This window comes from Eriocheir sinensis, chromosome 17, assembly GCF_024679095.1.
Source record: "Eriocheir sinensis breed Jianghai 21 chromosome 17, ASM2467909v1, whole genome shotgun sequence".
NCBI lineage: Eukaryota > Metazoa > Arthropoda > Malacostraca > Decapoda > Varunidae > Eriocheir > Eriocheir sinensis.
This window is the reverse complement of record NC_066525.1, coordinates 19,525,784-19,658,283: the sequence shown is the minus strand read 5'-3', so window position 1 is coordinate 19,658,283 and position 132,500 is coordinate 19,525,784. Positions and strand designations below refer to the sequence as shown.

General features: G+C 42.6%; 2 protein-coding genes across 3 annotated transcripts; one reads left to right on the top strand and one right to left on the bottom strand.

Annotated features, from left to right (window-relative positions):
* Window positions 1–6,088: 6,088 nt before the first annotated feature.
* Window positions 6,089–10,323, top strand: LOC127000064 (uncharacterized). 2 transcript variants are annotated; one of them, XR_007753767.1, is made up of 4 exons: window positions 6,089–6,226; window positions 7,247–7,483; window positions 9,956–10,036; window positions 10,217–10,323. XR_007753767.1 is itself a non-coding variant. In XM_050863481.1 (2 exons), the coding sequence occupies exon 1, from the start codon at window positions 7,894–7,896 to the stop codon at window positions 9,835–9,837; it is 1,944 nt and encodes a 647-aa protein (XP_050719438.1). In that variant the 5' UTR covers window positions 7,500–7,893; the 3' UTR covers window positions 9,838–10,036; window positions 10,217–10,323. The 2 variants fall into 2 exon arrangements, 1 of the variants encoding a protein (XP_050719438.1); XM_050863481.1 differs by lacking the exons at window positions 6,089–6,226; window positions 7,247–7,483 and having other exon boundaries at window positions 7,500–10,036.
* A 25,506-nt stretch (window positions 10,324–35,829) lies between these two features.
* On the bottom strand, window positions 35,830–81,785 carry LOC127000063 (uncharacterized). Its single transcript, XM_050863480.1, has 3 exons — window positions 81,640–81,785; window positions 46,421–46,692; window positions 35,830–38,441 (listed from the first exon to the last, which is right to left on the bottom strand). The coding sequence occupies exons 2-3, from the start codon at window positions 46,609–46,611 to the stop codon at window positions 37,265–37,267; spliced, it is 1,368 nt and encodes a 455-aa protein (XP_050719437.1). The 5' UTR covers window positions 46,612–46,692; window positions 81,640–81,785; the 3' UTR covers window positions 35,830–37,264.
* Window positions 81,786–132,500: the final 50,715 nt, after the last annotated feature.

Genomic DNA, 132,500 nt, shown 5'->3' with positions numbered 1-132,500 from the left:
ATTAATACAGATTAATAATCAGAAAAAAAATTTGAAAGCAATAAATAAATAAAAAAAAAAGTTATAAGCAAAAATACTAGGACGTGTCCAAATCGCAGCAAAAGGGCCGAAAATGGACTATTTAATTTGTGACGGCTCGATGACAAACCTGGAATCGAGCTATCAAAAAATCCTTCGAGCTGGTCAAACTACATTGCCAAGAGGGGCTACATGCCACATCACAGCATTCTAGAGGCAATAGCAATGCCACACTAAACAAAAACGGCAAAGTGTCTGGAGTTCGTCAAAATCACTCTCAAAAGGGTTTACGTTTTGAGCTCTAGCGACGAAACTACTGGAAGTAGGGAAATATTATGCATCATATTGGAAAGCACATTGGTAGGGCTAAATCACTTGTTAAGTAAGTGTTTTGAAATTCTAAAAAAATTAGTGGGTTTCAAGGTTGGGAACTCAAAAAAAAAAAAAAAAAAAATCAGTTGTTTTTTGCTAATTTATTCATTTTTTTAACGTTTTGGAGTCGGTTTTTGAGCCAGGTCGCTTATTAAAAAATATAGCCCTTACATTTTGCTGTCGATTGATACCAAAAACATTTATGTAGCCCAGGAAATAAGGGAGTTATGGCGATTCGCACCAAAGCGGTTGATTTCCCAAAATTTCCAAACATGGCCAGGTAGCTCAGTGGATAGAGCGTCTGGCTCACAACCAGTAGGACCGGGGTTCGATTCCCGGGCGGGTGAAAATAAGTTGGGTTTATCTTCTTTCACGTGTAGCGCCTCTTCACCTAGCAGTGAGTAGGTACGCGATGTAAGGCAAGGAGTTGTAACCTCGTTGTCGCTGTGTTGTGTGTGAGTGGTTTCAGTCCTCCCCAAAGATCGGTACTATGAGCTCTGTGCTCTTCCGTAGGCGCAGTGCTGTCCAAACTTTTTCGCCTATTGTACCCTTTATTACATTCTCCCACTGTTACGAACCCCCTATGGCTGACTAAAGTCAATTATATATATCATATTTGCATTACATTACATTATATTTACGTACACGTACAAAACGCGTCCTTCCTAGGTAACCAACCGTCCCTCCCTCTCTCTTTTCCTTCATAGAACATGGGAAGTTTCTGCTGTGTGTGTGTGTGTGTTCATCGTCTTTTCACGTACCCCTTTGATCTATGCTGCGTACCCCGAGGGGTACGCGGACCCCAGTTTGGACAACACTGCCGGCGTAGGGGAACGGCTGGCTGTCTCGAGAGAGACCCGCAGCAGACCAACAGGTGAATTACACACAAACTCACACACACACACACACGGCCCGGTAGCTCAGGGGTAGAGCATCTGGCTCACAACCAGAGGGACCGGGGTTCAATTCCCCGGCCGGGTGAAAAAAAGTTGGGTTCATCTTCTTGCATGTGTAGCCCCTATTCACCTAGCAGTGAGTAGGTACGCGACATCAGGCAAGGTGTTGTGACCTCGTTGTCGCTGTGTTGTGTGTGAGTGGTTTCAGACTTTCAGTCCTCCCCAAAGATCGGTACTACGAGGTCTGTGCTCTTCCGTAGGGGAACGGGTGGCAGTCTTGAGAGAGACCCACAGCAGACCAAGAGGTGAATTACACACACACACGCACAAGCATACACACACACACGCACGCACGCTCAAGATTTACATAGATTTACATAGAATATCAGACCACACAGACACCATGGTCCAGACTAGGTGGTCTGTCCTTAAACCTAAGTGATTCTACATTAATCAGATGGCTCCAAAACGTTGCATTTCAACTATAGTTCAACTATAGTGACGGTCAAGCTTGTTTTTAATTACAGGAGTTAATCGTGTTACACTGGACCACTGAAAGTGGGAGCTTTTTCCATTCTCGCACTACAACGTTGGTGAAGAAAAACTTGGTGCAGTCTGAATTTCCTTGTCTACATTTGAGTTTTATGCCATTATTCCTCGTACACAGTGTCATTGATCATAAACAATGTTGATCTGTCTACATTCGTGAAACCATTAAGTATTTAAAAACATTTGATCAGTTTTCCTCGAAGGTGACGTTTCTCAAGAGATAACATGTTAAGGGTGGATAGCCTTTCTTCGTAAGATTTGTTGCGCAAGGAAGGGATCATTTTTGTTGCTTGATGCTGAACACCTTCTAATTTAGTGATGTCCTTTGCATGGTGGGGAGACCAAAACTGTACTGCATATTCCAAGTGGGGTCTGACTAAACTATTATAGAGTGGAAGTATTACATCTTTATTCTTGACTAAAAAGTTTCTTTTAATGAAGCCCAACATTCTGTTCGCTTTGCTGCACTGATACATTGCTATGAGAATTTGAGGTTTGACGCAATTTTGACCCCAAAGTCCTTAAGGCATTGAACGCTTTTGAGTTTAATGCCGCGCATTTCGTAATCGAATCTCTTATTTCTTGTTCCAACTTGAAGGACCTGGCACTTGTCCACATTAAAGGGCATCTCCCATCTATCCGACCAAGTTGAAATTTTGTGCAAATCCTCTTGGAGGCTTTGCCTGTCTTCGTCAGTGAGAACCGAGTTACTAATCTTTGTGTTGTCTGCAAATTTACTAATGCGATTATTGAGTACAACATCCACATCGTTGATGTAAATAATGAAGAGCACTGGGCCAAAAACTGAGTCCTGAGGGACACCACTAGTGACCAGCACCCACTCTGAGTTCAATCCATCAATCACCACTCTTTGTCGTCTGTTGCTCTACCAATTTGCGATCCATTCGTGTACTTGACCGTCAATACCTATTTGCTTTAATTTGTAAAGTAATTTATGACGTGGGACTTTATCAAACGCTTTCTGGAAATCAAGATAGACTACGTCCAGTGATTTGGTTACGTCATAAACTGTGAAGAGGTCGTTATAATAGGTCAATAGGTTTGATAGGCAGGATCTTTTGTTACGGAAGCCATGTTGTGAGTTCCCAGTTAATGAGTGACTTTCAAGGTAACTCACAATTTTGTCTCTAATTATGCTCTCAAGTAGTTTACCTACAACTCAAGTTAGACTAATGGGCCTGTAATTACCTGGTATTTTTTTGTCTCCTTTCTTAAAAATCGGTGTTAAGTTAGCCTTTTTCCAATCCAAAAGGACGATTCCTTGTCGCAAGGACATATTGAATACGGTTGTGAGGGAGGAGAGTATTTCGCTCTTTGTTTCTTTAAGCAATATAGGATATACTTTGTCAGGTCTGGGACCTTTATTTGTTTTAAGTGATTGGAGGGCTTTAAGGACTTCATCGGTTGTTATTTCAACGTTACACAATGCATGCTCAGGATTTACATTAGTACTGGTGTTGGTGGTAGTGGTGGGAAGACTGTTAGTATTAAACACCAAGGAAAAGTAATTGTTTAATAGGTTTGCAATGTGTTGGCTGTCAGTCACTAGTGCACCGTCACCATTTGTTAAAGGTTCAATTCCACTTCTGATCGCCTTTCTGTTGTTTATGTAACTGAAGAAGGATTTCGGATTATATTTACAGTTGGCTGCAATATTTTCTTCATATCTACACTTTGCATGACATACTAATATTTTTACTTGTTGCCTGGCTTCATGATCAAGTCAAATGTTTTCGGGCGTTCTTTGCTCTTTCTTTAGCCAGTAAAACAATTTTCTCTCCTTGACTGAGTGTTTAATTTTGCTATTAAACTAAGGTGGGCTTTTATTAGTGTTACTTCACTTCTCACACAAAGGGACGAATGTGTTCTGCTGAGTGAGTAAATGATTTTTAAAGCTTAGCCAGGCGTCCTCTACACTGCCATCATTTGATAGTTGCATTTCTATTAGTTTTTGTCGGATTTCTATGAAGTTAGCTCTTTTGAAATTGGGCACCTGTACTTTATTTTCAGTCACTGATGTTTGAGCTCTAATGTCGACGCGCACTAATTTATGATCGCAAGAACCGAGGTGTTCTCCTACCGTGACATTACTGACTAGCAGAGCTGGGACTACCGATTGACATTTGGGATCGGTACTACCGGCGGTAGATTACTGCTACCGATACCGATCATTCGGTATTTTGAAGAAACTACCGAATACCGCTACCGATCGCATGATTGGCAGTCAATCGGTATCGGTAGATTGAAAAAGCGAGCGCGGGACTTTTTTGTTAAGACTTAAGAGAAGACGACCCCGGCAAAATGAAACGGACAAGTTTCAACACGTTCGAGCGCATCTATGGGAAGCAGTTAGCAGGAAATTCCAGGTATTACTTTGACGTCATCACGCTTAGCCAATCACCGGCCGTTCTGGGCGTTCTCAGCCAATCAGAGGCAGCCACGACCTAGCAGATTCTCGCTCCCGCCAAAAGTTTTGGCGGGAGCCCCACTCTTGTTTGGCCTGCCGACGCGAGTAGCCTACACCTACGCTCTACCTCCTACGCTCTCGACAACGTGCTCAGCCTCATCGCCTAGTGTTTTAAGTGGCAGTGTTTTTAAGTCCACCCGCCGCCCCAGCAAACACACTACGTAATTTTCACGTGACGTAATGGTGAAAATAAGGTGAATTTTTTATTTCACGTAAGGGCCACGTAGTATCCACGTCGCGAATTCCATCCACCTAACAAAGTTTAAGGCATGTCTTGTGTTTTCAATGTTAATATTTTGTTTTCCCGTGATGTATGACCTAACTAAATATACTGTAATGAAATAAGGTGAATTTTTTTTTTCACGTAAGAGCCACGTAGTATCCACGTTGCGAAGGCCATCCACCTAAAACAGTTTAATGCACTTTTTGTGCTTTGAATGTTAATACTTTGTTTTCTCGTGATGTATGACCTAACTAAATGTACTGTAATGAAATAAAAAAAATTGAGGTCGTTGAACGTAACGATCATGTTTCCATAACGTTACGTTTCACCATCGACTTGCGCTTTGAAAGGTAACAATGAAGGATATGAAGGATGAGATCATCAAAGGAAGTCATCCTCCTAACAAAACTATAAGGTGTTTCTTGTTTTAGGTATATTGTTAAAATACTTTGTGCAATATAATTATGATGATACAGGATCTTAATAAATATGCTGTAATAAGAAAGATCTTATGGGGGTTGTGGAACGTTTATATAACGTTGCATTTCAACATTGACTTAAGCATGTGATATCTCTATATATATATAAATATATACATATATATATATATATATATATATATATATATATATATATATATATATATATATATATATATATATATATATATATATATATATATATATATATATATATATATATATATATATATATATATATATATATATATATATATATATATATATATATATATATATATATATATATATATATATATATATATATATATATATAATCATAACTCGCTGATCCTTCTGGGAGGAAAGCGGCTCACCCAGACACACGAACATCAACTTAAGTATGATAGAAAAAAACCCACCAAAAAAAGAAAACAAAAGAAGAAAAACAACATTAAGAAAAGAACTAAAAAGAAAAGAAAAAGAAAAGGATTTGAAAAACGCCAATAGAAAATAAAAGAAAAAGAGAGTAAAAGACCAATGGAAAACAAAATAAATAAGATAAATAAAAAAATAAAACGAAAACATGCATCCATTCTCCATGAAATCAAATGGGTCATTGAGTACTGACTTGACTCAGGTTGACGCAGTCGGTGTAAACGGAGTTGCGTCAATATGAATCGCCTCAAATGACTTGACGTGACTCGACGTGACTCGCTTGGTGTAAACGCAGCCTAAAATTTGCTGCTTCGGCACTCTTCCCGCCAGCCAGCCGGGGATTAAATTTCAGCTGACGCAGCATGCACAGAACCCCGTATATAAGATCTTCCACGTTAAATACAATTCCGGAAAACAAATCAGTGTAATTTAAAACGTGATAAACACTAAGAATAACAGTAATATATAAATATGACGAAATAAACATTAATAGTTTGTAAAGTGTTCGAGAAGCGGCAACTCTCACACGTTCACAGCCATCGTTGCCAGATTATCGTATTCAGAGCCTCGTATTTACCAGTTTCTGAGCCATCTATATCCAAAAACTCACTAATTATTAACCATTTTAACGATAACTATATATTAAGGCAATTATTAGGGGTCGAGGAGGAAGTTTTTGGGTCGGAAATCGGCAAACATAAGAGGCAGAGTACGACAATCTGGCACCGTTGCGCATGTTCCTCCGCCGCCTTGCTGCATGTGCTTACCCGGCACGGATAATGTGGTGAGTTTTTATCTTTTTTACGTCATTTACACCTTTCCCCCACCTTTGTTACACCTACACACATGACATTAAGTGCTCAGGGATTAGGTAGAGCGGCAGATCATCCCTGTAAATTGTGTTGAAGGTGAAATGTGATGAAAAATGTAGTGGCGAGGACAGCGTGGGTTAACAATGCACGCCGTGTATCACAATTTTTACACTTTCCATGTCATTATTCACCATTCTAACTTAGTCTGGAGTGTCCAAGGCTTAAGTAGACGTGCAAGTTACATATAAGAGGTGAAATTAACGTGCGTAGGATATATTTTAACGCAAGTCCCATATTCTAGTACATGATTGGTACCTGTTTGTCTGTCCTTGCGCAAACTTATACCATGGCTGATGAGGTAATCTAACGTAGTTTTGGTGGTGTAGTAGTGGTTTTGTATGTGTGATTTACAGGAGTGTTAAACCTTTTTAACTTAGATTACTTATATAATGGTACTTTACGTTGCCTGGTTGTAATCTGACGTAATTTTGGTGGTATAATTGGTTTTCATGCGTGATTTAGAGGAGTGTAATACTTTTTAAAGCGTTCTCTGGAGCTGCAGAATACAATTTCCACCATAATTAACTACATATCCCAAGGGTGTGAATGCCATAATGATTTTTTAAGTGCGTGCATGTTTTGTAAGCATTTAAGTGTGTAGAGCGTCACGTACGTGGTCTGGCTAGCTGTTATCTAACATAATTTTGGTGTAATCACATGTGGTTTTTATGTGTGATTTAGTGTTACACATTTTCACTTAGTTTACTTATATTCTGGTGTTTTAAGTGCGCGGTTGGAATTATATAAGTGTATAGCTGTCACGTAGTCTGTGTGTGGCCTGGTAACATCGCGGCTGAGGTGTAATTATGTAATTTTTATATATTGGAGGTTTTTAGGCCTGACAGACAGTAAGTAGCTTTATCTATTATAAGAGGATGGCATTATAAAGTAAGAATCCAGGAACTTGTAAGTCTTTTTTTTTCCACTGACAGAATGACAGACAACAGCTTCAAACAGTGGGATCCCTGCAATGGACATTAGCGTATCATTTGATGGCACATACGTCATTCTACGCATCAGCTGTTCTCTGGAGCTGCAGAATACAATTTTCACCATAATTAACTACATATCCCAAGGGTGTGAATGCCATAATCCTTGGTGTAGCTGTACTTGCCCTTGCTTCTGTACCTGCCTGCCATTCTGGTTTCAAGTAAACGAGTTTTTTTAAGGTAATGTTTTGTATTTAAGCACTATGAACACACACACACACACACACACACACACACACACACACACACACATACACACATGCATGGGCATTACAATTAAAGTAGTTAACATGTAGACTAACATCTATAATTTTTTTACTTACTTTGCCTTCAGTTAACCCAGTGTTATCCCAATGAACACCAATGATGTTCAAAGATACTTCAATGACACCCCAATGAATTTTATCGATATCCAAAAGATTCTTCGGCCACTAGCTGACCCTAAATCTGTACAGCAATCAATGCGTCTTCCGTCATTAATGTTTTTTAAGTCATAAAAGATATTTGTTTTTATCTCACCCAACTTTTTTTCAGTGTAACTAATATCTGTAGTATGAAACTAGTGCATTTCTTTGATTTCCAGGTTTTAAATGGATCGAAAGGAAAAACGAAAGCAATATCAGAGAAGTTGGATAGCTAGAAAAAGATTTGCAAAAAAAATTGCAACATGTTCAACAAAAGACCGTAGCAGTGACAGTAACGATTCTGTTGATTTATGTGCAGATATAATTCACTCTTCAGAAAATGCGAAGGACTTGTCTGTGGAAGATGTAGCACCACATAGTACAGAAAGTAGTGAGGATGGTGATGAAACATGGTGTTTGATTGAAGAAAATCCTTTTTATTCATCTGATTCATTGTCATCAGATGAAGGAAGAAATATTTCAAGTGACCTAATATCTTGGATAAATAAACACCAAATAAAACACAATGCTGCTGATGATTTGCTAAAGCTATTAAGATCAAATGGCCATAATTCTCTACCCTTATCTGCTCGCACCTTATTGAAAACTGAAAGAAATGTGAAGATTGAAGACAAATCTGGAATGAGCTACATTTATTTGGGACTCAAAGAATCATTACTAAAAAATTTTGAAAAATATCCTCGACAAACAAAACAAAATACACAAAATCTGGAAGTGTCCCTCAATATTGATGGCCTTCCACTATTTAAAAGCTCAAACACATGCATGTGGCCAGTGCTGTGTGCTATCATGATTCAGCCAGTAACTGTCTTTCCTGTCGCTTTAACGTGTGGATCGTCAAAGCCATGCAATTTAGATTTCTTGAATGACACGATCAGAGAGCTGAATGACATACTGCAGCATGGCATTCAGTATGAGGAGTTTAAAATACATGTAACACTGAAAAGCATCGTTTGTGATGCCCCTGCAAGAGCAATGGTTAAAGCCACTAAACAATATTCAGGTTACTATGGATGCGATAAGTGTACACAAAAAGGAGTTTGGTATGGAAGGCTTACCTATCAGGAAATTGATAATATTGTCTTGCGCACTAATGAGTCATTTAGAGACCAGATTCAAGAAGAGCACCATTGTGGGGTTTCCCCTTTTACAGCTCTTCCTGTGGATCTAATAAAATCATTTCCAATAGATTACATGCATCAAGCCTGCCTTGGTGTGATGAGGCGCTTACTCCTGATATGGATAAAAGGAAAAAAAGAAACTAGGATTACGCAGAGGCATGTTGAAGAAATCAACAAGAAACTCTTAGAAATGCAACAGTTTGTCCCCAGCAACTTTGCACGAAAACCTAGAAGCCTTCTGGAAATTGACAGATGGAAGGCAACCGAATTCAGACAGTTTTTGTTGTATACTGGCAAACTTGTTCTTAAAGGCAGCCTAAGAGGTGACCTTTATGCTCATTTTATGACTCTTTCTGTTGCTCTGTGCATTCTTGTGTCACCAAGACTTATTCAGATGCATAAGGGCTATGCTCACCAACTACTGGTGTATTTTGTTAAACGAGGTCGGGAACTCTATGGCAATGAGTTCTTAGTGTACAATGTCCATAGCATGCTTCACCTTGCAGAAGATGCTGGTTGGTTTGGAAGCTTGGATGTCTGTGCAGCATTTCCATTTGAGAACTATCTGTATAAACTGAAGAAAATGGTTAGATCAGGAAAAAATGCTTTATCACAAGTTGTAAAAAGAATTCATGAACTGGAGAATGACCCAGGTGAAATGAAACCTGCAAAGTTTAAGAAAATCATCTGCACTAACAAACCTGACAATACATATATTTTGGATGATTCATCTTGTTGTGAAGCAGTGGCCTTATCACACCAAAGAGATGATGAAGGAAACCAGAAAATACTGTGCAGAGTGTACAACAGAACAGAATCAGCATTTAATGACCCATGTGATTCCAAGATTATTGGAGTTTATCAGATAAATACAGCAAAAAGTTATATGAAATTTATTAAAAAAAGCGACCTAAAAACAAAGGCAATTATGGTACATAGTAGAAGTGGAAGACACACAAAAATCCTAGCAATACTGCATGAATTCTGAAAACTATCAGGTGAGGAAACTTTTAAGTAGAAAAGTTTGAATGTTAAATGGTTACAGTGTAGAATTTGCTGCCTGTGATCATGGAAATGTATCATTAATTTTAAATATATTTTAACAGATGTCATTTGTAGTTGTGGAGTTTCTGGATGAAAAGGCAGTTGAAGTTGTTCCCAAGTCATGGATAATGCATAAAGAAAAAGTGAGTTTCCCTTTAAAGATGTTGATGGTGCATGCTAACGGGTTTAAGGAGTAACAGACAGATGATCTTGCTCGTTATACAAATACTCTCTGACAGTTAAGATATAAGTACTCGAAATATAAATCTTGGTTTTGTATATGCATCGTTGATATTAACAGTGTGCTAATCTTTTAATTTCAGGGTCTGTTTTGTTACTGGCCTCCAAGGGCAGGTGCTGCAGCCAAGGTGAAAAAGGAAGAAATCCCAGATAAAGAAAAATGGAATTCATCCGAGATAAGGATATTTTCATCTGCAGGTATGACAGGTGTAAATTATTATTAACATCTGAATAATTTTATGCTTGTAATGCCATGTATGAAAATTTAAACTACATACGTAAATTTTTTTTGCGCCACAGAAACCTACAGCAAGGCCCAGGAACTGTCCAGGAGAGCAGAGGTTACGTCAAATGTTGAAACAGAACCTGAAGGTCCAAAAAGCAGAGCTACCAAAAAGCCTGCTAGATATGACTTCTCAGATGAAGCTGATGGTAAGATTTTTCTTATACGTTATTATATTCTTTGGTTTGTAATAGCTTATGCTGGCAATTGAACAGAATGGTTTGTTCATATATGTGTCCTTAATTAATTCATTATGACAACAAGACAAACTCAAAATGACTAGTATGCTCGTAAACTTATACAGATGAAGGCGATAATCCTGAGTTCTCCCACACTCCATCTGTAGCTGTTCTGCCACAATCTCCTCACCTAAATGGTAAGCATGTTTTTTTTTTTTTCTATATTGCACGAAACTTTTGCCAGTATGTGTGCGAATATGTTCACAATTCCATGAGTTAAGAACCACAACATACAGTGAATTTGTACCCAATTACCTTTCAGTTGGACTTTCCAAAACAAGCTCGCATCATACCAAACACTCAGTTGTTCATGAAAGATTTTCCTCCCCAGGTATGTATGACAACAAAGCTTGTATTTACAAATTTCTGTCTTTGGGGAAACTTTCACCATAGTAGTTATATAAGTTCCACTATTATTTTTATTACCATTTTCCCTACAGAATGGTCTGATGCATCCTTCAAAACCAGATCCTCATCACGGTCCTCAGAAATAATACATGTTAACGCACAAGATTTGAAAAAAAAATACACATCAGGTAATTTTAATTTGTATGATATGTAAACGAAATCCATATCCTTATGATTATACAAAGTGATTTATTTTCATTCACCTCATCTCAGGGTAGACCTAAACTGCAATGCTGATATATGAAATTAACAGAAACACACACACACACACACACAAGGTGCTTATACACATTAAATTTCTGACAGCTTCATCAGACCGAGGTGCAACAGAACTTGTACCTGTTTCACAGACAGAGTTTGCAGGTAGAGCATGCCTTCATTGTTTACGTATTAAGTGTATTTAAAAATTAAAACTTGCATTTTTTTTCATAGTCTGCCAATGACAGTAACAATCAACCTTCTAGAAATATTACTTTGTGACTGAAAATCTTTCTTCCTGATGCAGAGTTCAAGAGCGCTGTAATGGCAAACTTCAAGACAATCCAGGAAAACCAGCGGCTGATGTTAAGCTGCCTACAGTCTTCTTCCAGTGGGCTAGGGGATGATGTGGAGGATGTACTGCCAGCTCCAGTAAGCAGCTTGGAGGAACTGGATGACCTAAACTCTAAATTGGCTGATCAATCTTTCAAAAGGAATTTGGTAAAATAAAAATGTATAAATTTGAATATGAGAAAGTTTCATGATATTTTGAATATTGATATAAGATTATTTTTGTCTTGAAGAATCATATCTTCTTGTATTTATGGTCCTACTATTTGTTGCAGACACTGTATTTGTCATCTTTTGGAGAGCACAGCCTTGGCGATGCTGTCCGGAGGATTTTTAAAAAGCTTGGAACTAATTCCGTGTGGTCGTTTTACAGCCTCAAAGGAAAGAAAGGGAAGCTACCATTTAGTGATCTTCCCATCTGCAAAGTTATTATCAGTAAGTGTGCAGAATTGCTTGTTTTCATCTGACTCAAAGCAGTATATGTAGTAATGTTATGAAAATAGTGTGTCCTATGCTTGACACTAAAACAAAAATTTGTCTGACATTCATATGCTTTGGTTTCTTTACCCAAAGGAGCATGCATGAGAACCTACAAAGAAGCAAAAACCTCTGCAGTGGAGCATCAAATTAGTGAGGCCCTGAAGCATGCTCCTAGGAGGAAAGGTGGCCCAAAATACAAGGTGAGTTCTGATCCTCATTTCTCCAGTTTTGCTATTCCCTCTCAACTTAGACAGAACTCTTTATTTATAAAATGAGAGAACACACACACACACACCCCCACCTCTATATATATATATATATATATATATATATATATATATATATATATATATATATATATATATATATATATATATATATATATATATATATATATATATATATATATATATATATATATATATATATATATATATATATATATATATATATATATATATATATATACTATATATATTATAGTATATATATATATATATATATATATATATATATATATATATAATATATAATATATATATATATATATATATATATATATATATATATATATATTATATATTATATATATATATATATATATATATATATATACTATATATATTATAGTATATATATATATATATATATATATATATATATATATATATATATTAGAAGAGTCATCAAATTCTCTGACTAGTCAGAGTTGAAACGAGAAGATGCCATGGCTGCAGTCTTCTTCTTCCTCTGTTGACATTTCCGGTCCACCACCATCTCCTCCTCCAGCTGCCTCTCCCTGATGCCCCCTTCACTTCGTCCTGCCAGCGCAGCAGGTCTCCCTCACCGGTGCCTGCCCTGCAACTCCATGTCCATCATTCTCCTTCCCATGTAGTCTTCATCTCCTGAATGGTACTTTTTTTGCTAAAATAAATTTCTCATTTCAAGTATAGACTTTTTATTTCCATGACAATTATATATATATATATATATATATATATATATATATATATATATATATATATATATATATATATATATATATATATTATATATATATATATATATATATATATATATATATATATATATATATATATATATATATATATATATATATATATAATATATATATATATATATATATATATATATATATATATATATATATATATATATATATATATATATATATATATATATATATATATATATATATATATATATATATATATATATATATATATATATATATATATATATATATATATATATATATATATATATATATATATATATATATATATATATATATATATATATATATAAAATATAAAAGTGCTCAAGTGGAATTCAAGGGACTTTTTCACGTGCATTTCGACGTTCTTTCCACGTCGATTCGTGTCGACACATCTACGTGAAATTCACGTAGAAATATAACGTCCCTACAACAACAGCGCCACGTGACCGTCACGTGGTGACGACGTAGATTTGTTTGCTGGGGCGGCAGCAGCACTTAATCGTTTTGTGCTTTTAACTTTTCAAGTGATTTTCCTTTTTTAAACTTTATTTTACATTAAAAAAGTTTTGATCAAGTCAGTGAACTATTTAATCATATTGTTACGAACCAGAGGTTAGGATATGCTGTGTGTTGAGTGAGTGTTTTGTATGTGGCGCGGCGGGGCCCGTGTGTAGGAGTGTGTGAACCCTGTAAGAGGGACGCGGCAGACCGGGCAGAGTGAGGCTAGTCACGTAAGCCAGTGTCACGTGTGAGGCAGCGTGGGGGAGAGGTGAGGTGTGGAGGCAGCGTCTCCTTCCCCCTGTGGACTTGAGGACGTGTCCTGGGCAGAGGCCATGGGAGTGAGGCTCTGTTAGGTTAGGCTCCAAATTGATGACACAAACTTAATCGTACTTGTAAACTCATTGCTTACTGACTACTTCTATGGCTTTCAAGCTTTCTATAACCTCTGTTAGAATTAATTTCACACAACACTTCCTGCCAATCTATTCTGTGCCAGTGTGCTTACAAACACGCTTACCTTTATATTGTCAAATTGGCTCAGACTTAAGTGAACAGAGTATAGTCGCCATCAACATGAGGAGGTTCCTGACCAGTAGCCCGGTCCCCGGCCCCAGCAGGCAGTCCCAGTGTGTTATGGGCCTTTAAAAGCATTTTTTTATTATATAATTATAGTTTTTTAATCTACCGATACCGAATCTATACCGATCGGTAGATTTCTGAAAAATCTACCGATCTACCGATACCGATTGGACGCGGCTCGCTACCGACTACCGATACCGGTGGTAGATTTTTTCTACAGAATCCCAGCTCTGCTGACTAGGTTATCTTGGGTCGTTATAACAAGGTCTAGTATGTTATTTTGTCGAGTTGGTTCTGAAACAATTTGGCTTAGATAATTTTCTTCTAAAAATTTGATCATTCTATGTGACTCGCCTTCTGCACCAGACAGTGTCGCCCAGTTGATATGGGGGAGGTTAAAGTCTCCTAATATCAGTGAGTTGCTGTTATTATGTGACTGCCTTAAAATGCTGTACATTTCAAGATTGGCATCGAGTGATTGCCCCGGAGGCCTGTAGGTGACATATATTTAAATTGACCTTTGCAATGTTTACTCGCACGCACAAATGTTCAACGTTACTGTTTCTTGGTGTTCTGTCAGTGGGTTGCAAATAGCTTTTGACAAAAAGGGCGACGCCACCACCTCTATGGTTTACACGATCTTTGTTGAAGGGTCTGTAGCCATCTATGTTGTATTCTGTACTTAAATCAATATTTGTGTCGATAAATGTTTTGGTTATAGCAATTACGTCAAAATTTTCTGTCAGAGCAAGACATCTCAGTTCATCAAACTTGTTTCTTAGGTTATGTGCATTGAAACTAAGGACTCTTAGGTTATCTTGAAGCTTGGTAATAGAGGTGGTGGTACTTGCGGGTTCATGGTTACGTGTTTGTTGCGATGCATGGCATCTATTTACGCGGGCGGGGTGGAGGGACGTGGCTGAGAGCGGTTTTTTGATCGGGTGTCACATACTGCGTCGTTTAGGAGCCTTCCCAATCTGGCTGCCCCGATGGGGGACAGGTGTATTCCATCCCTGTGGAAGCATTTACTCTGGCCGTAGATATTGTCCCAGGCATTAAAGAACTCAACGTCAAGCTCTCTGCAAAGAGTCTGTAAGCGGCTGTTGAGGGTGAAGGCCTTGCTGAAGAAGTCGCTCTCGTCCCACGTCCGTGGTAGAATTCTTGAAATCAAAATGTTAAGAGGATTTAGACTTATACTGCTGGATGAGCCTACGGTACTTGTCCAGCAGTTCCTCAGACCGGGTCATGGTGACGTCGTTTGTACCTGTATGGAGAACAAAAAGTGAGTCATTAGAAGCCTCAGCGGAGACCTCGTCCAGGGCAGCTGTGATGTCGTCAACTCCAGCTCCGGGATAACAATAGTTACGCCTACGACGGGGGACTCTTCCACAGAATTCAACCACCTGATGGCGAATCATAGAGTCCCCGACCAAGAAGGTGCTCTGCTCCTCGTCCTCCTCCTCCAGTATGGCAAATCTGTTGTAGCAATGAGTAGGATAAATGGCTCTAGGGGCAGGTTTGGCTTCTCTCATGGGTGTGAAGCCTTCTGCATCAGATGCAGCTCTTCCGTTCTCCTGTGACGTGACTTCATCGGAAGGTGACTGGGCATGGAGAGCAGGCACAGCGGGTGATGAGGCGTCAGTTGCAGCATGTGCGACGATGTTGACCTGGATAAACTACTGCAAGGTTTCAACAGTACGTGATAGTTCGGTGTTTTTTAATTTTTTATTAAAGCGTCCCGGATTTCACTTCAAAAGTACAACACCCCTGTCCCTTCGTCCGCAGCTGTGGAGAGATTGTTCAGCTTGGGATCTGACGTCCTCAGGCCCAAGAGGTCATCCCTGACTCATGATAACTTTGAGAAGCTGGTGTTTGGCAATGGAAACATGCACCTCTTGAAGGGGAAGTGGCTGTGCCAGAGGGAGGATTTTGTATTTTGCTTTTTTTTGTGTGCGTGCGTGCGTGCGTGCGTGCGTGTGTGTGTGTGTGTGTGTGTGTGTGTGTGTGTGTGTGTGTGTGTATTTGTATGTGTGTCTGTGTGTGTGTGTGTGTGTGTGTGTGTGTGAGAGAGAGAGAGAGAGAGAGAGAGAGAGAGAGAGAGAGATTATATTTCATGGCATTGTCTGTGCCATGACAGGGTTTAAAGGCAATGAGTCTACAGATCTTTTCTTTTAACCAACGAGATGAAAGAAAGTAGAGAGAGAGAGAGAGAGAGAGAGAGAGAGAGAGAGAGAGAGAGAGAGAGAGAGAGAGAGAGAGATAATCTATAAAATACTATAAATAAACTACTGTATTTCCCGCCATATAGGATGCACCGGAGTATAAGATACATATATAATTTCACAAGATATATTTAGAAAAAAATAAAAAAAACTCAAAAATTTCCCTGAACTTAATGTGTATGCAGTATTACATTTGGCCACCTTACTTACAATTATGACTATGATACCATATGTTGCTTTGTGCCCTTCTTTGTGTTCAAAGTGTTCTACTATTGGCTGAAGAATTACAGTGCTATTACCCTCTTACCCCTGTGATTTTGAAATGGTAAACAAAAGGATTGGTTGGAAGATTCACTCACTGTGCAATGTGCAGGCGGTAACTTTTGCTGAGCTACTGAGGGAATCAATCACACGGGGATGCTAAGTTCGATGGGCAATCTTGGTGTTCATGTTGACTTTCATATGCAATATCATAATGTAAATAGCTGACATAATGAGAAAAGGAGTAAAGCATTGTGGGTGATGCGGCAGGACTGGGGAGAGGTGCAGGCCCCGCCCAAACCCCTTTGCAGGATCACAGGGTATTGCTGTAATGACTTTGTGTCAAACCAGTGACTACACCATGAAACTGAATCAAGGTCTGTTACCAGCCTACCATGAACACCAACTCTGGCTATATGGACACGTGGCACACCTCCCAGATGCCGATTCTGCTCACAGGATTGTTTCTGTACAAGACAACCCTGAGTGGAGGAGACCAAAGGGACGACCACACAACTCATGGCAGGGCAAGTTGACCGATTCTGCCAGGAGGGACTTGGGGTGGATAGGGCAGGGGATATGGTGGAAAAGGGGAGGGGGTAAGGTGGGGAGGGGAGGGGAGGGGTTAAGGTGGGGAGGGGAGGGGAGGGGGTGTGCAGGCCCATAATTTTGGAAGATTTCTGGGGGTCTAGAGGACATCACAGCTTCATAAGATAGGGGAAGGGTGGCAATAAGTGAAGCCAGCATGCGGTTTGGGGATTTTTTTTTTTTTTTTAAATTAACATTCTCAGGGGCATTTTGAGGCTGATATAGAAAATACTGTGGAGATATTACCCCCATTACCCCCACAAAATTACGGCCCTGGTATAGTAGGGAGGGGAGGGGAGGGGGGGGGGGGTAGATGGCATGTGACCTTGAACACTCGAGGCAAAAGACATTCCAGCCACACCAATACTATTTTATCTCTTTATTTTTGTAATCTCCTGGTTGAAATTGTCTGCTGATGCACGCTGCTATTACATACACTCACACTCAGTCTTACATACTAACAATGAAAGTCAACTAATACGTACCATATACGACCTATATTCTGGAAGCTCTCGTACATTATGTGGGAAGAAACTTACATACCTGGAAGAGCTGAGCCTGGACACAATGCTCCTCCTCATATCTCACGGGCAATGCTGGGGTGCAAAATATGCGTCCCCATGTTCAAGGGGTTGACATCTACTCTTATAACTTGTCAATGGCTTGTCACTTGTGGCCATACTACAGGCAGTTCCTTGTCATCAACTCAAAGAAAACATTAAACTACAAAAGGAAAATGCATTGCCAAGGAACTGGACCAGCTCTTACAGGAAGCAGGAAACAAACTGTTTTCAGAAAGGTCAGCAACTGCCCTCAGCTGGGTCTTCAAATCAACCTGTTCTCTCATATTTTTTTCCTTTTTCCATCATGATAAGAGACAATGGCTGTTTATAATGTTTAAGACCATATCTACTTTTCCTCTTCTCTGTACTTCCATATAATGAAGGTGTTTATGTTAGAACTAAAAGTTTTGATTATCTTTAAGATGAACTGTGCTAAATGGTGGTTTGGAAACATATTTTGCTGTCTGTGCCACATTCCCATCAAGGTTTGCATCTGCTCCTTATACTCCTTTCCTTTACTCCTGTCTCCACTGCCTCACCTTCCTTTTCTTCCCTCAATGAATATTCGTAGATAACAAGAAGTCAAAAATCAAAGCAAAGTTACCTTGGCATGAATGTGATGCAGACATGAAGTAAGTTTCCAGACTACCATTTAGCACAGTTCATCTTAAAAATGGGAAAAAACTTTAAATCTAACATAAACACCTTAACCCCTCCAAACCGCAAAAGTTTTTCTCAGGAGATCCCCCATAATGCAAAAGTCATCGAAAAATACACTTTGAAACTGAGAAAAAGTCATAAAAGATGTTTTATAGTAAATTTTCTGCCACACCCTGCTGAGAAATCCATTTCTTTCTAGGTTGTCGCATTTGGCTGGAATTCCAAGATTCCCCCAAAATTCCAACTTTTTACTGGTGCGATGTACAGAAAAAATTATTGAAGAAAAGTTGCTCATTTTATCACAATGGAGTCTGGAAATATAGTTTATAATCTTTGACCTGGAAATTTACTGCCTACAGAGAGCCAAAGTTGCAGTGAAGCTCAGAAAATAATTTTGGTAATTTTTTGTATTTTTTTCATTCTGGAATGGATCTCATTGAATAAAAGTTGTAGAAAATCATCCGTATAACTCAACTGTGAAATCAGATTATAATTTGGACTGACTGTTTGGCTGGAATTCCATGATTCCCCCCAAATTCCAAGTGTTTACCGGTGCAACATACAGGAGAATTTATTGAAGAAAAGTTGCTCATTTTATCGAGATGGAGTCTGAAAAATATAGTTTATAACCTTTAACCTGTAAATCTACTGCCAAAATTGCAGTGAAACTCGAATAAAAAATTTTTTTGTACTTTTTCATTCTGCAATGAATCTCATTGAATAAAGGTTATAGAAAATCGTCCATCTAACTCAACTGTGAAATCAGATTATGATCTGGACAGACCATTTCGGTGAAATTCGATGATTCCCCAAAAATTACAACTTCCCCTTCCCACTCCTTTGAACACTCCTGTGAACAAGATATTGGTTCATCTAGAACATCACATATATTGGTGGAGTTGTCAAGACTACGCTCAGCATGCACACAACGAGCAGAAACTAAAGGAAGACCGCTGAAACAGATTGGCTGAGGGAACATAATCGCTCTGCAGATGCCATGATGCGTAGGCAGGAACTGTAGACTATTTCTAGCACGGAGTCATCTAAGGAGCAAAAGAGGTGCCAATCAGTCACTTAGCATCGACGGATACATAGTTATGTGCACCGTTCAATTTCCAGAGAGCTTCTCGCTCTCCAGCGTTGGTGTCATGCTTGTCGCCCACATCAGAAAATATTCTATGACGCTAGCGGCATCGGTGTCATTAAGGGATTAAATGAAAAGTAAATATGATCTTGGAATCATTATAAAGAGCCATAGTCTCTTATTATGATGGAAAAGGGAAGAAAATGGGAAGAGAGAACAGGTTGTTTTGAAGACCCAGCTGAGGGCAGCTGCCCCATGATTAGCTGACATTTCTGAAAACACAGTCGTGATTCATTTGTGAGTCTGATGTCATCAACGGCGCTCACCCAACCAGTGGCCTCTCTGTCATAGCGACCCCTGGACAACTGCGCTATGCCTCTTCTCTGGGTGCGGCCATAGCATCGGCTGCCCGATGACAAGTTGTCAATTTAAGATCAGCCAGGTGATTGTACAATTGTGCACATGTCATGGCAGTCGTAAATCAAAGCAAAGGTGTTAATACAGGTCAACCATATATGGAAAATATCATAGATCGATACATCGGAAACTGAGGGAGACTTGTACACAAAACAAGTACCAGACAGTAGAATGTACAAAATTATGATATTCTATTGGTTGTACGATGAATACTTAAATTTTACTATTAGTCTACATTATGCTACTCTACTATACAACACTACTATACTTTGTTATGCTATTACTGTACATTCACATATGGATTGGTCTCTTTGTACTCCCTCTGTATGCAGTGTGGCACTCTGTTGTACTCTGTTATGCTTTTACTCTCCAAAGTCAGTCCAGCACAAAAATTATTCATTTAGCAGGAGACCCTGAATTTCACACATTATAATTACTTTCAACATTCTACATTTAGTACGAATCAAATTTGCTGTGAACCAATGAGCTGCTGTATGAGGCGGGGCAAACCAACATAAAAACTGAGACAGGCATTAAAAAAGTAAATTAAAACCAACTTCTGTGCATCAACAGGAGTGAGACGGACAGAAGACTTGGGTCAGGTTTCTTGGATCTGGACTCCTGCCTCTCACATCAACCACTTCCTAAGGCCAAAAAAGATATCAATGGGGTTCTCATGAGTACCTTTTCATGTTCATTGTACAGAAGCTTTGTCAAACACCACCAGGATCACAGAACTACCCCTGGAGGTGCCCAAAACTCCAACAAAAACATTGTAAAATGTGTGTGCTTGAGTGCCAAAATGTTTTGGAATATGGGCCATAGTCACTAATTTATGAATTTATCACCACTAAACTATCATCAAATGGAAACAGGAGGAGGAAGAGGAGGAGGAGAAATTTGTAAAGAAGGAAGAGGAGAAGGAAGAGAAGTTCTCCCGAACCAAACTACAACCAAGGTCACAAGACTACCCCTGGAGATGCCCACAACTACTTCAAAAGCCCTGTAAGAAGTGTGTGTTTGGGCGCCAAAATATTTAAGAATATGATCTTGAGTCTCTCCTGTGCCCGGGTTGGATTAGGGTAAGACTAATGTGGCAGTTGATTGGCTGCTTTGGCCTTGCAGTGACCTACCCAACTTTTGCAATTATTATTATTATTATTATTATTATTATTATTATTATTATTATTATTATTATTATTGTTGTTATTATTGCAGTACACCCTCGCTTTAAAGAACCGATAGGTGAGAAGGGGGTGGCGTTATGTCTGAAAATCTGTTATATCCAAGGGATCCAAACTTTTGGTATACAACGAATATTGTTCATTCTGTGAGCTGAAAGTTTGCCATTTCTGACCATTTTCATTTATTACGAAGCTTGTTCCTCATATTACATGAAAGTTTATATACTTTCATACAAGCAGTCATCACAAGCTACACCCAGACAGGGAAGTTAAAACAGTTATTACACACTGGACACCATGTTGTGCTGACTGACGTGTATACTACCTACTTGGCCACCCACCACCAAACATAGCCCTGCAATTACCAAACTTGTTTGTTAAATCCCTACACATATCGGAAAGGCAAAAAAGTTTGTAAAAGCCAAAATTAGGTATATCGAGGTCTGTAAAAGCAAAGGTTTACTGTGTTATTATTATTCTAAGACAAACCAGGAAGAGAAGGAGAAGTGCAGACACTCCTAGCTGCCAGTTCAGCAGCCCCCAAACACCTGAGACCCTGAGAAAGAGACCATGAAGGTGAAAGCAATGAGAGAAGTAGAGCGGAGATGATATAGAAGACTACAGCAGTGGAGGGACAGAGGGTAATAAATATCTTTATCTTAGAAAACACAAGTAAACAAGTAAAAAGATAAAGTAAAAAGTAAAAACAACTGATTAAATATGAGAATGATTCTTATCTCCCTTGAACTAAAATATATCAGCAAAAAATATATAACATTTTGTATTTTGAAGGCCACTACCACACACAGGGTCATACTTGCAACAGTAGTGGCCACTTCACAGTATCACAGTTTATACACAGAGTAATGTGTGGCAGCAGGACTGATCCACATGCCTCTGCTTTAGTCTGACCCCCTAAAAAATGGAGTGGAGCAAGTGTTTTACACTTTAAAAATATCACTTTTTTTTGCTGTCTAATAACTTTGGCCTTTTTCACAATTTCACTCATCTTCTAAGGAAAATGAATCACATATGGAAAACATAAGGTCTTTTCCTGATGTAAAAGTATTTACCTCATACCTTCTGCTGAACAAGTCCTTTCACCAATTCCCTCTCCTGCCTGCTTCTGGCACACATTTTCACACACCCAAGTTGTAAAGGTTTGGAAAGATTCCCACTTCTTTCATGTCACTCTGCCTCTTCAAAATATCCTCTCAGTCCTGTAAAGTTTGTATTCCTGCAGTTGTAAATGTTGTGCTTGTGTGATTTTTCCCTTGGTGCTACACTCCCTTCTATTACTTGGAACTCTAACACCACATCATCGCCTTTCCCTATGAGGCTCAGGTATTTCAAAAGATTCATTTGAATCTGGTTCTTTAGTTATCAACAAATCAATCTGAATGGGGTTTCCTCCTCCCTAAATTTTCTCTCTTCTTTGACTAAACTAACTAGCGGGGAGCATACACCAGGGGGAGCATTGCTTCACTCACATGTCGCCTCCACCCCAAGCGGTCCCCCTGAGCAAGCCCCCCCCACAGTTACCCCTCCCATCCCAAGCCCCTCTCAGCAGGATCAATCAGCATGCCCCAGCAATGAGCTATGTGGGCACCCCCTTGGTCTCCTCCACTCAGGGTTGTCTTCTACAGAAACAATTGTATGAGCAAGATCGAAGTGTGGGTGGTGTTCATGAACTAGGTTGGTAGGTTCAGTTCCATCAAGTAGTCATTTGACCCACTGGTTCATCATTTTTTTTTTTTTTTTTTTTTACAGGAGACAGTTCAAGGGCATAAAAAAACAAACAAAAAAAAAAAAAAAAAAAAAAAAAAAAAGCCCGCTACTTACTGCTCCTGAATAGAGTACGGAGGAGTGGCCAAAAAGGGAGGTCAATTTCGGGAGGAGAGGTGTCCTGATACCCTCCTCTTGAAAGAGTTCAAGTCGCAGGCAGGAGGAAATACAGATGAAGGAAGATTGTTCCAGTTTACCAGCGTGAGGGACGAAAGAGTGAAGATGCTGGTTAACTCTTGCATAAGGGGTTTGGACAGTATAGGGATGAGCTTGATTAGAAAGTCGTGTGAGGCGAGGCCGTGGGAGGGGGGAGGCATGCAGTTAGCAAGTTCAGAAGAGCAGTCAGTGTGAAAATATCGATAGAAGATAGAAAGAGAGGCAACATCATGACGGAATTTAAGAGGTAGAAGACTATCAGTAAGAGGAGGAGAACTGATGAGACGAAGAGCCTTAGACTCCACTCTGTCCAATAGAGCTGTGTGAGTGGAGCCCCCCCACACGTGAGATGCATACTCCATATGAGGGCGGACAAGGCCCCTGTATATGGATAGCAAATGTGCGGGGGAGAACTGGCGGAGACGATACAGAACGCCCAACCTTGAGGAAGCTGATTTAGTAAGAGGGAAGATGTGAAGTCTCCAGTTAAGATTTTGAGTTAAGGATAGACCGGGGATATTTAGTGTTGATGAAGGTGACAGCTGAGTGTTGTCGAAGAATAGGGGATAGGTGTTTGGAAGATTGTGTCGAGTTGATAGGTGGAGAAATTGAGTTTTTGAGGCATTGAAGGACACAAGGTTCCTTCTACCCCAATCGGAAATAATAGCAAGGTCTGAGGTTAAGCATTCTGCAGCCTCCAGTCTGGAGTCGTGTACTTCCTGTTGGGATGGCCTTTTATTGAAAGAAGTTGAATAATGCAGAGTGGAATCGTCAGCATATGAGTGGACAGGACAGTTTGTTATGGAAAGATCATTGATGAATAACGGAAAGAGAGTGGGTGATAGGACAGAGCCCTGTGGAACGCCACTGTTAATAAGTTTAGGGGAAGAACAGTGACCGTCTACCACCGCAGAGATAAAACGGCTGGAAAGGAAACTGGAGATAAAGGAACAGAGAGAGGGATAGAATCTGAAAGAGGGCAGTTTAGAAAGCAAAGACTTGTGCCAGACTCTATCGAAGGCTTTCGATATGTCTAGCGCAACAGAGAAAGTTTCACCGAAACGGCTAAGAGAGGATGACCAAGAGTCAGTTAAGAGAGCAAGAAGATCGCCAGTAGAACGCCCCTTGTGGAACCCATACTGGCGATCAGATAGAAGGTTAGAAGTGGAAAGTTGCCTTTGAATCTTCCGGTTAAGGATTAATTCAAAAGTTTTAGATAGACAGGAGAGTTAAGCTATAGGGCAGTAGTTTGAGGGATTGGAATGGTCACCCTTCTTAGGCACAGGCTGTACAAAGGCATACTTCCAGCAGGAAGGAAAGGTAGATGTTGATAGGCAGAGAGGAAAGAGTTTGACCAGGCAGGGTGTCAGCATGGAAGCACAGTTTTTAAGGACAATAGGAGGCACTCCATCAGGTCCATAAGCCTTCTGAGAGTTGAGGCCAGAGAGGGCATAGACAACATCATTATGAAGAATCTTAATAACAGGCATAAAGGAGTCAGAGGGGATATGAGTAGGAGGAATATGCCCAGAATCGTCCAGGGTGGAGTTGTTACAGAAAGTTTGAACGAAGAGTTCAGCCTTAGAGATAGATGAGACGGCAGTGCTGCCGTCAGGGTCAAGGAGAGGAGGAAAAGAGGAAGAAATTAAATTGGAGGAGATATTTTTTGGCTAGGTGCCAGAAGTCACAGGGAGAATTAGAAAAAGCAAGGTTTTGACATTTTCTATTTATGAGAGCTTTTAGTAAGTTGAAGAATAGATTTGGCACGGTTCTGGGCAGAGATATTAAGATCATGGTTAGCTGGCGTGCGAAGGCTCTGGTACCTTTTGTGAGCTGCCTCTCTATCTTTAACCCTTTCATTGCTAAACACTGGCAGCGAGCGTTAGGCGTATTTGCTGGTGGTGCTAAATGCTCGCTGCGAGCTCCAGCCGCACTCAAATCTCCCGCGTATGAGAGTGTTCCAACATTATTTTTCACAACACAGGATTGCCAATTGAGTGGGTTCTTCAGTAAATTTGGTGGAAAATCATATCAGCCCAGCGCGGCAAATCTACGGACGAGTAACTGGTGGATGTTCTTGTCCAATATAGCGGCATTTTTGCATAGCTTCACTTATCACCTGACTGATTCTTTGACCAAATAGTTGTAAATATTGCAGTTGGCAATACAATCTTGCCAGAATCTCAAGGAAAAATGTCCGCAGTTCCCTCAATGTGGCTGATCATCCCACACGCACTGACATAAGTGTTCACATTCATCACTCCCACTCCCTGAACGTGCATGTACATTGACAGGAGAGGCATACATAACCGACTCTATAGATCTGGGCCTCCTCTTTCCAATATTTTTTTAGGAGCAGTGAGTAGCGGGCTTTTTTTTTTTACTATTGTTTAATTTTTTTGTGCCCTTGAGCTGTCTCCTTTGTTAAAAAAAAAAAGTGTTTTTGGTTTTTAGTTGTGATGAATAGTTTTTGAGATACAGGGGTTAAAAGAGACCCCCCATTGGGCTGCCTGACTGTGCCTGAGGGGATAGTTGCATCCCATCCCACGCGCAAAGAAAGGGTTAATAGCACGAGAACAAGCGTGATTAAACCAAGGCTTTTTAGTATGAGGAGTAGAGAAAGAACATGGAATGTATGCCTCCATTCCAGAGACAATCACCTCTGTGATGCGCTGGGCACACACAGAGGGGTCTTTCTCCTGGAAGCAGTAATCATTCCACTTGAAATCAGAAAAGTACATTCTCAGGTCGTCCCACCGAGCTGAATCAAAATGCCAGAAACATTGCCTCTTCGGTGGGTCCAGAGGATGCAGGATACAGAAATAAGGTTGTGATTGGAGGAGCCCAATGGAGAGAACAGTTTGACAGAGTAAGCAGAAGGGTTAGAGGTAAGGAAGAGGTCTAGTATGTTGGGCCTGTCTCCAAGACGGTCGGGAATACATGTAGGGTGCTGAACCAACTGCTCTAGGTCGTTGAGGAGAGCAAAGTTGTAGGCTTGTTCACCAGGCTGGTCAGTGAAAGAGGATGAAAGCCAAAGCTGGTGGTGAACATTGAAATCTCCTAGAATGGAGATTTCAGCAAAGGGAGAGTGGGTCAAGATGTGCTCCACTTTAGAGTTCAAGTAGTCAAAGAATTTTACATAGTTAGTAGAGTTAGGTGAGAGATAAACAGCACAGATGTATTTAGTAATAGAATGACAATGAAGTCTTTGCCAAATGGTGGAAAATTCAGAAGAGTCAAGGTCGTGGGCATGAGAGCATGTGATGTCGTTACGCACGTAGGTGCAACATCCAGCTTTGGATTGAAATTTAGGATAGAAATAGTAGGAGGGAACAGAGTAGAGATTGCTGTCAGTAGCCTCAGACATCATGCCATCCTTGACGCTATTCAGTAGTGTGTGTATCCTGCTCCACAAACCTTCAAAGTCTCCTGCATCACACTTCTCCTGACGCACCTCTTGACAAATAGTCTCTCATGAATACTGTATTGCCACTTTCTTTAGTCACTTTCCCTTGGCATTTAACCATTACTGTCGGCATCTCTCTACATGCAGCTACATCTCCGGGAGGACATACGCCACTCTGGTCACTCTTGCCCCTCCCCTGGTGGACATTTTCCTGCTTACAGCTTGTTTCACCCTCCCCTAATTTCACATAAATACATACTGTTCTTCCCTGCTATCATAATCATCCTCCCAGTGCATGGTTTCTGCCTCTCCTCCACAATCTATATTTATCTCCCATTGGATACTGACATCCTCACTTGATTCCCCACGGAGCACACGTCCAGCTTGTAAAGGAATCGCTACCACCGTTATCACCAGCCTTTTGGAGATTAGACTGTCTGAGTTGATGTATGGCACTTGTACGCTGGTGCTTACTCCACCTTCTTCACTTCCTCTGTAGATGCCACTTCCTCGGCCTCTGATTCAACACTCTGAGCCCCTAAAGAGCAGGAATGTACTGTGAAATTGATTCTTCCCGTGCGGAAATGTTTTGACATTTTCCTGATAATTGCTCACTTTCCATTATCAATTTCCTGACTGCCTGAGCCAATAGCTTTAAATTTATGGGCACTCCCTTTATCCATCATCCTCTTTAATCTGCCACAAACCTGAAGTATCTACATCATGTGCTGTTTTTGTGGTGCCGTGATGAAGTACAGTAACCTCTGCTTTACAGCAGGCCTGTAATCATTGCCCTGCGTAGGTTGTGGGAGGCACGGTGTGGCTAGCAGCCCTCCTCCTCCCCTCGTTCAACCCCGCTATAAAGCCCCTTCAATACCCGCATATTCTGAACTTGATGACCCTACATCATAGTAGGATGCATCTTCAGGGGCCTCAGTATCATTTCCACCATCACTGTAATGAGATTAATCTACAGGACGGCCACCAGAGCGAGGTTGCACAATAACGGGGCTCAGCCTCCCTGATAAGACAATGAGTTGGAGTTCAACACTTCTGCTGTCACTGTCTGCATCACTAACACCACTTTCGAGGCTTGAAAAACTCACTTTCAGTTCTCTCCCAGTTGTGCTCACACTGAGAGCTCTTTTGGGAGCATGAGGAGACTCATGAGGAGTTGAGGTCGCTGGCTGAGGACACTTGGGCACAGAATCAGAGGAGGAAGATACAAAAAACTCTCCTCCTGCCATTGTGACAGTCACGGAAACACTGAGAATGGCACAGAGGAGTTGTGTGGCAGCCTAAGAGTCACGCTGACCCATAAATCCCCACGCAAACTTCAAAAGTACAGCGGAAAAAAGGCAGACAACACCCAGCTGTCACCGTCTTCAACACTAAACATCCTCGGTCTATCCTTAACTCAAAATCTTAACTGGAAACTTCACATCTCTCTCACTAAATCAGCTTCCTCGAGGTTGCGCGTTCTGTATCGTCTCCACCAGTTCTTCTCCCCCGCACAGTTGCTATCCATATACAGGGGCCTTGTCCGCCCTCGTATGGAGTATGCATCTCACGTGTGGGGGGGCTCCACTCACACAGCTCTGTTGGACTGAGTGGAGTCTAAGGCTCTTTGTCTCATCAGCTCTCCTCCTCATACTGATAGTCTTCTACCTCTTAAATTCTGCCGCCATGTTGCCTCTCTTTCTATCTTCCATCGATATTTTTACACTGACTGCTCTTCTGGACATGCTAACTGCATGCCTCCCCCCCTCCCGTGGCCTCGTCGCACATGACTTTCTACTCAAGCTTATCCCTTTACTGTCCAAATCCCCTATGCACGAGTTAACCAGCATTTTCACTCTTTCATCCCTAACGCTGGTAACCTCTGGAACAATATTCCTTCATCTGTATTTCCTCCTGCCAAATGACTTGGTCTTTCAAGAGGAGGGTATCAGGACACCTCTCCTCCCGAAATTGACCTATCTTTCGGTCACTCCACTTGACTTTTTCGTAGGAGCAGTGAGAAGCGGGCCTTTTTTTCATTATTGTTTCCTTTATTTTGCCCTTGAACTGTTTCCTCTACTGTAAAAAAAAAAAAAAAAAAAAAAAAAAAAATCACCCGCCCTTAACCTGGCAGCCGACAGGACCCGTCACCCACCTTTTCCCTGGCATCAGGAAGAACCCGTCACCCACCTTTTCCCTGGCAACAGGAAGAACCCGTCACCCGCCCTTCAGCGGTTAAGGAACTTTTTTTGTCATCTCTTCCTCCTCTTTTTTTTTTTCTTTTTTTTTTAACCTTCACTTCCTTTACAAGCTAGTTTATTATTGCTCTTTCTCTGTCGTCTGTATAACCCCTTATCCAGACATTCTTGAAACACTCCTGCCTGCCATGGCCTGTGTCTGGAACCTAACCTTCAGCAGCCTTGTGCCACTCCTCATGTCTTCCAGCATAAACCACTCCTCAATCTCCTCCCAAGGTCTGTGATTACCATCTGAGGCTCTGCATACTACTGTACCCTCTTGTCAAGTGGAAAAAAACGAATTCTTGTTATTAAATCCAGAGTTCAAAGAGTTGGAAATGGAAGATGCATTACCCTAAAATACCAAAAAATTTCCCTAATAACTGTCCAATTACCCAACTTTAAGGTGTAATTTACCCATTAGTGAAAGCCCTGGAATTATTGGGCCATGTGGCTCAACTGGTGTTGTGTCTGCCCACAACGGACAAGAACAAACCTGTATGAAACTTTTTGTGGACTTAAAAGTTAGAGAAGGAGGAATTACATTTAGCAGAAGCTAATTGGTCCACTAATTGTTTCCAAAGTTAGCAAAAACGCTAATCAGGTAACGAAAAGTTAGCTTCATTAATTAGCGGTTAGCAGAACTGTACTCACCACTGGCCGTATCCACAACGTTAACAAACCAATCACCCTGTATCCACGTGGCACCATTTGCAAAAGAGGGCTGTTGTAGCTTATACTGCTGTTACTCAAATTATGGACTTATTTCTACAGTTAAATGGAAGGAAGAAACTTCAAAGACAGGAGGATAGAAGTGTTTATCCAAACCAACAAGTCGCTCCTGGTTGAATATATGGGCAACCACGGTTGGTCCCAGCTCTAATGGTTGAAAGAAAATGCCCAGTGTGACACCGCTTTCAGTCCGCATTGTACACTCGCAGAGTGTGTTTGTGCTCTAATGTGTAATTTTTGTGTTTTCAGCACAATTTTATTACTATATCATTTATATATCATACTATAATATTTATAGTATTTATATTTATATTATTATACAATTGATACTATGGTATTTATATAATTTATCATTGCTATTTGTAAGTAAAAGTACAGTAATCCCTTGTTTATCATGGGGGTTAGGTTTCAAAACCCCCGGCGATAGGCGAAAATCCGCGAAGTAGCGACCTTATATTTAGTTTATTATTTATAGAATTTATATATTATATTTTATATATATATTACTTATATAAGCATGCATATCTCTGTGAATCTCGCCTCAGCCCATGTGAACAAGGTCACCCAACCACTAGTTTCTTGAGAGATTCAAAGTTGGCTACATTTCATGGGAAACTCATCGAAATTCTAGTCCGAAACTCAGTCACCAACATGTCGATTACTCGTGTGATCAGTAAATTGTGGTCACAAGAAGAAGAAGAGCGTATAAGCTGTTCGGTTCAGTAGCTCTCTACGTGTTTATTCCAGTACTGCAAAGAGTTCCACAAAACTAGATAAGCTTGGAGTAATCATTTTGAGCAAGCTTAGGACTTTAGTCTTGTTCAAGTGTAGTCATTGCCTCATCCTGTCTGGGTCCTCACTGCCAATTTCTCAAGCATTTGATGGTAGCAAGCTGTAACACACTCTCCATTTGCCTCCGAGCTAACCACTGACGAACCAAGAAATGATACGGTCGCTGAGCCAATCAGCGCCCAGGATACAGAACACAGTGCTCTGGTTGGTTGCTTCCCATCCATCAGCCAATAGTGTGCCATGTACGATCACATGTGGGCAAACTAGCTCAAGCGGAAGCGGCTGAAGCTGCGTTTTCCATACGTGCGAGTCTTTGTCTACTCATCTGCTGTACGCTACGTATTTTATTTCAATTTAAAATTCTTTTAATATGTTCTTATTAATACTTTAATTTTTTTATATTGTTTACAATTTTTTAGGATAGAAAACGCTTCTTTTACTGCAAAATAGGTAAAATAATAAATATATTGAAATACTACCTCTACACCGCAAAATCCCGCGATCTAGTGAAAAATCCGCGATATGAAACTAAATATTTACAATTTAAAAATCCGCGATACAGCGAGACCGTGATAAGTGAACCGCGATATGGTGAGGGATTACTGTACAATGGACCAGCTTTTAACAGATTTCAAATATAACGGACAAGATCAGAGGGTCAGAAATCCACAGGGGCCGACTGAGAATAGTTTTTGAACCAACCACGCCCGCCAACTACAATAGTATCTGCTAGCCATCTCCCCCTCCTCCTTTTATCTAATCTCCCATCCTTCGGTTACTGTACAGTACCATCCCAAGTTTCGCACTTGCTTCATTCCGAAGGTATAGCGCTAAACTCGAGGATCGCGAAACTCGGGGTGTTGAAATCCATGAAAAAGCGTTTATTGGTTCCGACCCGTGGAAAAACTGACATTTTTTCGACATTCCTCCCTTATCTCAATTTTTTTGAATTTACTCCCTTGTTATCTCAAAATCCGTACCTTGGTAATAGGAAGAAAATAGGAAGTGAGAACAGGTCGTTTTGAAGCTGCAGTTGAAGGTGGCTGCCTTACAATTGGCTGGCAGTTCTGAAAACACGCTTGTGATCCACGTGGTGTCATCTGGTAAAGTAAGGGATGTTGTGGTCACTTGCGGGACAGTTGGACAAACCTATATTTTCTGGTAGTTTTTTGTGCGTTGTGAAATAATCTGCTAACTCTTTCTGTCATAAATCATTAAATCACTAATATCATGACTGACTTATCAATGCCTATTGAACGTGCACCCGCCGCCGCAGCCACAAAATAGCTTGCAGAGAGGTTCAACGTGCTTACTGTTTCCATATTTCCCTCGCTGCTCAGGAAGATAAAAAACGGACAAACTAGAACAAAACCAGGTAAATTAACACTTTTGATGCTGTGTATTCCCACAGTGCGCATGCGTGGTGGACAGCAGAATGACTAATTTCAGCGGGGATATATTTCTTGCAACACAGGCCAGTGTAGTGGACCGTCACTGCCATGCATTACAGGTCAAAAGAAGAAGTAAAAGAGGAAGAGGTTCTACAATTTTCATAGATTAGAGAAAAAAAGTTTTTTGGACTGTGGTTCCACAGCACGGGGTGTTCTCTTATCTTGTTTATCAAACAGTAAGCAAAGCAGCTCTGCCAGTCCATTTTGTGAGTCTCTTGGTGGGCCATCTTCCACTGCTCCTCACTGATGGGTTTGTTTACATACAGCCGTGCGGTACCCACGTACCCAGAACCGTTTTCCATTCATACGGACAACCAACAACTTGCTCCCGGTTGGGCATACAGGGAACCGCGGTTGCCCATAGCCCCAATGGTTGGACACCGCCTTTTAAGGCAGCACGCATGACGCCGACGGTAGGTAGACGTGACCTGTACATGTCAAAGCAACGTGAAACTCAAGGCGGTAATGTGTGAAAGTCGGGATGTTAAGAATGTAGGACTAAGCGCTAAATTCGAGGATCGCGAAACTCAGATAGTGCGGAACTCGAGAGGGTACTGTTGTCATTTTTAGCCCACCTGATGAAACATTTTCCTCCTTGTGGTTCCCATTCAAATGAAGAACGTATTTACACCACAAGAAAGTCTTGTGCATCAGTCCAGGATGTAAATGTAATGGAAAGTAGCAAAGTGTTTGTGAGTGTCAGTATTGACACACACACACACACACACACACACACATAATAACAACATTGATTAAACCAAGGTTAGAGCATGCAGCAGTTGTTTGGTCACCACAAAGGAAAAAGGATCTAAGGAAACTCGAGAGGATACAAAGGATTGTGACTAAGATGTTACTAGAACGATCAAATTTGTCATACGAGACTAGTAGATTGGAGGAACTGAGCCTACAGCACTGGAAGAAAGAGGAGAAAGAGGAGACCTGATAGCATTGTACAGGAATACAAGTGGAATGGATGTGTTGGATAGAAATGATTTAATCGAAATAGAAGGAAGGAGGCAACTAAGAGGACACAGCAAGAAACTGAAAAAGAGGACTTGTTTGAAAGACATAAAGAAGTAGTTTTCCATACAGGAGTGTGGACACATGGAATGGACTAAGCAAAGACATTGTTGAAGCAGGCAGTGTCCATAAAATGAAGAAAAAGTTGGACAAATATAGATTGGGAGACTGGACTGTCCGAGCTTGAGCTCTGGCCCTGTATACTACTATAAATAGGTAAATACAAATAGGTAAATACACACGCCAAAATTTGAAACACTGGTGGAGGGCTGAAGTGGTCCCTATATACAAAAGTGGAAAAAAGGAAGAACCCCTGAACTACAGACCTGTATCTTTGACCAGTGTAGTTTGTAAAATATGTGAGAAAGTGATAAAGAAACAATGGACGAGTTTTCTAGAAGAGCATAATATAATCACAAGTAAACAATATGGCTTTAGAAAAGGGCACTCATGTGTGACAAACTTACTGAGCTTTTACTCAAGAGTGACAGACAAAATACAGGAGAGGGATGGATGGGTAGATTGCGTTTACTTGGACCTGAAGAAGGCGTTCGACAAAGTTCCACATAGAAGACTACCATAGCTGGGCGTTATTGCGATAAGTTATCGCGATACTTTATCGCTGATAACTAAATCGGATTATCGGCCATCCGCTACTTATTTAAATATATATCGGTATCTGCGTTACTTTTGTAACCAAACTAGCGATAACCGCTACTTTTTTTTCCGCCTCTCAGAAAAAGAAAAAAAACGTTGTCTCCTCCCTACTGCGCATGCGTGGCCCGGGCGCCCGGTGTTGTATGAAAAAACTTCGGGGTATGAAATATCTTCGGTGAAGAGATTTCATACTTAGATCATCAACATTAAAACACTAGGTTATTTTTTGTGTGAGACTCAAAAATCAATATATCAAAGAGAAAAATCATTTAACTTTGCCCAATAAATAATTATTCACTGCCTCAAATTTGATATTCCATATTCGTTTGTGAGCATGCCATGGTATTGAAGGCACCCGGTGTTGTGTTATTTGGTGTCCCATCGTTAAAGTCTCGCGCTTTTGTTTACAAACACTGGTCTCTCGTGAGCTGCACATGTTCAGACCAGTAAGCGTAGCCCTGTACAGTCTCACAAAGCTTTTTAACACATTAAGAGTTGGTGGAAGGCTGATTCAGACATACAGTACCACCATCCTCGCTGTTTCTAGAACGTGACTCTGTACATATAAATACAACTCGTACAGTGTCGTTCTAGAAACAGCGAGAATGGTGGTAGTGGTACCGTATGTCTGATTCAGCCTTCAAGCAACTCTTACTTGCGGTTAAAAAGCTTTGTGAGACTGTACAGGTCTACGCTTGCTGGTCTGAGCATGCGCAGTTCACGAGAGACCAGTGTTTGTAAACGAAAGCGCCAACATTTAATGGTGGAGACGTCAAATAACACAACACCGACTCAGGCGTTTCTAGTATTACCGTCCATAGGTACGTGTCAAGGTGTGGTTTTAAGGTTTTGTAAGTTTTCTAAAATACAGATGATGAAAATTTGAATTCATCTATGTTTTTTATTTGAAATATCAATATAGTATCGTTTTCGCCTGTCGGACTTATCGCAGGCTAGTATCGGAATTGTGGATTGATATCGGGTATCGATTATCGGTTATTGCCTATATTTGTGTCTCCAGTTAACGAATATCGGTTATCACCGATAAGTTCCATTATCAGTTATCGGTTATCGGGAATAAGGTTTTATGTTATCGTGCCCAGCTATGAAGACTACTATAGAAGCTGGAGAATAAAGGAGGATTGAAAGGGAAAATGAAGAACTGGATGGAAAGCTACTTAAGGGGAAGAGAGATGAGAACAGTAGTAAAGGACATGAAATTGGAATGGAGAATTGTAGAGAGTGGAGTGCCTCAAGGATCGGTATTGGCGCCACTACTTTTCCTAGTACAGTCGAGTCGCATATGGCGCGATTAATTGATTCTGAGCAACGGCCGCGCCATAGGAAACCGCGTCATAGGAATAACTAAACCTATGGAGAAAATACAATTTGGTTCTGGCCCTTGCCATTTTGCCAAACCCACACCCATTTTTTTTTTAGTTCGTTCTAGCCCGAGTGCACCGGTAGGCATTATCTGCCTTTTGATGTTCAGTCTGACCCCACGCTCACCACCTTTTCCACTTGGCCACAGCCAACACCCACTTTTTCACTCAGTACGTATGGGGAAAATGCAATTTGGTACTGGCTAGCCACCATTTTATCCCACCTGCGCTCACATACAGGGAAAATTAATTATTTCCTGATTACCACTATTTTTCCCCACCTGCACCTACACTCATGTATGGGGAAAATACATACACTTTTTTTTCGCTCGTCACCATTTTACCCTTTCCGCCGAGATGAGGTAAGATGAAGGCACCATGCGTGCGGGGCAGCTGCCAGCGTTTCAGAGAGCGACTCGGGCCACCTGGACCGTCCCAGGTCCTCACAAACATGTGACGCCGCAGCCCGAGTTGCCAACTCGGACTGCCCGCTGCAGCTCGGTTTGGAGAGGTGGAGCGCCTCCGTGCTGTGATGACGTCATCAGCAAACAAACACATAAAAGTGCTTCCATTGCCTTTCACTTCTGTACCACCATAAACACTGCAGCTTCCTTTTCATCCTCTGTTGCAAGGAGCTCGTCGGCCAGAACAGCTAGTGATGCATGTTTAAACATCGTTAGGAAGATCAGCGGCTGCCATTTTGCTGCCAGAACAGCTAGTAAACGTCGTTAGGAAGATCAGCAGACGCCATTTTGCTGCCAGTGAGTGACGACGTTTACTAGCTGTTCTGGCAGCAAAATGTCACCCGCTGATCTTCCTGACGATGTTTAAACATGCATCACAAGCTATTCTGGGCGACGAGCTCCTTGCAACAGAGGATGAAAAGGAAGCTGCAGTGGTTATGGTGGCACAGAGGTGAAATGCAATGGAAGCACTTATATGTGTTTGTTTGGGCCGCCATATTTGCTGATGACGTCATCACAGCATGGAGGCGCTCCACCTCTCCAAACCGAGCTGCTGTGGGCGGTCCAAGTTGGCAACTCGGGCTGCAGCGTCACGCGTTTGAGAGGACCCGGAGCGGTCCGGGCAGGGAGACCACGAACCATGTCAAAGATGGTTTTACCCGCGTGATCTGAACATACGGTTCTGAAGCAATACCATGTCATAGGAAACCGCGCCTTACGAATCCGCATCATACGCAACTTGACTGTACGTGTAAATGATATGCCAGAGGGAGTAAACAGTTATATGAGCCTGTTTGCAGATGATGAAAAACTGCTAGGACATAATTATTATAAGAAACAGTAAAGACTGTGAAATTCTGCAAGAGGACCTGAACAAGATTTGGAAATGGAGTATTAAATGGGAGATGGAATTCAATGTGAAGAAATGTCATGTAATGGAAATGGGAAAGAGTGAAGGGAGACCGAAATGGACATATAAAATGGGAGATGGAAAAATATTAAAGAAAGTTCAAGGAGAGAGATCTGGGAGTGACAATACAAGATAATCAACAGCCTCAGCCTGAGAGTCATGTTAATAGGATATTCGGTGATACGTATAAAATGGTGAGAAATATAGGATTAGCATTCCACTAAATGGATAAAGATATGATGAAAAAGTTAATAATCACTATGATTAGACCAAAATTGGGATATGCGGAAACTGTGTGGTCTCCCCATAAAAAGAAACACATAAAAAAACTAGAAAGAATACAAAGGATGGCAACAAAAATGGTTCCAGAACAGGAAGGACTGACATATGAGGAAAGATTAAAGGAAATGGACCTATCAACACTGGAACAAAGAAGAGAAAGGGGAGACCTAATACAAATATATAAATTATTGAGCAAAATGGAAGAAGTAGATAACGAGGAGTTACTACTAAGAGAAGGAATAAACACCAGCAACACACGAGGACACAGTAAAAAATTGAGGAAAGGAAGATGCTTGGGAGACATAAAGAAATATAGCTTCCTGCAAAGAAACATAGAGATTTGGAACAGACTAAGTGAGGATGTAGTATCGGCAAAGAGTGTGGAAAACTTTAAGGAAAAGTTGGAAAAATACAGATATGGAGATGGGACCACACGAGCGTAAGCCCAAGCCCTGTAAAACTACAACTAGGTAAATACACACACACACACACACACACACACACACACACACACACACACGAGATAGAGCATGATAAAAAACAGGACATCACGAGCTTGCCTCATTCTTGTACATATTCAAAGAGGCAAGAACACTTCCTGCATGGAATGATGGGGATGACTGGTTGTCAAAGCAGGAAGTTATTGAGTGGAGTTTGTACTAGGTATAAAAATATAAAAATAGATTATACCATCAGTTTTGTGGGGATTGTTTTGAACATTAAAATATTCCTGACAACTGAAGAGGTCAAGATCTTTTTGTAGGTGCCGGTGGTGAGGCCGTGTCCTGGGTGGCCAGACCACACTGCTGCCAACAGCCTCAGGCTGTAGCAGTGGCCATGGCTGCCCGGCCACCTCGCACCACAGTCAGGTACTGGTTATTGTGGTATAGCTGCTGGCCATCCTCCCTGGCCCAGTCTCTCAGGGGCCTCAGGCTGTGGTAGGGGTTGAGACCAGCTGTTACCACCTCCAGCTCTGACCTCGCAACCTCCTGCACAGCCAACAAATCTTGCTCGGCCTCGTGGCACACGTATGAGGTGAAGGCCAGAGGTGTGCTGTCGGCCACCATGAGGGCCAGCGAGGGCGGCCATGTGTCATCCATGGCTCCGGCCCATTCATGGAAGCCACAGTTGAAAGCTAAACGCAGGTCTGGAGGGCCAGTGGTGGCCTCGGCCATAAACTGGTGGTAGAGGCATTTTCGGCCCTCTAAGACAAGCTGTCGGCCATTCTCCTGACACTGCTGGCACAGCAGTGCCTCATGCGGCCCCTCCAAGATCGTGAGCTGCGGCCCAACCAGCAAAACATGGAGCCGCGTGAGGCAGGGCAGCCGGTGCAGGAGGTACTCCCACACGACACCCGTGCTAGGCTCGTGGCCATCCTCAGCGCCCACCAGGTGCAGGCTGAGCTGCCGAGCCCTGGCCAGGCCTGGCAACATGCTCTCCAGGACATATTGGGCCGTCAGGGGGAAGGTAAGTTGCTCAGACAAAAAGGCCGCTACAGCGGGTTCCCTGGCCCTGTCCTGACCCAGCGCCACTGCCAAGTGGGTTGCCATGGAGGGAGGGAGTGGCCGGTACTCTTTGTCCAGAGCTGCAGGTAGGGCCAGACAAGTAGTGGTGGCAGTGGTGGCCAGCCAGCGGTCACACAACACACAGAGGGAGTACAGGTCACACCAGTGGCCATGCCTGGCCCTGTCTGTGGCACGGTGCCGCTCGCTGCAGTAGTAAACACAATGACACACCCCACAACACATCCCTGACCCTTCCCCGGCTTCCCCCACCCCCCCACACACCTCACAGAGCCGTGGGTACACTAGGGCCTCCGCCTCGTGTGGCCACAGCCGCCGCCCCAGGGCCAGGCTGGCTGCCACACGCTGGCTGCCAAGAAACTCTTGCTGCTGCTGCTTCACAGAGGCCACACTTCCCTGCTGGCTCCCTCCTGCTGCTGCTGCCTCCAGGACTCCGCGGCCACCCACCACTTTGTGTACCAGGCAGAAGGACCTGCAAAGAAGGTGCACAGGGTGAAATAAACACACATGCATGCACGCACCCCTCCCATGCATGCATAAACACACACACACACGCACACACACACACACACACACACACACTAACTGACTGAAGAAGTCCCAGTGCAATGGAAGAGGGCACATGTGGTTCCATTATAAAAGAGTGAAAATAAACAAGGGCCTCAGAACTAGAGACCAGTTTATCTAACAAGTGTAATGGCAGTAGCCGAGTGGTTAGGGTGCAGGCATGGTTGGTGAGCCTGAGGACCTAGTGTGGACTAGGTTCAAGTCCCATCGAAACACACTGATTTTTCAATTCATCACCGAGTGGTGGAGGATCACTCACAAGCTGTTCAGATCTTCAATCAACCCTAACTTCAGCAACTTCAGTCAAGAGGAGCACAAAGGGGGCACCATGGGCCAAGCAAGTCATACATCATGGCAGCCATTATAAAAAAAATTTGCCTGCACTACTCAAGGGTTAGGGTCATTGAAGAGGCCCCTTAACCCTAGATTACCAGCATTGCTGGAGTAACGTGGTTACCAGCGATGTCCGGAATTCCGGACAAACTTTGCGGGCATAAAAACACATATAGGAATGGTACAGGTAACTCTTGATTTACATATGTATTGTGTCCTTGAAAAGGTCGCGTAAATCAAAAACAATGTAAATCAAACAAGAGGTAGGTTTCTATCGAAAAATAAACATTCACTTCATTTAGTGGAGAGAGAGAGAGAGAGAGAGAGAGAGAGAGAGAGAGAGAGAGAGAGAGAGAGAGAGAGAGAGAGAGAGAGAGAGAGAGAGAGAGAGAGAGAGAGAGAGAGAGAATATCCATATCACCGAGATATCCACTCAGGCACTCGGTCTCAGCCTCACTCGTGTGAGGAAGAAATGAGGGACACCATGAGCGACTGGCTAGTATTGGTACCGGTACCGAGCAGTCTGGTACTGGTACCGTACTGTATAGCTGGTACCGTTAGTACTGGTACTGGTACCGGTACCTGCCCACCCCTGTTGTTGAGTAGCGTGGCAGCGTGTACTGTATTGTTGTTCAAGTGGCGCGCGGGAAGAAGTGAGCTCAGCTGTGTGGCCGCGGCGCCGTGTGAGTCTAGTTGCGTGAGACATCTGGTGGCCACTCCATAAATTATCGCGTATAAGTGAAGAAAATGTGTAAATTAAACATTTGTTTGGATTTTGGAACCTGCATTATTTCAAAAACGCGTAAACCAAACTCGCATAAATCAAGAGTTACCTGTACAAAGTTTGATTACGAAATTTTTACTTAAACTAGCATACATTCTTTATTCTTTGACCAATAAAATTAACATATTACCCAAAAATAACATTACAAAAAAAAAAAAAAAATGTGTGAAACTTTAAAAAACGCTACATTTCCCTAATGAAGGCACCAATGCCAGGCAGTGTTGGCTGATTGTGCTGAGTTGTGCCACACGTGGAGATCATATGTCCCCGGAAATGTTCCAGCCTCGGAAGCCCTTATGCCTGCATTATACTTGATATGTCATTATTATTATCATTGTCCGGAATTCCGGACAATTGTGAATAGTTCAGGAATTAAGCACGGGAAAAACATAACGTACCTCGCACACCAAGGGCAGAATGGCAACTGAGATGTCATGGCCGCAGAGCACCGTAGGTCTAAAAGATTTCCTTCCGCGATGCTAATTAACCCCCCCATGCCGGGATTCTGGACAACACTGGTAATCTAGGGTTAAGAGCATACCGGCGGTATAAGCACAAAAAAAGAAAAAAAAACCACTGGGTAGACCATCTAGAAAGAGAGACGATAATAAATGAGTCAGACTGGATTCAGACAAGGTAAATGTGTAAAAAATCTAATATGTTTTTACTCAGGAGTAATGGATATAGTGCAGGAGAGAGATGAATGGGTGGACTGCTTATTTTTGGACCTAAAAAAAGGATCCGATAAACTAGAACAAAGAGGAGGATTGAGGAAAAAAATGACAATGGATGAAATTTTACCTGACAAACAGAGAAATGAGAACCACGTTAAAAGATGAAAAATCAGATTGGAGAAACATCACTAGTGGAGTGCCATGGGGATCAGTGTTAGCACCAATAATGTTTTTAATATATATAAATAATGTGCCAGAAAAAGTTACATGAGTTACACGAGTAGGTTTACAGATGACGCCAAACTGCTTAGAAAAACAAGACATGATGATGACTGTTATAAGCTGCAGGAAGATTTAAATGAGATACCTGAATGGAGTTAAAAATGGGAAATGGTTTAATGAAGTGTCACACAATGAAAATGGGAAAAAGTAAAAACAGACCAAGTGGAGTGTATAGGATGGGAGGGACAATTATCGACACAGTGAGTAAAGAAAAAGACTTAGGAATCATAATACACGATACATTGACACCTGAGAAGCACATACCGTAATCGACAGCTTATAAGATCCACTTTTTTTCCAAAAAAATGTCCCTGAAAATCACCCTGTATCTTATAAGGTCAAGGTTCAGGTTTGGGTCACTGGCTAGTGAAGTTTTAGAGCAGCAATGACACTTGAATTAAACTGCAAACCTCTCCACAAATGATCGCTTCTACAACAACAACGGCAACTCTTTTCTAAAGTAACAATGTATAATAGTAGTTCTTACCACTACTTCATATAAAATGACACCGGTCAGGAAGAAAATTAAGTGACTTAATGCTTGTACCTAAACAAACTAGTTGTACACCAAGCCTGACGACGTGTGCAAGACACGCTACGTTTCCTTAGTAGACAGAGATCATTGAGGTAAGACAGACCTTCTTCATAAAACTGTTCAACTTTGTTTGATTGATAAACACAAACAATATATGGATAATACTGACGAGATATTGAAAGATAGGTTATTATTCGATATTTACAAGGACCTGTTTCTCCATTTTGTGCTTATCTTTTAACATTCTTATTTTACATACGTGTTCAACAAACATTAAAGCATATTCAGGTTTGAAATTTCACACTTCCTTATATTTTAAGAATGTACCAGAACATAACAACTTATGATGTAGAATAATAACAAAGAAATATAATGCACAATCTTTATACCCGATAACCCTCTGAATGTCACTGTCTCCACCATGTCTGTCTACATCCCAAAGCAGTACCCTCGAGTCTCTAAGGAGGACCAATTCTGGTAGGTCCCAGTAAATACTAAGTGTTTTAAATGTAAAGTATTGGGATTTGATAAGGATCTGAATACATGTGAAACTTTAATAATGACCTGACAGTGGGGAGGGCTATGAATGTCAGGCAAAAAATCTTCACCTGACACTCGTGGTTCAAACCTGTTAATATTATTTTTTTCAAATGCCGAAACTGGGAGGTGCGTCTTATAAGCCGTAAAATACGGTAAATATGATCTTCGGAGAAACATAGTGAGCTGCAAAATATTAGAGTATCATTTCACTACTTAGATGGGGACATGATGAAGAAAATAGTAACAACACTGATTAGACCAAGGCTAGAGTATGCGTGTCTGGTCACCACACAATGAAAAAATATATATATATATATATATATATATATATATATATATATATATATATATATATATATATATATATATATATATATATATATATATATACAGTACCCTCTTGAGTTTCGCGCTTGCTTCGTTCCGAAGGTATAGCGCTAAACTCGAGGTATTGAAATACATGAAAAGCGCTTATTGGTTCCGGCTCGTGGAAAAAAAAATTTTTTTTTGACTTGACTCCCTTGTTATCACAATTTTTTCGACTTTACTTTCTTGTTATCTCAAAATACATACCTTGGTAATAGGCAGAAAATGCGAAGTGAGAACAGGTCGTTCTGAAGCCGCAGTTGAAGGCGGCTGCCTTACAATTGGCTGGCAGTTCTGAATACACGCTTGTTCAGAGACAGCTCAAGGACACAAAAAAAGTAAACAATAAAAAAAAAAAGCCCGCTACTCGCTGCTCACAAAAAGAATCCAAAGAGGTGGCCGAAAGATAGGTCAATTTCGGGAGGAGAGGTGTCCAGATACCCTTCTCTTGAAAGAGTTCAAGTCGTAGGCAGGAGGAAATACAGAAGAAGGAAGATTGTCCCAGAGTTTACCAGCGTGAGGGATGAAAGAGTGAAGATGCTGGTTAACTCTTGCATAAGGGGTTTGGACAGTATAGGGATGAACATGAGTAGAAAGTCGCGTGCAGTGGGGCCGCGGGAGTGGGGGAGGCATGCAGTTAGGAAGTTCAGAAGAGCAGTCAGCGTGGAAATATCAATAGAAGATAGAAAGAGAAGTAACGTGGTGGCGGAAATTAAGAGGTAGAAGACTATCAGTAAGAGGAGGAGAGCTGAAGAGACGAAGAGCCTTAGACTCCACTCTGTCCAAGAGAGCTGTGTGGGTGGAGCCCCCCCACACATGAGATGCATACTCCATACGAGGGCAGACAATGCCCCTGTATATGGATAGCAACTGTGCGGGGGAGATGAACTGGCGGAGACGATACAGAACGCCCAACCTCGAGGAAGCTGATTTAGTGAGAGACGAGATGTGAAGTTTCCAGTTAAGATTTTGAGTAAAGGATAGACCGAGGATGTGATCCATGTGGTGTCGTCTGCTAATGTAGGGGTGGTTGCTCGCAGTCACCCGTGTACATTTGGAAAAACCTATAGCTTCTGGTAGTTTTCTGTGTGTTATGGTATAATCTGCTAACTCTTTCTGTTATATATCATCAAATCACTAACATCATGATTGACTTTTCAATGCCTATTGAACATAAACTGCCGCCGCAATCGCAAAAAAGCTCGCAGAGAGGTTCAACTTGGTTACTGCTTACTTATTTCCCTTACCGCTCACAAAGACCACAAGCAGACAAAAAAGAACAAATCCAGGCAAATTAACACCTTTAATGCTGTGTATTCCCACAGCGTGCATGCGTGGTGGACAGCAGAATGACTAACTTCAGCGGGAAGATATTTCTCGCAACACCGGCCAGTGTATAGTGGACCTTCTTCTTCTTTTGACCTGTAATGCTTTGTATCGCTTCTTAGGTCCTCCTTCTCCACACTTTTATACTTCACAACATGCACTTAGGGCCACTTTCACAGTCATTTTGTTTGTATTGATCGTTACAAATGGCGGCAGCCGCCACTCTAGTATTTCCACGTGAAACTGGCCGATGGGTAGTGATGTGATGTGATGGTGTCGGAGGTATTGCCTTTACAATGGCACCTCGTGGCGGCTGCGGGGTTAGCCTCGCCCCGCACCTTACCACACACTCTCAACACCTGTCACTTTCTCTGCAGCCGCCACTACCCCATAGGCCAATTTCACGTGGAAAACTATAGCGTCGATTGCCGCCATTGGTAACGATCAAAACAAACAGTGACTGTGAAAGCGGCCCTTATTTACTTCACAGTGCGCACTTATACACTTCACCCTGAACTTGGGTGTTTTTCTGTTCTTTTCTTTCCCTGATTTTGGTTTTCTATGCCCTTTTGCTATTTTCCACTTGTTATTTTTCACCGTCGCTGCCATGCATTACAGGTCAAAAGAACAAGAAGAAGAGGAAAACATCACTGGGAGATCTACAATTTTCATAGACTCGAGAAAAAAGTTTTTTGGACTGTGGTTCCCCAGCACGGGGTGTTCTCTTATCTTGTTAATCAAGTAGTAAGCAAAGCAGCTATGCCAGTCCATTTTACGAGTCTCTTGGTGGGCCATCTTCCACTGCTCCTCACTCCTCAGCCACTGCCGTCGTCTGTTTGTTTACATACAGCCGTGAGGTACCCACGTACCCACACTCATACCCACAACCGTTTTCCATTCATACGGACAGCCAACAACTCGCTCCCGGTTGGGCATATGGGCAACCGCGGTTGCCCATAGCCCCAATGGTTGGACACCGCCTTTTAAGGCAGCACGCATGACGCCGACGGTAGGTAAACGTGACCCGTACATGTCAAAGGAGCGCGAAACTCGTGGCAGTAATGCGCGAAAGTCCGGATTATCCGGATTATCCGAAAAATCGGCTTATCCGAAAGAGGCTTCCCCCCTTCCATTTCGGATAATCGGGGTTTTACTGTATATATATATATATATATATATATATATATATATATATATATATATATATATATATATATATATATATATATAAATATATATATATATATATATACAGTAAAACCCCGATAATCCGAAAGTGGATTATCCGAAAAACCGGATTATCCGAAATTGATCTGGATAATGCAATTAAAAAAAATTTTTTCTATACTAAAACGTTATAAAACATCAAAAATAGATAAAAGTAACTACATATGTACTATATTAACACATTTAAAATTGATAAGAACAGTTAAAATGAATATGCTTTCTAATACGTATTGCCGAAATAGCTTGTAATGAATAGATCAATGTATTAGACAAAAAACATTAAACAAACTCTCAACAACACCACGTCCGCACCTTCGCCCCAGCAAGGACGTAGGTGCGGCGAACGAACAAACTACTGCACGACTACTCTCTCACCGTACTCTCAAGACAACGACACAAACACGACTCCCCTCTCCACTCCATGCCACATTCCCCTTCCAACATACAAGTTGCGCGATAATATGAGTCATCATACTGTGTCTCCACCTGCACGATGCATCAAGGTCACACTTGCAAGCTTGCACAACCATTCACAATCGCACTCTGCAACATTCACAATTCAGATCTGCAACGCTCACAAGTATCAACATACACTGGTCCAGACAAGGAGACACACAGACAAACATACAATAAAACATTTACATCACATGTTTTAAGCGTACTACTTTGTTTAGCGTAGCGTGTGTTTGTTTGGTTTCATTGTTTACATCGTCAGTCGGCGGCAGTCGCGTCACACACTTCACACTGGGCAGTCGCATCGCGTTCTACCTGTGCTTCGACCTCACAAAATGGCGGCCATAAATCCGGATTATCCGAAAAATCGGCTTATCCGAAAGAGGCTTCCCCCCTTCCATTTCGGATAATCGGGGTTTTACATATAAATAATATGCTGGAGCAAGTAAGCAGTTACATGGGCCTGTTAGCAGACGATGCGAAATTGCTGAGACATATAAGAAACAGTAGAGACTGAAATTCTGCAAGAGGGCCTGAATAAGATTTGGGACTGGAGTATGAAAAGGGAGATGGAGTTCAATGAGAAGAAATGTCATGTAATGGAAATGGGAAAGAGTGAAGGGAGACCAAAATGGACATATAGAATGGGAGATGGAGAAATATTTCAAAAAGTTCAAGAAGAGAGAGATCTGGAAGTGACAATACAGAATAATCGACAGTTTGAGTCATGTTAATAGGATATTCGGTGATACGTAAAGAATGGTAAGAAATATAGGATTAGCATTCCACTACATGGATAAGGATATGATGAAAAAATAATAATCACTATCATTAGACCAAAACTGGAATATGCAGAAACTGTGTGGTCTCCCCATAAGAAAAACATAAAAAAACTAGAAAGAATACAAAGGATGGCAACAAAAATGGTTCCAGAACTGGAGGGATTGTCATATGAGGAAAGATTAAAGGAAATGGACCTACCAACACTGGAACAAAGAAGAGAAAGGGGAGACCTAATACAAATTTATAAATTATTGTATAAAATGGAAAAAGTAGACAATGAGGAGTTACTACTAAGAGAAGGAAGAAACACCAGCAACACACGAGGACACAGTAAAAGATTGAGGAAAGGAAGATGCTTGGGAGACACAAAGAAATATAGCTTCCCACAAAGAAACATAAAGGTTTGGAACAGACTAAGTGAGGATGTAGTATCGGCAAAGAGTGTGTATAACTTTAAGGAAAAGCTGGACAAATACAGATATGGAGACGGGACCACACGAGCTTAAGCCCAGGCCCTGTAAAACTACAACTAGGTAAATACACACCCACACACACACATTCACATACATATACACACGTACCTATGTGAGGGCCAGTCATTCCGTTGGCACCTCCTGCTACAGTACATCACTAAGTGGCACTGTGCACAGCGGCGGAGGGGCCACTGCCGTGTGGGAGCAGCAGTGCAGGCATGGCACAGGCCGGGGTAGTGGTGCCGGGCCTGGTCTCTGTTTCTCACATCCTTGTCTGGTGTCTCTTTCCTCAGCTCCATCTTGCTCTGCCACTCCCTCCTTTCACTTTCTTCTCATTCAATGTTGGTTTCTTCTTTCTCATTCTTGTTCTCCTCACAACTCTGAAATTCAATACACAAAGATTTTTTTCTACAGCAAAGGAAGCAACTCAAGGGGAAAAAAACAAAGACAGCAACCAAAACCCCCATTAAACACTGCTCCGCCAAAAGAAAAGTGGAACAGGAGGCTAAAGAGAGGTCAATTTCAGGTAGAGGGGTGTCTTGATACTCTCCTCTTGAAAGATCAGGAGGAAATACAGACGAATGCAGGCTGTTCCAGAGTTATCCAACAGAAGAGGTAAAAGAATGAAGATGCTAGTTAACTCTTGCATAAGGGTATTTAGCAAGTTCAGAGAGCAGCCAGTAAGAAAATATCACTAGAAAGAGATGGAACCTTGCAGCAGAATTTTGGAGAGAGAAGACTGCTAGTAAGAGGAGGGGAGTTGATGAGACAAAGAGCCTTTGACTCCACTTTGTTCAGCACACATTACTAGCTTTCCTCTGAGATCAGTTCCACCATTGCACCAGCAGGCTTCCTATCTCTGTGACTGACTATATAATCCTGGACACTACTAAAACTCTACATAATGACCTACGATTGGTTACATGATCTGCCTGTGCCTGGTGGTGATGTCAGGTGATTCCAATGCCACAGTGGTGGCGCCATCAGGTGATCAAAAAATAACTAACTCGTTACCGAGCAGAAGTGTAGATAGGGTTTTCAGTGCCCGGGGACAGTCAGTTTTCACGCCCACTCCCACCTTGTGACAAGGTATGAACCATAAATGGGTCCGTCATGGTTTCCCGTAAAGTTTATGGTTTTAGAACATGAAAAACCTGCATCCTGTGGCATACTTTTGCAGTATGAAGAGGATGAATAAAGTAGAATAATTAAGGCAACAATGGTACTTTGAAGATGTAATTGAATAACAGAAGGTCAGAATCAAGACACAAGAAGATATATATGAAAATTAATGTAAAATTATTTTGTCCTAAAATATTACTCAAATACATATAACATCGTGAAAGCATAAAACATTGCTTTAGATATAATAACCTGAAAAATTAACATAATGTAAAAAAAAATAGTTCAATGTAAGGCTTTAGATGTATTGGGAGGCGGTGGCTGAGTGGATAGTGTGACAGCGCCGCGTCCAGGACGATGCAGGTTCGCGCCCTGCCCGGTTACACAAGCCGGGATTTATCAGTCACTATCTAGTGGCCTAAGACTACCCACATGCTGTCCAGAAGACCACCTATCAACCCGGATTGTAGATTCTTGGATTAAAGATGAGCTCCAGGGGGCAGCATGAGCCAATGTAAGATGGCACCACTATAAACGCTTGTGCCACGTCGGGCCGGAGCCGACCATCAGTCCCCATCAAGAAAGCCTACCGGCGCCATAGGCGAATATGTAAAAAAAATGTAGCTTTAAAGAGAAATTCTCCTTGCTTCTGCAGCTGCAAATTTATCGATCAGTTCCTCATAATTTATGCTGTCAGTAGCCTCCCGCTCCACACTCAGCAAAGTCAAGGCTGACAATCTTTCCTGTCTCATGGATGATCTCAGGTAGGACAAAATAAGTTTTAACTTACTTATAGACGTTTCACAGCTAGCAATGGATGTTGCAACAGTCAATAAGATCTGAAGACCAACTCTTAGATTTGGAAATACATCATCCCCATACTGCACAATAAAGCAAAGCAGGTCCTCTAGCGTCAAAAGCTTAACATCAGTCCTTGCCTTGAGCAACATTCGGCAGTCCATTATTTCACTGAACATCTCTAATTTCTCCGTACATTTAATTAAGAGGGGAAAACATTTAATTTTGAAATTCATTCGTAATTATGTAACATCAACTTTGCGCCCCCAGATGGTGTGCCCGGGGACAGATGTCCCCCCTTGCCCCCCCTAGCTACACCACTGTTACCGAGGCCACCCCGAACAGGACCAGGAGGGATGTTTAGACCACACAGGGAAGGGTGCCCCCTACCCAGGCTTTGGTCAGTCTGGCTATATTTAATTTTTATTAACAATAATGGTAACCAAGGAAAAAAAAAAGTTAAACATTTGTCCTGTAGAGGAGAGATAGAGCAGCCAAAGGAGAGGGTCCATTCCAGTTGGAGAAGTGATACTCCCATCTAAAGAGCGTTCAAAGCAAGAGGAAATACAGACAAAGGAAGGCTGTTCCAGGCGTTACAAGTGAAAGAGAAGCTGGTCAACTCTTGCCAAACATGGGGCCATTACTTATGTTATGTAATCGATTACGATTACAATTACTTCATATTTTCACGATTACGATTACAATAAAATTAGGTGTAATCAATTACAATTACGATTACAATAAAATTAGGTGTAATCAATTACGATTACAATAAAATTAGGTGTAATCGATTACAATTTTGATTACATGATGTATTAATGGTCATTACAATCGTGATTACAGGAAGGATTGCAAGGTGAACTTGCAAATTTCATACACATGTACCATACTAAATATTTAATTAATTGATTGAATTACTACAGATATTTAGAGTACATACATTAGTAGTTCATAGGGTACATACAGTAGATTCCTAACGGCAAGTTGGGGAGTCCACTGTATAACCAACGATGCTAATGTAATCGCAAAAGTAATCATGATTACGTTACATTTTTAATGTATTCAATTACGATTACAATTACTTAAAAATTAAGAGGGTAATCAATTACAATTACAATTACTTAAAAAAATAAGAGGGTAATCAATTACAATTACGATTACTTGAAAACTAATCGATTGTAATCAATTATGATTACAGATTATGATTACCCCATGTCTGACTCTTGCACAAAAGATATGAATAGCATAGATACGAGCAGGAGTAAGAAGTCGAGTGCAGTGGGGCAGCAGGAGGGGGGGAGGCATGAAGGTGGCAAGTTCAGAAGAGCAGTCAGCATGGAAATAACAACAGAAGATAGAGATGCAACACTGTGGCTGAATTCAAAAGGACTCAGTAAGAGGAAGGGAGCTCCCCCCCCACATGAGATGCATGCTCCACACTAGGGTGGATGGACAAGGCCCTGGTAGAGTGAAGCCTGCATACCCACCCAGTCCTACTGCCAGTTTATCAGCTGAACAGCAGCTTGTATAAGTTATGGTCCGTGTTTGTACCCATTTCATATTTTTATTACCTGATTTTCATAGAGAAGCTTGGTATAAAACACTTAAGCACCCGAAGCTGAAAACAAATAAATGGATAGACTTCATGTTGAGAATCCAACAGTTGAGAGGTTTCAATGACTATGTATTATTAAAAAGTACTTACAGTATAGCTTACAGTCCATATAGCTGATGAATGATGCTATCAAAGGTACTTATGCTGCTTTATGCATGTAACATAACATATTTTACAATTACAATATAGAAGACAGGCTGGGAAGAAAAAAAATAGTAACCGAGAGACCAGCCTACAATGTCTGCCTGATAAAGTAATACAGGTAACTCTCGATTTACGCAAGTATTGCATCCTTGAAGAGGTCGCGTAAATCAAAAACAATGTAAATCAAACAAGAGGTAGGTTTCTGTTGAAAAATAAATACCGTTTTTTTCGGCATATAGCGCGCACCTTTTTCACATAAAAAATGCCTGAAAGTTTAGCCCTGCGCATTATACACCACATGTACAACTTTATATGATTTTTTTTCTTCTTTGGGGTGTTTTTAAGGGTCCATTTTTTGTCTTATCCAAAAACAACGGCAAAGTTACCTTTATTATTGTTTATAATCCTTCATGGTCCATAGCTGTCTTATAATACGTTACCATAGAATACTGGGCGATCAAATAACCACTATACAAATATGAAATCAGTGGAGGATCGTCCATGCCTTGCTGTTATACCATTTTTCCGTCCGGCGCCATTTGTATGATATTGATCTTGATGTCACAGGTGGCTTAAGATTGTATGACTAAGGAGCAGTACAAGCTACATAAAAAATCATATTGGAAAAAAATATCCATGTGTTCATTATTAATTATTAATATTAGTGAGAATAATGGGGTAAATATGATATCAGAAACTGTACATCATGTGTCTTGTACGAGGAGTTATTTCGTACAATACCAGCCCGGCTGCCATTTGCATTGTTTACAAACCACACAACCACACCCATACAACAAACGGCTGCATGCCGCGTGTCACCAGAACCGTGTGAATAGTGCCTTGCCTAGTTGTCCGTCATAACCTACGAGTGATGGTGAGAATAATATGCTTATTCACTTCATTCAGGAGAGAGAGAGAGAGAGAGAGAGAGAGAGAGAGAGAGAGAGAGAGAGAGAGAGAATATCCATATCACCGAGATATCCACTCAGGCACTCAGTCTCAGCCTCACTCGTGTGAGGAAGAAATGAGGGACACCACGAGCGGCTGGCTAGTGTTGGTACCGGTACCGTACCGTATAGCTGGTACCGTTAGTACTGGTGCTGGTACCATTAGTACTGGTACTGGTACTGGTACCTGCCCATCCCTATTGTTGAGTAGCGTGGCAGCATGGGTACTGTATTGTTGTTCAAGTGGCGCGCGGGAAGAACTGAGCTCAGCTGTGTGGCCGTGGCGCTGTGTGAGTCCAGTTGCGTGAGACATCTGGTGGCCACTCCATAAAATATCGCGTATAAGTGAAAAAACGTGTAAATTAAACATTTATTTGGATTTTGGACCCCGCGTTATTTAAAAAATGTGTAAACCAAACTTGTGTAAATCGAGTTACCTGTACTTGTAGGTAAAGTGGGGAGTATGCGATATTGCTGTGAGTTGCATCGGTGCTCTTTTCCGCCTCCTTGACCTTTTGAGCCTGTGGTGGACTCATATCCACTAGCCCGGGGACACATGGCCCTATGCTGTCCAGATTCCCAAAATTTACCTTCCCCAAGTTTCCCCAGGTACCGGTTTATCATCCAACCCAAAAGGAAGGATGAACAGGAGCAATAGCTGGGTGGGCTGTGCGCCGAAGACACCTTATCGGACTCGAACCGGTGCACCGAGGAGTGCTAAGCAGTCACAGAAACCACTCAGCTACGGAGGTGCAGGAGCTGGGGTGTAAAGAGAGAAAGCCCATTTTAACTCTCATTCTGCTCGGGAATAGAACCCAAAATCTCTTTTCAACTGAGAAATTTTGGTTGCGGGACGAGTGCCAAGTGCCCTCCCCCCCAAAAAATTATTTTCTAGATCTGCCACTGCAGAGAATATAACTGTTCAGGGTAAAAAGGGGGAGTGTTGAAGAGAGGGTAGTCTTCTAATTTTGAGACATTGACCGTTTACTTCAGGGTAAAATAGGATGCTTTTTACCATGTCGATAGCTTTATTTTCCAGAGGTCACTAAATGACTGACTTTCCGATGCCTGGGGTGCACCCACCCCTGCCCCGCCCCACCCATTATCACAGACCAGCAGTTTGGACCCACCCCTGCCGTTGCCCCGCCCCGTCCCACACTGAATATTTCCATCAAACAAAAACACATGCTGAATTTTTTTTTAACTAAGCTAACCTAACAACCTAACATAACTTACCTAACATGGGGCTTTTGCCCCCTCTACTCCCCCTTCTATTTTCCGGAGGTCATTCGTCACTGTGCTGCATTCAGGGACCAACTAAATATCCATAATGTAAATATAATCTTCACAAGAGGTGGTGGCTTCCCCTTCTTCAACATTAGCCATAAAAAGAATTCTTTCACCCGTCACCAATACGTTTCTCGGTAAAATTCCAGTGTTTGTCCGTACTCCCTCCTCTCCCCAAAACAAGCTTGAGAACCTGTGGGAATGTGGGGTTTCGGGTGGGGGACACAAAATGTGTCACAATCATACATTTTTTGAACACATTATACCATGCGATCTGACCCACCGGTGGGTCAGGTGGTTTATTTCCTTGTGGTGGCCTGACCCACTGATGGTCATTTTGATGCTAATTATTATCCTCTAAATTATCCAATATAGGATGCACTTATTAGTATTTTTATGTATTAATGATTCTCTTTCTATGGATAAGGCATTAAAGAAAGATAATCAATCAAAAAATATTGTTTACTGACCATTAAACCATTTAAATTTTACCTTAAATTGAGACTATTATGGAATATGGTATATTACATTTAATTTTTTTTTTTAAGTTGAGTGGTTGAAAATTAAGTTTTCCTCAAATATCCCCAATAATTTTTCATCATACATTATAAATATTGACCAAAAAAAAAACACATTAAAAAAAAAGAGAAAATTATTTTTCCTGTTCACAACAAAAAATAATCCTTGGCTTGGAACACATAATGGATAAACAAAAGATGTGCATTCGCATATTTTGAGTTCATTGTTCTTCCTTTGCATGATATTAGCCATGATGTTCCACACTGAAGCAATCCAGGCACATGAATGGACTACTACCCTCACAGCCAGCACAAAAGGTTGACACTTTCTTTGCTCTTTTTGCTGCAATTTTCCATTCTTTGTTCAATGAGGAGTCATAGTTTGAAGATGGATTGTAGGATTCACCACAAAAATCTTCATCACCAGAGCCACATTCTGGAATGACACTCTTTGCCTTCTTCCCGGTAGACAAATTGATAGGGTCCATTACCAGTAAAAAAATACAAGTATAATTAGTTAATTTACTGTATTTTAAGGCAATCAGTTGAACAATTGTAATAAGATATCATATACAGTAGCTTATATTTATATACAGTACCCTCTCGAGTTTCACGCTCACTTCGTTCTGAAGGTATAGCGCTAAACTCGAGGATCACGAAACTCGAAGTATTGAAAACACTGAAAAAGCGCTTATCTGTTCAGACCTGTGGAGATTTTTTTTTTTTTTTTTTTTTTTTTTTACATGTGGGCTATGGCACTGGTAGACTATCCATCTGGGCCTGATGGTCGGCCTCAAGCCCGTCATGGCACAGACAACTGTTTACAGTGGAGCCATTATAATTGGCTCAGGCTGCCCCCCGGAGCTCACTTTTTTTCCTCCTTTACTCCCTTGTTATCTCAAAATACATACCTTGGAAAAAGGATTTTTTTTTTTTTTTTTTTTTTTTACAGCAAAGGAGACAGCTCAAGGGCCCAAAAAATTAAACATTAATAAAAAAAAAGCCCGCTACTCGCTGCTCCTAAAAAGAATCCAAAGAGGTGGCCGAAAGATAGGTCAGTTTCGGGAGGAGAGGTGTCCTGATACCCTCCTCTTGAAAGAGTTCAAGTCGTAGGCAGGAGGAAATACAGATGAAGGAAGATTGTTCCAGAGTTTACCAGCGTGAGGGATGAAAGAGTGAAGATGCTGGTTAACTCTTGCATAAGGGGTTTGGACAGTATAGGGATGAGCATGAGTAGAAAGTCGAGTGCAGCTGGGCCGCGGGAGGGGGGGAGGCATGCAGTTAGCAAGTTCAGAATAGCAGTCAGCGTGGAAATATCGATAGAAGATAGAAAGAGAGGCAACATTGCGGCGGAATTTAAGAGGTAGAAGACTATCAGTATGAGGAGGAGAGCTGATGAGACGAAGAGCCTTTGCCTCCACTCTGTCCAGAAGAGCTGTGAGTGGAGCCCCCACACATGAGATGCATACTCCATACGAGGCGGACAAGGCCCTGTATATGGACAGCAACTGTGCAGGGTAGAAGAACTGGCGGAGACGGTACAGAACGCCCAGCCTCGAGGAAGCTGATTTAGTAAGAGATGAGATATGAAGTTTCCAGTTGAGATTTTGAGTTAAGGATAGACCGAGGATGTTTAGTGTTGAGGAAGGTGATAGCTGGGTGTTGTCAAAGAATAGGGGATAGTTGTTTGGAAGATTGTGTCGAGTGGATAGGTGGAGAAACTGTGTTTTTGAGGCGTTGAAGGACACCAGGTTCTTCTTGCCCCAATCGGAAATAATAGTAAGGTCTGAGGCTAAGCGTTCTGCAGCCTCCAGCCTTGAGTCGTTAAGTTCCTGAAGGTGGGTCTTCTATTAAAAGAAGTTGAATAATGCAGAGTGGAATCATCGGCGTAGGAATGGATAGGACAGTTCGTTTTGGAAAGAAGATCATCAATGAACAACAGGAAAAGAGGGGGAGATAGGACAGAACCCTGTGGGACACCACTGTTAATAGATTTAGGGAAGAACAGTGACCGTCTACCATGGCAGAAATAGAACGGTCAGAAAGGAAACTGGAGATAAAGGTACAGAGAAGGATAGAAACCGTAGGAGGGTAGTTTAGAAAGCAAAGATTTGTGCCAGACCCTATCAAAAGCTTTTGATATGTCCAGCTTAATAGCAAAAGTTTCACCGAAACGGCTAAGAGAGGATGACCAAGAGTCAGTTTGGAAGGCAAGATCACCAGTAGAACGCCCCTTGTGGAACCCATACTGGCGATCAGATAGAAGGTCAGAAGTGGAAAGGTGCTTTTGAATCTTCTGGTTAAGGATTGATTCAAAAGCTTTAGATAGACAAGAAAGTAAAGCAATAGGATGGTAGTTTGAGGGATTGGAGCGGTCACCCTTCTTAGGTACAGGCTGTATGAAGGCATACTTCCAGCAAGAAGGAAAGGTAGATGTTGACAGGCAGAGGTGAAAGAGTTTGACCAGGCAGGGTGACAGCACGGAGGCACAGTTTTTAAGGACAATAGGAGGCACTCCATCAGGTCCATAAGCCTTCTGAGGATTGAGGCCAGAGAGGGCATAGAAAACATCATTTTGAAGAATCTTTATAACAGGCATAAAGGAGTCAGAGGGGGGATGAGTAGGAGGAATATGCCCAGAATCGTCCAGAGTGGAGTTTTTAGAAAACAGGAAGAGAGAACGGGTCGTCTTAAAGCCACAGATGAAGCCTTATGATTGGCTGAGCTCTGAAAACACGCTTGTGATTCGCTGGGAGTCCAATGACATCATCGCCGGTGCTCACCCGGTCAGTGGCCTTGCTGCCTTGGGGCAGTGTCACACTGACCGTTTTCCTCTAACCGTTGTGGCTACTAGCAATGCCCATGCGCCCATCCGGGAGCGAGTTATCGGTTGTCCATAACCTGGTTTTGGCGGCAGCTTGGGCAACTGGCAAATCCAACTTTTCCGGGTGTGCGTCACACACAGCCAAGGTTGGTTGCCCGTATCCACATCCACAACGTAAACAAAACACTTGCCCTGTATCAACATGGCATCGTCTGCTAAAGTGATTAAGGGCTGTCGCGGCTTGTGCTGCCATTACCCAAGTTATGGACTTGTTGCTGCAGTTAAATGAAAGGAAGAAGCTGTTGTGGGTGTGGCGTGCCTGTGGTTCCTCCGTGCCAGTTCTCATTGTCACCATTGCACGTGAGCGGCCAACCCACCCATCTAGACTCAACCACATAAACATGTGGATCAAGTAACAACAAAGACACACACACACGCACGCACACACCAGACTCATCATGAATCATGGCAGATGTTTCTCACAAACAAAAATGGCTTCACCATTTCCTAGAGTGTGTTACAACTTATTTGGTGAGTGGTTCATACAAACCAAACATACCCAATGGCAAGAAGAGAGCAGTGTTAAGGACAACTGCTCTCTTCTTGCCAAGAGCTAGGTTAGGTTTATGTGAGCCACTCACCAAATACGTTCTAACACACTCAAGAAATGGTGAGGTCGTTTCTGTTCCTAATGAGTCTGGTGTGTATGTGTGTGTGTTTACCTAGTTGTGACATACGGGAAAAGAGCTACGCTGCACTGTCCCGTCTCTTTATCGTCTCTTATCTAACTTTTCCTTAAAATCATGAATGTTTCTTGCACAAACCACCTCCTCCTCCAGTCTATTCCATAGCTCAATGCTAAGCTAAACTTTTTCACATCTCGCCTGCACGTGGTCGCCCCCAATTTCTTTCCATGTCCTCTCGTTTCTCTCTCATTCCACACACACACGTGTCCTCTCTGTCCAGATTCTCCACCCCGCTCGCCACCCTGTACACCGCTATCAGGTCTCCTCTTTCTCTTCTTCTCTCCAGGGTTGTGAGCCCCATGCTATTGAGTCTCTCCTCATACATCCGATCACAAAGTTCCGGTACCATCTTAGTTGCCACTCTCTGCACTCTTTCTAGCTTTCTTATGTTCTTCTTTTCGTGAGGAGACCAGACCACTGCTGGATACTCCAACCTTGGCCTTATCATTGTAACTATTATTTTCTTCATCATCTCCTCGTCCAAATACACAAATGCCGTCCTTATGTTTCTCAGCAAATTCAAAGTTTGTCCCGTTATCCTGTTGATGTGTTTGTCCGGTGACATGTTCTCTGAGATAGTCACTCCCAAATCTTTTTCTTCCATTCCTCTGCATTTTATCTCACTTCCCATCTTATAATCGTATTCACATCTTCTACCGCTCTTACCAAACTCTATTTTTTTACATTTCCCAAAGGTTGAACTCCATCTGCCATGTACCACTCCATTCCCATAGTTTGTCCAGGTCCCTCTGCAATGCCTCACAGTCCCTCACATCATTCACTCGTCTCAATAGCTTTGCATCATCTGCAAACAAACTCACATAGCTGGTCACTACGTCCACCATATCATTTATATAAACAGCAAACATTATTGGCGCCAGCACAGAACCTTGTGGGACCCCACTCATCACAGGGCACCAGTTGGAAACTCTGTCCCTAATTATTGTGTGTGTGTGTGTGTGTGTGTGTGTTGTTATTCGATCCATGTGTTTATGTGGTTGAGTCAAGATGGGTGGGTTGGCCGCGCACGCACAGTGGTGACAATGAGAACTGGCATGGAGGAACCACAGGCACGCCACACCCACAACTGTTTCTTCCTTCCATTTAACTGCAGCAACGAGTCCATAACTTGGGTAATGGCAGCACAAGCCGCGAAAGCCCTTACTTTAGCAGACGATGCCATGTTGATACAGGGCAAGTGCTTTGTTTATGTTGTGGATGTGGATACGGGCAACCGACCTTGGCCGTGTGTGATGCACACCAGGAAAAGTTGGAGTTGCCGGTTGCCCAAGCTGCCGCCAATGTGGTGGGAGGAAAAAGCCCTGTGTGACACCAGCTTACGGATAACCGTGAACTCATTCCCGGTTTGGCGTACGGGTGTTGCCCGTAGCCCCAATGGTTGGACGAAAACGGCCATTGTGACATCACCTTAAGGCAATGAAGCCGCTGATAGGGTGAGCGTCGGTGATGAAGTCATCGGACTCCCAGCGAATCACAAGCGTGTTTTCAGAACTGTCAGCCAATCCTAAGGCGGCCGCCTTCAACTGTGGCTTCAAAACCACCTGTTCTCTCTCTCTCTCTCTCTCTCTCTCTCTCTCTCTCTCTCGCCATAGCCACAATGTTTGGAGGAAAACGTCGAGTGTGATACTACCTTTAAAGGTAGCGTGCGTGACGCCAATGGTAAGTAGATGTGACCTGTATGTGTCAAAGCAGCGCAAAACTTGGGGTGATAATGCGCGAAAGTTGGGATGGTAAGAATTTAGGACGAACCACGAAACTCGGATAGCGCGAAACTCGAGAGAGTACTGCATATGCACAGAAAAGCCATCTTTATGGCCTGCCCCAAAATGGGTCAGGACGCAACAGATTCATAAAATATTACTACAGTCGTCCCTCAAATAGTACGGGGGTTAGGGACCCAGGATCCCCGTACTATTCGAAAATCCGTATAAAATTAGTGCCCCCCTTAAAAACACTCCTGGGCTGCGTTTGAGAGAGGGAATCGGGACTCTCAGAATGTCCTGAGTGATCTCAAACACGTGACGCGGCAGCACGAGTTGCCAACTCGGCACGTTTGCTGGCTCTGGCTTTGAGAGGTGGAGCGCCTTCATGCTGTGATGACGTCATCAGCAAATATGGCGGCCCAAACAAACACATATAAGTGTTTCCATTGCATTTCACCTCTCTGTGCCACCATAACCACTGCAGCTTCCTTTTCATCTTCTGTTGTAAGGAGTTCATCAGTCAGGACAGCTAGTAGTCCATGTTAAACGTCGCCAGGAAGATCAGCATACGCCATTTTGCTACGAGTGAGACGCCATTACAATAACAACGACAAGGCTTAGTAAAAGGACGGCCTTTATCTCCACTCTTGCAGCACTCTTGGAGCATTGGCAGTTACTGCAGCAAGAATTTATTTTTCACTATGATTTTCATGGTGTTGGCCCTGAGGGAGTAAGCTGTTTCAAAGGCTGTAGTTGGGACCGAAAGGGACAACTACCTCCTGATGATAGATACAGCGAACACTGCTCTCATTCACGTGGTATGCTCTCCCTACGGCAACATAACTCATCCCAAAACGTAACTTCTCCTAAATCTGAATTCTTCTTCAAGGTGAACACCTATCTCAAATGCATTGGGGTGCTTTCAGCTGGTGTTTTGGTAGAACAGTGTTGCCACTCACGTCATGGCTACTTGGTGCGACGAGCGGGAAATTTTAAAATCCTAAAAAAAAATCTTCCATGACAATTTGTACAAAACCGAAACCGTACTATCTGAGGGACGACTGTATATTGTTGCGGCCTGCCCCTATGTGGGACAGGCATTCTGCCAGGCGCAATTACGTTCTACGAGCCACAAGCATAACACCCACCTCTTCTCTGTCCAGTGGCTACTGGCAAACTGGAGATATTCTACGTTTAAATCATCACAACATCGTGGCGGCAGGGTTACTGCCAGCCGCAATATAAGTGTTAATCCCTTCCCGGTGGCAGGGCAGATGTATGTACTACCAAAAAAAATAAAAAATAGTCTATATATAGACGCTGTCAATTTTCATCCATACGTCTATATATAGATTCCCCGCAAGTGGGCACTCCAGATTGACGTCTATATATAGACTGCCGCAAAACTGAACAAACATTTGAATCTATATATACGTGCTATTTAAGTTTGATTGGTTATATGTATATTGATATACTTATATGAAGGTTTAGAGTGTAATCACTGACAGTAGATGAGTCAGAATCATCAAAATCATCCAAAAAATTCAGCATCTATATCCTCAGCTACCAAAGAAGTCATTTCTTCTGGCTTAAGAGGTCTCTTTCTCCTTGACATGATAGACTAATAAGAAAAGAAAATAGAAAAAAAATGCAAAAATTCCCAGTGTTTGTGCGTAGCACATCCGCCACCGACAAAGCACAAGTGGTGACTGTCCCCAAGAGGCAATGTCTGTAAGTGTCTGGGGGTTTGAGATGCCAAATAACGATTTATTTGGTTAATTTTGTTAGTAGTAAGGAATCTTCTATATATAGACCATGCTACAATCTGGTGTGGGCAAATGAGCAAACTTTTTTTTTTTTTTTTTTTTTTTACATATGGCCTATAGCGCTGGTAGGCTATTCAGTAGGAGCCTGATGGTCGGCCCGAGCCCATCATAGTGCAGGCAATTGTTTATAGTGGCGCCATTATTGTTGGCTCATGCTGCCCCCCGGAGCTCATTCTTGATTTCACTTGCACAGCTTCTTCTAGAGTCCGGATTGATGGGTGGTCTTCAGGACAGTGTGTGGATAGTCTTAGGCCACTCGGCGGTGACTGAAAAATCCCAGGTGGTTAGCGGCGGATTCAAACCCACATCATGGACAACGCGCCAAATGCGGGCCCCGCACATTAACCACTCAACCACCGCCTCCCCTCGTCCATATATAGACGCGCAAACAAAAAGTCCCAACTTCGAAACATCTATATATGAGGCCGTGCGAGCGAAAACGTACAAAGCGCCATCTGGCCAAAAATGCGATTTTGTGGTATAACACTATTTTGACCCTTCCTTTATAAGCGAGGAATGTCGGTTTGTACAAAACTGCAGTGGAAATAGGCCTGGGAGTCCTTCAAAATAACCCTACATTATCACCTACGCAGTTGAAAGTGAGATAAGAAAGCAGTCATGACGAAAATGTACAGAGCGCCAATAGCATCACTGCAAACGTGCAAGCTTTTCCGTCTAGCGCGTAGTGCAAACTCTTAGCATTTATTGTTTATTAGTATATTTTACGTTTTGTAACTTCCTTCATGTTCCGGATTATTATGAATATCATGAACTGTGTATGACATATTAAAAAGTTAATTAATATTGCACATCATGGATGTTTTTGAAAAACCTACTTTTTCGGACCTATATATATATTTTTTTTTATAACTGAGTACATGCCAATATTCTACATACCTTAACCTTCATTTTGGTCTTTGATTGAAGTGTCCACCTTAAAAACCAATGAAGTTATGATAATTTAAACATTGCAAAACTTTAAACGCGATTTCCCGCATTTAAAAAAATGGCGCTTTGTACGTTTTTGCTCGCACGGCCTCATATAAATCCTCCGCCAGGAAGGGGTTAAGTTGAGCAGGATCGGGGGGAGAAAACATCCTTGTCTTTAGGGATTTTTCTCTCACCACCACTAAAGCACGCGTTTGCACTAAATTTAGTGCTCCCCATACGGAAACCACACATTTCCTCAAGTCCACAAGCTTGTTTTTGGAAAGTAGTATACAGGACCCACCCACGTCGCCGCCACATCCCGCCCCAAACTTTTCCATCTGCCCACACCATATGGCTTATATATTTTAACAAACCTAACCTAACTTACCCTACGTAACCTACCTATCAGAGGGGGCTTCACCCCTCTTGAAGCCCCTCCTAATGTTAGAGCTTCCCCCCTCAAAGCCATTTAATGAGGGGGTTACGCCCCCTCGACCCCCCTAACGGGATCAGCGTTTGGAGCCTGTATGCGTTCGTGATGAACATAAGATATGGCTCACCTACAACAATATGAGGCACAGCTGAAACACCAAATGATGTTCACCTCACCGGTCTGGCGTGGCGGCAGCGGACTGCTGCGGCCATATATTCACGCCGATCACCTTACACCACCCTCACGCCCTCTCGCAAGCACCAGTTTGGGTAGCGCGGCACCTCACCACAAGGTTTCTGTCCAGTTAGGGGAGTCCGCGGCGCCAAACACAGCGTATCTACAACGTTTATCACTGACACAAAGCAAAAACACTGACTACCCCTGATCCGTCCAGCGCTGCACCGCTGATGCCACTGCTGATAGCAAGTCATTGTGCAGGCTCCCGAACCTCCTGCCCGAGCCATTCGAACACGTGAATCCTCACTGAAAGGTGAACTAGGTATGTAGGTATGTTGCAAGATTCCTGTGATGAAAAGTCCTATAACGTTTAGATGCTTCAAAAGTACCGTAGCAGTGGCTTTCAAGACAAGGTAGTCAAATCATGTTAACGAATGGGGCAAATTAATGGGAAATAGCCCAAAAAGTCGTGTGCAGCCTTGAAAAGTAGCTCAATATGCTATACTCTTCACCCAATTTAGCAACACTCATACAAACGTGTAGGTAAACTCACAAAGTTCCTAATTTAACATAACACAAACTATGCTAATGTAACCTAACCTAACACCCTGCGAGTGAAATTGTGTTGTTTCCGTATGTGGTAAAAAAATTTGTGAATGTAAGGATATTCAATACATCTACGGTATTCTTCAACCCCCCATAACTCAGAAACTTTGTGATTGCGACGCATTTCACGTTCCCCACCGACAACCCCACATTCCTACAGGCCCCGAGCTTGTAGTGGGTGAGGGGGGTTATGGGCACACAGTGGAACAACACCCGGTCCCCTGCCACAAAAAAGTCCCACAATCCCAGCCCTGAAGAGCATGAGCTGCGGGCCTGGGTGTGGGGCCCGGCGAGTTGCTGTGTCAGATATGTAGTGCGGCGACTATGCCTGATGAACGAGCCTCCCATAATCCACTTAGCCAGTGGGGTGCCTCTTAGGCTGACTCGGTAAGGAGTGGCTCTTCCGTCACGTTGGTCACGGGTTCAATCCCAGGCAGCCGCCGAATACCCTCACCTTGTCTTGATTAATTTCTCGTGTGTTTTGATACATGCAGAGGACGTGTAGGAAAATAGTAAAAGAGAAAATAAACGTCCGGGGCATGACAGATGTAGGTTAAGTTTCTCGTATAGATTATTGACAATGTTCAAAGGTTATGCCCTACAGTACTGACAATGCTGCACCAGCGGAGGAGCTCTCTGTGGCTTGTTGGGACCAGGCACCTGGCACCCAGCGGTATTTTTCTATGGTGTTGGTAATCCCTCATTCCTAGAAAGCTCTGACTTTTTTGTGACAGACCCACCAAATGTCTTCCTTCCACCAACTGGAACAACCTGAAACACACCATACACGCCTCAATGAACAGACACATACAGGTAACTCTCGATTTACGCGAGTATTGTGTCCTTGAAGAGGTCGCGTAAATCAAAAACAATGTAAATCAAACAAGAGGTAGGTTTCTATCGAAAAATAAATATTCACTTCATTCAGTGGAGAGCAGAACGCAAACACATAGCAACTTACCTCGCAGACAACGCAAGGAATAACAAAAGAAACTTTTTCAAATTCTTTAAGACACGCAAACATGACACTAACACGATTACATCACTTAAAGAAAACACTAACACATTATTAACCAGCCCACAACACAAAGCACAAATATTCAACACACAGTTCCAATTGGTATACAAACAAGAACACAACCTGACACCAAACATGCCACACAGCCCCTTCCCCCCCATAGCCCCCCCTGACATTACGACTAACGGAGTACAGAAATTACTGGACGTTCTTGACACAACTAAATCCACTGGCCCCGACAACATTCCCGCCTTCATCCTTAAATCCTTTGCCCCCATCCTTCAGGCCATATTCGCCCAATCCCTATCATCCACCTCATTACCATCTGACTGGCTTTCGGCAAATATTAATCCTTTATTTAAGACAGGTGACCGGACTGACCCAGCCAATTATCGCCCCATCTCACTAAAATCGATTCCATGTAAAATTTTCGAACACAAAATACACAAACACACAATGAATCACCATGACACAAACAACATCCTTACTGACTCACAACACGGCTTTTGACTGAAACGCTCAAGAGCCGACTCAAGGGCAACAAAAATTATATATATATATATATATATATATATATATATATATATATATATATATATATATATATATATATATATATATATATATATATATATATATATATATATATATATATATATATATATATATATATATATATATATATATATATATATATATATATATATATATATATATATATATATATATATATACAACAGAAAATAGATAAGAGTAGCCAAAAGAAAGGTCAATTTCAGATGGAGAGGTGTCTTGATACACTCTTCTTGAAAGAGGAAGTTATAAGCAGGAGGAAATACAGACAAAGGGAGGCAGTTCCAGAGTTTACCAGTGTAAGGGACGAAAGAGTGAAGATGCTGGTTAACTCTTGCATAAGGGGTTTGGACAGTATAGGGATGGGCTAGAGTGGACAGTTGAGTGCAGCGAGGCTGCGGAAGAAGGGGAGGCATGCAGTTAGCAAGTTCAGAAGAGCAGTCAGCATGAAAATATTGATAGAAGATAGAAAGAGAGGCAACATGGCAACGGAATTTAAGAGGTAGAAGACTATCAGTATGAGGAGGAGAGCTGATGAGACGAAGAGCCTAAGACTCCACTCTGCCAATGACAGCTGTGTGAGATGCATACTCTATACGAGGACGGACAAGGCGAACTGGCGGAGATGGTACAGAACGCCCAGCTCGAGGAAGCTGATTTAGTAAGAGAAGAGATATGAAGTTTTCACTTGAGATTTTGAGTTAAGGATAGACCGAGGATGTTTAGTGTTGAAGAAGGTGATAGCTGAGTGTTGTGAAAGAATAGGGGATACAGGTAACTCTCGATTTACACGAGTTTGGTTTACGCGTTTTTTAAATAACACGGGCTCCAAAATCCAAATAAATGTTTAATTTACACGTTTTTTCACTTATACGCGATATTTTATGGAGTGGCCACCAGATGTCTCACGCAACTGGACTCACACAGCGCCGCGGCCACACAGCTGAGCTCACTTCTTCCCGTGTGCCACTTGAACAACAATGTAGTACCCACGCTGCCACGCTACTTAACAATAGAAGTGGGCAGGTACCGGTACCAGTACCGGTACTAATGGTACCAGCTATACGGTACGGTACCGGTACCAGACTGCTCAGTACCTGTACCAGACAGCTCGGTACTGGTACCAGACTGCTCGGTACCAGTACCAATACTAGCCAGCCGCTCATGGTGTCCCTCATTTCTTCCTCACACGAGTGAGGTTGAGTGCCTGAGTGGATATGTCGGTGATATGGATATTCTCTCTGTCTCTCTCTCTCTCTCTCTCTCTCTCTCTCTCTCTCTCTCTCTCTCTCTCTCTCTCTCTCTCGACTGAATGAAGTGGATATTTATTTTTCGATAAAAACCTACTTCTTGTTTGATTTACATTGTTTTTGATTTATGCGACCTCTTCAAGGACACAATACTCGCGTAAATCAAGAGTTACCTGTAGTTGTTTGGAAGATTGTGTCAAGTGGATAGGTGGAGAAACTGTGTGTTTGAGGAGTTGAAGGACACCAGGTTCTTCTTGCCCCAATCGGAAATAATAGTAAGGTCTGAGGCTAAGTGTTCTGCTGCCTCCAGCCTGGAATCGTTTAGTTCCTGTAGGGCGGGTCTTCTTATAACAGCCCCGGGTTCGACCTCTGGCCATCACCTGTTGAAAAATAACAAAAAGGGGAGGAAGAGGAAGAATAGTGACGCTATTATTCCTCAACCTCACAGCGTGTACGGCTGGGTTCGATTCCCTGCGCTGTTCCCTCTCTGTAAGCTGCCACCAGGTTGTAATATGGCACAACCCCCAAAGCCTGTAAGCGAGGAACGGCAGTTCTATGAACCAGGTGGGGTGGAACTAAACTAACTGTTTAGTCCCCAGACTCTCCCTGCCCTGGCAGGCCTGGCAACACTAGACTTTAACAACTGTCCCACCTGGTAGATAGTGTCCGTCGCTCCCCAACCTACTATGGGTTGTTCCTTGAGGTAGATGGTATCCTCAGTCCCAAGTTTGGTAGTGTGGGGTCGTGGTTACCTTCGGAGGTCGTGGTGGGGGAGATTGCGAGACTGCACCGTAGGCTAGGAAGGCTGTATGCATTAATACAGGACATAGGCAGAATACAATTTATTGGTTTCTTTCCCAAGTTCCCTTCCCCCTAACCATAATCCTCACTCCCGATGGGAGGGTAGCATGTTTTGGTTAATACAAAATTGAAAATCTTTCTTCTAATTCCTGACATTCTTATGGATAAATGCTACACACGAGAGAGATGAACATATGTAGGTATATATCACAGGGCTACCGCCCGATTGACTAGACAATCCGATTTCGACTTCCTGCATCGGCGTGCACACACAAATAAAAACACTCATAAAAAAAAAATAGGAAGAAAAGGGTTTAGTATGAGGGAAAGATCAGACTGTTACAGCTAAAGGGGGGGTGAGGTCACTGCTAGCCCCTCGTCCACACAGCGGGTGCCCCTTACCCATTTGACACAATTTCCTTGGCGGGTGGAGGCCTGAGAGCTACACAATATGCTGTTGTGCCGGGTCTAAAGGGGGTGTTTTGGAGCCGTTTACTCCCATCCTGAGCCTGCTGATCTTGGGGGCGGCAGGGACTGGAGTGTCTCGCCCTTACCTTTGCTCAGTTCAGGCACTCATGACTGAGGGCATGACCCTTGTTAATCACTGGTGTCTGGGTCCATTTCCGACTCTCAATTGGGCGGCTTCAAGATGGCGGGCCACTCGCCTTGCCTAGCCCGGGACACCGGCCTTCAGCTGTCTCTCGCCATTCACCCGTGCGGGAAGGTTTAATCCAGAATGAAATCACTAATGAACGCCGGCTAGGGCTATCTCTCACTCCCAGACACTCAGGACTCTAGCGAGCAGTGAGCTTACCTGTGTATGGGGTGGGAAGGTTTAATCAAGAATGAATCTTGCCAGCGGGAGCAGTTGCCTCGTTGCCTTGGCTTCTGACGTGGCCTTCACCAGGTTCCAACACTCTCCCTTCTCGCCATTCAGCTTGGTACATTAATCTATCCTTCCTCTGCCTTTCTGAGGTTGTCTTTTTGTGTGTTAATTCTAAACTTAATTTTTCCTTATTTTCTAGGACGTAACGTATAAATATGTATAAAAACGAGTGGATTTATATCAGGGGTGCCAACCCAAGCTGTGGTTCGTATTTCTCGTTCTCTTCCCTTACCAACTTATAACATTTTAACCGCTACGGGTATTGTTTCGGCTGAGGAGAAACTGGATCCGGTAAATAACCATGGCCATGTACAAGGGGGTATTCCCAATTTTCCCAGCTGGCTTTTAACTGGCTTCCGCTGTGTTGGTATGCCGGCGGGTACGTTACATTCTATTAAAAGAAGTTGAGTAATGCAGAGTAAAGTCATCGGTGTAAGAATGGATAGGACAGTTCGTTTTGGAAAGAAGATCGATGAACAACAGAAAGAGAGTGGGAGATAGGACAGAACCCTGCAGGACACCACTGTTCATAGGTTTAGAGGAAGAACAGTGACTGTCTACCACAGAAGAAACAGAACGGTCAGAAAGGAAACTGGAGATAAAGGTACAGAGAGAAGGATAGAAACTGTAGGAGGGTAGTTTGGAAAGCAAAGATTTGTGCCAGACCCTATCAAAGGCTTTTGATATGTCCAGCGCAATAGCAAAGGTTTCACCGAAACGGCTAAGAGAGGACGACCAAGAGTCAGTTAGGAAGGCAAGGAGATCACCAGTAGAACGCCCCTTGCGGAACCCATACTGGTGATCAGATAGAAGGTTAGAAGTGGAAAGGTGCTTTTGAATCTTCCGGTTAAAGACTGATTAAAAAACTTAAGATAGACAAGAAAGCAAAGCTATAGGACAGTAGTTTGAGGGATTGGAACGGTCACCCTTCTTAGGCACAGGCTGTATGAAGGCATACTTCCAGCAGGAAGGAAAGGTAGATGTTGACAGGCAGAGGTGAAAAAGTTTGACCAGGCAGGGTGTCAGCACAGAAGCACAATTTTTAAGGACAATAGGAGGCACTCCATCAGGTCCATAAGCCTTCTGAGGATTGAGGCCAGAGAGGGCATAGAAAACATCATTCTTAAGAATCTTAATAACAGGCATAAAGGAGTCAGAGGGGGGATGAGTAGGAGGAATATGCCCAGAATTGGCCAGAGTGGAGTTTTTCGAAAAAGTTAGAGAGAAGAGTTCAGCCTTAGAGATAGATGAGATGATGGTGTTGCCATCAGGACTAAGGAGAGGAGGAAAAGATGAAGAAGTGAAGTTGCAGATGTTTTTGGCTAAATGCCAGAAGTCCTGGGATGAATTAGAAAAAGCAAGGTTTTGGCATTTTCTATTAATGAAGGAGTTTTTGGCATGTCGGAAAATAGATTTGGCACGATTCCGGGCAGAAATGTAAAGATCATGGTTACCAGGAGTGCGAATGCTCTGGTACTTTTTGTGAGCTGCCTCTCTATCTTTGACAGCACGATAACAAGCGTGATTAAACCAAGGCTTTTTAGTATGAGGAGAAGAGAAAGTACGTGGAATGTATGCCTCCATTCCAGAGACAATCACCTCTGTGATGTGCTGGGCACACACAGAGGAGTCTCTCTCCTGGAAGCAGTAACCATTCCACGGGAAATCGGAAAAGTACATCCTCAGGTCGTCCCACCGAGCTGAAGCAAAATGCCAGAAGCATCGCTTCTTTGGTGGGTCCAGAGGGTGTACAGGAGTGATAGGACAGGATACAGAAATAAGGTTGTGATCAGAGGAGCCCAACGGAGAGAACAGTTTGACAGAGCAAAATCAACAAACTTCATATCATATTATACTTCAAACCATCCCTCCATCATATACAATCCCCATCCAATAACATATATCATAAAAAAAAAAAAACCCTAAAACTAAATTAGCAATTAGGAAATTTTTTTTTAAATGCTAAGATTGCAAATTCAATTTGTTGTTTTGTTTTTGTTGTTTTTTTTTTTTTTTTTTTTTTTTTTTCCTTTGATGGTTGTAAACTTCAAAAAAAAGAAATAGGTTTTTGTTTATTTTATTCCATATAAAATAAAAAAACTGGAAAAGACTGGACAGGAAAACTGGACAGAAATCAAGACACTGACAGTAGAGATGGAATTTTGAGGCTACGAGGCTAGAACACACAATACAAAGCACAGCAATAAGCTCTATGGCATATGAGAACACTGTCCAAGCACTGTCCTGTGAAAAACCCTCAGTGAAACTGTCTGTGTGCCACCCACTCACTGTCAGTGCACTGGCATTGCAGCAGGTCGTCAGTGGGTACTCCGCCGTCCCCACTACTCTGGAACTAGAATATCCTCTCTAAATCCAGAGTGCAGGAGCTGAACTCCCCAACCAGCAGTTCAGGGATCGTGTTCATTGCATTTATTTCTATAAAGGAAATAAGTATCTCCTTATCTGGTGTTCAAATTAACTGCTATTTTTTTCTAAAAAGTAAAAGTTTTCTTATTATTTCTAATTTTACTTTTTCCTTACTTTCCTACACAATTGCGATTTATTAAGGAATTATGCCTTGATTAAGTAATGTATTTATTATAGTTATATTCAACTGAAATGTGTCTGATTATTAAATTTTCTTGCAATGTACTGCTAAAATTTCATTATAATTAAAAATTAGAAAATTAACTTAATTATAAATTTAGTAACAGACTACACACATTTATCTTATGAAAAAAAAATAATACTAATTTTATCCCAAAAAAAATATATATATCAGTAAATTTTTCACAGACTAATTGTAGATGAATGAAATGGAAAATAGAAATCCTAAGCAAAAGGGTTAGAGGTAAGGAAGAGGTCTAGTATGTTGGGCTGGTCTCCAAGACGGTCGGGAATACGTGTAGGGTGCTGAACCAATTGCTCTAGGTCATTGAGAAGAGCAAAGTTGTAGGCTTGTTCACCAGGCTGGTTAGTGAAAGAGGATGAAAGCCAAAGCTGGTGGTGAACATTGAAATCTCCCAAGATGGAGATTTCAGCGAAGGGAGAGTGGGTCAAGATGTGCTCCACTTTAGAGTTCAAGTAGTCAAAGAATTTTATATAGTTAGTAGAGTTAGGTGAGAGATAAACAGCACAGATGTATTTAGTAATAGAATGACAATGAAGTCTTTGCCAAATGGTGGAAAATTCAGAAGAGTCAAGGTCGTGGGCACGAGAGCAAGTGATGTCATTGCGCACGTAGGCGCAACATGCAGCTTTGGATTGAAATTTAGGATAGAGATAGTAGGAGGGAACAGAGTAGAGATTGCTGTCAGTAGCCTCAGAAACCTGTGTTTCGGTGAAGACGAGAAGTTGAGGTTTAGAGGAGAGATGGTGTTCCACAGAATGAAAATTAGAACGAAGACCGCGAATGTTGCAGAAATTGATAAGAAAGAGGTTCGAGATGTTATCAAGACACCTCTCAAGTCAGCAGCCAGAAGGGGAGTCCTCCCTGGGGGAATTTGTGGTCACCCCCCCAGGCGGGGACTCCGAGGCAGATTTTTCGTAAGCCATTTTTATTTTCAATTTTGGGAAAAGGTGTGTATGTTGTGTGAATGTAGTGTGGTGTGGATAGAAAGAGGATCTGTCTTTAGAGAGCATGCTGAACTACTCTCTGGTGTTGATGAGACAATAGGGAAACTGTTAGTGAGGACATGGGAAGGGTCTTTGGAGGGCTTCAGCACCCTCCTCACTTCCCATATATACCTCACCGGGAGTGGCTTGCGCCCATACGGTAGGTGTCTTCCTACCTATTCCTCAAGACATTATGAGGCTACTTGACCGACGTGACATCAAACAAGTTTACACTATTGTTTTAGATTTTGCCAAGGCCTTCGACAAAGTCCTGCACAAAAGACTGACATTAAAATTGAAATACTACGGTATTTCAGGACCTATTCTTCATGGGATCACTGAATTTCTTACTAACAGGACTCAGCGCGTTCTTCTCGATGGATTTTCACCTGACACTGTCCCTGTTTCTTCAGGTGTCCCACAAGGCACCGTTCTAGGGGCCACTTTCACAGTTGTTTTGTTTGTTTTGATCGTTACCAATGGCGCCAATCGACGCTATAGTTTCCTAAGTGAAACTGGCCTATGGGGTAGTGGTGGCTGCAGAGGAAGCGAGAGGTGTTGAGTGTGTGGTAAGGTGCGGGGCTAGGGTAACCCCGTAGCCGCCATTACCCCATCGGCCAGTTTTAAGTGGAAATTCTAAAGCAGCGATCGTTGCCATTGGTAACGATCAAAACAAACAAAATGACTGTGAAAGCGGCCCTAGGTCCCCTTCTTTTCCTCCTGTACATTAACGATCTTCCACTAAACTATTTGCCGATGATAGTTTGCTGTTTAGAGCAGTAAAGACTACTGACGACTGCAGACTACAGGTAACTCGATTTACGCGAGTATTGTGTCCTTGAAGAGGTCGCGTAAATCAAAAACAATGCAAATCAAACAAGAGGTAGGTTTCTATTGAAAAATAAATATTCACTTCATTCAGTGGAGAGAAAGAGAGAGAGAGAGAATATTCATATCACCGAGATATCCACTCAGGCACCCAGTCTCAGCCTCATTCATGTGAGGAAGAAATGAGGGACACCATGAGCGACTGGCAAGTATTGGTACCAGTACCGTACCATATAGCTGGTACCGTTAGTACCGGTAATGGTACCGTTACCTGCCCACCCCTATTGTTGAGTAGCGTGGCAGCATGGGTACTGTATTGTTGTTCAAGTGGCACACGGGAAGAACTGAGCTCAGCTGTGTGGCTGCGGCGCCGTGTGAGTCCAGTTGCATGAGACATCTGGTGGCCACTCCATAAAATATCGCGTATAAGTGAAAAAACGTGTAAATTAAACATTTATTTGGATTTTGGACCACGCGTTATTTAAAAAACGTGTAAACCAAACTCGCGTATATCAAGAGTTACCTGTACTACAAAACGACTTGGACGCCCTCGAGCGGTGGGAGCACACCTGGCAGATGCACTTCCGACCAGACAAATGCAAACTATTAAGATTCACCAGAGTGCACAACCCCATCCATCACACTTACACTCTCCATAATTCAGACTTAGGGCCGCTCTCACAGTCACGTTTGTTTGTGTTGATCGTCACCAATGAGCGTCGATCGCCGCTACCAACAAGAAATCCGCTTTCACAGTCGCCTTTAGCGGCGCTGTTTGTTTGCATCAGTACCAAAGATTGGAACCTCTGGTAACGGAGCTCTGGTAGCCGAGGGGGCTCCCCAATGGAGCTTACCAATGACATTAATTAGTAAATAATACAAATTCTTGCTCTCAAGTGGTTTTATTATTTCTTTATATAGATGTGAAAAAATATTAAACAATACAGCAACACGGTGCACGGCTTCAATGGTAATATAAGAACAAATTTAGAAGACTTTGAATGACATGAACTCAGTTCACCTGCTGACCAGTAAACGTCCTGCTGAGAATCTCAATTTGATTGATTGATGGTTTATTGTTGCAAAAGTACACAACAAAGAAGGCAGGACTTTAATACTTGTTACCATTATTCACCTGTTATGTCCAAAGGGCCGCGGACACAGGAGACTCGACGGTCGGTCTGGGTAGGGCTTCCAGAGCAAAAGATCAAAAAGCAATGGCCACCAGTAAGGAAAAGAAAAGTGGTAGTGACGGAGGGGGAAGAGTGAAGGAGTGCAGAAGGTGTGAATACACTGGAAAAGTTAATGAAGACGATATTTGTGGTAGTTGCAGTGATGAAGTGAAGGCCAAGCATGAGGTCTGTACCGCCTGTGATCACTGGGTGGAATCAGATGGAGTGGAGTGCACAAGATGTGGGTTTTGGAGGCACAGGGTATGTGAGGAGCTAACTGTGGCAGGTATGAAAGCTATCAAGAATATGAGCGTGTGGTTTTGTAAGCCCTGCAGCAGGGAGTGGAAATCGGATCGGGAGGAGAATGCGAAAATGAGAGAGGAGCTAAAGGACGTGAAAAAGAAGAATGCAGAGGTAAACAACAAAATGCAAGCTATAGAGAAAAAGTGGAGTGGGAGTAAGGAAGTTGGGGAATTGGTCAATGCAGGACTCACAGATAATGTTGAGAAGACTAACCGAGGAGAGGGAGACAACAACCAAAGGAATGAGCAAGGGTTGGGTAATGTTAAGGAGGAGCTGAGGCAGTTGAGAAAGGCTAATGATGATCTTAAGAGAATGATTGAAAATCTGGAGCAAAAATGGAATGCCAGAGAGGAGGAAATGGTACGTAAAGTCACTGAAAAAGTAGTGGAAAACCTGGAAGAAATGCAGGAGAAGGAAAAGAGGAAGAAAAATATTATGTTTAACGTACCTGAAAGAGAAAAAGAATCAGGCAAGGAAGAGGCAGAAGATAAAAAAATTGTGCGAGAAAATCTTCTGCCATGTGTTGAAAGTGCAGGACGTCAAGATTGAAAAGATGTTTCGTATTGGTCGTGCGAGCAGTGATAGAGCTAGGCCTATAGTTGTACAGCTCAGCGAGGAGGGGGTTAAGTGGGCGTTGGTGGCAAAGGGTAAAGAGCTGCGACATAGTGAGGACACTATGATTAAGGAGATATTTATTGTCCCAGACCTTACCAAGAAAGAGGGAGAGGAGAATAACCATCTGCGGGAAGAGCTCAAGAGAAGAAGAGAAGGTGGGCAGTGGATCATCAAGAAGGGCAAGGTGGTAAGAGTTCAGAGGAGGGAGTGACGGGAAGGGAAACATAATGATGTAAGTAGTACTAAGCATAATGTATATAAGTATAATAATGGACTTGATCACAATGTGAATGTTAAACTTGGTAATAGAAAAGAAGACAGCTTCATCATTAAGGCTATTAACATTCAAGGCCTTACAAAGGTTAAAGTGAAGGAAATTGAAGACCTTCTTGATGAGCATAGCATTATCTGCCTAAGTGAAACTCAGAAGAAAATAAGAGATGTAAGCTTCAGTAGTAGTGTCATCATAACAGAACAGATGAGAGAGATGAAAGACAAAAAAGGTGGAGGGTTGATGATTCTGCGTATATACAATAAGGATATACACTTTGATAAAATAGCAACCAAATGTAAAGATATATTAGTAGCTAAAGGGAGTATAAGGGGATGGGAAGTTCTAATTACAGTAGTTTATTTTAGTGTTACGGATGGAGAGAAAAACAAACTCGTAAGAGCAGAAACAGAAAAGTTTCTGGAGGGTAGCACAGATGACCCAGTATTGATCATTGGAGATTTTAATGGCCATGTAGGATACAAAGGTGATCAGAGCCTAGATGCTAATGGCAAAATGATTTTAGATTGGCTACAAAAGTATAAGCTCACAATGCTCAATGACGTCAAATGTGAGAGGCTATACACATGGTCACGAGATACACAGAAAAGTGTCATAGACTACGCCTTAGTGACAGATGAATTTTACAAAAAATATAGCAGGATGAGAATTGATGAGGAACAGGAAAAGTTTGATTTGACCGACCATAATCTTATGGAAATTCACCTAAGTGTGGGGCGGGAAAGGAAAAAGTATAACAGGAAATCATGGATAACAAGAGAGTATTATAAAACAGACAAAGCTTCACTAAAGATATATGGAGAAAACTTAAAGCCAGTGTTTTAGATGACAGAGTTAAGAACATGAGGGACCTAGAACAGAGGATAATCAAGACAGCCAATGGATATCTCAAGGGCCATTACAGGCGGAAGAATATAGGGGTTAAAGAAGGCGAAGAAGAACCGGCATGGTTTACCAGAGAGATCCAGGAGGAGACAAAGGTGAGGAGAATGTACAATAGGAGGAGGAGGAATGCAAAGGTTGAAGAGGAAGCAGACAAGTGGAAACAAAAGTATATGGACCAAAAAGAAAAAGTACAATTATTAGTTAAAAAGGAGATGAGAATAAGTGATGAAAAGAAAGCAAAAGAAATAAAAGAGGACAAAAGTAATAGCAAGAACACCTGGAAGTATATAAGGATGTTATGGGGAGACAAAGAAAAGGAGACAGAAAAGTTGATAGATAATGTGTATAGCAGGGACAACAGAAAACTGGAAAGAGAAGAAGTAAGATTACAGGTTGAGACATACTGGAGAGATATATACGGGAAGCACCAAAACAACATCAACAAGGTGTGGAATGACAGGACTAAGGAGGAGTATGTAAAAAAGAGGGAGAATACTAAACTTGAGATGGTGAGGGGGAGACAATTTCAGGTCAAAAGTGGAGAGGAAGAAGGGAGAGATCTAGTGAATATGCCTATCCATATAGAAGCCTGTGGTACTGAAATAAGAGAACATATTGATATGGCTCTAGAAATAGGGGAGGGAGTGACATACCTAGAAGATGAAATTATAACTGAAGAAAGAGTTAAAAGGTGCTTAATTAAACTAAAGAATAAAAAAGCTGCAGGCCCTGATGGAGTAAAACCGGAGTTTTATAAAGTACTCTTAGAAGACAGGACATTGTTGGAAATGCTAATAGAAACATTCAAACACGCACTACAGACAGGGGAAATACCAGAGGAATGCAAGGAGAGTGAAGCAGTCATGATCCCCAAAGTAAGGAAACCAAAAGTAAATGAATATCGACCAATAGCTCTGACAAACATGGGATACAAGCTACTAATGGCTGTAATAAGGGTGGGTATTGAAGAACAAGTTAATAAAAATCACTGGGAAAAAGAAAATCAAGCAGGATTTACGTCTGGTGCGAGAATGGAGAACACTATTCTTATTTTGAGACATTGTGTAGAAAAGTCATTTATAAATAAAAAGCCACTAATAGTAATATCAATTGACTTTGCGAAAGCATTTGATAAGGGTAAAAAGGGACTCAATGGTTAAAATGCTAATGGAATATAACATAAATGAGAAAGCTATTGACATAATCACAAAATTGTATGATGGGGACCTAACTAAGGTCAGGCTGGATGAAAAAGAAAAGCTAACGATAGAAGTCAGCAGCAGGATAAGACAAGGATACACGGGTTCGACAACATTATTCAAATTAGTTACATATAAAATTATGCATCAGTTGGAGAAGCTGAACAAAGGGTACAGAGATGAGAACTTTAACATAACATCACTCTTCTTTGCGGACGATGGAATGTTACTTGCAAGTAGTGCAGTAGATGCAAAAGAGGTGGTAGAACATGTATTGGCATCAAGGAGGGAATGTGGCCTAGAAATTAATAAGGATAAAAGCAATATTATTATATTTAGTATGAAAGAAAAACCTAATGAAATAGAAGGTTAGCAACAAATTGAAATACCTAGGAATAACTGTTAATGACAGCAGAAACTTATTCAAAGAGCAAAAACAAATAATGCAGTAAAAAGCAGTAAAAATGGCCAACCTAACATACTCTGTAATTGCTATAAGTTGTGCAAGATTAACAATAGGAAAGGTGTATTGGAACAGTATAGCCCTACCAGGAATCTTATATGGTGCAAATGTGATTGATTTTAGCAAAGAAGAAATACAAAAACTGCAATGAATAGAAAACAGTGTGGGAAGGAAAATAATGGGAGCACCTAGCTACACACAAGAAGCGGCGTTAAGGGGAGAAATAGGAATCTCCAGCAAGAAGGGAAGGATAATGGAGGAGCAGCTGAAATACTTGCAGCACATATTGAGAGGGGTAAGTAACAACCTCCTAGAGAGGGTGGTTGAGGAAATGAGATTGGAAAAGAGGAAGAATAAATGGTTTGTTGGAGGACAGAAAATTAGTGGGGATCAGGGGAATGGCAGTAAGTAATGCTAAAGTTGGTGAAAAAGTGAAAAAGTGGGACACAGACAAGTGGAAAAGCACCCTGCAAGAAAAGGAAAGTTTAAAGCTGTATAGAGAATGGAGAAAAGAAATTGGAGGGCAAGAGGAAATATATGACAACAGTGAAGAGGCGATCATTATGTTTAAATGCCGTACAAATAATATGAACCTTGGGGATAGAAAAAGATTTAAGAATGAGCCAACAACCTGTGTAATGTGTGGAGATGTTAGAGAGGACTTGAACCACTCTCTGCTGCAGTGTGATGCTTATAGGGAAGAACAGGAGAAAAATTTAATGTTGCAATGACCCTATGACGAAGACGAGGAAAATATAATAGGAAGACTCCGTTTTGATGAACAAGGGACTGAACAAAGTAAAAGAACGATCTTTAAATTCTGGGAAATATGAGAAAAAGATAAAATCAATACAGTGAAGCTAAATCAGAAATAAGACCCAGACCCAGACCCAGACCACAAGACCACAATATCAAGACAACATCAGGAAGTGCCGATCCAAAGGCAAGACTTCCGCTATCTACCTGAACCTTCTTTGTCAAACTCATATTATTCTAGTCAGCCTAATAAGTAAGCATAGGGCATATGATAATGAAATCAGCCCTATTAAGTAAAGAATAAATGTGAAGTCTGATAAATAAGTGTGAATAATGAATAAATGTAATTGATATAGGTGAAGAGTCTGTCTTTCTGACATCTGCTAACATAAGAGAACTTTAATTAACCTGGTAGCAGCGATAGCCCAAATTTGTGGCTTTACTGTGTAGCAACGACGGCCCAAATTTGTGGCTTTACCGTGTAGCAGCGACAGGCCAAATTTGTGCCATGATATAAAGCCCCCAAAATAGATGATACATAATCTGATCACAAATGGTTTGATATATATTATGAAATGGTTTGTGTGAGGGGTGATTTTTTCTCATTTTTCTCGCTTGGAGGGACCATTAAGAAACATGATCCCGCTGCTACCAGGTTAATACTTCTCACCAATATTTCACCTTTTCCGCCTAGGAAATATTAGGCTATCAGCAGATTTGAGGGGTGTATCAGCGAGACACTCCACATTTTTTCATCATATTTATTCTTCACAGTTACTCTTTATATTTATTCTTCACGTTTACTTTTTGTACGTTTATTTTTCATATTACTCCTTCATAATCCTCCGCTCAGCTGATGTAATGCTGACATTTCCCACCACTCCGGCATACCAACACTGCCGAATCACACGCCTTCGTCTTGTCATGATAATCACCACGCTGGTAGTCACCGATACCACGAAAACAGCGACTGTGAAAGCGGATCGAGGCGATGGTAACGGCTGTTACCAGGATGGTAGGGCCTTTGGTTAGGGTGCATACCAGACGACTGTGAAAGTGGCCCTTAGAATTGTTCACACACACAAGTATCTTGGTATCCATCTCTCAACTAACTTGAAATTCAACACTCACATAGACCACATCAGTGCCACAGCCAACAGAACACTGGGGTTCCTGAGGAGGAATTTACATATCCGCACACCTGACATTAAGGGACACGTAGTCTTAGAAAGCATATGAAGTTGCATATTTTTGGCTGTAAATTTTACACACTAAAGTAGACTATAATCTAGCATCTCTGGCAAAGTTTGAGTCTGATCGATGAAAAACTTTTTTTGGGGGGGGGGGGGAATTTTTGACCGAATTTGAGTTCTAAATAACTTTTTTATATATGGGTTTTCAGCTTTTTTGTTCATTGGACAATGTAAAGTAACCTCAGTGCTAACATTTGACCAATATGTGTTGGCAATGTTTTGTTTCCATATATATAATATTTTTTTATTACGTAACCAAACACATTTTGCTTTCAGTGTAAAATATATGAAAAATATTCTATGGCGCTTAGAAGAGTTTTGTCTGTATGGAAATATAGTCTTACCATTACCGCATTGAATGAACTTATCCAATTGGAAATGTCTTTTATAGGCTATCAGAATTTTAACCAAAAATGCCAATAACTTACATTTCGAGAAATCATCGTTTTTACATTTCGTTACCACAATATGTTTGATATGCTATTTCTGCAATGTATTTTTTATTCTACAGATATTTCTGAGTTATGGTACCTGGTCCCCTCCTTTTCAAAGGATATTATACACTCGATGATGTGGGTATCATGGGGCACCACCCCACTCATTGTAGATAGGTTTTTACTCAGAAGCCTCCAGGCTTATAATGTTTTTTTCTGCTGCCTTGCTGGCTTGTTTTCTTGTCTTTTTCTTCTTCCTCTTCTCGTTCTTGGTTCTGCTTGTCCTCTTTTCCTTCCGCTCAAGCGAATCTATGAAGTTGGAGGACCTCTTGAACCCAAGCAAGGTCAGGAGGTTGGCTTCACTGTGCCCAAAGTTATGCTCCAGGATGGTGACCTGGGACACAAAGACAGTCCTTTGTAGGCCACAGAATTTGTCTTTTGAAGCCTTCCTCCAGACCTTCCTGTGTAGGCTCTCATTTCTGTTCTGTGTCCTCCCCTTCAGGCACTTCTCCAGCAGCTCTAGTCTTGTGAGGTCACGGTACACCGTCCTGATGAGGCTGAGGTTGTTGTATGATGTGTGGGACAAGTAAATCCTCTTGTCAGTGTGTGGTCCTGGTCTCTCCCGTTTCGCCAGGCTTCTCTGCACCCAGCACCATAAGGATTGACTCTTGGGGCACAGCCGATGTTATTCATTTTTGGTGGCAGTGTGGTGATAATAGCTGGCCATTATCGCTGACCTCATGCTACCAACAGTCTCATGCTTGTCTCTGACAGCCTTTGTGTAGTATGAGGAGAGCTTGTCAATAACTTTGTCAGTCAGCTGCTTTGCAGCTACATATATCAAAAAACTGCCTAAAAATCAAATAAATAACGTAATAAACACATAACACCTTTGTTCTAGAGCGCGGTCGCGCGCCACTCCAGGCCTGAGATAGTGTCAAATAATGACTAATTTCCATTGGAAATAGGCATTGTACCGCTAAGATATTTTAAAACAGTTATCCATGAACATAGACCAAAATAGAAATGCGAAAAACAGAAAATAGAATTTTAGGGGGATATTTCTTAATCTTGGCTCAAACGCGCCCCTTAAACACATAGCTTATGACACACTTGTGAGACCAACACTAGAATACTGTTCCACGGTGTGAGATCCTTACACACACAGAAACATTGAAAGGTTACCGGTACAACAAATCAATACCACGGCGGCTAGGTTCATTACAAACAATTACACTCGAACGCCTGGAATCAAAACACGGATCAAAGTTGGAAAGTTTCATTTAGTCAGTGCAACATCTGTGGTCATATGCCGGAGAGAGACAGAAGGGGAAGGAATTATAGGAGAAGGGAACAGATCCCAGGAGACGGGACACAACCCCTGATTAATACCTGGTACCCATTCACTGCTGGGTGGACAGGGGCATAGGGTATCGAAAAGCCGCCCAAATTTTTCCACTCCGCCTGGGAATCGAACCCAAGCTCTCTCAGTTGCGAGCCGGGTGTGATAACCACTGCACCACGAAGCCCCCGACACAGATCAAACAACAGATAAACATGAAACGGTTGAAACCTCTTCACATACGCAGACAAGCACACAGACTTACACTTATGTACAAGATCCCAAACACTCGCATTGATATTGAACCACATACATACTTACTCAACGCAAACAGTCAACGCTCGTAACACACATCCATAAATACCAAACATCACACTAACACTTACCAGACTAACACTAGTATATTCAAATATGAATTCTTTCCCCACAGCATCCAAGAGTTGAATCATCTCCCATCTCATGTAGTTAATAGGGTAAATGTCCAGAGAGTTGCCCATCTCACTGCGGTACTTCTCACCCTAACCATGGGTTAGATCTCATAATTCTATGCATTTTGAACCCCATATATATGCCTCGCAAATTGATAGAATCGCTGCTAGCTATTTTTGAAAAGTTAGTGAGTTTTTTGCGGCTACCTCGGGCGTCACGGGGGGGACTGGGATACTTTGTTCCCCCGCCTCCAAAATACGATATTACGCCTCCATATTGTACTTAAGGGACGGAATACATGTCCCTTAACCATAATATGAGGCGGAAAAACTTAAAAGTAGACAAAAAGTGGTACAGGTAGTGAAAAAGCATATTAAACATACGCGCGAGATGTGTTTTGATGGTGGCCATATTGGGAAGTGAGCAGTATTGCCAACGATCCGGTTAGCGATGGTACGTTAGGTTAGCGATGGTACGCTTAGTTAGCCATTAGCCCACGCATGTGAGACCAGGTCCACCACGCGTGGTTATTTTTTTTTTAGAACACGCACCTTTACCTAATACTATATCCGGCCCAAACCTTCACAAAAGCCTTTGGGTAAAGGAAAATAACCACGCGTGGTGGACCTGTCTCACATGCGTGGGCGAATCGCTAACTAAGCGTACCATCGCTAACCTAGCGTACCACCGCTAACTGGATCGTTGGCAACGCTGCTCACATCGCAATGGCGTCGCCATGTAAACACATCGCGCGTATGTATAATGTGCCTTATCACTACCTTTACCACTTTTTCATAACTTTTAAGTTTTTCCGCCTTCATATTATGATTAAGGAACATGTATTTCGTCCCTTAAGTACATTATGGAGGCACAATATCGTATTTTGGAGGCGCGGAGTGATTTTCAATAATTACCAAAACACTAACTTTTCAAAAATCGCTAGCAGCGATTCTTTCAATTTGCGAGGCATATATATGGGGTTCAAAATGCATAGAATTATGAGATCTAACCCATGGTTAGGGTGAGAAGTACCGTAGTGAGATGGGCAACTCTCTGGACATTTACCGTTAATAGTCCCACTCTTGACACATTTAAGAATAGGATCATCAATCATTATCTCCCTAATCCTGGCCCTTCACCATGTCTCAATATCTTTACTCACCCTAACCCTTATCCTAATCCTGTCCTGGCCCCTTGAATCCTCCGCACAACCCCAGCATATCATGCCACTCGAGTGGCCCTCTGCAGGTGCCCTAGAAATGAAATGAATTAATTAAATGAACACTGACGCATACAAGCACTCATACTTTCCACGCACCACACTCAACAGATTTTAGACTGCGGTACAATAGACTCATTCAGAAAACAAATACACTTGTCACCACAACACACCAACACTAACAATTACACATGATTCACTTCCCTCCCCTGCACACCCGACTCCCAAGTCCCCCCAACAAAAATATGCGTGTTATGCACTTGTGCGGGTACCCTACGCATCCAGATCCAGACCTACCACCCGTGCCGCAGGCTGAGGACCCAGCAGGTGAGGCCGTCAGCACAGGGAGGCGCCGCCGCCGCCCCTTCTCGCGCGTTGGAGCCAAATTTCTGCTTGATCTTGACCTTGAGGTCACAGGTGACTCGGGATTTCTCCCCTGTCAGACCTTTATAACGGCAGCTCCTGTGAGAAGATAACAAACATGCAGAACAGACAGTATCGTATATAAATGGGACAAAATACTATTCCCTATATCTTACACGTCACATTTCTCCCAAGAACTTTTTCAGTGCCTCAATCACTCGTCCATTCGTCTCTCCACTCGGCACCATGCAGCAGCAGCACCATCCACTCCTCTCCATAGGTGGCGTCACAGACTTGCCGGTAGATACTATGCTGTTATGCCGGACGTACACTTGGGTTCCGTGTCGCCGTCACAAGACTCCGTGGGAGGGAGATATGTAAACACCTTGCACAGCTTCTGAAGTTTAATATTCTTCCTTAGTAGTACAATTCACTCCTGACTCTTCACTGGCCACTAGCTTACTAAGACTGGGACTGACCCCTCTCGCCCTCTTCTCCTATATATACATACAGAACAGTACAGTCTAGAATGTTACAGTATATATTAGATCATACAAGAACATGTAGCAAAAATATGTGCGAGTTGGCAACACTTCCCGCCTGGCGCCTGGCCGCGGGCCCCGCGGGGGACGGGCGGGGCCTTGCTCCCCGCCCCCCTGCTCGCTCCTCCCAGAGTTTTCCAGAGGCCCATAGACCCCGGGGGAAGCTTACAGCACAACACTATTCCCCCCTCTTAATTGTGATCGTCCGATCACACACTTAACTATATACAAACATAAGAAAATTAATCAAAAACATAATAATCGTCGTATCGCCGTGGACGCCTGCGTTGTCTCTGTCTTCTGTTCGCTGCCTCCTGTGCGTTTGTCTCCTGGTGCGCCTCGTCGTCGTCCGCTTCTTGGGATGTCCCTGGAACATTTGCCAAAGCCGGGAGGTTATCTCCCTCGACTGAAAGGTCCAGAAGACCTATATGTCGTCGTCGACCTCCTCTCGGTCCTGGACGTCCCTTGCGTTTTCGTCGGCTGCTGGTTGTCTGTAGTTGTTCCAGGTGTAGTTCCCCGGACCGTACCTCCATAGCCGGTTGACGTGGACAACTTTCGGCTTGGTCCTTTCCGTTCTCCGGATTCAGTAAGTCGATCACGTCGGAGAGGCGTTCTAGCACAGTATAAGGGCCTTCCAAGGGGCTCTGTAACTTCGGAGACTGTCCTTTCTTCCTCTGCGGGTTGTAAAGCCAGACTTGGTCTCCTTCCTTGAAGTCAACGTGGCTTGCCCTCATATTGTAACCGCGCGTCATGGCCTCCCCGAAGATCGAACTTCAAGGCACCACGGACTTGATGGTGCACCTCTTCCAGCCGTTCCTCTAGCTGACGAGCAAAGCTGGAGGCGTCCCTTGGAAGTCTTTCCCCAGGAGGCCTTCCTGTTAGTAGGTCCACCGGCAATCGCAGGTCACGTCCAAACATCAGCTTTGCCGGTGAATACCCCGTAGTCTCGTGGGCGGCAGACCTGTAGGCCATGAGGAGCGCAGGCAGCTTAATTCTGATCCCATGAAGACTGATCATTGTTGCACTGCTTGGCCAACTCCTCGCCCAACGTCCAATTAAACCTCTCCACCATTCCATCTGACTGGGTGCAGAGGGGTGGTCCGGGTCTTCTTGATACCCAGAAGCTTGCAGCACTCAGCAAGGACTGTTGACTCAAAATTCCTTCCCTGGTCGGAATGGAGCTCGTTAGGCACACCGAAGCGACAGAAGAACTCCTCCACCATTACCTTAGCGATGGTAGTGGCTTCCTGGTCAGGGATGGCGTAGGCTTCCGGCCACTTGGTGAAGTAATCCATTGTGACGCAGATGTACCTATTTCCGTTCGTCGTCAGAGGCAATGGTCCTGCTATATCCACTGCCACCCGTTCCATGGGGCTCCAACCCGGTATAGTTGCAATGGGGCACGGTGAGGCTTCTTGGGGCCCTTCTTTGCACAGCACACCTCACACGCGTGACACCATTCTTCCACGTCCTTCCTCATGCCAATCCAGTAGAACCTTTGGCGCAGGCGACTCAGTGTCTTTTTTACCCTTAGGTGTCCGCTGATGATGCTCTCGTGCATTTCTTTCAAGACGCCTTCCCGGGACTTCATAGGTAGCACCGTGGACCAGTAGTGGTCAAGACCATCATGAGAGACCCAGCGTCGCTGCAACACCCCGTTGTCCATCCGAAGAGTATCCCACTGAGTCCAGTAATTCTTGGGGGGAGGGCTTTCTCTCGAGATTACTTCCCACCCAGGTCGCGTTGACGACTGACTCAGCCACTCCATAATTGGTCTCAGATCTCGGTCCTCCCGCTGCAGTTTTCCCAAGTCTTCCCATGGCACCTCCGCTGTCTTTTCCACTGTAGTGCGGCGGCACATATTCTGGACGCTTTCCCTCTGGAGGCAATGTTGATACTCAGGTAGGCAGGGGCGCCGGCTCAAGCTGTCCGCGTTATCATGTATTAGCCCAGATCGGTGCACAATAGTGTAGTGATGCTGCTTTAGTTTACCTATCCAGCGAGCAAGCTGGCCCTCAGGGTTTTTCAGTGACTTCAGCCACCGCAATGCAGCGTGATCCGTGCGGATGGTGAAAGTTGCACCGTACAGGTAAACATGGAAAAAGTCAAGGCTCTTGCCTACTGCCAGGAGTTCTTTCCGGGTCACGCAATAGTTTTTCTTGGCTGGGGTGAGCTTCTTGCTGAAGTAGGCCACAACCCGTTCCATGTCGGCACATGCCTGGGACAGCACTCCACCAATCCCCTCATCACTGGCATCACAATCCAGTATAAAAGGCTTAGAGGGGTCTGGGTAGGTGAGTACGGGCGAGCTGATGAGGGCCTCCTTGAGCTTCTCAAAGGCAACCTGAGTTTCCGCTGTCCACTCAAACTTGCGCCCCTTCTTCGTCAGGGAGTGCAGTGGTGCAGCAATCGTAGCGAAGCCTTTCACAAACCAGGGGTAGTATGAGCACAACCCGAGGAAGCTCCGCAGTTCCTTCACGTTGGTGGGTGTCGGCCAGTCCCTTACCGCAGCCACCTTCTCAGGATCAGTGCGTACTCCAGCCTCGCTCACGATGTGTCTCAAGTATTGGACCTCCTTTTGGAAGAGGCAGCATTTCTTCGGGCTGAGTATAAGGTGTGCATCTCTAAGCCGGGCGAAAACCTCTAATAGCCTTTCCATCTCCTGCTCGAAGGTCTGGCCAAAGACAATCACGTCATCGAGGTAGATGAGTGCCGTCTACCAGTGAAGTCCCTCCAGCACCCTCTCCATCAGCCGCTCGAACGTGGCCGGCGCGTTGCACAGGCCAAAGGGCATGACCTTAAACTGCCACAGGCCTTGACCGTAGGAGAAGGCTGTTTTCTCTTTGTCCTGCTCCGAAATTTTGACTTGGTGATACCCATGCAGACTTCATATCTAGTGTTGAAAACCACTTGGAGCCCACCAAAGCGTCGAGCGTGTCGTCGATCCGTGGGAGTGGGTATGAATCCTTGATGGTGAGATCGTTGAGGGCTCGGTAGTCCACGCAGCACCTGAGGGAACCGTCCTTTTTCCTGACGAGCACTACAGCAGACGCCCACGGGCTGCTGGACCACTCGATTAACCCCTGTTGCGAGAGATCATCCATCACCTCATCCATCTCCTTGCGACGGGCTGGTGCCATCCTTCGAGGAGCTTACTTCACTGGGCGGTGGCTACCTGTGTCGATGTGGTGCTCTACCAGGTCCGTACACCCCAAGTCCAGGTCTACTGTGGAAAACACATCTGCATTCCTCACGAGAAGCTCCCTGAGCTGTTCCACTTGGGGCTCTAGACACTTGGAGCTCCTGTCAAACAGGTCGCGCAGGTAGTCGGGCAGCTTCTCCTGGGGCTTCGTCAGGGTTCTCCTGCAAACACAGGTTCTCGGTTTCTGGTCGATCTCTTGGCACAACCCCACCATGGTCCCTTGTTTTCTTTTCTTTGGGCTGAAGGAGACATTGGCCACGACGACAGGCACTTACGCTGCAGTAGGGTCTGCCAAAGTACTGCCTACAATCACCCCGATTTCTACTGGGCATCGACTTCCACTCTCTACCACACACAGACTAGCCGGGGGGACACCCGTAATTTGACAGGGTAACAGCATCTCTGACCTCGGAGGAATTATGGTGGTGCGCTTGACCGTCACTGGCAGGCCCTCCTTGTGCACAGTCGTCAGTGGCACCCTCCTTCCTCCTACAGTCAGCTGTTTAGCGCGGAAGTCCAGCTCGCACCTGTGGGAGACAAGATATAATCCATACCTAGGATGCAGGGGTCGTCCATTTCAGCCACGTAGACAGAGAGGAAGTCTTCCTTTCCTCCGAGCTCAAACTTCACGTCCACTGGGCCTCTGAGCTCTGCATAGTGTCCAGTAACTCCGCACAGTCGATGCGACGTCTTAGGAAGCCGACGATGACTCACCACGTCAGGCCGCACAAATGTGCGTTCCGAGCCTGTGTCGATGACCACAGGCCACAACACTCCGTCAACCTTGCCCTCCACTTGGCAGCTCGTCATGGTGGTTCTCCTGCACATTGATATCTTCGGGGCATGTACAGAACAGACTGGTCGTTGCCCCCGTGAACCAATCTTCCTTAGTTTCCCGAGTGGTGGTCCCTCGCCGGGGACACATTTTTCCGACACTCACTCTTCCAGTGCCCCTTTTCTCCACAGGTCCAGCACTTGGGTCCTTCCCTGGGCCTCTTCCTAGCACCACCTTCATATTCCTTTTTCCTCTTATAGCATTCGTTCTCCTTGTGCCCAATCTTCTCGCAGTACCAGCACGTTCCTTGGAACCTGTCTGTGTCGCTGACAGCGCCCTTTCGTGCCCTAAAGCCAGAAGTCGAGTCGTCCCTGAAGCTTGACAAGTTAGAGCTAACAAAGGACTCAAACTCCATGGCACGTGCCAGAGCTTCCTGCATTGATGTTGGCTTAGCTTGCTTCACTTGTATCTTCAGCTGAGGACTGTCCAGGGCATCGATGAATTGATCACGCAGCAAAACCGTCAGCAGGTCAGGGGTGGCACCTGGGTATGCCTTGTGCGCCATGCTCTCAAGGTCCTGAGCGAGTTCCTGAAGAGACTCGCCGCGCCTCCTGTTGCGGGTTCTGAACTTAACCCTGAAGAGCTCTTTCTGGTGCTTGGTCCCATATCATTGCTCCAGCGCCTGTGCTAGCCCGCTGTAGCTGCCTTTTGTCGCATTGTCGAGCTGAGCAAGGACCTCCAGCGCCGCCCCTTTCAGGCTAGTGGCCAGCTGAACCGCGCACTCTTGGTCATCCCATCCATTCCGAGCTGCCAACAGCTCAAACTAAGCGCGGTAAGCCTCCCAGGAGATTTTGCCATCAAACTCCTGAGGCTTCTTTCTAACAGGCGACCCCAGCAGACTCATGGGACTGGCGGAACTTCTTGCGGGGATAAACTCAGGCGAAACAGGGCTCAAACTACCCCGGACTTGCGTAGGAGAAGCATCTTGGGTACAACTAGCCCCTGCAGGCACTGGCTGTCCGTTTCCAGCCAAGCAGTCGTCAAGGGCCTTCACTCTGTCACTTACTTCTAATATTTCTTTGTGTGTCGTCTCCCGTACCACCTCCATCTCTTGTTGAAGATTTGTGTGTTCTTTCTCCACTTCTATCAGGCGTTGTCCCAAGTTCGTGGTCACAGCAGTCATTTCTCTTCGCACTGACTCACTTCCATCTTGTACTGCTTTTAGCTGTTGCTGTAATCCTGTGAAGCGATCTTCTAGCTGTTCTTTGAGTTCCTGGAGTGTTCCTTCTTGTTGTTGCTGTGCTCTTTCTTGTTGCTCTTTGAGTTCTTGGAGTGTTTCTTCTTGTTGTTGCTGTGCTCTTTCTTGTTGTTCTTTGAGTGCTTGGAGTGTTTCTTCTTGTTGTTGCTGTGCTCTTTCTTGTTGTTGCTGTGCTCTTTTTTGTTGTTCTTTGAGTTCTTGGTGTGCTCTTTTTTATTGTTCTTTGAGTTCTTGGTGTGCTCTTTCTTGTTTCTCTCCCTGTAGTCTCAAAGGTTCCAAGAGTTCAGTCAACACGTCGTCCCTCTGGGCAGCTTGGGAACGAGTCTCCATGGCGAAAAAAACAAATGCCTAAACTCCTGACGCCAATGTTATGCCGGACGTATACTTGGGTTCCGTGTCGCCGTCACAAGACTCCGTGGGAGGGAGATATGTAAACACCTTACACAGCTTCTGTAATTTAATATTCTTCCTTAGTAGTACAATTCACTCTTGACTCTTTACTGGCCACTAGCTTACTAAGACTGGGACTGACCCCTCTCGCCCTCTTCTCCTATATATATACAGAACAGTACAGTCTAGAACGTTACAGTATATATTAGATCATACAAGAACATGTAGCAAAAATATGTGGGAGTTGGCAGCACTTCCCGCCTGGCGCCTGGCCGCGGGCCCCGCGGGGCGCGGGCGGAGCCTTGCTCCCCGCCCCCCTGCTCGCTCCTCCCAGAGTCTTCAAGAGGCCCATAGACCCCGGGGGAAGCTTCCAGCACAACAATACAAATAAAAAATAAGTAAATATAGTTATTATGGATGGACTCATAGTCTAATTCAACAATAACAGTATGTATTAGCAAACTTTTCTATAAAAGAATCGGCCATGTTGCACGTGACGTCATCAGAAGCGATCAGCTGATCACTGTCAGCTGTCCCGCAAAGGTCCGCCATTTTGGGAGGCACATATTTACAGCAAGAGAGCTCCTCATCTTTTTCCCGACTCAATCTTGAAAATGGTTCATAGTTGTTGTGCAGTTGGTTGCACTAACAGGGGAGGGAAGAGCAGTGTGTCGTTTTATCGGTTTCCAGCCAACCAGGAACAGCGGCCAAAATGGATAGCAGCTGTAAAGAGAGATGGATGGCAGCCGACTTCAGGCTGCTACCCGCCTTTGCAGTGCTCATTTTGCCAAAGGTAAATGTAACATATATTTCAATCGTATCTATTTTTTTTTTTTTTGTAAATTAGAGGAGCTTAAAGCTTATATTAGGGGAGCGTTAGTGGCCCATCAATACTGTGTTGCGTGTGTGTGTGTGTTAGTTGCCCTTCTATTACTGTGTTGGTGTGTGTTAGTGGCCCATCAATCACTGTGTTGGTGTGTGTGTTAGTGGCCCTAGCTTCTATTACTGTATTGGTGTGTGTGTTAGTGGCCCTTCTGTTACTGTGTTGGTGTGTGTGTTAGTGGCCCTTCTATTACTGTGTTGGTGTGTGTGTTAGTGGCCCTTCTATTACTGTGTTGGTGTGTGTGTTAGTGGCCCTTCTATTACTGTGTTGGTGTGTGTTAGTGGCCCTTCTATTACTGTGTTGGTGTGTGTGCTAGTGGCCCTTCTATCACTGTGTTGGTGTGTGTTAGTGGCCCTTCTATTACTGTGTTGGTGTGTGTTAGTGGCCCTTCTATTACTGTGTTGGTGTGTGTGTTAGTGGCCCTTCTATTACTGTGTTGGTGTGTGTTAGTGGCCTTCTATTAATGTGTTGGTGTGTGTTAGTGGCCCTTCTATTACTGTGTTGGTGTGTGTTAGTGGCCCTTCTATTACTGTGTTGGTGTGTGTGTTAGTGGCCCTTCTATCACTGTGTTGGTGTGTGTTATTGTCCCTGCTATTACTGTGTGTGTGTGTATGTTAGTGGCCCTTCTATCACTGTGTTGGTGTGTGTGTTAGTGGCCCTTCTATCACTGTGTTGGTGTGTGTGTTAGTGGCCCTTCTATCACTGTGTTGGTGTGTGTGTTAGTGGCCCTTCTATTACTGTGTTGGTGTGTGTGTTAGTGGCCCTTCTATTACTGTGTTGGTGTGTGTGTTAGTGGCCCTTCTATCACTGTGTTGGTGTGTGTTAGTGGCCCTTCTATTACTGTGTTGGTGTGTGTGTTAGTGGCCCTTCTATCACTGTGTTGGTGTGTGTATTAGTGGCGGCTAAGTGGCCCTTCTATTACTCTGTTGGTGTGTGTGTTAGTGGCCTTTCTATTACTGTGTTGGTGTGTGTTAGTGGCCCATCAATCACATGCATAGCTGGGCGTTATCGCGATAAGTTATCGCGATACTTTATCGCTGATAACAAAATCGGGTTATCGGCCATCCGCTACTTATTTATATAAATATCGGTATCTTCGTTAATTTTGTAACCAAACTAGCGATAATCGCTACTTTTTTCCGCCTCTCAGAAAAAAAAACGTTGTCTCCTTCTCCCTACTGCGCATGCGTGGCCCGGTGTTGTATGAAAAAAACTTCGGGGTATGAAATATGTTCGGTGAAGAGATTTCATACTTAGATCACAACATTAAAACATTAGGTCATTTTTTTTATTAGACTCAAAAAACATTGTATCAGAGTGAAAAATCATTTAACTTTGCCCCAAAAATTATTATTCTCTACCTGAAATTTGCGATCCCGTTGTAAAGAGCGCAAACAGAGACCAGCGGCTTGTGTTATCAATCACGTGGCGGCGTGGCGCGTGGCCTCTTAGCTGCGTCTCGAGTGACAGAACGAGTGCCAGTGTTCCGGTTCCCAGTGGTTCAGTGCTGCTTTACTGAAGTGACTGTTAAAGTGTTAATGGTGATAAGTAAGAATAGCTGAATAAGTAGTGATGGGCCAGTTCACGAGAGACCAGTGTTTGTAAACAAAAACTCCAGCTTTTGACGGTGGGGACGCCAAATAACACAACACCGGTTCAGGCGTTTCCAGCAATACCGTCCATAGGTACGTGTCAACGTGTGGTTTTCAGATTTTGTAAGTTTTCAAAAATATAGATAATGAAAATTTGAATTCATCTGTTTTTTATTTGAAATATCAAAATAGTATCGTTTTCGCCTATCGGACTTATCGCTAGCTAGTATCGGAATTGTGGATTTATATCGGGTATCGGTTATCGGTTATCGCCTATATTTGTGTCTCCAGTTAACGAATATCGGTTATCACCGATAAGGTTTTCCATTATCAGTTATCGGGTATCGGGAATAAGGTTTTCTGTTATCGTGCCCACCTATGATCACATGTGTGTTAGTGGCCCTTCTGTTACTGTGTTGGTGTGTGTTAGTGGCCCATCTATTACTGTGTTGGTGTGTGTGTGTTAGTGGCCCATCAATCACTGTGTTGGTATGTGTGTTAGTGGCCCTTCTGTTACTGTGTTGGTGTGTGTTTTAGTGTCCCTTCTATTACTGTGTTGGTGTGTGTGCTAGTGGCCCATCAATCACTGTGTTGGTGTGTGTGTTAGTGGCCCTTCTGTTACTGTGTTGGTGTGTGTGTTAGTGGCCCTTCTATTACTGTGATGGTGTGTGTTAGTGGCCCTTCTATTACTGTGATGGTGTGTGTTAGTGGCCCATCAATCACTAATAATAATAATAATAGGTTTATTAAAGTATGGCAGCCGTAAGGCTGAAAATATACAAAGTAGAAATACAATAAACAATAATACTAAATAGGCTACACTAGAGGGGGGGAGGGGAGGGTTGGAGGTGGTTTAGGAGAGCTAAAAATAGAGACAAAAGGGGAAGGGAGGGTGGTGTTAAGGGAGCACTGAGAGGGTGGCGGTGAGGTGTTAATCTGCGCCGCGACCCGTTGGGATTGACTATCACTGCTGGGCATTGTTTATAATCCTCACTATCGCAGGTACTGCGCTTAGTTTGTAACGATCAGTTCCCGGCGCTCTGAAGGGCGTGAGTATGTTGTGGTGTCTGGTGAAGCGGGCGGGGCGAGGCGCGTCGGGTGGCAGGAGATGGCGGTGGCGAGGATGGTGAAGCAGGGAGACGCTGAATTTTCTGAGGGCGTCCTGGTGTCTGTCAGAGAGCCTCGGGAGACTCAGGGTGGTCAGGGCATTGTCGTAGGCGTGGTAGTCAGGGCCTAAAATGACCCTGAATGCCCTCTTTTGAACCCTCTCAAGTTGCTGTTGTTGGGTGAGGGTAAGGGACGATGACCACGCCGGGGAGGCATACATGAGCTTTGGGAGTATGAAAGATGTGTAAATACTGCACAGCCCAGCAGCCGGTGCCTCCAGCGTCCTAAGTCTACGCAGCATGTACAGCTTGTAGGAGGCTGCTCTGCCGGTGTTGGAGACGTGGAGCTTCCAGTTGAGTTGGTTGTCTACGGTGATGCCGAGTAGTTTGGTGGATTGGACAACCTGGAGGTGGTGTGAGCCAATAGACAGCAGCGGAGGAGGCACATCTCTCTTGGACGTGCAAACGTGCATCACCATGGTCTTGGTGTGGTTAATAGTGGCATTATTGTCCACCGTCCATGCCTGAAGGTTGTCGAGCGACGCTTGAAGAGGTGCATAGTCTGGATCCCTGATGTTGACGGGGACGCCCAAGGTGCTGTCGTCAACATATTTCCAGCGATGCGGTGTGTCCATGAGGGCGTTGTTAATGAGCACCAAGAAGCAATTAAAGCGGACCCATTTTGGTGCCTTGCGGGACGCCACACGTCAGCTCAAGAGGAATGGAGACCGAGCCCTGGGAGCGAACTATTTGCTGGCGTGCGCTGAGGAAATCAGTCAGCCACGATACAATATTAGGGTGAAGCCCCAGCTGTGTTGGTGTGTTTGTTAGTGGCCCTTCTATCACTGTGTTGGTGTGTGTGTTAGTGGCCCTTCTGTTACTGTGTTGGTGTGTGTGTTAGTGGACCTTCTATTACTGTGATGGTGTGTGTTAGTGGCCCATCAATCACTGTGTTGGTGTGTGTGTTAGTGGCTCTTCTATTACTGTGTTGATGTGTGTGCTAGTGGCCCATCAATCACTGTGTTGATGTGTGTGTTAGTGGCCCATCAATCACTGTGTTGGTGTCTGTGTTAGTGTCCCTTCTATTACTGTGATGGTGTGTGTTAGTGACCCATCAATCACTGTGTTGGTGTGTGTGTGTTAGTGGCCCTTCTATCACTGTGTTGGTGTGTGTTAGTGGCCCATCAATCACTGTGTTGGTGTGTGTTAGTGGCCCTTCTGTTACTGTGTTGGTGTGTGTGTTAGTACCCCTTCTATCACTGTGTTGGTGTGTGTGTTAGTACCCCTTCTATCACTGTGTTGATGTGTTAGTGGCCCATCAATCACTGTTGGTGTGTGTGTTAGTGGCCCGTCTATTACTGTTACTGATAGGTGCTACACTGCCACTCGCGGTAGGTTATAGACAGGGGCTGCCAAGTATAGGCCATTGGGCTTTTTGCGAACCCCTATACTTTCTTATGTTCTCACTAAACACCGCCCGGTACCCGGGACCGTCCAGGGATGCCCGGGGTTAAATAATTCATATATTCATTGTTTTATCATCAAACATAACGAAGCCTAGCCTCACTGTCTCGATTTTTTGCATATTCACTTAGATTGTGATATGAAGACGGGAGGCACGGGCCAGCCATTATCAGGGAGCAGGGGCTCAGCTGATCGCTCGTGCCTCCCAAAATGGCTGACAGTTGTTTTCCTAAAACAAAAGCGAAGCGGTGTGACGTCAGTGCAACCCCTCTATAATTATGTTAGTAAAATATAATGGAGGCGGGCGGGAGGATGGAAACAAGGCAGGGCAAAATGGTGGGAAGACGGACATGCAGCGGCCACATGTTGCAGACTTATTAGACTGCTCGTCCCCTGTCTCCCTGTATTGTCTGAGGAAGCCGGCCTGGGGCCGTGGGTGTGCCCAGTTCATCCAAAACCGACGACTTCACACACCTCACTCCCACTCTGTTTAATTCCTGACCCCAACATTCATTTTAAGAAAAACTAAGACCACAGTCATCTTCCTGAGAAAATTTTGCATCATACTAGCATAAAATTGTAACAATAATGTAAAAATACACATACGAAAATCAGAGTTAAATGAAGTAGGAAGTACACATTTTTTTGCACTTATTTCCCTTCAACTCCTTAGTACTCAGCTGGTTTTCGTCGCATCACTTTTATAACCCCAAATCCTAAATCTGGATGCTATTCTGCTTCTGATGGTGTAGGGTACGTCCCGAGGTAAAAATATACATAGGATTAAAATCGCCTCCGAACATGAGTCGCGCCGTGATGGCGTTCATTCGCCTTGGCATTTGTTTGCTCAGACTCGCCGCTCTCGCACATAGACCGCTTTATGGGCCTGTCACACCCAAGGTCCAAAGAAGAGACAGGTCAACGCACGCGCAGGTCTTGGGGTAGAAGGGGGGGATTATTGACGTCACAGGGTTCGTAGGCTGGAGGTCTGAGGTGACGAGCTAAAGTTCACATCTCGCCAGCACCTCGCGCTCTCTCGTCCCTCCTTCCTTCCTCTCTCCTTTCCTTCCTTTCTTGAATATGCGGTACAGTTTTGGTCTCCTCACCATGCAAAGGATATTGCTAAATTAGAAGGTGTTCAGCGTCAAATTATCCCTTCCTTGCAACAAATCCTACGAAGAAAGGCTTTTGAGAAACGTCGCCTCTGATCGAATGTTTTAAAATACTTAATGGTTTCACGAATGTAGACAGATCAACATTGTTTATGATCGATGACACTTTGCGCACGAGGAACAATGGCGTAAAACTCAGATGTAGACAAGTAAATTCAGACTGCACCAAATTTTTCTTCACCAACGTTGTAGTGCGAGAATGGAATAAGCTCCCATCATCAGTGGTCCAGTGTAACACGATTGACTCCTTCAAAAATAAGCTCGACCGTCACTTCCTTCAACTTAATATCAACTAGAGTAGAAATGCAACGTTTTGGAGTCTTCTGATTAATGTAAAATCACTTAGGTTTAAGGACAGACCACCAAGTCTGACCATTGGTCTGATTTTCTCTATATATATATATATATATATATATATATATATATATTGTACACATATTAATATATAATTATACTGTTATTATTATTATTGTCATTATTATTATTATAATTATTATACAGAACACACACATCAAAAGGTTTATTTCTTTTCCAAACATTTTATTTTCAGCAATGCCCCTCCATCATATGTAATATAAACAGCTTAGATCTACACAGATGATTAAGTGGAACTTCTACATACTAGTGGCAAAATAATTGCTTACTGAATAGGGTAAGGTGTAAATTGATAGGAAACCAGATATTTAATGTGGCTTATTTTTATTATTATAACAATCATTATCAAATATAATTTACTTACCAAAGAATTCTACACATAAAAATAAAAACGTACAGGAAAAAGGGCAGAGGCAGTAATCAGAAAGACTTCACAAATATAACCCCAACAATTACACTTTATTTATTACATGTCATAATTATTTTGATCTGTACATTTCCTTTTCTGTGGAGGTTTCTTGCCTGATGTTAATTTTGCCTTTTTTTTCATGACTCTTGCCTTCTCTGATAATTTTCTGTTCAATATTCTCATTCTAAAAAACACTCTGCATTTTATAAAATAAGCTATTACATCTTCCGGTAAAGACACAAGCTGCACCATGTAAGTTGTTAAATTTTTAAAAGCATTTTCTTCAGCTTTCAATAAGGAGTTCCCATGGTAAAATTAAATAATTTTTCCATAATTATTAACTTCTAAAAAGTCTTTGTTAGGTGTTTTTAGTTTACCTTCAACCCTGCTACATGCAGAAATCCATGTATTGTCATTTTTTGTAGAATTTGATCCTAGAAACTCATATTGGGGAAATTTTTTTACCAAGAAACCCCCAACATACCTCAAACAAACAGCCCTCATATCCATCGGAAATTCATTCCTTGGACATCAAATGAAGGGGATCATAAGCATTTAATTCCTCTTTATCCAATGCAAAATCATTGCAGACAGACAGAGCTCTTCATTTAAATTTTCTATTTCAGAGACTGAGAGTAACAAATCTGAAACAGTTGTAGTGTCACTATCTTGATGAGTGTTGTAACCACACCCCATCAAAGCAATTTCTTTCCCAAGAAGATATTTTTTCACTCTATACTTTATCTGCACTGGAGATGGGTTATCGTTATTTCCTCCCATTTGCCTTAGACAACAGAAAATGTTCCAAACAATCTTGATTAAGTCTATATGTTATAGTATGTGACATTATATTTTCATTTATTATTGAGAGACGAACTCTCATTTTTGAATTGTAGTGTCTCATTTTGTTTTTCCAAATTTTTCCCATAACCATGTCTTGAGGACTTTCTCTGTCCAGTGGTACCCTGGAGTTAAATAAATCAAACCACTTATCGGCCAGCCCCTGTTCACCAAAAAATTAAGAGTGGTGGCTGTTGTTTCTGACAGCAACAAGCAGCTAAACGTACATTCATTCTTCTAGCTCCTACTTCAATGTGTTTTCACTTAATTTGAATGTTGTTTTTAAATCTCTCTCACTCATTATAATTTCATTTATGCTTGAACCATCTAATGTAAAGCCAGAATCTAAGAGATTATTTCTAATTAATTCTATAAGATGAGGGAGCATCTGTGACACAAAATTTTCATCTGATGCTGGGTTTTTAAACTTTCCTTTTCAATGTTTTTACCAAGTGTTTTCAGAAGTTTGAGATTACTTGATCCATGTCTCGACATCATGGCAAATCAAATCAGCCAGCTTCTTCTGCTTAATGATAATTTAAATTGTAATAAACAAGCTGCTTCCACGGGCTTGTCAGTCCCTTAACATAGCACATTGGAGCCTCTGCTTGGGTTCATGAATAGTATCAGTGCCTTTGTCATTGTCCAGTCACATGCATTTTCTGTTTTTGCCTTAAAAGTTGAAGTACTGTACCAGTACACCAAGTTTTATGTCCAGCTTTTTGCCACGCGGATTAAAAGTATACGGAGAGGAAAGTTTTTTTGGTTCTGCAGTACCAGTGCTTCAGCAATATCATCATCAGTGTAATTTGAAACAGATTTTCCACTTAGTATTGAATCAATTTGTGTATCTGTAAATATTTTTTCAAGTCCTTTCCGCGAATCGGACACACCCCTTTGGTATGCATTTTCAATTTCATCTTTCAAGATTTTTTTTTCCTCTTCCCATTTAATCTTATAATTAAGTTGAGAATTTTTTTACTCTTGCAGCATTTGAAGTTTTGGATGACCTCAGACCAGAATAAGAAGAAATTACATTTTAATCTATGAATAATGACAAAGAAAACCTGAACATTAATGTCCATAGCTTGCTTGTTGATTTCATAACTTAACATTAACATGAAGGAATTAAGATTTTGTTACCAAGAAATAAATAAACAAAGCCAGGTGAGCTACACAGTAAAACAATAATGAAATGAATTATAAAATAGTTCAGTAAAGTAAATGCTCATAAAGTGGACTCACCATCAGTCTGTTGCTGAAATTTGCAGAAGGGAGTGGTCTCACACAACCTGCAGCTGGAAGGGTGTTGGGAGGCAGATTTCTTGCAATTTTCCTACCTACCTGACTGGTTGTTGTTTCTGAAAATGCAATTATTTTTAACAATATTAGTAGACCTGACTGACTTAGAAATAATTTTATCTGCATGAATTTTCTTCTAAATCAATTTATTTAACATATAAATTGAAGTATCTATAATAAATATTTATATTGTTTTCAAATGTTGAAGATATAGAGAGAGAGAGACTGCTTGAAATTATAGCTTTTTTTTTTTTTTTTTTATTTTTTTTTTTTTTGAATTTTCAATTTATTTAACATATAAATTCAAGTATCCATAATTTATGTTTATATTGTTTTCAAATGTTGAAGATATAAGACATGATACTTGCAGTGGCATAAAGAATATAGACCATTGCAATTCACACACACACACACACACACACACACACACACACTAATGGACAAATCTTATGAGGAAAGACTTTCCAAACTCAACTTGACAATACGCTGGAGCAGAGAAGAGAGATGACCTGATTGCAGTTTATAGAGTAATGAAAGGTATGGAAGATCTGGACAGAGATGACTTAATAGCTTGGGACACGGGAGACACGAGGGAACATGGGAAAAAGATGAAAAAAGTATCTTACAGAAGAGACATCAAAAATAAAAGTTTTCCCCACAGAGTAATTGAAGCATGGAATGGTCTGGGGGATGAAGTGCTTCAAGCTGAATCAATTAGTGAATTTAAGGTCAAACTTGATAAAGAGAGATACAGAGACGGGACAGGAGCAGCTTAGCTCTCCTCCCGTATACTACAACTAGGTAAATACACACACACACACACACACACACACACACGAACGAAAAAAAAAAAGAAGAAGCAATCTTACCTGTATTTGATGGTGGTAAATGTAGTGTTGGAGCTGCTCCAGGCTTGAAACATTTGTATCGTGGAGGCACCGGTTTATCAAGGAGTTCGTATTTGAGGTTTCTTTCAAATGCTGCCTCTTCAAAATGCTTGCTGCATATCCTCTGTGTCATGGGGTTGAAGTTATTTTGCCTCCCACACAGCTGAATCCATTTGTCGCAAGTGTCTTTATCTCTCGGAAAGCGAAAATAATGATAATCCGATTTTCCTTTAGCATGATAATTGTCACAGTTACGCACTGCACAACTAGGCATTGTGGCAGAGAGAGAGAGAGAGAGAGAGAGAGACCTGGCGAGATGTGAACTCTTGCCCAGCAGCACCCAACTGACCCAGCGCACCAGACCTCCGGCCTACGAACCCTGTGACGTCAATGCGCGGGTCATGACAATTATTGAGCAGCTCGTGCGTTGACCTGTCTCTTCTTTGGACCTTGGTCACACCTTAACGTTTTAGAGAACGTATGGCTAGCGTATGGAAAACGGTGGGTACGCTGCTCCATCGTTAGGGTACGTTGAAGTACGGTGGCGTACGGTGCCGTACGTCGTCGTACGCAGGGACAGCCCAGCGTGTGGCCAGTACGTTATGTTAGGCGATCGTTATCATTCGTTCTCTGATCGTTCCTCACGCGTTGTATTCATTAGTATAATGGACAGCGTGCCCAGAACGCATTGTTGTCGTGTTTGTAACGATCATTGGACGTGTAGCGAACGGATGTACACCGTGTTGGACGTGATGGCAACGGATGCAAAACGTACATCACGCGCTGAGTACGTTCCCCGATCGTTGTCTTATACGCTCTGCATACGTCGACAACGCGCCGAAAAACGAAGAGTTCAGCGTACGCCACCGTTTAACATGTTTACCATACGCTAGCCATACGTTCTCTAAAACGTTAAGGTGTGACAGTTAGGGAGGGATTCCAGCTTACCAGTAATAAACTCCCGTTAACTTGTAATGGCCAAAAATGTGCTACAGCTGTAATGGTATTTTTCCCCATGTAAATAGAGTTAACGGGATGTTTGCGCACCAAAAAAAAAAAAGGACATGGGTTTCTCATGACATGTGAAGGTAAAAAGGAAGAGAGAGGGAGAAGATAAGGAGGGAAAAGAAAGAGAAGGAGAAAAAGAGGAAAGAAGGAAAAGTAGGAGAGAGAGAGAGAGAGAGAGAGAGAGAGAGAGAGAGAGAGAGAGAGAGAGAGAGAGAGAGCACAGCAATATGATTATATTAGTAGGGTTTTGAAGGGACGCACGGATCGACACTCTAGCAGTCACCGCTTAAAGCCGTGCGCACTTCCTCCCCGGTGACTCATAAAAAAATGGGTGTGGCAACACAAAATAATGTTTTGATGTCCTTTTCTCCTGTGCCATCTACGTATTTTCATTGTCGCTGCCTCGTCTCCCTGTTGTCCGTGTTGCGTCATCAATGTTAACTTCTATTGTTACTCGTTTATCTTCCACCGTCTGTCCTCGTCTTGCTCCAGTTCTCTTCTACATATTGGTCCACATTTACAACAATACTCCAATGTCATTCACACCACACTACATCTTCACAAACACATATATACTCAACCACCTCTTTTATGTGTCTTGTCCGTGTCAATGACCTGTGTGATTTTTGTCAATAAAGTAACCCTGACGGATATTGCCTTTCTCTATCCGTAAACCATTTAGCGCTTAAAATACTCACTTGACACCAACAACCCCACCGTCACGGCGCGGCATATGTTCGGAGGCGATTTTGACCCTATGTATATTTTTACCTCGGGACGTACCCTACACCATCAAAAGCAGAAAAGCTTGCAGATTTAGGATCTGGGCTTATAAAAGTTATGCGACGAAAACCAGCTGAGTGCTAAGGAGTTGAAAGGAAAAAAGTGCAAGAAAATGTATACTCCCTACTTCATTCAACTCCGATTTTAGTACGTGTATTTTTACATTATTGTTACAATTATATGCTAGTGTGCTGCAGATTTTTTTTCAGAGAGATAATGGTAGTCTCAGTTTTTCTTAAAAATGAATGTTGGGGCCAGGAAACAGGGTGGGAGTGAGGTGTGTGAAGTCGTCGGTTTTGGATGAATTGGGCACACCCACGGCCCCAGGCCGGCTTCACTTGGAGGGGCTTAGCAAGCAGTCTTGTATGTAAGTCTGTGGGTGGCGTGCACGAGAATAACTGTTCACCATCGCAACATGGTTACTATCGGGTTGGAGGTAACTGGTAGTATGTAGATCGACTTATCGGTAAACTTGTTTGCTTAATTCCCGCACCCCAGTACTGCATGGCATTTCGGCAGAAAGTCTGTCTTGCGGCACCAACATGAAACAGATCTAAGGCCCCCTTCACACGAGCGGTTTTCTCCCGCGCGGTTTTCGGGCGCGGTTTAGAAATCAATGGAGTTCAATGAGGCCCATTCACATGCTGGACGCGTGGCTTAAACTTCCGCGTGGCAGTGATTTACTGGCCGCGTGAACTGCTAACCCGCGCGGCGCAAAGCATGGAGCCCTTCAGACGGGCGGTTTTTCCCCGAGCGGCAAACGTGGTTAACATGTGGCAGAGGTTCATTTTGCTCACAAATTCTTCAAATGTAGATGATGACATGCGGAAAAAATTGAAAAACTTTTCTTCATAAGCTTTCAGTTTAGAACATATTGTATAGAATGCTCTTCGAAGGAGCCTAGGGCTGTTTATTGGGTGGGTCCACCATTTACGTAGCCGCTTCTTCTTTAACACCCTGTTAATTATATACACAGAGATCACCCTCTTCTTTACGTCCTCCATCTCGAACAAATAAACAAACAAGTCTCGACAAACTGACAAGTATTGTGTGCACTGCTGCAGACGATCCGCGCGGGAGACAACCGCTCGTGTGCAGGGGACCTTAGTAAAGGAGAAGAAGCGCGGTTTGTTTTCCCTCCAACTCGGCCCCGAGTTTGAACTTGATGAGTTGTGGACTCAACTTATTGCTCTCATTCATTTCACGTCTTGCATCTCACTCAGAAACATTTGCATCATCTTTATTCTCTCTTTGACATACTTCTCACATTCCAGCACAACATGCAACACTGCAAAGGCTAACAGCCGCCTAGGAATAATTAAAATAAATTTTACCGTACGTAACAAAGAAATACTGTTGCCACTGTATCTGTCCTTGGTGAAACCAATTCTTGATTATGGAATGCAGTGCTGGTCCCCACACCTGGTCAAGGACATTCAAGCCCTCGAGAGGATCCAGCAGAGAGCTACAAAATTAATACCGGAAATACACAGCCTGCCATACATTGAGAGATGCGAATGTCTTGGCCTGCAGACACTCAGCGACCGAAGAAAAAGGGGCGATTTGATCGAGACCTATAAACTTATACATAGTTATGAGGATATCCCGTATACCCAGGTTTTTCCAGAGAAACACCAACAACTTACGTGGCCACTCGCTGAAGCTCTCGAAACCAATACATTGGAGAACAACACTGAAAGGCAACTGGTTCCCTAACAGAATGGTGAACCAATGGAATGCACTCACTGAGAGTGTAGTGACAGCGCCAACTATCCAACTATAGCCATTTTTAAGCAGAGATACGACAGACATATAGCAACAATGACCTAGGTACAATATGGCTGACAAGTCTTTAGAGGTAGGGTTCACACAAGAAGCCTAGCTTCTTAATTCCCCACTATTTTTCAAATAGGTGAGTTCAAATAGGTGATCGAGTCTCGTCCACACCCCTGTACGTCACACATCTGGCACACTTTGCTGCGGGACTTAGACCCACAGAGTTATATACCTAGAGCGCGCGAGCCAGACACTTGGGTGCGGCAACCGGAAGTGCCTCGGCCGCCACCTTTGGGAGCTCAGTCCAGCTAACTCTGTGCTCCAGCCGGCAATTTCAAAGTGGAGGTAAGTGGTAGGTGGTGATGGTGGTGGTGGTGATGATGGTGGTGGTGGTGGTGCTATAGTGGTGGTGATGGTGGTGAGAGAGAGAGAGAGAGAGAGAGAGACGGACTGACGTGACATGACATAACTCAGGTTTTATACTCTCTCTCTCTCTCTGTTTATGAAAACTGAAAACCACCATCACCAAGACCACCACCACCACTATTACGTACCACCATCACCACCACCACCACCACTATCACGTACCACCACCACCACCACCACCACTATCACGTACCACCATCACCACCACCACCACTATTACGTACCACCACCACCACCACTATTACGTACCACCATCACCACCACCACCACTATTACGTACCACCACCACCACCACTATTACGTACCACCATCACCACCACCACCACTATTACGTACCACCACCACCACCACTATTACGTACCACCATCACCACCACCACCACTATTACGTACCACACCACCACCACCACTACTATTCACGTACCACCATCACCACCACCACTATCACGTACCACCACCACCACCACCACTATCACGTACCACCACCACCACCACCACCACTATCACGTACCACCATCACCACCACCACCACCACCACCACTATTACGTACCACCACCACCACCACCACCATTATCACGTACCACTATCACCACCACTATCACGTACCACCACCACCACCACCACTACTACCACCACCACCACCACCAGCATATTTTTACTGAGCAAAGCAGGTGATGTCACTTATTGTGACTTCGTGAGCTTTCATATTTAGCTATTTGTGTATATTTCATGGTGGCAAAACTTACATTACTAGTTTCATTTTTTCTAGTGACACGAATTTGTGACTGTTTATCACAATAAAATTTCACTCAAATAAGTGAATCAGACACCACAGAAATATTACCAGTGTGTGTATGAATGAATACAAAGATAAGCACATACTTTGATTTAACTCTAGGATGTCTCGTGGATCATTGATAAATAAAAACAAAATATCCGGATAGGCTACACTTTAGCCCATTACCTCCAATGGCCCCCCAAAAACAGTCCCTTCGCCAAGTTTGTACCCACATTTGGTGATGTTAGGCCTATGTGCGCCTATTGCATTCACATTCAGACACTGCGCCCTAGCTCGGAAAAGAAGATCATCTCCCAAGCTTCCCTTATACCACTCCTCAAACTTTGAAGCCTCGAAAATATGCATTCTTGCCTCACTCCTCTCTCACTCTTCACCCAACCTGTGTCTAAATTCTCTAGCCTGTACCTTAATTGCTCTCGAGCCAACATACATGCTTCTTGCAATGTTAATAATCTTGTCACACAGTCCAATCTTTCCTAGTAGGTACTCTAGACAGTATATCTCTATTTACTGTCACAGTAGGCGGTGGCCGAAGTGATAGCGTACTGGACCCACATTCGCCGCGTGATGGACGACGCGGGTTCGAATCCTCACGCTACCACTCGGATTTTTCAGTCACCGCCGAGTGGCTTAAAACTACCCACATGCTGTCCTGAAGACCACCCATCAAACCGGACTCTAGAGGAAGCCGTCCAAGCGAATCAAGAACGAGTTCCGGGGGGCAGCATGAGCCAATGCAAGATGGCGCCACTATAAACACTCGCCTGCGCCAGAACGGGCTGGGCCGACCATCAGGCCCCACCTGGAAGAAGCCTTGGGCCGACCATCAGGCCCCACCGGGAAGATGCCTACCGGCGCAATAGGCAACAACGTAAAAAAAAAAAAAAAAAAAAGCCTTAATCTCTATTTATAGAAATCTTAAAGTACCTACAGTTTTCCTCCTTCCCTCTTTTTACTTTCAATCAACTCATACACCACAGACATGTTGTTCTCCGCTCTCTTGTCCACCAAAGCTGGCAGTACGGCACGGTACGGAATTTTCAACCGTAATCCGTGCCTGAAAAAAATACCGTACAGTAATTTCGTACCGTACCCCCAGCTCTTTTTCCGTACCGTACAGTACGGTAAAAATACCGTACCGTAATTCCGTACCATTATCGTACCATCAGGAAAATAAATACATAGACGAAAAAAAATATTTGTGAAAAAATAATTAAGGTACGTCAATAAATTTGAAAAGGCACATTTACAAAGTGACTATACATGTATCAGGCCTCCTAAATATAGCCTACCAGGCGCTAATGGGCAAGGAAGTATTAATATATATATATATATATATATATATATATATATATATATATATATATATATATATATATATATATATATATATATAAATTAGGATGATCACTTGTTTTAAGCCTGTGGTACGGTACGGTTCGGAATTTTGCTAAATTTTCCGTACCTATATCATACCGTACCGTACATTAGGAAAAATATCGTACCGTAATTCCGTACCGTACTTTTTATCAAAATTTCAACCGTACCGTACCATGCCGTACCGTACCGTAGTGCCAGCCTTGCTGCCCACACAGAAACCAGTTTGCTCTTCACCCAGCACCCCGGCTCTCTCAATCCATTTGCACAACCTTTCATTCAACACTGCACTAAAGACTTTTCCTACTGTGCTTACAAAGGAAATTGTTTGCTCTTATGTCCACCTTTGTGGATCAGTTTTTTTTTTCTTTTTTCAAGGCTTCTTCCCGGTGGGTCCTGATGGTCGGCCCAGCCCGTTCTGGCGCAGGCGAGTGTTTATAGTGGCGCCATCTTGCATTGGCTCATGCTGCCCTCCCGGAGCTCATCTTTAATCCTAGAATCTAGAGTCCGGGTTGATAGGTGGTGTTCTGGACAGCATGTGGGTAGTTTTAAGCCACTCGGCGGCGGCTGAAAAATCCCAGCTTGGTGGCACCGGTTGGGGATTGAACTCGCGTCCTCCTGAACGCGGGGCCGTCTTGCTATCTGTTCAGCCACCGCCTACCCGTTTACGTTGAACACCTGTCCTTTGCATGGTGGGGAGACCAAAACCGTATCGTATGTTCCAAGTGGGGTCTGGCTAAACTGTTAATTGTAAAGCCTAAGTATTACTTCTCTATTTTTTAATAAAAAGTTTCTTTTAAGAGGGGGTTATAAAATCTAGAATCCCATGTTAAATCCTTTATGTTCTAAGATTAACTCCTCCCTTATTTATGGGCCGATTTCTTTCATTTAAAAAGCATTTTAATCAGAAAGGATGGGAGATTAACGCTTGCTATCGTTTGATTTTATACAATAGTAAAAGTGTTTTCAAAGTTCGATGAAAAAAAAAATATTGACATTTTCAAAAATCAAAATCACCTTAATTCAAACAATAGTTTCGATAGCAGACCCTATTCCTTACACGTACGTTCATATGCTGCAGTAGAAGATATGTGTATAACAAGAAGTGCAAAGGAGGAGATATTATTTAAAGAACAAAAATCATGGTTTTGAGATATCAAGCGATGAAGTTTAGATATTTTGTGTATTTTACCTATTCCACCTAGGGACTTAAAATCCACAGGATACATACATCAGGATATGAAGAAAAATCAGACATGGTTTCCTTTACTTACTTTCTTTGAATGTGTACACAGGCTGCTTTGTATACCCAATGTTACGTCTTATTTACGGGGTTACAAATCCATGTCCTCTAATTTGACCATATTTCGACACATTTCAAAGTAAAAACCAGTGTTCTACTGTGTAAAATCAATAAAATATAATTCAAAAGACATCTGAGGTGGATACAAGAGTATTTTGTCGGATTTATGAAAAAAAATGATATATATCGATTTTCACGGATAAATACAAAAATATATTAGTGACTGCTAAAAGTTTCCATTTTCTTGACTAGTGGTGTGAGAGAACCTAGGAATATCACGACAGACCATGAAAAAAAAAGGGTGAAAGCAAGGATTGCAAATTTGCAAACCAGTGGCGCCGCGGAAGCTCATTGCAGGACGTTGCATAGTATTGCATTGCATGTTGAATACCACTGTATAATTTTTTTCATCATATTTATTCATACACCACAAGAAAGAGGAAAATTCACAGAATTTTATAAGCCAAAATAAATAAATAAATAAATAAATAAATAAATAAAAATAAATAAATAAATAAATGATTTTTTTTCAGGCCGACCATTTACAACCCCCCTTAATGAAGTTCTGTTCGCTTTATTTGCTGCATCGATGCATTGCTGTGAGAATTTGAGGTTTGCGCGATTTTGACACCCAGGTCCTTCACGCATTGAACGCTTTTGAATTTAAAGCCACGCATTTCGTAATCGAACCTCTTATTTCTTGCTCCAACTTAAAGAACCTAGCACTTATCTTTATTAAAGGGCATCTCCCATCATCAGACCAAACTGAAATTTTATGCAAATCTTTTTTGAGGCTTTGTCTGTCTCCGTCAGTGAGAACCGAGTTACCAATCTTTGTGTCGTCTGCAAATTTACTGATGAGATTATTGATTCCAACGTCCACATCACTGATGTAAATAATGAAGAACATTAGGCCAAGAAGCGAGTCCATAGGGACACCAATAGTGATAGGCACCAACTCTTGAGTTAAATACGTCGATCATCACTCTTGCTGGCGGCAGCGAGTGTTCTGAGTGCTATTTGGTTCATGGATAGAGAAAAGTCATATCCGTCAGGGTTGCTTTATTGACAAAAATCACACAGGTCATTGACATATACAAGACACATAAAAGAGGTGGTTATGTGTATGTGCGTGTGTGTGACTGTTGTACTGTGTAGGTAACATTTATGTGTTGGTGTATATGAGGAACAATATTTAGAAGAGAACTGTAGCAAGACGAGGACAGACAGTGGAAGATAAACGAGTAACAAGAAAAGTTAACAATGAAGACGCGATAGAACACAGGGAGACGAGGACAGCGACAATGAAAATACATAGACGGCACAGGAGATACAGGACCAGGGGAGACGAAAACATTGCACACGAATACACTTAACGAGTCTGTGCTGCAGCGCCACATTTTCTTGGGTCACCGGGGAAGCAGAGCACACGGCTTTCAGCGGTGGCTGCTACGCTCTTTGTTGTCTGTTGCTCAATCATTTCGCGATCCATTGGTGTACTTGATTGACCGTCAATACCTATTTGCTTTAATTTATACAGTAATATGTGGTGTGGAACTTTATCAAACGCTTTTTTGGAAATTAAAATACACATGTCCGATGATTTGGTTCCGTCATAAACTGAGAAGAGGTCGTTATAAAATGTCAATTGGTTTGATAGGCAGGGTCTCTTGTTACGGAAGCCATGTCGTGAATCTTTAAGTAATGAGTGGCTTTCAAGGTAACTCACAATTTTGTCTCTAATTATGGTCTTGAGTAGATTACCTAGAACATAAATTAGGCTAATGGGCCTGTAATCACCCGGCCGGTATTTTTTTTTTCTTCTTTCTTGAAAATCGGTGTTACGTTAGCCTTTTTCTAAACCGAAGAGACGATGTCTTGTCGCAAGAACATACTGAATACTGCTGTGAGAGAGGAAAGTATTTCGCCATTTGTTGCTTTAAGTAGTATTGGATATACATTGTCAGGTTAGGGACTTTTATTTGTTTTAAGGGATCGAAGAGCATTTATGACTTCATCGGTAGTTACTACGAAGTTAGGCAATGCATGAATCTGATTTACGTTAGTATATATATATATATATAGATATATATATATATATAGACCCACATATATATATATATATATATATATATATATATACGTGTATATATATATATATATATATATATATATATATATATATACACGTATATATATATATATATATATATATATATATATATATATATATATATATATATATATATATATATATATATATATATATATATATTTTTTTTTTTCAACAAAGGAGTCAGCTCAAGGGCACAAAAAAAACAATAATAAAAAAAAGCCCGCTACTCGCTGCTCCTAAAAAAGAAACAAAAGAGGTGGCCGAAAGCAAGGTCAAATACGAAAGGAGAGATGTCCTGATACCCTCCTCTTGAAAGAGTTCAAGTCGTAGGCAGGAGGAAATACAGATGAAGGAAGACTGTTCCAGAGTTTACCAGCGTGAGGGATGAAAGAGTGAAGATGCTGGTTAACTCTTGCATAAGGGGTTTGGAGAGTATAGGGATGAGCATGAGTAGAAAGTCGAATGCAGCGGGGCCGCGGGAGGGGGGGAGGCATGCAGTTAGCAAGTTCAGAAGAGCAGTCAGCGTGGAAATATCGATAGAAGATAGAAAGAGAGGCAACATTGCGGCGGAATTTAAGAGGTAGAAGACTATCAGTATGAGGAGGAGTGCTGATGAGACGAAGAGCCTTAGCCTCCACTCTGTCCAGAAGAGCTGTGTGAGTGGAGCCCCCCCACACATGAGATGGATACTCCATACGAGGGCGGACAAGGCCCCTGTATATGGACAGCAACTGTGCGGGGGAGAAGAACTGGCGGAGACGGTACAGAACGCCCAGCCTCGAGGAAGCTGATTTAGTAAGAGATGAGATATGAAGTTTCCAGTTGAGATTTTGAGTTAAGGATAGACCGAGGATGTTTAGTGTTGAGGAAGGTGATAGCTGGGTGTTGTCAAAGAATAGGGGATAGTTGTTTGGAAGATTGTGTCGAGTGGATAGGTGGAGAAACTGTGTTTTTGAGGCATTGAAGGACACCAGGTTCCTCTTGCCCCAATCGGAAATAATAGTAAGGTCTGAGGCTAAGCGTTCTGCAGCCTCCAGCCTTGAGTCGTTAAGTTCCTGTAGGGTGGGTCTTCTATTAAAAGAAGTTGAGTAATGCAGAGTGGAATCATCGGCGTAGGAATGGATAGGACAGTTCGTTTTGGAAAGATCATCAATGAACAACAGAAAAAGAGTGGGAGATAGGACAGAACCCTGTGGGATACCACTGTTAATAGATTTAGGGGAAGAACAGTGACCGTCTACCACGGCAGAAATAGAACGGTCAGAAAGGAAACTGGAGATAAGGGTACAGAGAGAAGGATAGAAACCGTAGGAGGGTAGTTTGGAAAGCAAAGATTTGTGCCAGACCCTATCAAAAGCTTTTGATATGTCCAGACTCCAGTGCAATAGCAAAGGTTTCACCGAAACGGCTAAGAGAGGATGACCAAGAGTCAGTTAAGAAGGCTAGGAGATCACCAGTAGAACGCCCCTTGCGGAACCCATACTGGCGATCAGATAGAAGGTCAGAAGGAAAGGTGCTTTTGAATCTTCCGGTTAAGGATTGAATCAAAAGCTTTAGATAGAGAAGAAAGTAAAGCTATAGGACGGTAGTTTGAGGGATTGGAGCGGTCACCCTTCTTAGGCACAGGCTGTATGAAGGCATACTTCCAGCAAGAAGGAAAGGTAGATGTTGACAGGCAGAGGCGAAAAAATTTGACCAGGCAGGGTGACAGCACGGAGGCACAGTTTTTAAGGACAATAGGAGGCACTCCATCAGGTCCATAAGCCTTCTGAGGATTGAGGCCAGAGAGGGCATAGAAAACATCATTTTGAAGAATCTTTATAACAGGCATAAAGGAGTCAGAGGAGGGATGAGTAGGAGGAATTTGCCCAGAATCGTCCAGAGTGGAGTTTTTAGAAAAAAAGTTTGAGAGAAGAGTTCAGCCTTAGAGATAGATGAGACGGCAGTGTTGCCATCAGGACTGAGGAGTGGAGGAAAAGATGAAGAAGTGAAGTTGGAGGAGATGTTTTTGGCTAGATGCCAGAAGTCACGGGAAGAGTTAGAAAAGGCAAGGTTTTGGCATTTTCTATTAATAAAAGAATTTTTGGTTAGTCGGAGAATAGATTTGGCACGATTTCGGGGAGAAATGTAATGTTCATAATTAGCATTAGTTTGAAGGCACTGGTACCTTTTGTGAGCTGCTTCTCTATCATTGACAGCACGAGAACAAGCGTTATCAAATATATATATATATATATATATATATATATATATATATATATATATATATATATATATATATATATATATATATATATATATATATTTATATATATATATATAGCTTATATACACAAAAAAGAAACAATAATAAAAAAAGCCTGCTACTGTTTCCTAAAGGTATATATATATATATATATATATATATATATATATATATATATATATATATATATATATATATATATATATATATATATATATATATATATATATATATATATATATATATATATATATATATATATATATATATATATATATATATATATATACATATATATATATATATATATATATATATACACACCGTAATTCCGTACCGTAATTTTTATCAAAATTTCAATCGTACCGTACCGTATTCCGTACCGTACCGTACCGTAGTGCCAACCTTGCTGCTGAATAACTGATTTTTAAAGTTTAGCCAGGTTTCCTCTACGTTGCAATCATCTGATTGTTGTATTTCAGTTAGTTTTTGTAGGATTTTTACGAATTTTGCTCTTTTGAAATTGAGCACCATTACTTTATTTTCAGTCACTATTGTTTGAACTCTAACCTGGATCTGGATCTGCATTAATGATGTGCAGGGCACCTTTCAGGTGCATACCACGCATATTTGTGTTGGCTGCTGGGGGGACGGGGGAGCCGAGTGTGCAGGAGAGGGAAGTGAATCAAGTGTAATTGTTAGCGTTGGTGTATTGTGGTGACAAGTAAGTGTGTATTTGTTTTCTGAATGAGTCTATTGTACAGCAGTCTAAAATCTGTTGAGGGAGGCTGTTCCAGTCACGTATGGTGCGTGGAAAGTATGCGTACTTGTTTTCGTCAGTGTTTGCGTGATATGTTTGGTATTTATGGATGTGTGTTACGGGTACGTTGACTGTTTGCGTTGAGTATGTATGTATGTAGGTCAATGTCAATGTGAGTGTTTGGGATCTTGTACATAAGTGTAAGTCTGTGTGCTTGTCTGCATATGTGAAGAGGTACCATGTTTATCTGTTGTTTGATCCGTGTTGTAATTCCAGGCGTTCGAGTGTAATTGTTTTTAATGAACGTAGCCGCCATGATGTTGATTTGTTCTAACCGATCAATGTTTCTGTGTGTGTAGGGATCCCACACCGTGGAGCAGTATTCCAGTGTTGGTCTCACAAGTGTGTCATAAGCTATGTGTTTAATATCATGTGTCCAGTTATGTAGATTCCTTCTCAGGAACCCCAGTGTTTTGTTGGCTGTGGCACTGATATGGTCTATGTGAGTGTTGAATTTCAAGTTAGATGAGAGGTGAACACCAAGATACTTGTGTGTGCACTGATTCAAGGACTGAATTATGGAGAGCGTAAGTGTAATGGATGGGGTTGTGAGCTCTGGGGAATCTTAATAATTTACATTTGTCTGATCGGAAATGCATCTGCCTGGTGCGCTCCCACCGCTGGAGGGCGTCCAAGTATTTTTTTAGCAGTCTACAGTCATCAGTAGTCTTTACTGCTCTAAACAGCAAACTATCGTCGGCAAATATTCTAGTGGAAGAGTTAGGCGTTGAGAGTGGAAGATCGTTAATGTACAGGAGAAAAAGAAGGGGGCCTAGAACGGTGCCTTGTGGGGCACCTGAAGAAACAGGGACAGTGTCAGATGAAGATCCGTCAAGAACACGTTGAGTCCTGTTAGTAAAAAATGTAGTGATTCAGTGAAGAATAAGTCCTGAAATGCCGTAATATTTCAATTTTAATGTCTGTCTTTTGTGCGGGACTTTGTCAAAGGCTTTGGCAAAATCTAAAACAATAGTGTCAATAATGTCTTGTTTAATGTCACGTCGGTCGAGTAGCCTTGTAATGTCATGAAATGTAGTAATGAGTTGCGATTCACATGAGCGTTTGGGTCCAAAGCCGTGTTGTGAGTTAGTAAGGATGTTGTTTGTGTCAAGGTGATCCATTATGTGTTTGTGTATTATATGTTCGAAAATTTTACATGGAATCGATGTTAGTGAGATGGGGCGGTAATTGATTGGGTCAGTTCGGTCACCTGTCTTGAACAATGGATTAATTTTTGTCAAAAGCGCACTAATTCATGATTGCAAGAACCGAGATTTTCTCCTACCGTAACATTACTGACTAGGTTCTTGGGTCGCTATAACAAGGTTTAGTATTTTTGAGAGAGAGAGAGAGAGAGAGAGAGAGAGAGAGAGAGAGAGAGAGAGAGAGAGAGAGAGAGAGAGAGAGAGAGAGAGAGAGAGAGAGAGACCGGAGGAGGAGGTGGAGCAGAAACCAAACTTGAGGTAGAGAGTAATAATAATTGACGAGACAAAATGCCAAAATGGTGGTCCCCCGCGCCCTACATTCCAACATTGATGGAATGATAAAGTTGTGCGCCACCAGCAGAGAAGTGCCTAGAGCCATGAGTGACAGGTGGTGGTCCATGGTGATAGTGATGATGGTGGTGGTGACAGTGATGATAATGATGATAAGGAGGCTGCTGCTTCTGATGATACTACTACTACTACTACTACTACTACTACTATTACTACTACTACTACTACCACCACCTACTACTACTACTACTACTACTACTACTTCTACTTCTACTTCTACTACGACTACTTATACTAATAGTCCTAGTAGTACTACAATTATTATTATTAAAAGATAATAATAATTATAATAATTATAATAATAATAATAATAATAATAATAATAATAATAATAATAATAATATTGATAATATTATTAATAGGTAATAATAATGATAATAATAATAATGACGATAATAGTAATAATAATAATAATAATAATAATAATAATAATAATAATAATAATAATAACAATAATAATAATAATAATAATAATAATAATAATAATAATAATAATAATAATAATAAAACTAATAGTGGAGTAGGTAAGAAGCAGAGGTGGGCAAGTGTTCTACTTAGTGCGGTAGTGCGGTAGTACTGCATCACAAAAAAAGTACCGCACTACCGCAGACTTTCTGAAAATACCGCACTACCGCGGACAGCACTAAAAAATCCTGCGGTATTTTTTGCGGTACTTTGAAAACTATCGAAGACGGGGCATGCTCACAGAAATGTTTATTTATTTATTTTTTTACAGGGAATCGGACTCAATCAGTCAATCGGTATCAGTCATCAGAATCAGTGATTCAATCATTCTGACGTTTCAGTTATTGTTCAAAATTAAATACTAAATGAATAACTCAGAGTAAATCTGTTCGTCACTCAACCCAAGGCGGCGTGCCATGACTGCCTCTGACAATGACTGTACATGGCAGTGCACAACAGTACAAGCAAGCACTAACATGATCGACGCTCAATCTCATGTCCCGTACAATTTTTTCTTTGATGCACAACATAGACCATAGTACACACTACATCTGTTTTTTAACTTCATTGTGCCTTCTCTCTCTTTCCTCTTTCAATGTAGCCAAGATCAATATTTTGATTATAATAACACACACACACACACATAATAATTAGTATTATTATTATTATTATTATTATTATTATTATTATTATTATTATAATAATAATAATAATAATAATAATAATAATAATAATAATAATAATAATAATTATTATTATTATTATTATTATTATTATTATTATTATTATTATTATTATTATTATTATTATTATTATTATTATTATTATTATTATTATTATTATTATTATTATTATTATTATTATTATTATTATTATTATTATTATTATTATTATTATTATTATTATTATTATTATTATTATTATTATTATTATTATTATTATTATTGTTATTATTATTATTATTATTATTATTATTATTATTATTATTATTATTATTATTATTACCTATTATTATTATTATTATTATTAACAATAACAGTAGTAGTAGTAGTAGTAGCAGAAGAAATAGCAGTAGCAGTATTAGTATTAGTAGAAGTATTAGTATTAGTAGAAGTAGTAGTAGTAGTAGTCGTAGTAGTAGTAGTAGTAGTAGTAGTAGTAGTAGTAGTAGTAGTAGTAGTAGTAGTAGTAGTAGTCGTAGTAGTAGTAGTAGTAGTAGTAGTATAATTATCTCCTCGTTGAAATTTCCTAGTAGGTTCTTCGCTGACTCCAACAGTAAGAGGCAAGACCAAGCACATGTTAACTAATACGAGTGGCCATACCGGACGCGGGTAGCGGGCTCCCTCCAAGCTTACCCGCTACCCTCCCAGCTACGTGAACCCACATGTCGGTTAAAATCGCTCAATGGCTAGCGGGAGACCAGGAGATCTGCTCCAACACCAGCTCAGACATGAGTAGTAAAGAAATAATAAGTGCTATTTTTCTTTTTGTTACATATTTTTGAGGTGTTAAGCTGGCGTCACACAGGGCAAATTTTTGCCAACATGTTGCTCGTTTTTGTTGGTGATAATCGTCAACCAACAATGTTGTGCATCACACTGTGACCCTGGGGCGGAATTCACAAACATACTCACTAACTACGAACTTACATAACTACGCACTATTGATTTAGCGACCGACGTTAGCGTCAGATTCACGAAGCAAACCTTAGATGGTAGTTAGAGGGGCGCTAAGTCAGCGAGGTCGCTGATTGGTTGATGACGTCATTGGCCTTGCAGCGAATCGCAAGCACGTTTACAGAACCGTCAGCCAATCCTAGGGAGGCCCCTCCAGCTGCTGGTTCAAGAAACCCATTCTCTTTTCCCATTTTTCTTCCTTTTAAGGCAAACTGTACTAAATCGTAATCACCGAATTCAATTATTTCATTGTTTGCTGCACATTTACGTCAAGGTAACTTTGCCGTTCGATGTCTTGTTACCTACGAACATGCTTAAGATGAAGAAAAAGAAGATACAGAGGAGATTGAGTCAGGAAGAAAGCAAATAGAAATATGGGACAGATATCGAGGCAGACAGGAACGAAGGACGGAAGGAAGGAACGAGGGAAGTGTGTCTTGCCATATCTGCAGCCCAACTCATGGGCTAGCTGTCACCCGACAAAGGTCCATGGTCCCTCCACGGAGGGACAAATCTAGAGATGAATGGATGAATGGATGAGGAGGTAGGAAGATGAAGGAGGAGGGAGCTCTGGCAATCCCCTGGCCGGGCGTCTGTGTTGCCATACCGCCCACACTTATCATATACCTCACAAAGGGTGTATATCTCATCATTTTATAAAGAAATGGGCTTCCTCTACTCGCAAAGTTATATTTCAAGTTGAAAAACGCGATTTATAAGCATTTATACGTAAATATGATAATATTGTTAGCGTTTACTACACTCCCGAGGCAGTAGTTATTTAACAACAAATTTAGCGTCACACAGAGCGCGGTAAAGGTAGTTGTTACCGCGAGAGCTTTGTGAATCTCAATGTTTTCAAAACTACGCACTAAGGGCCCAAAACTACAAACTAAGCCTTTGTGAAATCGGGCCCTGAACACTGTTGTGTTTACGCTGCGCTACAACATCAAACACCACGCCAGCATTTCTCCTGCCACTTTACCATGAATCAGAAGGATATTGAGGATTTAGAAGATTGTGCTGCTGCATTGCACATAATGAAGCATGTGCTACGACTGTAGAAACGCCAGAAGAGGCATTGGGGGCGTCCATGGCTAGCTTGTTAAACTTTGTTCATACCTCGCGCCAGGCACAGACTCGAAGACTCCAATCAGGGCGGCGGGGCCGGGCGGGGCCGCGTGGGGTTGCCAGATTCTTTTGACGATAAGTAGCCTACTCACACATAAAAAAGTAGCGGATTTCAACAATCAGTAGCCCAATACATTTCAGAATTACTCAAAATTTAAGTAGCAAGTAGTGGATTAAAAAGTTAAGTAGCGTATAGCCTTCATAAGTCGCCCGATCCGCTACTTTTCGCCCAGTCTGGCAACCCCAGGCCCGCTGGCATTCCATTTTATCCCGCTACACCGGGGCCGGGCGGCGGTGACCCACCATACAGTTAGTTGAGTGTTATAAATAACTTTACACAGTGGACAAATAAATCACAAACGCATGCTTGCACATGTACGTCGGTTTTTGGAGTTTTACCGTTGACAATTTAAGTAAATATGTTCAATGATTGATTTTCAATTTACATTTACAGCTTATAGCACGAATGTCATTTGACCCCTTTTCCTCCCAACCAGTCTGACGTCACATCTGTTGTCCATTTTTCCCGACCCGCCAAATCTTGTTGGTTGTTGTTCGTTTTGCCCAACAGCCAACAAAAACGACCAACAAGTTGGGCGAAATTTGCCCTGTGTGACGCCAGTTTTATTCAGCACTAATGTTACATAGCACTAACAGGTTTGTTTACTTTCTTTTATAAATTTGATGTACAGTACGCTCTGTATACGTGGTTGTCATTTACTTTAAACATTTCCTTACCTCAGTGTTATGACCAGTCACTGTTCGGCACTAACTGATTTTCTGAAGTTGGTTATCATTTTGGTCAGCCGCACTTCCAGTTAATTCAGCAAACAGTAGAATGTTCCAGGAGTCATCCGTAGATACTCAAAAAACTTATCGTCGTACATGCGAGCTTGACAGTACACATTGTTGAATTCACCGCGTCTTTCTCGCTGCTTGTTAAAGTCGTGAATCCAGCAAGATCTGCCGACATCCACGTGATCTATTTTCAGAGACACAGTCTCATGTAAAAGCAATTTTCTTGAGAATTTTGACAGTGACATTGCACCGAGTGGGCGTCACCAAAACCTAAACAACGCGATTTTCCCTCTTCTTATTAGATAACGTGTTTGTTCTTGCCGCTGACCCGCTAGGCAACCCGCTACCCTCTACCCTCCCAGCAAATCGCGTGCAGTATGGCCGCACCCTGAGTCAGTGAGGCCTGAGACGCCAGTGCTTAGAGCTTTCCCACGGTCAAGGTCTCGCAATTACCAGGTGCAGTTGATGTGTTTTGTCTTAATATGTTGGACAGTTTGAATAATGTTTCATTGTTCCCGTCATGACTTTCCTATATTAGTAATCTTTCGTTTTCGTTCAAACGCTGGAGAATATTCCTCCCCTTCCTCCCCTCCTCCTCTTCCCCTTCACTTCCCCATATCCCTGCAGTTGCACCTTCCTTCCTTCCTTCCTTCCCACCCCCCACTTCCTCCTCTCTCACATGACGCTGATCTCCTCCTCCCCCTTCCCTGTCCCCTCCCTCCTCCCTCGGAAAGTTGCATTCCCTTCCCTCCCCCTCCTCCCCTTCCCGTCCTCTACTCCCCTGTCCCCCCTTCCTCCTCCCTTACCTCCCTCTCTCCCTCCCCCAGTCCTCCTTTATTATTTTTTTGAATCTCAAGTTATTAGTTAGTCAATGGATAGCCAGGATAGGCACTGACGTATTTTATATATATATATATATATATATATATATATATATATATATATATATATATATATATATATATATATATATATATATATATATTGACTAGTGACTACCGCTACCACAGTACCGCACCGCGTACCGCACTGGGAAAGAAAAAAATGGGACCGCACTACCGCAACTGCACTACTCCGGAAAAAGTACCGCACTACCGCAACCGCACTACTGATTTTTCAGTACCGCGCCCACCTCTGGTTTTCTCATTTGTTCCTCACTCGTTACTTCACTCCTTCCTTACTTTCGTATATTCTGTCGCTTCGCTTTGAGTTTCAGAAGCTCTGCCTTCTGCTTCATTACCACCTCGCCGAGTTTACGTGCGGAGAAGCTGACAGTGGACCAGCAGACCTTCCCGGGCTTTTCCACCTCTCGCCCGCCTACTACCTCAGCCAGTCGCCCGTCTCCTGCCCTTACTAACGGTGGCTCCTAGGACTTTGAGCCAGTTCTCGGACTATCTGGATGAATCTACTGTCTTCGTCCACCTAGAAGACCCTGGGCCAGCTCTCCTGCAACCTCCACGTAATTTCCCACGTCTACTCGTGGCTGTGAAGTCCTTGCCGGCTGTCATACTCACCTCCACTGCCTCACCGACGGAGCAGAGCTCTAGCCGGCAACTCTACTACAACTTCCTCACCGTCTACATCGAGGTTAAGCTGCTCTACATAACTGCTGTGTCTACTCTGGGCTGTGAAGTCCTTGCCGGCTGTCATAATATCTCCACTGCCTCACCGACGGAGCCGAGTTCCAGCCGACAACTCTACTACTTCACCGCCGGATACCTCGAGGTTGAGCTGCTCAAAGCTGAACATCTTCATTATTGTGGTTTCTCTTGCGAGTATACGTATTTGAAAACTCGGTCAAGTGTTTGTAACCCTCTTTTGGTTCATGTGGACGGAGTATTCTAGAACTTGTTTAGAGGTCTGGCTATATGAGCTGCTAACATCTGTAGCCTAGAGCCCCAGTTTCTCACATATGGGAAGCGAGGAGGGTGCTGAAGCCCTCCAAAGACCCTTCCCATGTCCTCACTATCCGTTTCCCTATTGTCTCATCAATACCAGAGAGTAGTTCAGCATGCTCTCTAGAGACAGATCCTCTCTTTTTCCACACCACATTACATTCACACAACATATACACACCTTTTCCCAAAAAATAAAATTCAAAATGACAAACAAACGCTCTGCCTCGGAGTCCCCGCCTGGTGGGGGTGGGGGTGGGGGGGGGGTCAGAAATTCCCCCAGGGAGGACTCTCCTTCTGACTGCCGACTTGAGAGGTGCCTTGATAACTTCTCGAACCTCTTTCTTATCAATTTCTGCAACATTTGCGGTATTCGTTCTAATTTTCAATCTGCGGAACACCATATCTCTCCTCTAAACCTCACCTTCTCTTCCTCACCGAAACACATGTTTCTGAGGCTACTGACAGCAATCTCTACTCTGTTCCCTCCTACTATCTCCATTCTAAATTTCAATCCAAAGCTGGATGTTGCGCCTACGTGGGCAACGGGCAACGACATCACTTGCTCTCGTGCCCACGACCTTGACTCTTCAGAATTTTCCACCATGTAGCTAAGACTTCACTGTCATTCTATTACTAAATACATTTGTGCTGTTTACCTTTCACCTAACTCTACCAACTATGTAAAATTCTTTGACTTTGAACTCTAAAGTGGAGCACATCTTGACCCACTCTCCCTTCGCTGAAATCTCCATCCTAGAAGATTTCAATGTTCACCACCAGCTTTGGCTTTCATCATCTTTCACTGACCAGCCTGGTGAACAAGTCTACAACTTTGCTCTCCTCAACGATCTAGAGCAGTTGGTTCAGCATCCTACACGTATTCCCGACCGTCTTGGAGACAGGCCCAATATACTAGACCTCTTCCTTACGTCTAACCCTTCTATTTACTCTGTCAAACAGTTCTCTCCGTTGGGCTCCTCCGATCACAACCTCATTTCTGTATCCTGTCCTATCGCTCCTGTAGCCTACACCCTCTGGACTCACCGAAGAGACGATGCTTCTGGCATTTTGCTTCCGCTCGGTGGGACGACCTGAGGATGTATTTTTCTGATTTCCCGTGGAATGATTTCTGCTTCCAGGAGAGGGACCCCTCTGTGTGTGCCCAGCGCATCACAGAAGTGATTGTCTCTGGAATCGAGGCACACATTCCACGTACTTTCTCTATTCCTCGTGCTAAAAAGCCTTAGTTTAATCACGTTTGTTCTCGTGCTATCCAGGATAGAGAGGTAGCTCACAAAAGGTACCAGAGCCTTCGCACTCCTGCTAACCATGATTTTTATATTTCTGCCCGAAATCGTGCCAAATCTATTCTTCGACTTACCAAAACCTCTTTCATAAATAGAAAATGTCAAAACCTTGCTTTTTCTAATTCTTCCCGTGACTTCTGTCGCCTAGTCAAAAATATCTTCTCTAATTTCACTTCTTCCTCATTCCCTCTTCTCAATAACCCTGACGGCAGCACCGCCGTCTCCTCTATCTCTAAGGCTGAACTCTTCTCTCAAACTTTCTGTAAAAACTCCACCTTGGACGATTCTGGGCATATTCCTCCTACTCATCTCCCATCTGACTCCTTTATGCCTGTTATTAAGTTTCTTAAGAACGATGTTTTTCTATGCCCTCTCTGGCCTCAACTCTCAGAAGGCTTATGGACCTGATGGAGTACCTCCTATTGTCCTTAAGAACTGTGTCTCCGTGCTGACCACCCTGCCTGGTCAAGCTCTATTGTCTCTGCCTATCAACATCTACCTTTCCTTCCTGCTGGAATTACGCCTTCATACGGCCTGTGCAGGCTGTGCCTAAGAAGGGTGACCGCTTCAATCCTTCTAACTACCGCCCTATGGCTTTACTTTCCTGTCTATCTAAAGCTGTTAAATCAATCCTTAACCGAAAGATTCAAAAGCACCTTTCCACTTCTGACTTTCTATCTGATCGCCAGTATGGGTTCCGCAAGGGGCGTTCTACTGGCGATCTTCCTGCTCTCTTAAGGGAACCATCTGATGAATAAAATTAGGAAATTATATAAAATTCCTTTTTTTTCTGATTATATGAGTATTATAAGTGTAATTTCATATGGCATGTTTTTTTGTCCTGTATCGAATTTTTAAATGTACCAACGTCCCAGACATTTAATTAAAAGTCTGCCTTCTGACGCCGCCACGCCCACTAGCATTTTTATTGAGGAAAGTCTCAAACAATACTTTGGAAAGGCCATTCGAGGCAATGTAGGCACTGACTACGAAACTATGAAGAAGGCAATATGGGCCACATACTTCCACCTTACCTCCACAGACAAAGCTCCAGCCCATCATTTTTGCCCTAAAGGGCTTTCATCATGGTGCTTTTACAATCGAGCAATGGCTGCTAAGGAAACGCCTGTCAGTCATATTTAAAAAAAACTTGTACCTAGCAAGAATACCCTACGAGAAACTTGACTTCGTCAAGGAAGTCTACAGGGACTTGACGGCTCAACAGCTCCTCAGCCGGTGCCTTAAAGGGGCCACACAAAACAAAAATGAATCCCTACATGGAGCCTTGTGGAGCAAGTGCTCAAAAGTAAAGTATTCTGGCCGCTTTAGAGTAACATTTGTAGCCCAGGTTACAACTCTAGAGCACAATTTTGGACAAAAAGCAAACACTTGTCTGAGACAAGTACAGACATCATCCAGGCAATGGAAACAGGTGATAAAGAGTCTGGGCGAGTTGCAGATAAAACGAAGAGGCTGCAATTCAGCAAAGAGTATGAGCCAGGAGGGCATTAACGAACCTGGCAACAATGAGGAAGGTGGCGCCTTCTGACACCCTCGCCTTTGAGCGAATAATACCTTACAAAAGGGGGGATCAGGTGCCAGCGTAAAGCTCTAAAATTCCATGTGAATATGCCATATTATACTATATAGACTCAATGAATGACATGGACATGAATTAGTGATGTTGGATTGCAGATAAAGAACAAAACACGGAAGAAGTAGTTGCCAATCTTTAATTTCAATTATCTCGGTTCCTACTTTCTCTTCTTCTTTTCGTACCTATTAGACCAATTCTATTGTAATTTTTTGCATTCGAAAGAAGGATAATTAAGCTATTTTTTTCAGCAAGCCGATTTTTAAATCTAGGTTAAAAATATATTCAAATAAGTAATTTTCGTATTAAACGACACTAAAAATGAAAAAAATGAAAGATATTAAAATATTTGCTTCCTGAGAATTGTTTATAGTCAAATGAAGTTCTTATAGATTTTTTTATCAACTTTCCTTTGAAAATAACTGAGTAGACAGAAAATTATTGTTTTTCGATTTACTGTTTAAAATACGTCATTGCAGTTATTTATGGGGCTATCTATATTAAATTTGCCACGGAAGCTGCTCTTAAAAGTATACATGATATATCAAAAACTCGTGGAGGTCGGTGCATAAATAACGATTTTAGGATTTTATCAGTTGATTCCCTTAACTGACTCTTGGTCATCCTCTCTAAACCGTTTCGGTGAAACTTTTGCAGTTGCGCTAGATATATCGAAAGCCTTCGTTAGAGTCTGGCACATTTTTTTTTTCTTTTTTTTTGTTACATCTCCGCCTATAGCGCCGGTAGGCTTTCTTCATGGGTCAAATGGTCGGCCCAAGCCCGTCGTGGGATAGGCAATTTTTATAGCGGCGCCAGTTACGCTTGGCTCATGTTGCCTCCCGGAACTCATTCTTGATTCACTGGACGGTTACTTCTAGAGTCTGGGTTGATGGGTGGTCTTCTGGACAGCATGTGGGTAGTCTTAGGCCACTCGGCGGTGACTGAAAAATGACAGGTGGTAGCGTGGGGATTCGAACCGACGTTGTCCATGGCGCGGTAAATGTGAGCCCAGCACGTTAACCACTCAGCCACCGCCTACCCTTTGCTTTCTAAACTGCCTTCCTACGGTTTCTATCCTTCTCTCTGTTCCTTTATCTCCATCTTCCTTTACGGCCGTTGTATCTCCGCCGTGGTAGACGGTCACTGTTCTTCCCATAAACCTATCAACAGTGGTGTTCCACAGGGCTCTTCCTGTTATTCATCAATGATCTTTCTTTAACAAACTGTCCTATCCATTCATACGCTGACGACTCCACTCTGCATTATTCAACTTCTTTCAACAAAAGACCTTCTCAATAGGAATTACATGACTCCAGACTGGCGGCTGCAGAACGCTTAACCTCAGACCTTGTTTTTATTTCCGATTGGGGTAAAAGGAACCTTGTGTCCTTCAATGCCTCAAAAACCCAATTTCTCCACCTATCAACTCGGCACAATCTTCCAAACACCTATCCCCTATTCTTCGACAACACTTAGCTGTCGCACCTTCTTCAACACTAAATATCCTCGGTCTATCCCTAACTCAAAATCTCAACTGGAAACCTCACCTCTCCTCTTTCACTAAATCAGCTTCCTCGAGGTTTGGCGTTCTGTATCGTCTCCACCAGTTCTTCTCCCCCACACATAAGAACATAAGAAAGTAAGGGGTCTGCAAGAGGCCGGTTGGCCTATACAAGGCAGCTCCTGTACCCTCATCCCCACCTTACCTCACCATCCATGGCTTTATCTAACCTCTTCTTGAATGTATCTATGGTATTGGCACCCACAACAAGGTTCCCAAGCTTGTTCCATTCGTCCACCACTCTATTGGTGAACCAGTTCTTGCCTATGTCTTTCTTGAATCTGAATTTGTCTAACTTAAAACCATTTGCTACGCGTCCTACCTGGTTCTTTTACTATCAAAATCTTATTGACACCCCCTTCATTAAAGCCCTTCATCCATTTATAGACTTTGATCAAGTCTCCTCGCAACCTTCGCCTTTCCAGAGTTTAGATTTAAATGCTTCAGCCTGTCTTCATAAGGCAAGTTTCTCACCCCCTGAATCATTTTTGTCATCCTCCTCTGTACATATTCTAACATCTTGATATCCATTCTATAATAGGGGGACCAGAACTGAAATGCATAATCAAGATGAGGTATAACTAGTGCTAAGTAAAGTTTGAGGATGACTTCAGCGCTCCTATTGCTCACGCTCCTTGAGATGAAACCCAGTACTCTGTTTGCCCGATTTTTAGCCTGAATGCATTGAGCCCTAGGACGGAGGTCAGCGCTCACTAGGAATCCCAAGTCTCTCTCACACCCATACCTGCTTAGAGGAATGTCATTTAAGGAGTAATTGTGTGAGGGGTTATTCCTGCCTACACTCAGAATGCTACGCTTCCCGACATTAAATTCCATTTGCCACTTCCCCGCCCAATCATATAGTTTGTCAAGCTCATCCTGCTTTCCATTTATAGGGGCCTTGTCCGCCCTCGTATGGAGTACGCATCTCACGTGTGTGGGGGGCTCCACTCACTCAGCTCTCCTGAACAGAGTGGAGTCTAAGGCTCTTCGTTTCATCATCTCTCCTCCTCTTACTGATAGTCTTCTACCTCTTAATTCCGCCGCCATGTTGCCTCTCTATCTTCTATCGATATTTTTTCGCTGGGTGCTCTTCTGAACTTGATAACTGCATGCTTCCTCCCCTGTCTACTCTTGCTCATCCCTATACTGTCCAAACCCCTTATGCAAGAGTTAACCAGCATCTTTACTCTTTCATCCCTTACACTGGTAAACTCTGGAACAGTCTTCCATCATCTGTATTTCCTCCTGCCTATAACTTGACCACTTTCAAGAAAAGTGTATCAAGACACCTCTCCACCCGAAATTGATCTCTAGCTCTTTTGGCTACTCTATACTATCTTCTGTTGTGGGAGCGGCAAGTAGCGGGCTTTTTTTCCACACTTTTTTTTTGCCCTTGTGCCAATTCTTTTGTTGTAAGAAAGAGTAGTAATAAAATTGATAATAATAATCATTGTGGAACATGCGCCCGGTTCGCGTCACATCACTCACTCACCTACTTTCCCGACGGTCCCCTGAACAGGGTCCCACGCAGCTGCCCTTTACATCCTAAGTTCTTACCGGTAGTATTGACTTGCCCTAGCCATGAGATCCATGGGTGTCCTTTTGGTCTCCTCCACTCAGGGTTGTTTCGTACAAAAAGAACCCAGAGCAGGATCGACGTCCGAGACTGATTGATTGATGGATTATGGTATGCAATCATGGCGCCGCAACAACAGCGGTCATGTGGTCCCGAACACTAAAGATAAGTATTAAAATCACTAAGTACTTTAACCCGTGCAGCGTTTAGTTCTTATATGAATACCTCTTAAGGAGTGGTCAGTAAGCACATGTACCTTTACCCATTTGAATAGTTAAGCTCCAGGCATTTATGTTGTTTTAACTTTAATTCATTACTCGAGAAGTATTAAAAGTTACTGGAAACCCATAAAGGCGATGTTTTTCATATAATATGCAAAGTGATTGAGAAAATTCATGTAGGTGTAATTCTGTTGCAAAATTTCAAGCATATTTTGCGAGTGCTTTATTCCTATTTCTACACACACGGTTTTACTACTTAAAAAAATATAATGAGTGAGGCCCACGAATACGGATATCAGACTTAAAAATAACCGGAAATGAGAACTGGTGATTGTAGACAGCATTGTGCAATCTCAGCTTTGCCGCGGCTTAAACTTCGCCTTGCGCCTTCCGCTGTTGCGACTCAACATCAAATCATCTTATGTTACGTTTTTTTATCATATATTTATTTGTTTGTTATGTAAAGAGATATGTATTTACCATATTTACTATAAAAATGATGAAAGTGTGTGAAAAAGCATAATAACAGAATATCAAACTCTATAAATATGGCTACGAGTTGTGTGTTGGTCCCCATGGTTCTGGTACCAAGATCATCAACAGCACTCTCCTGAATTTTGCAAGATCCAGGAGGATGGCAATTGCGGGTTCTTGATGCCAGAGACCAGAGCTGCACCGCTGGACTTGGTATAGCGATGCCGGAGGGATAGCTAAGGCCTCGTAAGTACTCGTTGGAGGATCCTTCAAAACTGCAGGGTTTACCGGAGTGCTGAGTTCTTTACAACTGACCATAGGCTTGTTGTTACAACACTTAAGCTTCTTGTCAGGTCAAGATGAATCTCGAGATCCAACAATTCTGTGTTCCATCTCGAGAGGCTGAAGGACCTGGCATGTGCTCAGTAGTATGGAGTTTCAGTCTCAAATTGGTTCATTGTGCTTAGCTCCCTTGAGGACCCTGTAGAACTGTGGGATACCTTCAAACGTGAGACTCTTTAACGCTGCCAGGGAGGGCATTGGAGAGCACCCAAAATCTGGGAGTGGCTTTGCCCCAGCGGAGACGCTGGAGAATATACTGAGGAGACTCGCGCTACCAGATTTGCTGGGAATCGATATAGGGCTCTGTCGCGTAGGACTAGAGCTCTCCTGAGGAGAGACAAATAGAGGTATGCCAGGAGTCTCGCTGAGGAAGTCGGGGGCCCTGTAACGTATTTGCAAATGACCTCCCACCTACTTACCGAACCCTGAAGAAGCTCCGCTCCACGTCTCCCTCTCAGGTGAGCACTATCTGAACAGCTGATGGCTGCCTAGTGTCGGACATGGGTGGGCATAGGGCTCGTTGTGCTGAGTACTTTGAGCAGTTGTACGCGACGGACTCTCCGAGTGGGCAGCTTCCAGTTGCTGGGTTTTAGGTAGCGGATGCTGATCCACTCATCGATGAATGCCCACCCTCTCTTGCCGAGGTCAGAGAGGCTGTGGCAAAGTTGTAAGGAGGACAAGCAACTGGTATCTTTTAACATCAGTGCCGAGCTGCTCACAGCTGGAGGTGAGGCCATGATCCGCGGGTTACATGCGGTCTTGACTGCCGTATGGCAGTCTGTTACCATTCCTCCTGACTGGAAGAGGGGTTGGTCGTCCCTTTCTGGAAAGAGAAAGGGGACCGACAGGACTGCAAGAACGACCGTAATATTACACTGCTCAGTGCGCTAGGCAAGATGCTTGCCCACTTAGTGTTGATGCATATTCGCAGCCAGCTGCTGAAGCTGCAGAGACCTGAACAGTCTGGGTTCACACCTGGTAAGTCAACAACTGACCGTGTCCTACCGCCTCACGTAGTGGTTGGAGCGCCGACGTGAGCTTCGACAGGGGACGCTTACAGCCTATGATCATCTCAAGAAAACGCTTGACTCAGTGCATCGCGATGCACTCTGGGCTCTTCTGCGACTTCCCGGGATTCCTGAAAGGACTATTGTTTTGCTGACTGGTCTGAATTCTGGAATTGAGAGTGCTGCGAAGTGTGTGTGGGGTGTGTGTGTGCGCTTGTCCAGCTTTCTTCCCGTGAACGCGGGAGTGAGGCAGGGCTGTGTCCTTGCCCCATCGCTTTTCAAGTTTCCAACACTTGTATAAACCGGGTACTATAGTAAAACCATTTTCATGAGGCCGTTTAAACGTTGGCCACCGGTGTCTCTCCCTCCCTACCAAGCTGCCACATCTCTGTCTCCAATTATAGAATTAGACTCTAGTAGGTACGAAGTGTGTACAGTCCTTGCCCTCAAGGCCCAGTCACAGTGACCTTACGACCTGCTGACGATCTCCAGCGACCTGCATGTCGCGGGAGGTTTCACATGGTCGTGCGTGCGATCGTCATTTGTCTCCGTCTGCCGTGCGACCGAAAAGGTCGGCTGGAGGTTTTTGGAGCTGCACCAAAACCTCCAGCCGACCTCTCAGGTCGCTGACGTTAGTAAAAAAGGTTGCCGTCCGTGGGCGAATGGACTGCGTCTGGACGGCATGCGGACTGCCATCGGTGGCCGACAGGTGACCATTAACTGTTGAACGGCGATCGGATGGCAAGCGGACGCCGTCTGGTTGCCGTCAGATAGTAGGAGGTCGCTGATGTTCGCCGTCCACTTTGTATCTGTCATGGGCCGTGGTCGACGTCCGGCCTTCCACCACACGGCGAGTTGTGCGGCGACCGGTGGTAGGTCAAACAACCCTTGACCGGAAATGAGGTACATTCCTGAACAGTGACGTCCTACGCCCCTCAACCCGTCCAAGCTCCGTCCCGACTCAACCTGCTCCACAGGTCAAGCACACGGCCAAATGTGTATGGGTCACCACTGCCTAACCAAAATAAAGTACTGCAGGACATGATGTGCATAGCAGAAACAATGAGAGTCAGTGGAGCTAATGGCTTTTATTTATTTAAAAAAGGATTGCTAATTTCATCTTCTGCTGTGCTCAGGGTGATGGAAATGCTTTAGAACGAATATAATGTAAAATACATACTAACAACAGGTTAAACCAAGATTGCTTGGAGCATTTTTTCATGTCTGCGGCACATAGGGGGGTGGGGGGGCACAAATATCCGTCTTTTGCTTCATTTTTTTTTTTTTTTACAACAAAGGAGACAGCTCAAGGGCACACAAAAAAGAAAACAATAATAAAAAAAGCCCGCCACTCGCTGCTCCCAAAAAGAATCAAAAGAGGTGGCCGAAAGAAAGGTCAATTTCGGGAGGAGAGGTGTCCTGATATCCTCCTTTTGAAAGAGTTCAAGTCGTAGGCAGGAGGAAATACAGATGAAGGAAGATTGTTCCAGAGTTTACCAGCGTGAGGGATGAAAGAGTGAAGATGCTAGTTAACTCTTGCATAAGGCACATAATACTTTCATTACCTTTATAAGTAATTATTTTTCCACAAATAATTTACAGAAAGAAGACTGAGAAATGTGTAATATAACTGGGTGATAATATTACTATAACAACTGATAATATAGTATGAACGGAAAATTCTCCTAGTGTATGACAGTGCAGAGCACGTCAGTAGCAGGTCGTTAAGGGAGGTCGCCGTCCTCGTTGCGACAGGGTGCGTACTGGTCCTTGCCTGTCGGTCACCGGTCGGCGTCTTGACCTGACTCTAGGTGTGAGGTCAAGGTGTGAATCTTACCATGGTCGCCGTCCGGCCACTGAACGACCGCCGGTAGCCGTTCGTTCGCACGACTACTCTGCCACCTATGTGATCGGGAAGCGGTGGGTGTGAATTTTAGGGGTCGCGGGTGATCGGTAGCAGGTCGTAAAGTCATTGTAACTATAGCTTTAGCTTCCTACGCTCTCTCTCTCTCTCTCTCTCTCTCTCTCTCTCTCTCTCTCTCTCTCTCTCTCTCTCTCTCTCGGCTACGTAAACTTTTGGGATCAATTTTATGGCATGAGGAGTCTATTTCAGAAAGATGGACTCCATTTATCTGCAGTCGAAGCGGCAAGATTTGGGAGGCTGCTTCACGGCGCTGTTCGAGTCGCGCGTTCACACCCCGTCCGCTTAAATATAAACAGTTGTCATGCGGCCACCTGTTCAGTAAATCGTAAAACAACTAACAACTCCTCCGTCTCCCGAGTTATAACAAAAGACAATTTAAGGGTTCTTAGCTTTAACGCTCAAAGCTTAAGAAATGAGATCGATGACTTACAGTACCTAACTAAAACAGAGGACTTTGATGTAATTGCCGTAACTGAAACATTTATTGACACCGCTAATTATGACTTAATTTCTGAATACACTACAGGTAGTGGTCAGTATCTTTACCAGGGGGCCCGCCCTCAGCCTCTCCACCAAGGCAGAGTGTACCACGTGGTCGAAGGCACCGGGAATGTTCAGTCAGTACTGCTGTGGGGCTCCGTGGTCCGGGGTGTCGCTCCACTCGGTGCCCAGCAGGAGGTTGAAGTTCGCAGCAGAGCGCCCCTTCCTGAAACTAAACTGCATAGCACTGAGGAGGTACTATGGCAAGACTCTTCTTAATTAAAGTGCAGCTGAGGCGGTGCCCCATAGGGAATAAGCGGGAGTACAGCGTGCCACGTTTTTAACCGCACGATGGTTGCCTCTCTCTCTCTCTCTCTCTCTCTCTCTCTCTCTCTCTCTCTCTCTCTCTCTCTCTCTCTCTCTCATCTATTCAACCTGATTTATTGTTATAATATAGAAATTGTGGTGTTATACGATAAATTTGGTTTTAGTTTTTACCATTTTATTGTACAGATTATATATTTTGATCACTGCCTTTTCCGGGGAGACGTAAATTTGGGAGCGTGATTCTTTTCATTTTCTCTCGCTTCTCTGATAATTATATATATAATTTTTTCAACAGTTCTTTCGCTGACACGAGTTGCTGCAGCCGTGCGACGTTTAACCTTTGATACGGCTTCAAGAATGCTTCTATTCTGCTTCTCTTGTTGAAAATACTGGCGGACATTGAAGGTAACTTCTTTTACTTGGCTATGTAGATGCTGATAGAGTGTTGGTGGAGCAGCCATATCGAACGTGTCTGGTCAAGGACGCCGACTGACCGGAGTCACCTGACCTCTCACCTGTGTGGATGACGGGCGTGTCTGGGTGTTGGGAGCGTTACCGCCACAAGGATTTGAAAGTATTTTTTTCTTATTTATGTCAGCTTATTTTAACGTACATTCTTTCGCGATATAATTTAAATGTAATTGTAAAACTACTTACCCATCCCAAAACGTAAGGGAAACTCAGTAATAAGTATTGCATTTTTTCGCAATACTGTAAAATATGTATGCCACGTTTCTTTATAGGCTTATAAATATCTTATCCATAATAAGTTAACTATTCTTTCATAAGTTATAATACTAAGATTGGATCAATTGAACAAATGCCCCCTCCCCCCCAGACCGCTCTGATGGGGGCGATTCTTCAGTTGGGCAGAGTTGGGGGGACAATTCTTCAGTTGATGACAGGACTACAGCGGGCGGCCAAAACCTCACCGGTAGACCTGACATCAGGGGATCAAAACCTCAGCAGTTGACCTGACCTTACCTTAACACCTCAACGGTGGACCTGACATCAGAGGATCAAAACCTCACCCTAACATTTTTGACTAACCTGACACAACTTGTGATCAGTTTTAGCACCATTGGGTTCATGTATTCTGTCTATTGTTCGACATGGCCCGTGACACATTCAAGCCTGTCGTGCTCCCTCTGCTGACTGAGGATCCTTTGCCTGTGATCAATTGGCTTAAACAACATAGACTTTCTTCACTCATATCTGCAGGAATTTATGTGGTGCAACCGATTTTTTGCCAATGCATTTGAAAATCAATGTATTCATTTTTTCCACTCAATTCCTTATGTGAAAAATGCAGAAAATAAAGTGCTCCACATATGCTGTGTATTCTCACACCCATTTAGTATACATTTACATAACAATAAAACTATTAGTTATAAATAATGCAAAATATAGAATATATGATTATGCATAATAAATGGCATAAACCAAATATAATATATAATTTCCGATATTTCTAGTTGGGGGGTGATTCTTCAGTTGAGCAGAGTTGGTGGGGCGAATCTTCAATTGGGAACTCTGGGGGGGGGGGGGGGGCGATTCTTCAATTGATCCTTAAGATTAAATGTGTATGCATATTTGCTGATTATATTTGCCATGGTTTTACTTATATTAGAACATTTCTACATCGCGAGCTCGGAGACACGCGGCAGTGCTGTACAAGGGGATTCCCCTACGCTAAACCCACCACAACCGCACGTTTAGCCAAGTCATACCATAGCTCTCGAGGTGAAAGGTCAGGTGCTCCGCTATGATGCCTTCCCTTGCCCACCACGGAGAGCAAAGAGACATGGCAGTAGTTAGCTGGCTCCGATCCGTTGCTCTTCTTGTGCATTGTGATGCCGATGCTTGCTTTCCACATTCGGGGCCACCTGTTTTGACTCAAAATGGCCTGGAATGTTTTCGTGAGTAGTCGTGCCAGCTCAGCAGCACACTTGCGGAAGTAGTCGGGGCCGTTGTCACCCGAACACCTGAGCTGGGCTCTCTGTTTTTCTAATCTTTTCATTTTTTTACCAATTCATCGTCCATAGCCACCTCACTTTCCCCGTACCCGCCTTCCCCGCCCCTTCTCGTCCCCGTTTTAACGGCCCCCAAAATTTCTTCTGGTGAGAGTGTGAGGTCAGCCCCTGAGGACAGGTCTCTCTCTCTCTCTCTCTCTCTCTCTCTCTCTCTCTCTCTCTCTCTCTCTCTCTCTCTCTCTCTCTCTCTCTCTCTCTTGCATTTTCCATCTATGTCACACACACACACACACACACAAACACACACACACACACACACACACACACACACTTTTTACTTCAGTTGTATTTCTTTCCTTGCCTTCCTTCTTTCAATTTTCCTCCCATCATTTCCCTCCCTCCTCCCTCCCTCCAATCTTTTCTCCCACTCCTTCTCCTCCCCTCCCATCCTCCCGCCTAATGAGGGTTTGCCCCTTCGCCCACTTCTCCCCCAATGCTCAGCCTTCACCTCATTTGACACCAGCAATCTCCAATTTGTTTGTTTCAGTTCTTACTGAAACATCATTTTACCATAAATTTCCCCTGTGCCTCTCACTTATTTCCTTTCTACAATCAGTAACAACATGAGAAAGAGAAAGAAAGAGAAAGATAGAGAAACAAAGAAAGAAAAAGAGGAAGAAAGTAATGAAGAAATAAAGAGAGACAAAGAAAGAAAGAAAGAAAAAATATATATAAAGAGAAAGAAAGAAATAATGAGAGAAAAAACGAAAGAAAGAAAGAAGAGAGAAAGAAAGAGAATGAGAAAGAAAGAATTAGAATGAAAAATATATAGACAGAAAGAGACAGAGACGGGAAGAAAATATTAAACAAAGAAAGGAAGAGAGGGAAAGACAGAAAGAAAAAAAGAAAGAAAAAGATAAAGAAATAGTAAGAGGAAGAAAAAGATAGAGAAATAAATAAATAAATAAAGAGAAAGAAAATGAGAAAGATAGAATTAGAATGAAAAAAAATGTATAAAAAGAAAGAAAGAGACAGACAGGAAGAGGGAAAAAAGAAAGAGAGAAAGATAGAAAGAAAGCGAAAGAAAGAAATAATGAGATAAAAAAATAAAATTAGAAAAAGAAAGATAAATAGAGAAAAAGAAAGAAAAAAAGGAAATGAAAGAGAAACTGATAGAAAGAAAGAATGAGAAAGAAAGAATAAGAGAAAGAAAGAAAAGAGAGAGAGAGAGAGAGAGAGAGAGAGAGAGAGAGAGAGAGAGAGAGAGAGAGAGAGAAAGTAAAAAAAAGAGACCGAGAAAGAAGAGAAAAAAAGAGAAAGAGAAAGGATGAAACAAACAAATAAAGAAATAAAGATAAAGACAGAGAAAGAAAAAAGAGATAAAAAAGATAAAAAAACAAAGAGAGAGAAAGAGCAAAAAAGAAAGAGAAAGAAAGAGAAAGTTAGAGAAACAAAGAAAGAAAAAAAGAGTAATGAAGTAATAAAGAGAAAGAGACAAGGAAAGAAAGAAAGAGAAAGATAAAAACGTAGAAAGGGAGAAAAAGAAAGAAATAATGAAAGAAAGAACGAAAGAAAGAAGAGAGAAAGAAAGAAAGTGAGAATGAAAGAATTAGAATGAAAAATATATACAGA

Bases quoted from the DNA above. Each gene is read 5' to 3' on its own strand.
- LOC127000064 (XM_050863481.1), top strand. From the start codon at position 7,894: ATGGATCGAAAGGAAAAACGAAAGCAATATCAGAGAAGTTGGATAGCT.
- LOC127000063 (XM_050863480.1), bottom strand. From the start codon at position 46,611: ATGGAGCTGAGGAAAGAGACACCAGACAAGGATGTGAGAAACAGAGAC. The intron at 38,442-46,420 runs GTACGTGTGTAT...CCTTCTTTGCAG, and splicing joins AATGACTGGCCCTCACATAG to GTCCTTCTGCCTGGTACACA.